Source organism: Hesperophylax consimilis, chromosome 5, assembly GCF_061612785.1.
Source record: "Hesperophylax consimilis isolate HC1 chromosome 5, BYU_Hcon_1.0, whole genome shotgun sequence".
NCBI classification, from domain to species: Eukaryota; Metazoa; Arthropoda; class Insecta; order Trichoptera; family Limnephilidae; genus Hesperophylax; species Hesperophylax consimilis.
In genome coordinates this window covers 38,283,070-38,427,248 of record NC_142840.1, presented here as the reverse complement: position 1 = coordinate 38,427,248, position 144,179 = coordinate 38,283,070, and the positions used below count along the sequence as shown (strand labels likewise).

Below are 144,179 nucleotides of genomic sequence, written 5' to 3'. Positions count from 1 at the left end.
AATCACACTTTTTTTTCAAGTGAATACGGTACAAGAGTCTTAACTGCTCCCATCCGTATAGACAGTGAGACTCTGACATCCCCAATGGATTATGTTGTGAGGCAGAAAGGGTCAAATTTCTTTACTCTGCTATTTACAAGTTATTTAAACAAAACTTAATTACCACAAAGCAACAAAAATACACATTCCTGTATTTTTGTTGTATGAAAATGTAAAAATTATTATCCAATATACGCTGATATGAAATGAATGCACTTTTGAATCAGTTTTTCCGAGAGATTAAATTTTTTTGTTTTGTTTATCTCGAAATAATGGTTTATTTATACGAAATCTTAACTTTAAGCCATCAATTGATCTAATAAGATACATATATGATTAGATCTAATAGTTTCATCCAGACACTAACAAAAAATAACCCGTAAAGTGTATGAAACCATTTGTGATTATAATAATATATTCGGAAATTTCCATTAGCGTTCAACTATTGCTCGATACTTATTCGCACTTGCCTAGCCTATGCGTTGCACGCATCTCGAAGTCTGGACAAAGCTAATAAGACATCCGTCAATACAATTAATTTCCTTTTTTCAGGAACCAAGAGGGATGATCGCACCGGAGTAGGTACTGTGTCCACGTTCGGTGCTCAGAGCCGATGGACCCTGACGAATGGCATCCTCCCACTGCTGACCACCAAGAGGGTATTTGTACGAGCCGTCATCGAGGAGCTGCTGTGGATTATCAGCGGAAGCACCAATGCCAACATTCTGAAGGAAAAGAATATTCACATTTGGGATGGAAACAGCTGCAGGGAGTTCCTGGATAAAATCGGATTCACAGAGAGAAAAGAAGGTAATAACTCTATTCTTTTGCTAAAACACAGAGAGACGCCAGATGGCTCGGACTTGTTGAGTGGATGGGCGAAGAAAGAGAAGAGAATATATCGTCCGCATCAGGCAAAAGTCAAAATGGTAGAGAAATAATCTTATTTGAATGCTTTTCATTTTTTCTTTTATTTATGCAGGTAGGATAATACTTTGAAATTTCTATTACATAAACTTTAAATTTTAGCTTTCGAATATGCAGTATCTCAAAAAATTGTGTTCTGGTTTGGTGACTTCTGGCTAAACGGCGACTATATGAAGTATAGGTGAATTGGAAGAAGTCAAGTATCATAATATTAATATATTGGTACATTTGAAGAATGAAACAACATAAAAGATCACTGCTAAATAGAATTGCAAATTTAAATGGAATAAACATCGCGTCGCTTCACACCACGGAACCACCATACTCTTAGCTTCGCACCCGGTATCTTTGGATACTGCAGACGGGCGCTTCAAACTCATTTTATTTACTTTAATTTTGTGCACCACAATATCACAACAAAATATTTCCTAAATTAAACGCTTGAAAAAAATAAGTTAAATCATTGATAACAAAACGAAGGCATTACCTTACTTTTAGAGCCATCACGAAGTTGCCATCCAAAAAAATTGGTTTCTAAATTGATATTTAGCGTAAGTGATTCTGAGCTTATCTCTCATACAGTTCTTTAATACATTATCTAATTTTGATAAAAATGGATGCCTGGAACGTAAATAAAATCTTCATTTTTTCCATCTGTAACTTGTTAATACTACAATTTTTTTCGGTTGTCAAATAAATAAACTTGTCGACGTGTTCAAATTAATACAATGTTTCAGGTGACTTGGGCCCGGTATATGGCTTCCAGTGGCGGCACTTTGGAGCCAAATACCAGGACATGGATACTGACTACACCGGACAAGGTGTGGACCAACTGATGAATATCATCAACACCCTCAGGTATTATTATTTCATCATCATCACACCCCTCGGGATTTACCCTCCACAAATGAATCCTATAATTTCTATACCCGCTATATCCGATTTTTTGACAAAATGATCTGAGTATGACATCTTGTTCACATTTTTGCGAGCAACAAGAGGAGCCTAAAATTGAGTTTCAAAACCCTCCTTATCACGACCAAAAACCATGTTAAAACTGCGAGTGAGAAACCAAATCCGCTATATCATACAGAAAGTTACTATCAAAACGCGCTATATCGGATTCAACCAATCACAAGCAGTTATTTTGCCAAAATACAATATGGCCGCCGCTCTGACGCCACGCTCGTGTGCCAAAATGATCAACGCGTGTGTTTATAAACCCGCCATGTCGGCTCAGTTGACTTTCAAAAGCCTCTATATCACGAAGTGAGTATCAAAATCCGCTTTATCCATTTTATTTATCGAAATTACTTAATTATTGCTAGACATATATAGAAAAATAAATGCTTTTCGAAATATTGTTACTCCAATTCATTATATAAAATTTTTTAATGCAATTACTTATGTACGTTAGAGATGTGACAGTTTTTTTGCGGTTTTCTCCAAATCAATGAAAGTTGATATAGAGGGTATAGAAATTACACGACTCAAATGTTCTCCACTGTGTAGAGAGACAGCAATCCATAATTATCGCTTGAAACGGTTTATCTACGTTTAGTGATTAGATTTAAAAAGCTGGGTGCACTTCCTTTAATCTCACAGCAATATTTCCGTAGTTTCCAGGGAATTTATTTTATCACACTAAGATATTTTTAAATACTAACTAACTCAAACCCGTGATAAATCACTGTTATCGTGGTATTAGGTGATAACAATGTGTATAAAATTGAAAAAAAAAAAAACAAAATAAATTTTATCTAAATAATAATCTACACCACAGCGTGGCATTTACAGTTGTCTAATATATGACCAAATGAGAAGTCCATTTCGGGAATATGATAGACAAAATGGTGTGATTTAATAGAAATCAGCTACTATCTAAAACGGTTAAAACTATCTTTCGTATACCATTCCCAGACTTGATATTTATTACCAAAGAATGGACTATTGTTTTGACTCTACGGGTTTTTATTGTAATTAATGTAGGCATTTGACACAATGAAAGTCACATTCACAACTTCAATGTACAGTTTATGTTTACATATAAGATAAACTGTATATTAATGTTATTTAATTGTTATATCAACAATTAACCCGTTCGTGCTCAACTTTATTTTTTTATTTTTTTTTTCTTATTATATGTCCATTTTAGTATTCAATTAGACTTTAATAATGATGTAGTATACAATTTTTTGTTATAATTTTATTTTTTTTATGGAGAAATCGACCGCCCCAAAAATGGGGCGCTGGGCGCATTACCGAGCATAAAAAAATGTTAGGAAGTTGAGAATAAAAAGGGGATTATAGTATAAAATGAATGTATCAAAAAGTATAATAGCAGGGTGGCCACAGACCTGGAAAACCGGGAATTATCAGGAAATTTTACCGAACCGGGAATTATCAGGGAAATGTAACTTTAAAATATTCATAAATATCAGGGAATTCCAAAAATAAAACGAAATTCGTTATTTACGATTTGTGTTTTATTACTTTTACTTGCGGCGTGTGTAACAAAAGATATGCCGACAAAGACAAACTAGATAAGTAGGTATTTTTTTATTATTATTTTCGTAAATAGCCCTTGCAACACAATCATGTCGTAAACCACCCGCCTTGGTTTTTCCCTTATACTATGTAGGTGCGAAATCTGTAAAGAAAAAGCTAGCAAAGTTACAACAAAGTGTCAAAAGGGTCGGACACCCAGTACGGTTGTAATAAAATTTAAAGATCATTATCAACATTTTTACAAAGTGTCAATACAGTAGAACCTCGTTAATTCGAAATCCACGGGACATCAAAAATCAAATTTCGAATTAACGAATTCCCACGTAATTCGAATTTTTATGAAAAAAAAAAAAATACGCCGAAAATCGATTTTCTCGGCCGCCTCTTCAAATCCGGGTGGTATTTTAGTTGTAAATTCGTATTAATACCAATTATTTCTTTATTTTCGCGGCCGATTACCGTAGCGGCGGGCCCTTTAAATTCAGATATTCGCAATAAATTCGTAAAAATGCTATATTTTTACGCGTAAATCGAGATTTCGCTGCCGATTTCGGTCGCGGCCTACCCTTTAAATTGAGATATTCGTAAAAATACGATATATTTCCGCGTAAATCGAGATTTCGCGGTAATTTTCCGTCGCAGCCGGCCCATTATTTCAAATATCTGAATTTAAATTCGTAAAAATACGATATATTTCCGCGTTAAACGAGAATTCGTGGCCGTATTCCGTCGCGGCCGGCTCTAAAAATTCAGATTCGAAAAAAATTCGCAAAAATACGATATAATTCCATTCAAATCGAGAATGCGCGGCTGATTTCCGTCGCGGCCGACCCTTTAAATTAAGATATTTGATGTAAATTCGTAAAAATATGAAATATTTCCGCGTAAATCGAATTTTATCGGCAGTTTTTCGTCGCGGCCGGTCTTTTAAGTTCAGATATTTGAAGTAAATTCGTAAAAATATGTCATATTTCGGCGTGAATCGAAATTTTTCGGCCGATTTCCGTCGCGCCATATTTTTTAACTCGGATATTCGAAGTAAAGTTAATAAAAATGCGATATATTTCCGCGTAAATTGAAATTTCGCGTCCGATTTCCGTCGCGGCGGGCCCTTTAAAATTCAGATATTCGAAATAAATTCGTAAAAATACGATATATTTACGCGTAAATCGAGATTTCGCGGCCGATTTCCGTAGCAGCGGGCCATTTAAATTCAAATATTCGAAATAAATTCGTAAATATACGATACATTTACGCGTAAATCGAAATTTCGCGGCCGAGTTTCGTCGCGGCCGACCCTTTAAATATAGATATTTGGTGTAAACTCGTAAAACTACGACATATATCCGCGTAAAACGTATTTTCTCGGCCCTTCAAACTCGGATATTCGAAATAAATTTGAAAAAATACAACATTCCAGTGTAAATCGATTCAGATTTACAAAATAATAATACTAATTAGGACGATGTATAACCACGTAAAAATACATTTTTCGACGTTTTACCGCCACGGCTGACTTTTAGATTCAGATTTACGAAATATTATGATTTATTTTCGCAAAATTCAAATTTTTTCGAATTTCACGAACAAATTTTCGTGCGCGGACAAAAATAAATTTCGAATTACGAATTAACGAATTTCGAATTAAAAAAAATTTTGTATGAAAAAATTTTTCTGCGGAAATTTTTTTGGCGAAAATTTCGAATTACGCGTTTTTTCGAATTTTCGGGGTTCTACTGTACTTACTTTTGTTTATTTGTCTATTTTTGTCTGGTCTTTTCATTTGTACACAAATTGTCTTCAGGCGAAATATCATAAATTTGTAATAAGTGTATTTTGTTTTGAATAGATCATTGTGGTGCAAGGAAATAATAAATGCTTTAGATGACGGAATTCCCTTTATTTATGTATCTGTTCTAATTTTCTGGCGTAGATGAAAATCGTGTTTCAAAAATAAAATTTTGAACGATATGTCCTTATACCAAATAAAACATATCAGGGAAAAATATAGAAACTGCCCTGGAAAACCTGGAATTATCAGGGAATTTTGAAATCCGTTTTTTGTGGCCACCCCGAATAATGACAAAATCTTACAACTAAGCACAACATTCTATAAACTCTAAGTATGAAAATTGACAAAACAGTTTGTGTGACAACCAACATCACACTTCCTGCACTTCTTAGTCGTATTTTTGTGGCACTCGGCACAACGAATTTGTGTAAGACTTGATACTATCAAATGCCCTACACCATCCAGCCTGACTCCATCTGGGACTCTTCGTCTTTTTGTCGTTTGCTTCAGTGGTCTACCGATAGAACGTACTGATGAATATCGACCAAGGTAAGTTCGGGTAACTTCTCGTATAAATGCCAGGTAATCTAAATATCCTTTTGCCTGACCGGCTGGAGACAATTTGTAGAGCTGGTATGCATTGTTCATGGATGCATTCAAAGGGCATATCAAAAGTTACCAGTACCATTTTTTGCGATTGATACTTATCCTATAGCAACCGATGTTTTGGTCAAGTCGATCCACTCCGCCCATATACTTGTTATATTGTAGAAAGCACGACGGCTGTTGGATTGCAACTCTTCTCTTTTCACTGCTAGACCATTGCTGAGCCGAGCCCAACGGGCTGACTCCTTCGCAGGTGGATGCTACAGTTACCACATTGTTTTCGTTGTATTTGACCAAGGAGATACCTGATATTTGATCAGTCAGTTGATAGTAACTGCCACGTGCTTGCTTTTTCATTTGTGCAGTATCTTTCAGAGGCGCCTTTCCACACGATTCATACGAATGGTACCTGTAGCTTGATTGCCTGCTTCTTTGAGGTGGGTAAGCAGTCGGAGAGACATAAAAAAATTGTCCATATAACATGGACTTTTTGTCCTGCCGGTAACTTTGCAATAAGGTTAGTTACCACAGAACCTCCAACGCCTAACTCGGGATTAGTGTTTCCTGTACTCGCGCCTTGGTAAGGTTCAGCTTGTATAAGGTAACCAAGCCGTGAAGCCATGCACCAACTCTTGAACCCAAACCGTATTGGTTTGCCATGTATATGTTGTTTGGTGGTGTGGTGTCCATAATAAGGAATCATTGATTCGTCGACACTCACTTCCGGAAATTGTGGAGAATATGCCATCCACTTTTCATTCAGTATCTTCCACAATGGCCTGACCTTTGTGAACTTGTCCTCAGCATCTAAAGCAGCATTGTCACAAACATGAATGAAGCGCATGATTTGCTCAAATCGGGATCTGGAAATTGATTCAGCAACACCAGGGTGGTAAGTATCTGAGCCAGTATCCCAATACATTCTATTTCTGGCATAAACACAATAACTACTCAACAAAAATATGCCTATAACCAGGCGCAGTTCCTCTTTTGTCACATCAAAATTATTGTTGCCAACAAAGACTGCATATTTTTTTGAGTTCAACAAACATATTTATGACTTCTTCATCATAAAATAATTCAAACCACTCCACTGGTGATTTGTTAGTTTTCAAGAAATTTGGTTGTGTCCATTCTTGTCTACTGTACTCTGGTAGGTCCTGTTTTTTCCAATCTCTTTCCATTCTTATATTTCTACTTCTCGGCGGCAGATTGTTTGATGTCGATGTATTCTCCGACAGAGGTATGTCGCCATCGCTGTCACTCTCGTCACTAATAACAGCCTGTTCCACCTCCGCTTTTCCTGGTTATTTCCAGTTGTGCTTCCGCTCTAAGTTGATTGCCAGACAACCGATTCAAATCACCTACAAGGGCGTCTTCTTCATCACTGTCCTCATCACTGAGCAAATGGTTACTCGGCGGACAAGTGTGTATCGTCCCTTCTATGATGTCGTCATCCTGCTCCGGTATATCGCATATATCGGCCACCATCAAGCTGAAAAAACAATTTAGGGACAATTATAGTATGCTGTTATGATATTATTTTTAACAATATTTGATAATCTTTGTGTACAACTGTGGAATATCAAAAGTTTATATTGAAAGAAACACTTCTAAAATGTGTACACTGCCGCGCTCACCGCCCCTAAAATGGGGTGCACAACAAAACTGTCTAGATTGATATCGGGATATAGTCTAATTAAACTATTTATATTATTATTTTATAGTATACATAATATTATATATACAATGACATAATGGCGAATTTGCAGCAAATCTATGGAAATAAATTACATTTACTTACTCTTTTCTCCGCGACATTGCTACAAGGACCACTATGACACTTTTGACGTGAATAATGAAAAACAAAATGGCGTCTCGCGCGTAAAAAATAACTATTAGTGTTGCAAGGAATCATAATAAATAAATTATTAGTCATAAAAAAAACAAAAGCATGTGATATTGTTTTAATCGGAAATTACTAACCGTTTTAAAAATGGGGCGTTTGACACTTACGGGTTAAATAAATACAGTGAAACCTCTATCTATTGGTTTTAAAGGGACCTATCGAAATAAACGATGAATGCGGGAAAACAATGAATGCGGGATTAAGAGGACAAAACACAAGGAGATACGATCCAGTAAAGTTACCGTCCTCCCAATCTGCATAACCGTTGGTAGATTAAAATTATAATAAGAAAATAAGTTTTAGATGTAAATAAATGTATTTATTTAAAAAAAATACAAAGCTAAACAGAACCATTTTTTTTTTAAATTTATTGCATTGTAAATACATAATCTTCATCGACATTTGTTTTTTTTACTGTTTTATTTCCGCAAGTCAACAGTATATTTTCAGGTTTGCAAATGATATTTTTTTCGGCATCAGTTATTGAGTGTGCGTAGTAGAAAGTTTTCAATCTTTCAAAGAGGGTGCATGCTTCTGAAAATGAAGGTACAGGCAGCGGCTCCTCTTCATCAATATCGACCTCTTCTGTTGTCTCTGTCAATCTTGCGTCACACAAGCTTTCGATAGTTTCTATCCCAAAAGTTAGAATATTGTCGTCGAAAGTAACAAAATTGTTAAAATTTGTCAAATTTGGTACCAAGAGATAAGAATTTTCTCCAGTTCGCTAAACTTTGATTCTTTACTGGTTTTTCTAGTTTTAGAAGATTTTCCGCACTTTTGAATTTGCTCCCGAATTTCGTTTTTTTTCAAGAAAATGGAATTTAACGTGGATGCCGCGATTTCTAAACGCTTGGCTATATCGACGCGTTTTTCAGCGGGGTTTTTTTCGTACGTAAGAGAACGTACTTTTTTCATCAAACGGCTCATTTCGAGGATAGTTTAAAAGCTCAAAAAGGATAACTGCAAACACTCCACTAAGTTCGGTATCTAGCGACAACTGACAACAACTAGCGACTGATGGCGGTGACAAACTGTTATTCTTTCTCTTTCTCTCTCAAAAGTTTCGCGCATCGTAACGAGTGCCGTCTGGCGCCGTTTAAACATAGACAAAATATATTTAATACGCGACGTAATTCCTACGATGAATGCGGGAAAATGGTGGACATAGAAACGATCGATGCAATCTATTTTTGTATGAAATGATTTCGGACTAGAAGAAATAAATGATACATCCGGGAAAACGATTATTCGAGGAACGATAGATAGAGGTTTCACTGTACTTCATTTGGCACTAAGTTTCAACACATTTCACGGATTTTCGTCATTCCGAGTGAGAAGCCCTCGATGCTGGAAGCAGTAGTGTACATTTAGAAATGGATCACTCAACTGATGTTCAGGGGGTATTTAACCATCTTGCTCAGAAGCACTATGCTTGGGATAAAGATATAAGATAAAGTCCCTCTTTACTAATCGGTAATCGAAGCAACCAATAATGGTTACATATCAGATAACTTAGCCGAGTTTTCTATCTTTAGCCTTTCGGTGCAGCTGGTGAAGCTTACAATTTTATTCAGAGTTCAGTGTAATGGACGTTGTTGGACATATTTTACCTTTTTTGTAAAATAACTTAACTTTTATAAAATGTGCCAACTGCAAGCCTGCAATTTGCAGGTTTGACAACTGCTGCGAACCAAAATAATTCAGTGTTGACAATATGGCCAATTCACAATGGCAAATTCTTGACAGAAGTGCCACACACCGAAGCCATAGATAAAAATACATTAAAAGAATCCACACACCTTGTTCAAAACCCTTATATGACAACGGAATATTACAATTACAGGATTTGTGAAGCTGAAAATATTTGTCTCAGGATAATAGCCTTTCAAAAGACAATCAGAAGTTTCCTTTCGAATGAACAAAATTACGCCATCTGTCAAAAAATTAACAAAAGAAATGAAAATTTCATATATGTAATTATTAATTAATAACATAACTTTGATGCTTTATCGCTTCTCTGAATTGTTCACACAATCAGTTCAAATTTTGAAAATCAAAGTAAATCGCAGTTCTAGGGTCATTAAACTGGAGTTACACAGAGGAATGACCGGGTATCTCATCAAAATGACAGTTCAACACACTTACAAAAAGTGATATAAAGTCATGAAAAGTGATGAAACAAAAAATAGGTAACTATTTAACATACTTTTAATGACTCTATATCACTTTTTAAAGGTGTGTTTAATTGCATTTTGATGAAATATCATAGAACCACACAGGCACACCACCGAAATTATTATTTTTAATAATAATACCAAATTTCCTATAAATACATGATAATTTTTCTTGTTTTAGAACAAACCCTGAAGACCGCCGCATGGTGCTGTGCTCCTGGGATGCGGGGGCCATGCCACTGATGGCGCTGCCCCCATGCCACTGCCTGGTGCAGTTCTACGTGGCGGACGGACGTCTGTCCTGCCAGCTATACCAGCGCAGCGCTGACATGGGGCTAGGCGTACCTTTCAATATCGCCTCCTACTCCGTACTGACTCATATGATCGCACGGGTCACGGGTTTAAAAGTATATATTACCAAATACAAATACCCTAGAATAGATATACAATACTTACAACTTCTGACATTTTCAATAAATTCTGATAGCAGTACGCTGCGCTCTAGCGGCGCGAGTTCTGCGGGTTGGTTTTGTTTCATAAATTTGACGTGAAATATTTTCTTTATCTTACGTCAATAATATTGATCAAAAATTATAAGGCCTTTTCCATAAGTATCTGATACTCGCCGATTCAAGTATCTTTGCAATTACCTCCATACATCTGTGCAGAGGTTCGTATACAGGCACACATTCCCAATATATTGTGTAACTAGTTGGCGGCGCTAGTCTCCCGCGATCAGCCGTGCGAGGTTGTTCCCATTCACATCATCGTGACTTTTGAGGCAGCCCGCAGATAAGGACCTTAAGTTGCGGGCATAAAAATCCATTAAGATTTATGGAGGTTTGCACACGAACAACGCCGACAGAGACCTTTATTAATTTGTATGAATTTTGGAATAGTTTCCAACTGTCGCCACAACTAAAGTCTCTCGTCTACAGGCGGTATTATTCAATGCTAGGAACAAAACAAAGAATGATAGCTAAAGCAACTGTTTGGTTTTAAGTGAGGTTATGAAAGCATTCTTGTTTTTAAATTCCGAGAATTCAACAATGGGTGGCGATGCGGGTCTCGTGATTTCAGTAGCGACTTGTATGGATTGTGCGGTGCAGCTTATATGCAGTGTGAGTACACAACATGAGTATCGGATACTTGTGGTAGAAGGGCCTAATACGTACAATAAGGTAACACTCTTCTCTTTACTTTGTGGTAAAAAAATTATCAGAGCGCACGCCGAGCCAATGTTCAACAATATGCCGATGCAACAGGATCGCTGGGTGACGACAAGATTGCTGACGCAGCGCTCAGGTTCATCCAAAGGCGTTGAACGCTGACACGATCTTGGGGTTCAACAGAAGTCAATCTCACCAAATGTGGTAATGGTGTCTCTGTATTTTTACTAAATAAGGCGTAATTTTAATTAGAATAGAAAAGTTGTACATAATAGAGTTAATTTTTTTTTTCATAATTCCTAATTATTCTACTACTCCACAAGGTGAGCTCCAGGAGCTCATGTTTATGGGGGGAGTAATTATATACAAAAAGAAAAATAATGCTTAAAAGGCGATGTGTAAATAACGTTCAAAGACTTATCAAATAACTGCAAACGCAATTCAACATACAAATTAACATAATTCAATATACATTGGTATTATAACAATAGCCAAAGTTTTTTTGTATCTACATTTAAAAACCTTGCGGATCGATCACCCACCTGTTAAATTGTTCATCGCCCTTCAGCTTGGTAGAGAAGTCACAACCATAATCTGACTTTTACAAGTTTGCACAATTTACACATAGTCCTTTTCCCTATCCACCTTATAAAACCGTGCTTTAGATTCTCTGATTCACTGCTTGATAGCACCTATTGCCCCTGTCACATCATCCCGTAATTCAAAATTTATTATGTGCGGTATCTTCAAAAAAATCATTATTTAAATTTCTTCCAGGTCGGAGAATTTATTCACACACTGGGAGATGCGCACGTCTACTTGAACCACATTGATGCACTAAAAGAACAGTTGAAACGTGAACCTAGAGATTTTCCCACGCTTACCTTCAGCGATGACGCCCCCAAGGATGACATCACAGCCTTCAAGTTTGAACATTTCATCATCAACGATTACAACCCTCATCCAAAGATTGCTATGAAAATGGCGGTTTAAAATGATGACCAGTTTTTAAACTACGCAGCATCCGAGTGTGGGGTTGATCTATCATTTTACAAGACCTGGGTCAATCACGAACCACTGGCAAAGTGATCGGGTACGTTTAAACAAAGAACTGCAATGACAGCCTATTTCAAATTTCTTATATCTCCCATTGTTGTTTCTCTGTAACGAGATTAGAGACCCCGGTCTACAAAATTTATGTAACATCTATGGTCGCTCCCCACGCCCAGCTCCGGTGCTGACTGAAAGCTCATCGATTGAATCTTTTTTGAAGAAGTGTACCGATCGATCATTAGTGGTTTGTGATCGCGCCGATCATGATCGACCCAGAACTACACTGTCCGTCTTCCAAACAAGTTGTCATCTGGTTATATTATTGATATTAAACTGAGCTAAGTTGTGTCACAAAAGTATAATAGAAAGCTTTGGGCACACTCTTCAATAGAAATAATATATTATGCATGCAACAGGAATGGTAGTTAGGCAGTGGCTATGAGTCATTAATAATAATAATGATTGAATTATTTGTATAGCGCCGTTTTCGTGAGAAAATCACCTCAAGGGCGCTTAACAACTTTATTCGTTTCACTTAGACTTATATGTAACTAAGTTTCATAGCTAGAGACTTGAAACTAGTGGCTTATAAATAAGTTTCATAGCTAGAGACTTAAAACTAGTGGCTTATAACTAAGTTTCATAGCTAGAGACTTGAAACTAGTGGCTTATAAATAAGTTTTATAGCTAGAGACTTATAACTAAGGTTAATGCCGAGTGGTTTATAACTAAGACTTTTAACTAATGATAAATACACTTATTTTTACGAGTGGGCATTTACACAATACCGCTATAATACGACTTACAACTGCGGCTTAAACTAGAGATTTACGATGTTTACGAGCAAGCTTCACAATTGATACGGCGCTTCAACAATTCATTATCTCTTTTTGATGCGCCGTATTCATATTCGTGTGACCCTTTGGTATAGGGCCTAAAATCTATTATGCCTATTTTTTGTTTTCTTTACATTACTTGTATTAAATATAATATGTATTATTAAAAAATTACTTCTTTTCTTTAAGTTTGCTTTTTTCTTTATAAATCATTCATTTCCCTCTTCTTACTTCTGCATGTGAACTAGTAACCAGAAACATCCACCAAATTCAATTATAATAAAATATTTGTGAAAAATCAACTCGCTGTATCAAGTCACTGTACAATTTATTATGAGTTCCTATCTAATCTTATTATTTACAAACAGATACAGAAAAGAACTTACTTACCTGGAAGGTCACTTCAGATAAACACACTTCTATTAAAAAGTTTACGACTTTACATGCAGAGGACACTATAGAAAAAAAACATTGATTTTACATTTGCTATTCTACCCTTCCATTACCATTGATTATTACTATTACTTATTATTAGAAGTTTATTGGCAAAGTAAAGTTTTTTTTCCTATTATTTGTGGCTTTCACCCTTCAATGGTGTTCTTGGGCGTCATTTAAAATTATGGAGAAATGAAAGGTGAATTTAAATATTAATTTTATTTAAATAGGCAAATTTCAAAATTATAATGTAAATTGGAGTCGAGTTCAGACTTAGAAGAGATGAGATGTCGAATGGAGGGGAGGCAATTTTAGATAAGGCTTGATAGAAGAGAGGAACAACCAAAAAATATGTGATCTAAAGTTCCCACTTCTAGACCACAGAATGTACAATTTGGGGAGTCAAGGACGTGAATTTTAAAAAGGTGAGAAGGAACGGAACAATGTCCGATCCTCATTCGAATAAGTGAAGAAATTTCTTTTTTGGAAAAATGTGGTGGGAATTGTTGAAACCACAGTTTTGATGGGATAGTCCTTTTGTATTGAGACATAGCAGGCTCCCTTGGATTGACTAACAATGTGCCAATACTCTGCCCAAACATTGCGGGATCTATCATTGATGATGGAAAAAAAAAAAGTCACATAAGGGAATATGGTTTACGAGGGTAACAACGGGGTTGGACGATCCTTGTTTTGCCAAGGCATCCGCAATATACCATGACACCAACATGTCCAGGAATCCAAATCAGAGTTACAGTTTTTCCAGAGCTTTGAATGGAGGCTATCATCTCTCGAATAAGGCATACAAAGTGATCATCAGGATGAAGAAGGGGACTGGATTTAAGTTTTTGGAGGGAACTGAGAGAGAACGAGGGAATGTCCAAAATTATTTTTGATTACATGTTTGAGAGATTCTATTATTGCAATGCACTCGGCTGAAAATATTGAAAATTGAATGAAATATTCTGTCATTAGAATTAATGTGGTAAATGTTAATAATTATACCACAGTTAGGAGATCCGGGAGATTTGGATCCATCAGTAAATAAAAGAGAAGAGTTGGGCCATTTAGATGAAATAATGTCATTGAACCTATTGTTGACAGTTCGGGCCGGGAGATTGGAATGACTTTTAAGGATTCCGATCCCTTCTAAAATTGTTGGGGATAGGATGACCTGACTATATTTTAATTTGTATAAGGGAAGTAGATCATTTTGGATGATTTGCAGCTCTGAGACAGACTTAAAAATTTTACAGATGGCAGGAAGAGGTTTAGTTGAAGCTCTGATTGTAGATGAATGGGTTGAGTCAATGAACAACGAGACGCTGGAGATAACCTGATGACATTTAGAATTTTAAAATTTAAGAACTAATTTGTCAGCAAATAGTTGACGCCTTAAATAAAGAGGATCAGACAAAGTAAAGTTGATATTTATTTTAAAAGACTGGAGAATTATGCAATGACCTTAAAAACCTTCCAAATTATTAGCTGTTTTCAATTTTTTTAGCATTTATTTATTTAAATTGTCGCAGAATATGATGGTGAAAGGTTTTTGACTTTATCTTCTGAATTCTGTCTAATCTGTGATCATACTTAAATCATGTGGCAGTACGTTCCAGGCTTTAGTCCTGACAGCGAACTTAGTATCTGGTGTGTGATGTGGTTCCTTCAACCTTCCGATAGCTGATGACCTAAGGGGTTGACTATCGTGAATTGGCATTTTCCAGAATAAGGCGGACCCATTTCGTTAAGTAGCTTAAATAACATCCAGCAGAACTTGAACTGAATTCTTGCTGCAGTGTTAAAAACAGAATGCAATTTGTTAAACATTAACAGAATACAAGTTTTATTCCAGAATAAAGAAAATATTGTAACTGCCCTGGAAATAATTTATATAATTTCATAACATCAATTTCTCTGGTTGATAAACAAGTAAAAAATAAATTTTATTTCTGTTGCATACCTGTACAATACTTATGATAAACGACCATGTATGTGAAAACCTTACTAATTGAAATGTAAAATAGAAACTGGCATAAAATAGTTCATGAAAAGACATATACATTGCTTTCTGCTGCAGGAAATTGTTTATCTGTTGTATAAACTTGAAATAATAATAATTTAAAATTAAACAATAACTTTGTAAACATCACTTATAGGTAAATACTTAATGCCGACCGGATTTCGCTACAACCGTAGCTTCATCAGGGCAGTTTACAAAGTTATTGTTTAATTTTAAATTATAATGTCACATCACAAAGTAACCGCTTCATATGAAGAAATAATAATAATTTCTCATTGAATTTCGGAATTTTTCCAAGGTATTTTAAATGTTCTATATTTTTCTTCATTTTGAAGATGTCGTAAAAACAAATACCATTTTAGAAACTAGATAAAATTATCATTTAGATTTTTGAATTTGAAACATACTTTCACACTTAAAAAGTGCAATATTTTAATTTCAAACATGAAAAAAATACTTATCACAAACATTTTTGATCAAAACGTGATAAATTTCACAGAATTCAAAATACATACACAGTCCTATTATTTAAAGAATTTGCAAGAAAATTGTCACTTTACTTTTAATCCTGTTCATGCCATTGAGTTAAATAATACATCAATGGTTCATGCCATTAAAAATTATAATAATAATTCCCAGAGGATAACCAAAAAACCATTTTGGCACAATATAAACGTAGTTTTTTAAATTTGTAATAACATACAATTGCATAAGGCATTTATGTTATCATAAAACATTACTTTCACAGAAGTTTTATTAAATACATGCGGTAAAAATCAATTAATAAATTATATATATGAAATAACCTCTCTTTCCCTGTAATACGAAACTACGTTCACAATATGACAATATTAATGGATTAAAACTGATGAAACATAAATAATAGTAAACATATTGAATCATACCTACTAATATTATAATAAATTGGTCATTAGAATAGAAATTATTAAAGAAAACATGTTAATCACGCATTAGAAATCACATATCAAAGCTGTCATTTTCCCTCACAGACTCACACATGCGCATCAGGCTGAGGTCTGCTAAAGGGCTACGTTGCCAGATCTTACGAAGCCAGTTAGAAATTTTTATTAGTAATAATTAGAAATAGAAATTGTAGTCTTTGTACAATGATTAACAAAAACACCGTTTAACAGTTGTGAAGGAATTTTTTATTAGTAAGGCTGTAAGTATTAAATAAGTAGATATATATTTTGATTTCTGATAAATTGGTTAGCACATATATCATCTGCGTACTGCCAGAAGTCATATAGATAAAGCCTGTGACAGACCATGCTATATGCGCGCTATATTTAGGTGGCTTGGCCTATTTCAGCATATCGCTCGCCATACATTCCCATTGGTAGTGTGGCAAGTGATATGCTGAAATAGGCTAAGCCATGTTGCATATAGCGTAATGTGTCGCCTACCTAAATGTAACATACGTTATAATCTACGCGTTTATAGATGACGATAATTTAATTATTTTATTAAAAAACACTTTTTGCAAGTTATGATTTAAAATATTAAGATGAATTATTTGTTTACGCCCATACACACGCAACATGAATATGAATAAATAGTTATGTCCATATAGGAACTCAATTCTTTGAAGAAAGCCATACAAATATGTATCGATGATTCAATCCAATATTGTATTCGCTCATAATATTTTTTTTGCATTGTCACCTAATTTAAGCTTTTTAAAATGTCCCTTAAGTGTGGCTCTCATCCTATTCCAAAACTCCAACCCGGCCAACTACCCCACCATGATGATCATATCTGTTCTATCCATGGTGATGGAATGTGTAATCAACAACAAACTACTTGCATACCTCAAGAAAAACAAAATTATTAACAACCATCAATACGGATTTCAGCAGAACTGCTAGTGCGGTGATCTTCTTGCATATATGACGCATGTTTGGGGGTGGTGCCTTAAACATTACGAAGTTGGACATAACCGAGGACTCGTCAACAAACTGCCTTCTTACGGACTTCCCGCATCCTTGTGTACTTGGATTGCTGACTTTTCCAGGAAAAGGTTGATCAAGACGATTGCTGATGGTTTCACGACTTCCTCACATTAAATAAATGCTGGCATCCCACAGGGATCAGATCTGTCTCAAACTTTGTTTTTGTTGAACATCAAAGACCTTTTGTCGTGTGCACCAAGTCATTGTTACGCAGATGATTTTTTTTAAACTTTTTCTTTGACAAGCCCCCAAGAGATACACAAACTCCAACAGTTCGGAGGGCTTTGAAACAGAGAATCGGCGGTTACCTCGAGAGGGTTTCCGAATAACCTTATCGAATTGAATGTTTCAAAGACTCAATCATGTGTCTGATTGCGTCTAATAGGGATCGAAAAAAAATCTAGTTACCTTCAACGGAAGCAATCTTCCCAACTTATCAACCAGCTCAGGCTTTGGGGCCAGAGTCAAGTTAGCATCTCAGAAGCTGGGTGTACTGTACAGGATCCCAGATACTTAAATAGTACACTACACAACTGCTGACCCTGCACAAATCGCAAGTGCACCCCTCAATTGAATACCTCCTCACGGCATTTCCAAAGAAGACATAGGCCCCGAGGGAAATTATTTTCCTGAGGGCCTCCTGTGTGGTTAGGGGCCGTTCAAGTATTACGTAAGCAGATTTATTACAATTATTTACCCCCTCTTCCCCCTTGTCACCAAAAGTAAGCAAACCCCCCCCCCCCCTCCCATGCTTACGTAAAAATTGGTACCTATATGGATTTTTCTGTTTTTTTATTGATTCATAAGCAGCACTTATAAAATACACTTAGGATAGAGGACTTTAATGCACATAATATTCATTTAAACAAACTTTATTGACACAGTGGGAATCCCCGAATATGTATTCGGTTTTCAAACATAGACAATGTGTGGGTTGCCAATGTGTAAAAAAAAAATAACTACTGCTGAGCAGTGCTGACGTAATCACTATCTTGACCCCCCCACCCCCCCATGTCATCAAAAATAAGCAAAGCAAAGACCCCCCTGCCCCCCTATAGTGCTTACATAATACTAAATAAATAAATTGGAGTTGGATCGTCACACTCGTATGTTACACTGTAAGAATAAAAAGTAATACTGTAATGTCATGAGGATGAAAGCAAAGTAAATGATTTAAAAGGCAATTCAATTTAACAATTTATTTTAGTATTGAAATTATATATTTGACGAATAAGATTGACTCTCAGTCTATAACATATAAAGTACTTGTGTTATTAATTCTACTTCATTAATAACACTTTAAAAAGATGAAAACACATTTCATTCCAACGCCCTGTCAGGATTCCATATTATTATTATTATTACCAAGTATTATTACACTAATAAATTTAGACATTTCTTACCATTCTAGAGTCTTCATATCAAATAATTAAGTTACATTACACATGTCTTTTTCCCTTGTCGATTTCTCCAAGAATTGAAAAGTGAAAACCAACTTAAAATTTGTGTAAAAAATTGACATGCTGTAATGTAAAAGCGAGTGAAAATATTGCAATTTGCATAAATTAAACTTAACCTAATAGCCGCCGAGCCTTTGAGACATTGGCCTATAGTCCTATACCGGGCCGTTTCAGTATTTGAGAGTTTTACGCATGCATGGATGACGCTGTAGTAGAGGCACAGATTTCTGGACATAAACAGGTGGACATGGCGGCCGAAGGGTTAATAAGACTAATATTTTTAAAACGTGTAACAAGATTTCATCACTGAGGCTGCTAGAATGAATTATTTTTTATAAATTTTAGTTAGTATAAACCGGGACATGACAAAAGCTGTAAAATTCATAATGAAATTTCAGCAGATAAAATACAAATCTATTAATTATCTGCCATATTTAAAAAACTACCCAGATAATATTTGCGGCATAACAATTCTTAAAATTAAGCAATCGTCCACAAATATTGGCTATATTTATGAATGTCTATGTACAAAAATCGTTGATTTGCTCACATTTTATAATTTCCGACAGAATTCACACGAAAGACATTGACACAATACAACATTACTTTATAATTCTTTCGGTTAAAATAAGATATTTAAAAAAGTTATATAAATAAAAAAATTTACATGAAATTATAAAATTTTCAAACAGATATTGTACAGAAAATAAAATAATTATCTTTTGATATAAATAATATTCCAGCACTTTTGTCAACACATGTTTTCGTCGGCTGGTTGATCCATACTCTGAAATCAAATTAAAATAAAATAATTATCATCCTTTTTAGAAAATTTAGTTGATTCCATATTTGTGACAAAGGAATAACTTGTTGCCAAAATGTTATTTAAAAGCAAACATCATATTACAAGGATGGTAACAAAGAACAGGGAAGAAAAGCGTTTAAAAATAATCACAACTGAGTCATTAGGTGACGAGAGTCAGCGCAACGACCCAACCAGAATTTTATTACACGCCAATCAAACATTGCATATAAGTCTAAAGTATAGTGACAAAGCGACAAACTGCTAGTTCCAGGAGCATGATCATTCCAGTTACATACTTAGTCAACTGTGAATATGCCAACATGTCAACATACTTTTCAACATGGCTAATTTATTCGCTTTTGGGAACAAACAGTTATTACCGTAGAGACAATTTGTTCGCTTTTCACAACAGCTCATATGGTTTCATGGAAATACTTAGTACAGTTAGAAATGTGAACTAAACGGTGTTAGAAAGAGAAAATACCAAGCTTTATATTCAAATCTAGAAATTAACCTCTATGAAACCAAAGGTTCTGACCGCAATTTGAGAAAAATTTATGAGACTGAAATTTTTGTAATTATTTTTTAATGAAATAACTAAAAAGTTAGGTGGCAGTAATGTTTATAATATTTGTCTAATAACATATGTGTTTTTTCGTTATCAGTAAATTTAGTTCAATTTTTAGATGAAGATACATAAGGTGAGCCATTTTAAAACCTTATATGTTTGATTTAAAAATTTTAATATTTAAAAAATTAAATATTTATTTCTGATAATAAAATTCGAAAGCAAATTTCATCACCTTTCAAAAATAGTTTTTAGTTTTCGGATACATTCAGAAATATCCCATTTATTTGGACTTTATTGAGAAGTGAAAAAAGCATTTTAAGAAATATAACTGTGAATATGCCAGAGGCCTGAATGGTTAATGATAAACATTATGTTGTATGAATTTAACAAAAATTTACACTACGCAACTGGAAATAATATTCCCCATTGTTTTCCTAGTAGCTGGTGAAAATTATACTTTCACAGTAAACGAGTATAAAATGTATTTACACTTATAATTATTATTGCCATCTACAATTAATTTGAACTATTTTAGGTATTTAAGGCATACATTATAATCTTCTTTGACTGAATGACTCGCAACAAATGAACCTTTTTTGAAAGATAAAAATTGACAATGTATTTTCTAAAATAATCATATTTTATTCCGCAAGTAACAATAACATAGTTTTAACATACCTGCACAGGTTGTTGACTGTCAACCTCGACGTTTACCCATAATTCATCTGTAATAGAAATAATTTCACATATAAGTCAATTTCTTACAATAAATTATAAACATATTAATCATCCACTTCCAGTTCAAGATATCTTATTTTAACATTTGGAAAGGTAGGTATACAAAAAAGTTATTAATATAAAGATCATATTCATACATATAAACATAGAATAAATAATAACACTTTTTTTTTTTAATTAACACATATCGACAGTCCCGAAGAACAATGTCATAAGTGCAAATTTGTGGTTTTGCAATAGAGCTCATTAAAGTTTCGTTTCTGCATTTTTACTGTTTTTGAGATCAAGAAATATAGTATTAACTCTTATTATTTAATTGGAGAAATATATTATCAAAAACAGTAAAAAATTTAGAACAGTAGAAACTTTAAACAGCTCTTCTGCAAAGCTACAAATTTGCACCACGGACATTGTCCTACAGTTATATTATTAAATTTGATTTTATTGAAAAAAAAATTTAATGTTCTCGGAATTAAACACAAAAACAATAAATAAATTGTTCTACGGGACCATTGATGTGTATTTAAAAAATACAAATGTGTAAGAGATTTGAATTGTAGTGTAATATTGGAAAACTAAAAAAATATATCAATGAAAAAGAAGATAATACTAATAAATCTTAATGAAACAGAACAAGACACAGAAAATAAAAAGATAATGGTCTCATCAACTGCGAATCGAGAACAGGATCTAAAGTAATTGACCCCTATTGTGCAGCTGGCTACATTTGCAGTCCAGTAAAATTAGCACTACCTTGAGTTGCACTGCAGTGTGCAACATGTTGAGCTTGGTTTTACAAGTTTTTAACGCATTTTGTTACTGTCCATGGAAATTCCAAAGTAAAAAAAATTGATTTTGTATAATCGTTTCTACTATTTCAAATCTAATTTTCAATATTAAATTTGTCTCTGAGTTATTTACAAAATTTAACCCTTCTCATAAGGGTTAAAGTTATTCCAGTAAAATTAAAATATACATAATATATAGTCAATTGTTATGAAGGAAATTATGTGTTTATAGATAATACATTCTTCCTCAATTAATACAGGTTAGCCTAGTGAGGTAGGTTGTGTCCAACTCTAAATATAACATATGCTTTCTCTTCACATAAAGTATGCTGCTACACTTTTTACTTATCAAGAAAGCAGTTGCTGATAAAATGCCTGGTTTAGCTTGCACGTAAGTTATCAGATTGTTTAACAAAATACACGATAATAAATAAGGTCACATTATTGGCACATATTTATATAAACTACAGATGAAAGGCGTCGGACACGGTTGGGAGAAACAACTCCAGGGAATGTGTGAGGTGACCTGGGTCTGCAATGGACGAGAGTGCTAAAGTAGCGCAGGACAGATGGCATCTTGTCCATTCGATGGGTCCCCAACGCGAATGGGACAAGTCGAAGATGTAAATTTTTAAACTGACGGAAGTGTCAATAAATAATTGTTGTGAGGAATTCAAAATCGTTTCAGGTGTTGACGATCTTTGTGGCAGAGCGGTAAGATTCTAAACTCTAGGTATAGAAGTCGCAGGTTTAAAACCTGCTGATATAATATGATAAATTGGTCCTTACCCCCGAATGGCAGCCCCTGCGGCGTGTAGAGGCGGTACATCTGAGGGTGCAGGGCTTGCTCGTGTGGGGGCAGCGGGCAGAATCTGAGCGCACACAACTCCCCCGGCGGCACGGCAGTCGGCACATCGGCCACGGAACCCGCCGAGTCTGCCGGCCGCACGTAGCAGCCCGCGGGCCACGCCTCCGCGCCCGTGTTGCGCACCACCCAGCTCCACGCAACCCTTAATGGTATAAACAAAGAAAAATAGGTCACAAATTACCACTAGTCAGGATCCATATAATAGTACATAATCAGTGGTTAAAGGCAAAAAGTCAACTTTATTCAGTGTGTTTAGTGATTCAAAGCAATGATTTGGTAAATTAGGTTTAGGGAAAATTTCTTAGTCATCAAGAATTTTTGTGTGGGTACAGTAAATATTTAATTTGATTCAGACTTTGAAATATTATATCCATTTATATAATTGAATACTACACTATGCACTTGAAGGCAGCAACCACAGCTTTCTGCTTAGATCTACCAATTGATTTTGTTTCTGTTCTTATATACTAATAAAAGACCAGGCTAAAGCCTTAAAGCAGCAATAGGCAACCTGCTCACCGGGTAGAACTCTATATGTATCTCCTCATTTCAGTTGACGCAGAAAGAGGGACCAATGTTCCCTGGCAGTCCTGGGGCTATTTACTAATGTTACAATACAATATATAAAGGACTGGGATATACATATATTATATGTTTAATCTTTTGCACGCGGCCGTATCAACTGTTGTTACGGCAAAAAGTCTATACTCACACGCGGCCGTATCAACAGTTGATACGGAAACTTTGACGGCCGATATTCCAGCGCTCTTTCGTCATAAATGTATTTCTTGCTCGCTTGGACATTCGTAGAACTATCACGATGCTGACATCTACAAGTATTTCTCAAAAATAAAATTGTATTTCATAAAAAAAGATCCATAATCAAGTGCGCCTCTTCGCGCCTTTGAGTGCTTTAGTTCACAATTTTGTCAACGGATGGCGTTAGTACTAGTATGTTATCTGCGCTTGCGCGCGCCGAGTTGATTTGTGGAATCTGCGCCGATAACATTCTGTGTTCTGCTGTAATATTGAATTATTACGAAAAATTCAAATTATTTTTTTTTTTTGATTTCTTGTGTTTCGTCTAGCAAATTCAATTTTACTGTATCCACGAGTGACCATATTGTGCCGATTGCGCGTATTTTTTAACATTTTACTGTGTTACAAAACTGAGTTATTGACTTTACTATATACTTTATTAATTTAAATATATTTTGTTATATACATGTATTAGTTATATATTACTAAAGTGCGTGTTATTTTCGTGTTTTATATACTATTTCAAAATTTATTAGGAAACGTTCACAAGTTTTTAGTTTTTTTAATTCATTTGATTTTTCGGATAAAAAATGGCCCATAGTTTGGAAGATGATGAAATTGAAAATATATTGAACGTTTTGGATTCTGATTATGAAATGTCCGAAGATGAATTTGAACCTTCGGAACTTTCAGATACAGAAACTCAAGCGAATGAGTCTGTAAGTGAAGAAGTGCTACACTCCTGGGTGTCTGGACCTCATATTCCAATAGTACACGAATTTGATGATTTTCAATCCGGCGTTTCTGTACAATTTAACGAAAATTCAACAGAAAGTGATTTTTTTGAACATTTTTTAAATCGCTCGATTATGAATGAAATTGTTCGAGAAACAAACGACTACCATACTTTTCTTCTCATTTCAAAGGAATTTGGTGCGAAGTCACGAATTCATAAGTGGAAGGACACAAGTATTGAAGAAATGTATCTATTTTTTGCAATAACCATGCTTATGACAAGAAACGAACACTTGACTATTGAAGAGTATTGGAGTACAAATATATTTCTAAGTTCCCCTATTTTTGGCCAGATCATGAGTAGAGACCGATATCAATTGTTGTTGCAAAATTTACATTTCTGTGACTCAAATTCGCTTCCTATAGATCGTCTTTATAAAATAAGGTTAATTTTAAATCACACCCGAACACTATTTAAGGAGTCTGTGATACCTTATGAAGACCTATGTATAGATGAAAGTATCATTGTTTTCAAGGGTAGGCTAATTTTTAAGCAATATATTCCATCAAAACGACATCGCTTTGGAATCAAAATGTTTGTTTTGTGTGATGTGAAAACTGGATACATTCTAGATTTCATAATTTACTGCGGAGAAGGCACGGAAATTACAGATGAACAAAACTTGGGAATAACCGGCGCTGTTGTTACTACACTCCTAACTGATTATTTTGGCAAAGGGCACAATTTATGGTGTGACAATTGGTACTCAAGTCCAAATTTATTCAATTTTTTGCATTTGAAAAAAACAAATGCCTGTGGGACGGTAAAAAAGAACCGGAAGGAAATGCCAAAATTTATTAAACTGAAAAAAGGCGAATTTGAGTCAAAAAGCCGCGGTCCCCTTTTAGCATTAAAATGGTGTGATAAAAGGGATGTACACATGCTAACTACCTTGCACGATAACTCATTTAAGGAAACCAGTAAAATAAATCATCAAACTAAACAACCCATTCGCAAGCCCGCCTGTGTCATTGATTACAATAAATCTATGGGAGCTGTTGACAAAAGCGACATGATGCTGAGCAGTTTATCCTGTATGAGGAAGACCATAAAATGGTATAAAAAAGTATTTTTTCACATACTTGACCTATATTTATTGAATTCATTTATTTTGTACACCCAAGTGACAGGTATAAAAAAATCTCTAATTTTCAATTGGCGGTTATTATGCAACTAGTTGAGAAATATAAACCAGAGTTTTCTCAAATACCAGAGCCTAATACATCAGCCCACCTCAACCCGTTTCGGGTTTTGCCTAAATATGCCGCTAAGCATATGGCCGAATTGATTCCATCAACTGGCAAAATAAAAAAACCGCGTAGACGATGTCGTGTATGCCGATTGAAAAATAAAAAAATGCAGTTAACGAGATACGTATGTGGTGTGTCTTTATGTATCGAACCCTGTTTTAAAGTTTACCATAGTTCCAAAAAAATGTGACAGACAGAGATTCCTCTAAAGTGCTTAAAAAACAATATTTATTAAGTGATATAAAATTTATGTGTTATTTTTAAGTGTTGAGTTTAGAAAAGAGTTTGAGAAAAAGTTTTCAGAACTAAAAATGATAAGTGATCATGGTGTCCCACTTATGTCTATCAACGCAGTGGCCTAAGTACACACACGGCGAGTGAATGGCGGGACCACATTCAAAAGATACGGTACGTCTTTGTATGAAATTTTATGTTTTTGTTTTTATAAACATCTAAGAGTGTTGACACACGAGGATTTGTTTTCATATTGTGGAGAATAATCTGTTCTGTCTATATAGTCCAATAAATAATGCCAGAATGCTATAATTTGACATTTAATTGCGTGCATAGGTATTTGAAAATGTGTACCGCGTACGGGTATAGATAAAACGGAGCAAATTAACGCGTTCAAAAGGTTAATAGTATGACAAACTTATAAGTAATTTTGAATTCAATACCACAGCTCTAGAATTGATAAAAATCTAACTTTTCAAATTCCCTCAAGTGGTAAAAACAAACAATGTGCTTAGTCAGCCAATAATAAGTGATTTTGGCATACCTCAAGGTACAGTCCTGAAACCTGAACTGTTTATCATCTATGTAGATGAAATATTCATACAAAATAATAACTTATGTTCACGACACTATCATAATAATTGAAGGTACTGACTGGAATACTGTTAATAATCTGTCAAAATCTGATATTAATACAAATAATCTAACAGTAATGGAGTCACAGCATGGATAGATCACACAAATTACATTTAAAATCAAAAGATGCGGATTTAGTTAGTATCTCACTCGAAGGGTTGGTTTGGGTCAGGGTCTGCAGGTTTTGCAACGACGAGAGACATCTGGTAAGGGGCGAGGGGGGCGGGGGCCGGCAGGGCGCACACCAGCGGGGGTGCAGTCATCACCGAGGGTTGGAAGTCCAGGTAGCAGCACGTCGCCTCTTGGATATTCCTAGAATCACACACAAATGTTTAATTTTTACCAGAATTTTTCTACGCATTTAACATAACCATAAACTTTAACCTGGTGCATCGGCAGGTATCCCGTACACAGATGTCGCATATGTGATCCATGAGTTTCACTAAAACACATACATTGTATTATAACGATCCGCGTGACCGGATTGATTGAAAATCATTAATCAGGCCATTAAAAAGGCCAGCATTGTAAAAGTTAAAAATGATAGTTGTAAAACCTAACCTAAAGCGCATGCACGTTTTAGCACGGGTGAGGAGACGAAGATGCAGATAGGCTATTAATAATCAGATACTTTGCTAATTTTTAAAACAACATTTTTGTGAAATTCCTATCACTTCAAGGGTACAAGAGAGACAGATAGTCTTTAACTGATGGTACTGCAAGACATCCGCAATCAGTGGCGGCTCGTGACTTTCGAGTGTGATAAAGTGCCAAGTTTAGAAAATTCGACATCATTGATGTTGTTCAGTCCAAAACGATTTTTTTATTTTTTTTCGAAAATTCTATTTTTTTATATGAAGATTTTAAGGAAATTTCGCCGCACGGATTACCTGAAAATCTTCATATGAAGAACCAAATTTTCGAAAACAAAAAGAATAAGTTTTCAGCTACAACAACATCAATAATGCCATTTTTTGTAATATTTGCAATCTACTACACACAAAAGTCACGAGCCGCCACTGTCCGCAGTAAAGAGTTATAAGACTTTATTTAAAATCAAAAAAGTAGGATTTTGTGCAATATATTAATTTATCAACATTTATTGTACATAGGGAATTAATAAGCTACTAAACCTGGGCTAGGAGTTAAAAAGTGACGTGTAACGGCTAGTTCGAGTTTTTATGTTAATAAACAGGCAGCCAACATAACCCTTTAATAAAAATATAAAAATGACGCATTTTTAGTAGAATGACCAGAACCAGAAAAATAAACTTTAAATCTTCCACACATTTTTAACAGAATTCATTGTTTGTGAAATCGACACCGGTTCCGTTTAGAAAAATAGATTTATTTTCCTATCAGGATTTATCAACTCACGCTCGTATAAAGTCGGTTGTAACGGGTTACTGATACTTTTTATAAGATACAAGAAAACCATCCTAACCTAACCAATTATGAAGTAGAATATAACTGGAATTATAATTATTTTTTTAAGCCACAAAAATGGTGCTGAATTAACCTAGTTAATAATTCCCGACCGCATAAACACGGGACATGTGTCTAGTCCAGTGGATGCAAAACACAAAAAACTATTTTACAAAATAAAGAAATATAAGATTATAATAAATTACAATTACCTTGAAAAACAATTTGCAAATCAAATTCTAAATATTGCATAAATTGATGCCAGTTTGTTCAACATTCAATAGTAAACAATGAAATTGAAAAGAATCACATAATATTCATGTGACTTTTAAACAGTAAGTTACTGGATTGCGCAATTTTAAACATTTATGTAATAGAAAAATAACACCTATTTGTATCAAGCAAGGGAAATTATTTATTATTCAGTTAATGTATGAGGAAAACATTAGCAAGGTTACTCTACATGCAACAGGAATGAAATAAAAATGATAACAATTCATAATTGTACCACAATTATCTATTGGAATGATAAATGAGTCATCACCCATTGGATAAATAATCTAGTTTTCACTTGTTTTTGTCACTTCCAATAGAATTCATTATGCAAATAATGGAAAAGTAAATTGAAAAAATAGTCCAAGAGAGAGTCCTTTTCCTTCTCACACGTCTTGTATGAAAATGAAAAAGACGAGATATTAGAACGATGACTTTACATCAAATTTCTCTCTGGGATTACTGTACATCACAAGTAATGTTATATGGGTGTATAAAGGCAATGATGACAAACTGTAAATAATAAACAAAGAGTCTATTTATAATAATAAGTACTACGTTAATCACAATCATAGCATTGTTAAGTAAATAAATAAAAACGTGATAGCTTTTGTTAAAAATAGTTACATTAATTCATTTATTAATACTCTAAGCATTCTTGAATAGAAAATATGTGTAATAAATTTACTGTTTATATATAACACTTGGCTGCAGTAAATGAAGTGGGTAATATATCATAATTCAAAACAAATTTTGTTGCAATAATTTAGGGCCTTGAAGTTTCAAGGTTTAGGTTACAAAAAAACGTTAATAGATTAGTGATGGAATTAAGGTCAGTAAATAAGTAATGATATGATAATATAAATAATAATAGTGTATTGTGACGACAATATCGCAAAAATAAACAAAGTACCTACCAGTTATTCATGTCGAGGAAGAAAATGGCAGTGTTATAATTTAGACTTGGTCCTAAGAGTTTTTGCATTTGACTGATTATATCTTCTTTATCTGTCGTTCCCATACGACTAAATTCCTGCAGTAAACTCTGCTCTAAATCAGTCTGCTGGGAACTAAGAGCACCACCATCCACGTCCATTGTGATAATTTATTTAAAAAATTAAATGATATTTTGCTAACTTTTACTTAATCCATTGATACTTGTAAATTTCTACTTGGAGTTTCAGTGCCCCAACATTTTAAATTCGATCAAATACAAAAGGAATATAAACAGTATTCATCATCTTCAATACGCACAAACATGTCAATCGCAAAGTAACACAATGACAACCAGTGATGCCAACACTTAAAAATAATTATTTTTCTGATGTGCGACTTAGAGGTGAAGCGTATATACTAGAACAGATATGTCAAAGATACTTTCGTACTTCTATTTGTTCTTAAGTATCGCGTCTTTTGCGTCTTGCTAGTCTTGCGTGTCTTACGAGTCTTGCGCGTCTTACGAGTCTTGCGCGTCCCGCGCGTCTTGCGTATGCAAACTGTGGGCGGAAAATATCCATAGGCATCTCGCTTACTCGCGCCTACATATAAAGAGTGTTTCACTAGAATTTAAATACTTTGGAAACACTCTTATTATGTAAGGCAAGTAAGTGAGAAAGGATATGATACTGAATTTAGAACCAAAAGCCTCGTTAGTCTTTCTCGCTTACTCGCCACATAAGAAGAGTGTTTCCCTAATCCAAATACTTGGAACACCCGTAAAGTTTTCGAAGTCCGAAGTACTTTAAATATTTTAATACTAACTAATAAAGAAGAATAAGAAGTATTATTCTTTTGACTACGCATATTCAGAAGTCGCACGATACTTATTATTTTTATTTAGGAGATTCTCAAAGTGTTCAAATATCGCACAGACTAGAGTTATCGTAAATTTGTATTTTTGAGTGCTTAGTAATATATATTGTTAAGATTTTATTTAAATGTTAGTTTTTAAAATGGCTCTAATTCAGTGTTGCATGGCGTCGGATCATTTTCTGGAAAAGGTTGAATATATATATATATTTTTTTTTTTTTTTAAGTAAGTTTTCTTTTAAGGCTTCAGTTAAAAATTTTACGCATTTGGAAAAATATTATTTGTACATTTAATGTTTTTTACAACGTAATATATAACGTTTAGTTTATTTTCAACCCCAAGGGTATTTATTATATTAGCTCCACACAGGAGACTCTGAGGAAAATAACTTCTCCCAGGGCTTATGTCATCTTTGGGGATGCTGTGCGGATATTTTGTGTTATTTCACAATTTGTTAATTGTAAATATTATGTGGTTCGTTTGCGGCACGTTCTAGATATTTTCCACGCCGAAGATACTTTTTAAGTATCTCCCTGGTGTAAGACTACCATTCAGAATTGAAACTTTGCTTGAAATGACTTTAGCCGAGTTTGGTAACCAGATCTGAATAGCCAAGTACTTCCCCACCTTCTTCCCCGCCCCACTACCTTCAGCCTTACAAGATACCCCGATGGGGATGCCATTATACAGGGAGAAGTTGGCACTTTTGGGCGGTATTTACATAAAATATTGACAAAACTTCCAAATTCATATTTTTCTTTTCACTTATTTACCTGTTCCCAAATATTTGTCCCGCCAGACGCCAGCACACGTCTTGTCGCAATATTTGGTAGGGGCGACGTTCACGCTAGGTAGGTAAGTAGGTACTATTTATAAATACTAGGGAACAGGTATTTGGAACAAGTATTTATTCTTACTCGTACCAGTTGTTCCAAGTATCAAGCCGAGCTAGTACGACTCACCTCAAGTGTGCACTGTGTGCAAAAATTTCTAAATATTCACCGTTTTTATTAACTTTATTTTCCTGAAGTTACAGGTACCTACCTAACTAAAATATAATGGGGAAAATATATTTGTTCCTGGTTCTGTAAAATGATTTCAGTAAGCTAGTTAAAATTATTATCTTCTACTAATGATATTTATTATACAGTGTATTTAATATAATATGCCAACCATATTAATATAATGTGCCAGCCAATTCGACTACCATAATACGGACATATGTCTAGAGTGGTAGTCGAAAAGCATGTAAAAAACTGTATTCAAATATATTTTATGAATAAAGAAAAAAAATGAAATTTACTCTCTACAATTTATTTTATTGGCGGTTAAAGCACAACTATTATTATATAAGCACTCCTTTATGAGTAACCGAGAAAGTATATACCTACCCACTTCATTTCAATTATTCCTAATTTAACTTGTTGGGATGGTAAGTAGTAATATTATGGTCATAGTGACCAATAGTGACGTTACTTGACATTTTAATTTGCAATGAAAGTGTCCGTTTTTAGGTTTGTGTCCAATTGCAAAATTTTAATAAAATTTCCTCTATCTAATCACGCATTTTGTCGAATCCCTATTGTAAAAAAGAGTTTGCTGTGTGAAGCACTATCGAGAACAAAAAGCTGTTCATCAATTGGTGAACATTCATTTGGAAAATATAAATTTCACCCTGAAGTAGAGAGTCAAATTAATAAACAAATAAACCACGAGCAGTATGCTAGTCAAATGTATCTAGCTTTTGCCGGGTATTTTGGAAGTGTGAATGTTGCTCGTAGGGGGTGCTATCATTTTTTCATTGAAATGCATAAAGAAGAAACCCAGCATGCTTGTAGTTTAATTAAATATCAACTTCTCAGAGGGGGACAAGTTCTTATAAACAAATTAGAAGCACCTTGTTTGAAAGAGACCACGATCCTTCAATATTTTGAAAAAGCCTTGCAAATGGAACTTGATATTACAACAGTAAGTTTAGATTATTTATATTGACTCTATATAATAAAAAAAACAGAAAGCAATAGGTGTCTAAACTTTTGCTATTTTTTCTTGTAGAAATTGGAACATTTGATTGAATTGGCAGAGAAACATAAGGATTACCACTGTTCAGAATTCATCACTGCAGAGTTCATGAAAGAACAAATAAACTCCATCAGTATCTTGGCTCATTTAATAACGAACATAAAAAATCTAGGGAATAACGAAAACAATTTATATTTATTTGACTTAACACTCGAGAAAAAGCATTGCAAATCCATTTTATAATATTTATTAAAAATAAAGTAAATTTTGTCGTCGCACAAATTTATTTTGACGAAAAATATTGAACACTATTATATTCTCAAGGTTGTGTTTAATTCATTTGCTGTTTTATTTACTAAATACATAATTATTGAATACTGTTATGAAGATACTATTTTTATAAACTTAACCTTCTAAATTCTACCGAAACTTAGCATAAGTATAAAATTTATTTCCAAAATTGACCAAGCACCATAATTATTATTTTTTATTTATACATAATAAGTTTCTGATATTGTTGGTTATTCGTGTGAAGCTAATTTGCTGCCTTTTCTTTATTGCGATTCAAATTGACGAAATAAACCTTTCATCACTGTTTGGTTCGTTTTTACTCTTTCTCGATGTTTTGGTCAAGCATGTAAACGCCCAAGCCTTCTCCAACTCTTTCCAAATTGGTGAGATGATCAGAAATCTCTTTGATAGATTCCACCTGCTCCTGGAGGAAGTCAGACTCCAGATAATCGCACAGATGAGCATCACCCTTGTCTGATGCAATTCTATGGATGTCGAGCAAACTCTGAAAAAAGGTTTTTTAACCGTGTGAATCAAAGATAATAGAATACAAGATGAATGTATCTTATTTTTGGCATTTTGTTAGAAAGAGTTAGGAAACCCAAAATAATTAGATTCACGGACATATTTATTTGTTACGATAAAAACACTTTCCCCCGTTACTAATAAACGTGTTTTAAATTTTACAAAACTGGTAAACAATCATTAACCATACATTAATAATATTAATAACGAGTTTTTATTAATGGCAGGGCCGGCTCTAAGCCAAATGGCGCTTGGACCGAGTAAAATGTATGCGCCCCTTGTCAAAACCAGTGGAAACCTGGGTAGATGATCACTGTTATCAATAATATTTGGACGATTTGTACGTTTGTGTAGCGCTATTTTATGAAAAATAATCTCACGTGTCAGGTATTACCACCTCCTTGGCACCTTGGCAGTTCAGCGGACTGCTCCAATAGGGAATTTGAGTCAATCTTTAAAAAATTGTTTTATCTACTATTTAATCGTATCGTTTTCGTGGTTAAATTAATTCTCCATGTTTGAATAATGTTTAGCCCGCCAAAACGATCGTAATCCGAGTGTTACCACTCGGAAGCGAGAAGGTGAGTGACGTTATCCGTGAGCTGAAATGAGCTGAACGTCACGTGGTTAGTGCATTTTGAATGGAGATTCTTATATTCTTTAGTAAGGTATTCCTGTACATTATTATCAATGTTTACAACTAAATTAAAGGTATTTTTTTTAATATCAAAATTTCATACTGAAATTAATTGTTGAAAACGTTAGAATTGTTATTCTCGCCAAAACATCGCCAGACAAAACCCGTACCTACACTGAAACACGGTATCATCGATGTACCTACGTAGATCGGTGTTTTTTGATCTACATTCTACATGAATATATTTTTTAAAAGTCAAAATATTTTTTTCTCAAATTCCTTATTGCCCCCGCAAAAGGCCACTTAATGGTTATCAGTTATATGAAATTTAAAACACGTTTATTTAAAAGGCTCTAATCAATAATAAAGTGGGCCTCAATGGGTGCTCTACTCTAGATGGGGTGGATGGGGCCCCAATTTTACTGCTTTCCTTATATTCCTCAGCTGACAAATTTCCCGTTAGGTTAAAAACAAGAAAGGGCAGTCTTTTAGAAAACATCGACTGAAAACTTTATTTTTTACGTGTTTCCAATGTTACGAAGATTAATATAAATTACCTCGTTAACTTTTTTTTCTAAGTCTAATGCGGCATTCATTGCGTCTTTAGTACTGCCCCATTCTTTCTTTTCTGGCGCTATGATGTCGGTAAGTACTATGCGTCCACCTCTTTTGTTTTGATACTTCATCAGTTTCATGGCATGCTCCCTTTCTTCATCAGAAGCCTTTTTAAAATACTTGTGAAATCCGTGTAAAGAAACATCAGTCCGGTCCATGTAATAAGCCTGGAAAAGAATGGAATCTTTGTTATTTATGATAGTTAAAAAAACGGTCTATAAATAATGTTACAAAAATAATCTTACTTTTTGATCTTATTACAGGAGAAAAAAGAGAAAAAAAAGCGTTGGGAATGCTGTGTTGAGGGTCTTTTTAGGGAAAGGAAGGAGAGGAAGTTCTGGAAAGGAAAAGATATGAGGTAAAATAGGAATAATAATAGGAATCTAGGGGCCAATGTTTGCAGGATTGAAGGACGTACGAATCCATCCCTCCCACTGTGCTGCAAGGCTATGGATCGAGAGAGTCCGACTGGAGAGGTCAAAAAGTCTCCCTCAACCAAACTTTCCTGATCCGACCCGCCACGCAGTAGATGGTCAAATGCATCCACCGCAAGACCTAGACAAACCTCACCCAGTGAACCCGAGCATCCCTGCTAAATCACCAAAAGAGCGAGCCTATGATGTGAGAGTTAGTATTTGTTATTACTTAACTTGCCGTAGGTACTACAATGTTTCAAAACTGATTTTTATTATAATACCTGCATACATCATTTTAATTTCATAGCATATTATTATGTATGGGGTAAGGCACGAGTAGTAAAGTGTAATGGTATATTCCATATTTAACGGTGAATATATTTTTAAGAATCTACCTTAAACTATACGAAATAATAAATATTTATAAACCTAACTGACTAACTATCACGCCATTTGCCCGCAAAGGTAGGCAGAGAGGAAAAACAAACAACTCGGTCTTGGCACACACTACTAGCCTCATTCACATTCATACACTGTCTCATGCATACTCTTCTATTATTCTGACTCTTGACATGACCCGACTCAAGTATCTGATTAACTCGATCTTGCCGTGTCTTCCTCGGGCGTCCCCGACTGCTTCTACCATTCACATCTCTGTCATATATTCTCCTTCTAGTTCTGATAAAATAAAATACACATTATTCTACGACTACGCATTTACAGTACTTACTGCAATCCAGTGTGATTTAAATAATGAAGCAAATACTGATTTAAATTTATTTTCTGCACACAGTATTATTTTTCTGTTTTTTACAATTTAGCAATTTTTAATAACACAAAGTACCTTACCATTGATAAATACACATAGCTTGCGTAAAGTTCCATGTTTATTTGTTTATTGATCGCATCTTCACAGGCTACTTCAAAATTTTGGCGTATTTGACTCATGTTGTTATCGGTAAACAATAATATTAATATTGAAATGGTATGTGCAATGAAATGCTGTCACAATTAGTTAGTACCTACAATCCGTTCCGTCTAGACTTCCAGTCTTTTCTCGACTGGTGAAAATTCAATCGTCACGCGTCTGCGCGGTTTGGAAAATTTGCCGTACTTCATAATATACGTGGGGTCGTGTGTGTATTTTTATATGTATTATGGAGGTAGAAAGTGGAAGTATCGATTATGAATTTGTCATGGTCATTATAACATTTCCAGTGAGTAAATTGATATTAAATTTATCAACATTTTGATTACAGGCTTCGCGACGATTATCGTTCTTTTTAGAGTTTTTATTGTTTTTTTTTCCATTTTTTCAATCCCGCTAAATTGGTTAAATTAAAATAATCAACTGGTGGTTATAAGGAGGAGGGGCATGCCTAGAGTTTGTCTAAAGAACGAAGTCATGGCTTATTTGGAGCGTTTTGGATATCTAATATTTTTTCTAGAACAATTAAGTTCAATGTATGAAACTTATTCACATATTCAGAAATGGTTGTTTTTGACACGACGTAATCTATTATTACATTCATATTATAATGTAATTTTTTCGGGTCAATAATAAATTTAATTTTCAAAAACAAGACTCATTATATCGTCGCTCTAATTCGTTTTTATCCAACAGACCAAAACGTAAATCGGGAAAAATAGCGCTTCAGATTTTTTTTTACAAAAAATCGCATATAAAATGTAATTAGCTCATTCTAAGCTTACTAAAATGATTTAAAGTAATTGAAATTATTATTTTTAAGTAAAATTCGTTACAAATGTTTAAAATTACGCAGAAAACACGTTTTTAATTTGGATGTCGTACAAAATGTTAGATAAAAACGCTCGGAATGTTTTTTCATTTTGGTGGACTTAAGACAAACTGCGTCTTGAAAACACATTGAACATATTTTTTCATTTGTATCGAATAAATAAATGATTCCTGAGAACAACTGCACACTCATAAATAAACCAATATTACATACTTATCTCAATTTCCAAAAATGGTCTGTTGGACAAAAACGAACTAGAGCGACGATATGGGGGCAGGTAAGTACTTACAAACCGTACACAAGAGTTATTTATTGTCTTTGAGTTTTGTCTATGAATCAGTGTTTTGAAAATGGTTTGTTTTGCTGCTAGTGACGTCTCCAGGCTTAATGAATAATTCAAATAAAACATATTTCTTATGATTTTTTTAACAGATTTTTCATGCTTACATTTGAATATTAATTTATGCTTACATCTGAAAGTATTTAGGTTTCAGGTGAGCCCACATAATATAATTTCACTGAACAATAATATTCCGATGTGGTACGTCAATTTATACAAATATTATATGTTTCGATTCTAAATAAATCATACTATTAATTTGTTAGTGAACTTCTTGAATTCCGCTGCTCTTTAAAATAACAACACTTGATTTTAACAAGGGTATTTTTTTTACTTAAGATTACCACACACAATATTCATAATAATATTTGGCTAATTTTTATAGAGCTGTTTTCGTGAAAAATAACCTCAAGGGCATAATTTCCAAACAATAATTAGGTTTAAGTAAAAATGCACAAAGTAGGTATTCCGGGTGTTAGTTTGGGTTATTTTAATAATGTATCCGTATTTCCTAACCCTCAAAGTGAACTTTGATTGAGAAAAAATGGAACTTTAATGCATCTTTTACCATCTCCCAAGACATAAATAGTTATATCTTGTAGTAATGTTGAAACTATGTGCTATTTATATATATTTTTTGCCTATTAAGCGTGCTGCGGAATTCGACAAGTTTATCAATTTATTTAATATCCCGATAAAGGTTCAAAACAGGTACATCGTAGTAAACATCTGTATTATTGTTTGAATTGTTATAATATCTTAATATTCAATGTATACACACCAACTTATAAACTAGTTTGTTAGCTATAATTTGAGATTACACGGCCAAAAGTATTATAGTGATTAATTTTTGAGGTATTATGCCAACTGTCTGCTGCCCACATCTGCCCTGACGATGAACACTGTAGTGCTGTCCGAAACGTTAGCTAAAGAAGGAGGTAGTGCAACACGGCATAATACCCCAAAAAAAAATCATTACATATAATGGTTTGTAAGCTATTTGAAATAGATAGTAAAATGTTAAAATAAATGCGTGGCTTGGGCCAAAATCACCGCAACGAGTGATGAGCCTCAGGGCTCTCGTCTCAGTCCAATCTTCTGTATCAAAATATTTTTTAGTTCTACTTCTTGCAGATGATTTTAAAATCTTGAATTACCTATTTGGAATATTAATTATGACAATATTCATTACGGCAACCTTAATAAATATGAATAATGATAGGGGTAACTCAGTTAATAGTGCCGACCCCCACCTAATTCTTACAGATTCGGATTCCCCAGCCCTAAATTAGTCTAAATCAAGTTCAATTTCGGTTATTCGAGTGACTCCCATAAACCGAATTTTTTCCAATGATAGTAATTTTACTGACAATAAATAAAAAATATGTAACTTTTCTAGTTCTACAAATAATGTGTGCAGACAAAGACCCTCTTGTTGGGGAGAGAGCTGGAGTTGTCCGGGAAGTTGGAAACCATGCCATTTGGAGTCTGTCATCTTGCAAACCAGGTAAACCAAAATTTACTTTCTTGATTATTTACCTAACCGCCGCACTTTTAGGCATAGATTATTAAAATCACACATCGTTTCAACAATTACTACAAGAAACAACTGTTTACATGCACAGCATAGGTAATCAGGTTCTTAGTTTGGGTCAATTAAGTAATTTAAATATAAATTTTTGTCAATCACATTAAAAAAAAAACCAAAATGGCAGCAAATGGATCTTTTAAAGGTGAGACGGGAGTGTCAAAAACTTTCTGAGAATGACCAGTAGTGACTTTGAGTATTTGATTTCAATGATCGGACATAAAACAAATAAACGTGACACAAACTACAGGAAAGCAGTTCCTGTCCAAGAAAAGCTAGCAGTTACATTACGTTTTTTGGCTACTGGTGATTCGTACACAAGTCTCGGTTATTTGTTTAAAATCTCGAAATCAACCATTTCACTGTTTGGTATTGAAGTTTGTAAGTTTGCGTGGAGGGGGAACAGTTCTCAACTAGTTTCCTACAAGTTGCTAGCGCAAAGCGCGCAGCAATAAATCTTCCACTTTTAGTTGTCAACTTTCTTTGATCTTTACCGACACTCCGCGGGAAACCAAAATTTAGTGGAAGATTTGTCTCTCCACAAGTGGAATACAGAAAAAGTTGCTGTATTTTGTAGAAAAAGCAACAAATTGCCGCAACTTGTGGAAAACTTAGTGGAAGACATTGGTGTAAACGCAGCTTTATAAGGGAAATTTTGAACTTTGTATAAAAATGGAATTTGAATGCATCTTTAACCATTTCTCCCAACAGTTGTTTGTTGTAATAATCAAGTGTAATTTCCATAATCTGTGTCTATTAAAAGTACAGCTGTTAGGTTAGATTAGGTTATAACGGTTAGGTACCGAAATATTATTTATCTTTACTTTTTACATTTCTATTTTTACTCCTCGGGTCTCAGGTATATTCTGTCAGAAGGTCGGAGTATTTCCGCCTTGCAATATCAAAATAAACGGAATATTTCTGAACTTGTCCAAAAACTAAAAACTGTTTTTGAATGGTTCTGAAATACGCTTTCAAATTTTACTATGTATCTCTAAATAGTATAAAACAAATTTGCCATCCGCGTCTGTCTGTTTGTGCGCTCAGTTCTTCTAAACTACTCAATGGATTTTGATAGGGTTTTCACTATCGTTTAGAGAGTTTCTTCCGGAAGGTTTAAATATATAATACATACATATTATATTTATAGAAAGTAGAGAAAAGTCGAGCAACGTCTGGTACGTGTCAGCTAGTAAGAAATAAACATATTATTTTTAAACATTAAATTTTGAATGCGAACGTAAAAAAATAAATAAAAATTTCTCACTTTACGCTTTTTGTAAGTAAAATTACTGATAACGACAAAATATATAAAAACATATGCATTTAATTAGACAAATGTATTACAAACATTACTGTAGCCTCAATTTTTTGTCATTTCATATAAAAATAATTAATAAAAAATTCACAAAGTTTCATAATTTTTTTTCAAAATGCTTTCGGAGTCTTTGGTTTCATAAAGGTGCACATTTTAATTCTTCTGTGGTTAATTTCTAGATTTGAATATATATTCTAATCAGTGGCGGCTCGTGACTTTTGGGTTACTAGAGTGCTAATATTACAAAAAATGGCTTAATTGATGTTGTTGTAGCTGAAAACGATTTTTTTTTTTTTTTTTTCGAAAATTGATTTTTTGTATGAAGATTTTCAGGAATTCCGTGCGGCGCACGGCTATACTGAAATTTCCTGAAAATCTTCATACAAAAAATCGATTTTCGAAAAAAAAAAAAAAATCATTTTAAGCTATAACAACATCAGAAATGCCATTTTTTATAATATTAGCACTCTAGTACACCCAAAAGTCACGAGCCGCCACTGATTCTAATCTAGAAATTATAATACACCTTTTAGATCATATTTTTCACTATGATAATAAGGGAGATACAACGGTTTCTGTGAGACCATATGAGTTGTTCCCAAAAGCAAACAAATTAGCAATTAGAATTATTCTATTGATCCAGTAGGTGTACCTGCATTTGAATTATTCTATTGATCTAGTAGGTATACCTGCATTTGAATTGATATAAAATCTTGTGTATACAATTTTGGTAATATATATTATGTTATTATTTACTGTCTATTATTATGTATAATATATGTAAAGAAATGAAAATAAATAAAGTTGAAAAAAAAAAAAAAAAAAAAATTATTCTATTGATCCTACAGCTGGGATTTTTTTGCCACTATAATGTTAAGCATTCTAATTTCTCAATCATTCCAGGGTTCGGCATTGACCAGCTGCGTGACGACTGCATGGACACGTACTGGCAGTCTGATGGCCAGCTCCCACACCTAGTCAACATACAGTTCCAGAAGAAGACGCTAATCAGCCACATATATATCTACACGGACTATAAGCTGGACGAGAGCTACACACCGAGCAGGATATCCATTAGAGCCGGGACGCACTTCAATGATCTGCAGGAGGTGGAGGTGATAGAACTAAGCGAACCTACAGGTCTATATATATATATACTTACATAAATATTATTGCAAAAATGAATACAACTTAACTTTCCCAAACTACCACAGACGAATCTACCATCTCATTAAACCAATTCTTTTCCAGGCTGGGTGCTCGTGCCTATAAAGGACCACATTAACGACCGACCTTTGAGGACCTTCATGATACAAATAGCCGTGGTCAGCAATCATCAGAACGGAAGAGACACCCACATGAGGCAAATCAAAATCCATTCTCCCTGTGAAGGTCGGGGATTAGCCTTAGACCATTTCGGTACATTCAGCACAGTCGAGTTCCAACAATATAGCACCATACGCTGACCAGGATCTCTTGTGATAAAAGAACCAACAAAATAATCTCTGCTGTGAACAATAACTCTACACAATTACTCTGTACTATATTGCAATAACTCAACTTATTCAATGAATCAACACAATCTCTGTAATATACTGTGAATGGTAACTCTATTTTTTCAAGAATCACACTGTATTTATTATTGGACAATTTGTATAACGCCGCTCTTGTGAGATATCACCTCAGGGGCGCTTTACAGTTGATGCAGGTATTACAAAAAATACAAATATTACAAAAATAAAGTGAAGTTAAGTTAAGTAAAATGAAGTACAGGAACAGGTGGCACGAAGAAAGAAGATGGAGACTCTGCAGCAATAATCCTAGGTGGTGAAGAAACTGGACCAGCTGCTGCAGCGAAAGAGTCCACCGCGTCCACCAACAGTGCTTGCACAAGGTTTGTCATCCGTCCAGGTATGTGTCTACTGCTGATAAAGCGCTGACAGAATATCCTCTCACAGATACCAGACCTTGGCAGCAGCGCTGTGACGTTAATCCCTGTAAACAGCCAATATTATTTCAGAACTTAAATGTTTTTAAAACTTAGATTAAGATCATGCATAGAAGCAAACCATTTTTTATTTAACCACTCGGAACATTAGAACGTCAAAAGACGTAAATATGATAATAGCGGTCAAGACATTTTTTTATTTTTTATTTTTTATTTAATTATTTTAATATTACATATAAACAGAGTGATCAAGTATTGCCCATCTCACTAGGTGTGAAAACGCCTGTGTTGAGATGCCAATTGACAGAGCGGTTGTTAACATACTATGAAACATGACACAATAATAAAATAATTTTTTTTTTTTTTTTTTAATTATACAATTCAAGTATTATAAGACAATATATTTAAAATTACTCAATGGATATGTTTATTGGAGGTAATCGATGATTTTACTTTTAAATGAACTTTTTGTTTGCGTATTTCTAATGTCAGTAGGTAAAGAATTGAATAGTTTAGTAGCATTGTATTTAAAACTTCTTTGACCATAAGAGGTTTGACAAACTGGGATGCTAAAAGATTTTATATGTGACTGTCTTAGGGCTCTAGTGCTTATTCGTTCTTCAAACATATGTGCATTTTTAAATTGATGAAGCAGGATATTTTTTGAATACAATTTTTCCAAGTTAGGAACATGAAGTGCCTTAAAAATAAAATCAGTGCTCGTCCTCAATGGGACTTTGAGAATAACCTTCAGAATTAGTTTTTGAATCTTTGCTAAAGGTTCCAGGCAAGTATTTGAGGCACTACCCCAACTGATAATACCATATTCAAGGGATGATTGTACAAGAGCACAGTAAACTTGTTTCAGTTGTTTTTTATTTAAGATATCCCTAACGTTTTTAAAGAAGTAGATGAGTTTCCTCAATTTTGCCGTTAGGTTTGCAACATGTAGATTCCATTTAAGACGATCGTCTAATTGAATACCAAGATATTTAATGCTATCAACTCTACTTATAGAAGGACAAGTACATGGGATTAATAAGGGGTTACAGCTGTGTAGTTTGAGGCTTTGTTGTGAAGGTATGAGCTTATTTGATATTCTAAAAGTTAAAATTTTTGTTTTATCTGTATTCAGGGTTAATATGTGGGTATCTAGCCAATATTTAACAATACGAAAGCCATTTTCTGCTTTTTTAAAGACATCATCCCAAGATTTAGCATAAAATAGCAAAACTGTATCATCGGCAAAAGTTGTGATTTGTCCACAAATTTGTAGGTTGCATAAATCATTTATATATATTAAGAATAATAAGGGTCCTAAGATGCTACCTTGTGGAACACCACATACCGTTTTTTGTGGACTACTATAGGTACTGTTTATTTTAACACATTGAGTTCGATCAGTTAGATAACTATGAAATAATTGCAGGACTGAATCTGATATTCCTATCCTCTTAAGTTTATCTAAAAGTATTTTATGGTTCACAGTGTCAAACGCCTTTGCAAGATCAAGGAAAATTGCTAAACATTTATTTCCTTTGTCAACATTACTTATTATGAAGTCTGTAACATTAGCGATGGCGTCTGAGGTTGACAAGTTCTTGCGAAAACCAAACTGATTGGTTGATAATATTTTATTAGAGTCAAGGTAAGTAGTCAGTTGATCTCTTAGTAAACCTTCTACAATTTTAGAAAGTGAACTTAGAACACAAATTGGTCTGTAATTGGTAATTTCAGTTTTTTTTCCACCTTTAAAAATTGGAGAGATAGTACCTTTTTTTAATACATTTGGAAAACAACCTTGAGTGAAGCTCTTGTTAACTAGAAATTTAAGGGGAAAGGCTATATGAGATTTTAGTGATTTTAGAAGTTTACTTGGTATATTGTCATGTCCAGGAGATGTCATCTCTTTCAGTGAGTCTATTTCTTTGATGATATCGTTAATTGATACCTCTTTTAGACAGAATTTTATTTGAATTTCTTCTCGGAGATCCTCGTCTAATGGAGGAATTTTAGTGTTGCAGCTGATGTTTTCTTTTATTTTACTGGCCAGTTTTGATCCAATATTCGTAAAAAAGGTATTTGCATGGTCGGCAATAGTCTTCGGGTCAGAGTTAAAATTCACAGTCTGATTATCAATTGTAAGTTCCTCGATTTGACCTCTAAATTTCTTTGAATGTGTTATCTCTTTAAGAATTTGCCAGATCTTTCTAGAGTCATTATTACATTCAATAATTTTTCTAGAGTAGTATTTATTTTTTGCATGTTTAATTAACTTTGTACATATATTTCTGTATTTCTTATAAAATATAGAAAGTAGGTAGTTATTTGGATCATTCCTAATTTTTTTGTGTATATTATCTCTCTTCCTAATACATTTTAAGAGTCCAGGTGTAATCCATGGTTTCGTGATTGTATTTTTTTTTATTTAGTACCTCTTTATGGTTGGAGTGTAGATTTATTTGGTTTTCCATAAAATTAGTGAAATAATTCCATGCCGTATCATTATCAGTAATTGAGTACAAGTTTTCCCATTTTTCGTTTTTTAAGTTGTCTTCAATTTTATTCCAGTCAATTTTATTTTTCATAATAGGTACATTAACATTGTCACTTTGTCTTTTATTTTCATTTCCTACTTCCAATATTGTAGAGTAGTGGTCTGTTACTGTGGATTCATATATTATAGTATTGATAGATAGTTAAAGTATAACATTAGTACGTCTTTTCACGTAAGCGCGCGAGATTTTACAAAAATCGATTTATTTCCATCACTAGTATACGGATTGCCATGATTTAAAAAACAGAGTATCGATAATGAATAACGCTACGCGTCTGCATTCAAAAATATCTATGGAATCTAGAGGTGCATTTTCTGAGTCGATTGAATCTGTCAGCTTGTTCGTTCGTAATTTATTGCGTTTTTAAATAATTTATTAAAAATATTTTAGTTTGGACGGTTAATATTTTGAGGTGACCAATAGTTTTTAATTATATTTCTTCAATATATAAAGTGTTATTTCTTTATGATACTCAGAAAAAAGTACATTTTTCACAGCTTTGAAATAATGGTCAGCGATTTTTACATATTTTTGACGTTTTCAGAAAATGTATATTTAGAAACGCAAATATTTACGTATAACAAAACAATACGATAGTGAATTTCATAATCTTTCCAAAACATTTTTTAGAATGAGGCTACGTTTCCCAAAACGTGAGTTATGGAGCTTTTAACAAAACTCGTGAATAACACAAAAATTTCCGCGTTTTGACAGTTCGCAAAGGGACACAAAGTAAATAAAAGTCCTTTTCTGAGAGGTTAATAATAATGATAATTATAAGCAAATATCTTATGTATGTCAATTTTTGTATGGTATGTTTATTCCGGTGACTGGATAACTCATCAAAATGACAATTCAACACACCTTTAAAAAGTCAAGAAAACTGTCAAAATAAAAACTAGATTAACCTTTTGAACGCGTTAATTTGCTCCGTTTTATCTATACCCGTACGTGGTACATATTTTCAAATACCTATGCATGCAATTAAATGTCAAATTATAGCATTCTGGCATGATTTATTGGACTATATAGACAGAACAGATTATTCTCCACAATATGAAAACAAATCCTTGTGTGTCAACACTCTTAGATGTTTATAAAAACAAAAACATAAAATTTCATACAAAGACGTACCGTATCTTTTGAATGTGGTCCCGCCATTCACTTGGCGTCATGATTAAACCACTCTCGGCGTGTGTGTACTTAGGCCACTGCGTTGATAGACACAAGTGAGACACCATGATCACTTATCATTTTTAGTTATCAAAAGTTGTGAATGACATACTAGTATCCGTTGACAAAAATGTAAACAAAAGGCGCGAAGAGGCGCACTTGATTATCGATCTTTTTTTTATGAAATACAATTTTATTTTTGAGAAATTCTTGTAGATGTCAGCATCGTGATAGTTCTACGAATGTCCAAGTGAGCAAGAAATACATTTATGACGAAAGAGCGCTGGAATATCGGCCGTCAAAGTTTCCGTATCAACTGTTGATACAGCCGCGTGTGAGTATAGACTTTTTGCCGTAACAACAGCTGATAGAGCCGCGTTCAAAGAGTTAAATATGTTACATAGAAGGTTTATATGTTTTTTTTTCATCTGTTTTAATGACTTTATTTCACTCTTTAAATGTGTGCTGAGTTATCATGGAATTGTTAATTCTGACTTAATATCGCATCAGGTGTTTTTTTTTTTTCAATGAACAAACTTTATAGTTCATATTCTACTAAACCAGTTTATATTATTTTGCCACACAGGTTAGCAATTTTATCTAAATATTGTGTATAAACTTCTCTTATCAAATGTTGATCTCAGTCATTGTTGACCTTTGTAATGAAACTAAAATATCCCATACTAGAGTCACTTATAATATGATGTTATTGTTGTGTAAAGATAATATGTTTATTCACTTTTAACTTATATGCAAAGAAATGTAACTTATACATAATGTGTCTACGGGAGGGGATATCTATGTGAACACTCAACTGCACTGTAACAATGAAATTTCATGTTTTTTACAAAATGTATGATATTAATTAAAGCATGCTGAAAACAGAAGTTTAAATTTTTTTTTTTTTTTTATGTGACACCTCACAAGAGTGTCCCTGCCTGTGCAGTGCACAGACAGGGGAACTATGTCACCACCCGGTTGGGCGGCGTTGTGAGGCGGAGTAAGGTAGGGGCTGTAGGAAGTGATTTGTTAATGCGGGCCTTGAAGAGGCTCGGATTATAGGAGGGAGGAAAAACAGATGCCGGTAGCTCGTTCCACATACGAGCCGACTTACACAAAAACGAGTCGTAAAAACGGCCCGTTCTCATGAAGCCAACGTCAACCGTGAACGGGTGTTCAGTTCGTGTCCGTCGAGTTTCGCGCACGTGCACCGGTGCATCAGGAATCAATGCTGCTAGCTCCTTGGAGCAGGCTCCATTGAAATACCTGTAGAACAGATACAGCATGCCTACATTGCGTCTATGCATCAGAGAAGGCAATCGGTCTGTTAACAACGGATTGTCAATCAGACGGATCGCTCTCCTTTGCACAGACTCAAGCAGGTTTATCAAGTATTTTGGGGCACCAGCCCAAAGGTGGTTACCTAAAATACCTAATTAATAAGCTGTCAAAATATTGACTTGCAGCTGGCCGAAAAGCGTGTGACGTCACAGGACATGCGCGGCAGTACTGCTATTCGAATTATGAATTATTGTACTGCATGTGACTTCACAGGACACTATTGCATATACTTTACCATATCTCATAATTTCACCATTTTTGAAATATATTAAAATTGTCATTAAAATTAAAAATTAGGAGACAACCTGATCATCTATTATTTTATAAATTAGCATTGTGAGATTGAAGTTAAATACAGAGAAATGAAAGTACAATCAATATATGTATTGATTAATATGGATTAATTATCGAATAGATTAAATTATACACAATTATGTATTACCAGTTTGATTGTAATTCCAAAGGTATGAATATTAACATTGTAAACTTACATTTGAAGGACAAACCAGCAAGGAAGGCTTGCGTTTGTGATAATTCTATGGTGAAACTCGCGAAGTTTGGTTTTCTCAGTCCCTTGAAGAAAGTTTTTCTCAGTATGGTGAAAGTCTTGGTTTTCTCAGTCCCTTGAAGAAAGGTTTTCTCAGTCCCTTGAGAAATGGCCCAATTTATCTCATTTGTAAGGTTTTCCCATTTAACAAGTTTTATTTTCCGGTCCCTTGGAAACTTCTTAACACACTTCGGACGGGAAAGGTAGTTCTACCTGTTCGATCAATTGATGCTTAACGGCGCACAGTGGGCTGAAAATCGCCTTTCATAGACATAGAGACTTGAATTTTCAAGGGTATTTTTTTTGGCTAGAAATGGATTCTGCTGTACTATGCTATAAAATTTCGTATGAAGCAATTGCGTGTAAAAATGAAGGAGTTATCATTTTTGTAAGAAAAATTTGTATGGCACTGAGATTAAAAATGAGGCTATCTCTGGAACTATAAGGTTGGCCATTATATCCTTACACACAAATATACTACTATTTATTTGTATTTTTTTGACATACTTCGTATTGTGGCGCAACTTGCGATTTTTTTTTTTTAAATCCTCAAGTTGAAAAAAAAACTTTTTTATGTTGATGATTCATTTTAATGCTATTGCTTTACATATGAGTATGCTTTGTCTAGTTTACAATATCTTATTTACACTGCAAGCCTAAAAGCATTAAAATGAATCATCAACATTAAAAAGTGTTTTTTTCAACTTTGAGGATTTAAAAAAAAAAAATCGCAAGTTGCCCCACAATAAGAAGTATGTCAAAAAAATACAAATAAATAGTAGTATATTTGTGTGTAAGGATATAATGGCCAACCTTATAGTTCCAGAGATAGCCTCATTTTTAATCTCAGTGCCATACAAATTTTTCTTACAAAAATGATAACTCCTTCATTTTTACACGCAATTGCTTCATACGAAATTTTATAGCATAGTAATGATCAGCAGAATCCATTTCTAGCCAAAAAAATACCCTTGAAAATTCAAGTCTCTATGTCTATGAAAGGCGATTTTCAGCCCACTGTGCGGCGGGAAGGATAGTTCTACCTTTTGCGCTTGCCTCATTTCAATGGCAGAAAAGATAGAATTATTGAATGTTTTTGTATGAATATTATGTACCAATCTCCTTGTAAAGGTCCCAACTATATGTCCATAATTATCGAATCGTAATGCAAGTCTTTATATTTATCTTCATGCCTTTCGTTTACATCGGTATTTCAACAAAAGGATGGTATGTTATTGTAATAATTTAATTCCTGGAATGAGGGTTTTTATGACTGTGAAACCCGATTCTCTATCTCTGTTCTGCACCCACTCAACCCCTATGTGCAAGCGAGCGAGAGATGTCGGGCGTATTTAAAGAAAGCAGGTATGGGCACATATCGATAGGCGGACCGTAATAAACATATTCCAAGGTTAATTGAGTTGCATTTCAAATAATATTCGATTTTCGTTTAGTACTTTTATAGCTTGGGTATGCTGAGTTACTATGTACAAATTTTTATTAAAATATTTTAATTATTTTCGAAGATATAGCCATTTAAAACAAATTCACACTACCTTTATTTTTGCCAGGAGACAGCGTAGCGCCAGCGCATAAAAAATACCCACCAGACATGTGTTAAGAGAGTCTATTAGAGTACATTAATTAGAGATGACAAATAAAGCATCACAAACTTAATATATTGGTTTTCTTTTACTACCCAATAAAAATTATTATTTTCGTTATATGTTTTTAAACTAAAAATATATTGTGATACTCAGATCAAAATTTGAAATGATCCTCTGCAAAATTGTCATTTCTAAAAGGCTGGTATTGCTTACATCAAGAGTATATGAGTGCATTTTGCTATTGAATGAACTTACAATATCAACTTTTAAGATTCATGATTGATGATATTACATAAAATATGTAACCTTCTATCTACACAACTATTGTATTAATTATCAATACATGCAGCAAATGTCATAAGCAGAGTAAACAAACATAGTTTAATATCTACCTACTACAATTATTTCACTGTTGCAATTATTATTCTCTAACAGACTGCGATGAAATATAATTTGAAAATCGGTTCAATAATAAAAAAGTTGACCTTTTCCAATTTTTTTCTCTTTCAGACATTTATGATAATTATTTATACAAAGCACTTGATTTCACATTTCTATCATGAAGGAAGAATTCTTAATTAATCATGGCACCCAGAATGATCGAAAAAGATTTCTAAAAAGAACTAAACTACATATTAAACTAAATTATTAATTTTATGTAACATAGTACTTATAAACCTGTACTCGACTGTTCTCAAGGTAGGTACATAAAATATTGTTGATTTTATCTGTATAACTTGTTGATAATGTAGTAATGTCACCTCATACATTGATCTCATTTGGGTGTTTGCAGGTGCGGGTGGTTGTCAATAAAAGTTCGGTTGATTATGGTTTAATGTTTTATTCAACAAAAATATATTTTCGACAATAACTGTGAAGAACACAACTAAACACAAAAATGCATAAATCTTGGTTTTACCTAGTCATCATTTTATTAGCCGAGACTTTGAGAATATCCGCAAAGTTGGACCCAAATACGGAGTGGACTATTTTAAACTTTTATATCAATCTTGAAAATAAATTATCAAAAAATGGTAAGTAGTTTAATATAGCAAAAACGTGTTTCTATAAAATATAGAGTATTAAATAATTAAGTAATTTAAAAATATTGGAAAAATCATTTGACATATAAATTGAATTTAAAATCTGTATCTCTCATGTGCAAACTAAATTATTACTTATTAGAAATAATAATATGACTTGCATATTCACATAGAATATATATATCTCTCATGTGCAACCCATTATATATTTGAAATAATGGAATATGCAAATTGAAATTAAAATCTCTTTCTCTCAGGAATTAGTATTAAAATGTACATAATTGTAATTCAATTATTAGAAATATTAAACTGTTTAAATCTGTACCTCTCAAGTGTTAGTAATATAATGCAATCGATACAAACATCAATCGAAACTAAAATCTTTACGCCTCAGGATTTTATAATACAGGGTGTACCAAAATAGACAGTGCAGTTTGGAAGGGCCGGTACACCCTTGTGGTGGGGGTAGTAACCTGGGAGGGGTCTCATTGTGTCAGGAGGTCGTGCCGTTTTCAGTCGTTATCATGGTTTGATCCGGACAATACCGGGGCTTCGCCGTCTGCAGGTTTCTTGAAAATGGCCATTCTTTCGTCGCCACCCAGCGGGCCTTTAATCTTGATCGCTCACTTGATTTGCATTTGCGACTTCATTCTGTGAGGCTACCTGCAGGGAAATGTTTTTAAACATTGGCCCCACACCTTGTAAGAACTCAAGGATCGAATTCGGGAGGAAATTGCCGCTGTACCCGTCGAGATGTGCCAAAATGAGGCCGAATACTTCAGAAATCGCCTTCATCAATGTATCGCTGCTGGGGGCCATCATATTTCTGATGTCATCTTTAGGCATAAAACGGCATGATGTACCGAATTAAATAAAATAAACCCCATTTCTGTAAGTAATAACAAATAGTTTATGAACATATTTGTATTTACCTTTTACCCATTCTTATTTGTTATTTACTTGCATATTTAGCTTACATATTATTATAATAGATTAATATTAATATTACTTACATTTTCCTTTTGTTACTATTTTTGTTATTATCATTTTGTTATTATTATGTATTTAAACATCCATGTATATAAATTTTTGGGCACCATGCCTGTTTTATGTACTTAAATAAAAATAAATAAATAAATAAGTTGCGCCATTTTTTTTTAATAGCTTTTAAAACTGTCTGTTTTGCTGCACCCTGCATTATTATCATCAACTGAATTATATACACTTATATCATACTTATTATTAGTTGAAGTAGGTAAAATATTACATTTAAGGTTAAATGTAAGTACGTTATAATCTACGAGTTCGTAGATGGCTTTAATTTTAATATTTAATGAAAATACACTTGTATCGGTAATTCATTTCAATATTGTATTTGTATTCCTAATATTTATTTAGAATATAATATGTAGATATTCAAAGAATAAAAGGCATAGTACTATTTTTAATACTTGCACATTTAAACATCTTCAAAATATCAGATCAAATAACGCATTCATACTAAAAATATGGCACCATTTTCAATAATTACAATAACATATTTTATTTACTAATTTAGATTACGAAGAACACAACAAAGATATTTTATTGGAAGAGATTACATCTTTTAAAAGAAAAATGGAGTCAAAGTTACTTAGAAAGAAAAGGGACGATTGGTACCAGGCAATGGGACTTAACACGGATCTGATGCAGTCAACTAAATCAGGTAATCATTATATAGTAAAAGACATTGACTATTATCAGATAGTATTATTATCTTGGTGACTGTACAGTTTAGGATTGTTGTAAACGGAAGTGACGCCATCTGTTATTTATGTATTTAAGTAGGTTTTTATCTGCTAGTTTAGTTGATTAGGAGCAAGACAAAGGATGCCATCACAATCTTCACACTCAAGTGGGACTAGCCTGGACATGTAAAATGTTTGACTGAAATCCGTTTGAATTCCAATACACTTGGGACGACGTCCTTTGTTAGGAAAAAGAAACCGAGGTTGCGCATAGATAATATGAGATAGGCTGACAACCTAAATTAAGAATTAAAACAGCAAAAATGGACACATTTGAGGCAAGTCAATTTTCCAAACCTAGACGCCAGAAGGCTGGAACATTGCAATTCTATGAAATAATACCTCAAATTGCCATCGGTGGGTAAAGGATGTATGAAATAGAAGAAAATTCTAAAGCTTAATTGGCAATTTAGACTAGTGATTCTTACGACTAGTATTTTAATTTAACGAACGATATTCTTGCTAAGGTTTCAGAGCTGTTTATTTTTTAACTTTTGCTGATATTTATTTCCTCAAAATCAGAATTTTTATGCATTTATATTTGAATGTACCAAACATTTTAAATTATGTAAACTTCAATTCCAAAATATTTAGAATATTTATTGACATATCCAATCTTGTTTTTACAATTAGTCGATTAATAGGATACCATGTAATGTCACTGGATATCGTCACAACAATATAACATTGGCAAGATATTGCAAATCCTACAAACTATAAACAATGATTTACTTACGCTAATGCTGCAATTGAGCAGAAACAGACTATTTATTCAGTTGAACAATAAGTAGTGTTATGTCTTACGTTATTTTGACAAAATAAAGATAACATTAATATTTTGATTCAACTCTAAAAAAGGGTGCTCAGAAAAAAATTACTACATATGTGGAAGCAGTGAAAAAAAACAGTATATTATTTTATGTTGTACTTATATTCCAATACTGGAACAATAGTATCAAATATAACCAACACTAGAATTTATTAACATGATCGGGTTGCCTAAAGTTGAAACAAAATGACATTAGAGAGAGATGGACCATGGATTAGCGAGAAAGTTCCAAAAATATAACACTATCGTTTATAGGAATCATTTGTCCTGTCTCATGTTTCAATGGTACTATTTTATAACTCTATGCAGTTGAGCCAAGTATAAAATAAGGTAGGTACTGCTTGAATATTATAATTATCTCTAGAAGACCTACAGTACAAGGCACTTCGTGAATAACTAATCCTGTTTAAAATTACAATCACACTTTTCTATACAATTACAAATAAACACTAGTTTTCTATTATGTAATTAATATCTCTTATCTGTAAGATATTCATAACAATCTACAGTAAAGTGTTTATAGACATAACAGTAATTATTATTTTTAAATGTTTTAAACCCAAAATGATGCAAACTTTTATTTAGTTCAAAACGGAATATATTAGATATGATTTTGTGAAATTATGTCATATTGCGCTTTCTCCTTCTTTCAACATTTCGTACAACGTTACTCAGTTGCTCTGGATGTGACAAGGTGTATGTATGTAGGCCAGAGAGAACGGACCATAAGTGCGCAAACTCAGCCATTCTGACAAATCGACAATTGCCGGGCATTAATAGAAACCGGCCGTTACTTTTGATTTGTTCTTGAAATCCTGGGAAGGCCCAAAACGCATCAAGCATGCCTAATTATGGAGGCAATTAAAATCCACAAAAACAACATTAATAGAGATGACGGGGCCAAGCTTAATAATTCTTGGTATCTGGTACTTAATGGCTACACCAAATCTAAATGCAGAAAACCTTATTAATATTCACTAATTCTGAAATACCGCCCCTAGCAGGAATGGAGCGTGCAACACGGTATCGCTTCTACATACACAATCACACAATCTACACATCTGCCCTGATGATGGACTGCTGTCTGAAATGTTGGCTGAAGAAGGAGGAAGCGCACCAAGGCATATTAACCCAAAAATATATCACGAGAATAGATTAGATTAATAATAGATTGCATCATTATGTGACATTTACAAGCCTTGTGATTTATACACAATTTCAAATCTCGTACTGTCATCTTACAGTTAAAATAAACTCCATCAAACACATGGCACGTAAAAATTACAAAAAAATTTCATAAAGGGTAGAGTTAGTATAAAAATATATTTTCTTAGACAAAAGATCACATAGAACAGTGGCTTCCAAAAGACGTAAAGATCAATTAGTAGTCCGACCGCTAACTCCGAAGTAATCCATAAAGACGTAGGCACACTGATGCTGCTCCAAGTACTTGTAGAACTCACCCATGTCCATGTGGTGCTCGGTTCCTCGGTTATTTTTGAAAGAGATCTCTTCAAAGTTGGCAAATCGGTTAAGAGATAGTTTTGGATCCAATGCGATGGTCTCATTCTTTCGGATCATGATCTTCTTCCAGTTCATGGAGCGGACTCTCGCCCACCACTCCTCGCAGTCTGGGCTGTCTCCCTCCACACAGATGATCCCCGGCTTCCCGGGCAGCATGAACCCCGTCACTGACATTTCTTCAGCCAGCGACAATATATCTTTACGTTTATTCTTGCTGTAAATGTGGTGGGAATATATCCAAAGTCGCATGAAAGATTTCTCATCTTTCTTTGTCAAAGATTTAGGCAAACTAATCTCTTTATCAACGTACTTGTCGACATTTTCTTGTATCCAGTAGATGATGGAACATAAACATGTCTCTCCGCGCTCTAAAGAGTCAATGAAAATAGTCATGTCTTCATTTAGCATATGTTGCTGATCCCTGTTGTACATATTATTGCGTACGAAAATATCCGGTTCGCTAACCGGGTAGTCCAAGGGCAAGTTGATGCAAACTTCTACTTTCATTTTTTCAAAAGAAAGATTAATGGAAAAATCCAACCTTGCGGGAATCTTCGACGCTCTTCCGACGGTGTATTCGTTGACGTCCTGTAATTGTCCTGGGTCGTCCATGACAAATTCCCCTGGATTCGAAAACATCGATTGTAACATTTCCACTTCTAACAGCTGTTGTTTGAGGCATTCTTCGACATCACTTCGATCGCAAATCTGCGAAAGTTGATCTTCCAGATCTCTAAAATCTAGGAAGTCATCACCTATGTCACCAATTTCAAATGCCATGATATAGTTTTACTCTAAACGTGATTTAAATAGTTACAACTGTTTTCATAATATTTTGAATTGAACTTGTTTTCCACGCACGTCACATGTGACATTCCGACCAGTGTTGCTACAGGAAAGAATTTATTTCCCACTTCCCCGGATTCCGTCCAAAGCGAGTGGCTAGAATTCATATGGCTAGAATATAACAGACCATTAGTGCGATTTTGTATGAATGGCATTGAAGCCAAATCTAGGATGAAGGAAAATTGCCTGGCAGCCATCTTGTATGACTAATTTTGAACTGATTTGTATGCAAAGTGATGCATAATTTCTTAATGTTTTTTATTTTATAAATTTGAAAAGATTTCAATTTTGGCGATGCTAAGCTTATGGTAGTAGTATATTATTTATGTAAGAATAACAAAATAATATTTTATCAAAAATTAATTTAAATCGTATATATATATTTTTTAAAACAGGTTTATCTTGTTACGTATTTATTTAGAAATATACGTATTTCACAGTCACATTGTCATATTTGAATTTAGCGATGTAAAAAATAAATGATAGAGTTGGTACTTTTTTTTTTAAACAGTGTTAGGAACTCCTGTATTTTTTAAAGAAGGCTTGTCCCGTGAGTGGTTTATTTATGCTCGTCCCCTTTCAAATAGCCAATATTGAACATGGATATAGAATTAATTGACTTTATATCGGTGTTCAAGGCATTGTATATTTTAGGAGCGATGAACTATTATTATTTTATTTTTGTCTTGTTAACGCAGTTATATCAGCTTATGATTTTTTTGAGTGTTTGAAGAAACAAGGAATTTGAAACGAGATTAAAAAAATTAAGTAGGTTTTGGCACTTCCATACATCTTCTCCCTCACTCCGCGGCTTCAAATTGTTCTCAAATTGCTCCGTCTAGGGCTTTTTAGGTCCATGAAGCGCCTTTAGGTCACGAATACGCGATAAAATATTAAAAAGCCAAAACTAAAATAATAATTCCTTCATTTGAACCTTAGGGTATTTTATTTTGTCATTGATCTAAACATTCTTTACTCTTTTAAAATAAGAAAATATTTCTTGGTGGATAGTCAAAATAATATTTAAAAATTGTCAAATATTATAGTGTAACATTTTGCACACGGTGTAAATGTATTTAATATTATGATATAAAATATTGTTCTCAGCAAGTAATAGAAAATCACTTGACAATAACTACTTTTCTAACAGTTTAAGACAAGAGTTGCTTATCTGTTTACCACACGTGAGTTCCAACTGCTTGGTGAAAGTGGGGTAAGTTGTGAGGCTGTAGAGGCTATGATATTCCCAACTGGTGTAAGTTGTGAGGCTGTAGGGGCTATGATATTCCCAATTGGGGTAAGTATGGAAAAAGTATGGAGTAAGGATGGAAAGGAAAAGGTGGGTAAGTATCTGGTCACTAAAAGCGACACCATTGCATTTCAAGCTTACATTAATTAAAACTCATTAGTATTTCTTTCTATTTATTCACAGATATTTATCGCTATAACGGCTTTGTCGATATGAGTACACTACCAGCAAGAAATGCAAAAGATATGACTATATTTTACCATCATTTAGCTGGCCGACAGTTTCATTGGTACGCAGCTGTACTAGAAGAAAATTATGAAACAAACTATGGTGCAATTACATTGCAAAGACATGATAAAAATGTAAGTGGGTATTATATTATTTATAACTGTTATAAATAATACGCTGATATAAAGAAAAACCAAACTAAGTAACCAATTTTATTTTAAGGTCAATGCTTGGATACCAGCGAATGTTGAGAACGTGGTTAACCCTTCGAAAATATTTTCTATCACATTTTCCGAGGGAACCATTTTGGTTGTGACGCATAAAAGCAGCTTGTCTCCCATGAAGGAATGCAAAGGAATAAGTATATATATTCTTGATGACAATATGAGAATGCGTTTTGTGCAGGCTTTGGATACAGATACCATTGCTGATGTTACACTATGGTAAAAAAACATCTATGTACTTATTAACATTAAAAAAATATACCTATCTAGCTATCATTCATACTTACATACAATTCAATTCTCTTAAACCCCATACAGACCACTCAATTTGGTTGGTTCAACCGTTGTGTGTCGACCGTTGAGTGTTGCATACACACGACGAGATAGTTGGTTTAATTTCGTTAGTTGCTCCTCGCGTGACACCTGCAGCGTGCCTCCTACTTTTCTAGTAAGTACTACAAAAAACGTTGTTAAATATTAATATGAAAAGATAAAGACAAATGTGGGCAAAAAGAGACTCATGGAACGAAAAGAATTCAGTAATAAGATGTTACAAAAAGAATTTAAAAAAAATCTTTTTTAGTTTCATTTGTTGCATCCTTTATAATACATTTGAACTGCCCCAAAAGGATCACAATGACTTCGTTCCTGGTATCTCCATCAGAGTACATCTTGCTTGTAGTATCCCAGAAGCAAGTTAAATCCTCATATAATGTAAAAAAACTGTAAAAACTTCATAATCATTTGAAATTGAAATTGTTTACGATGTTGTCAAATTGACAGCCAAAGCTGACTACGCCTCTTTCCGGATTGGAGTCCCGGAATCGAAGCTTTCATTTTATATGGACCCGAACATATGGCCAAATCATGTTGCATTCAATGAGTGGTTTTTTCGGAGAAACGTTGCAACCAATGATAAAACGAAACACTCTAAGAGTGAGAAGTAATTCTAACCTCTCTATCTATTATCAAAACGTTCGAGGGCTAAATACGAAATTGGCAGTATTTAAAAACAACCTATTTGCTCGAGATAGCTTAGATTTAATAGCAATCACTGAATCGTGGCTGAAACCAAGTGTGCATAATTCAGAGCTATTTCCAGAAAATTATGTTGTCTTTCGTCGTGACCGCCTCACACGAGCGGGGGGTGTCGTCCTGGCTGTTCGTGCTGATTCTGTAACCCATGCTGAGAGGATTTCTTCAATGGACCTCCCCGACACTGAATCCCTGTGGGTGAAGCTATCCTTGAAATCTTCAACTGTTTTCGTATGTGTGATATATGTGCCACCTCGTTCTTCAACTTCGTTATACTACAACATGTTCGAAAAAATAGAAAGTAATTATAATCTTCTCAGTGACAAAAATATCTTAATATTAGGTGATTTGAACCTCCCTTCCTGTAACTCCAATATTGTGAACATGTTTAACTATTTTAAATGTTTCTACGGTTTGCAAGAATATAACTTGATATGTAATGATTATAATAACACTCTGGACATAGTTTTATGTAATGCCAAGGATCTTATAAAGTGTGTTGAGAAATGTCATGACCCTATTACAAACGAGGACAAGCACCACCCTGCTTTGTCTATAAGTATTAGTGAGACTCACTCAGGTGTTGCAAATTCATGTCTAAACCCAAGTCCAATAGAAGTTCCCTCCTATCATGGAGCTAGAACCATAAACGCATGGAGATTCAACAAAGGAAATTTCCACTTATTATATGAATTGCTTTCTGAATGCTCATGGCAACCGGTCTGCCAAAGTTCAACAGATATAAATGCATTATGTACAAATTTTTACAATTCAATTTACAATATATTCGACAAGTGTATACCCATTTCCACACCTCGCACTACGGCACACAGAGTATATCCTAAGTGGTACACCAATAGTATTATTTCAAATATTAAAATTAAACATATTTTTCATAAGCGATGGAAAAAAACACGTCACAACTTGGACTATGCTAGTTTTTCAGCCTATCGCTCCATCGTAAAACATGAAATCAGTGAAGCTTTTAAAAATCATTTAACTTCGATGGAAGAAAAATTATCTATCGATCCCAAACAGTTTTGGAAGTACATTAAGGATCTAAAAAAATCCAACAACTCATTTAAGTCTATGATTCTTGACGGAGAGGAATTGACTACTGATGATAAAATCGCAAATAGTTTTGCGACCTTTTTTTCATCTGTTTACAAAAATGTCCAACCAACTCTCAATATTGACTCTACCCTTCACACTGTACAGATTGGGCCCTCATTCGACCTGGTCAGTATTTCAGAAAAAGATGTTAAGGAGGCACTCTCAAATTTAAAGAAACCTCACTCCATCGGTCCTGACAATATTCCAACATTTATACTAAAGGGTTGTTCCGACCTTTTAATACCACCATTATGTCATCTCTTCAATGTTTGCCTAAAAAACGGGATTCTCCCAGACATCTGGAGATTAACTAAAATAACCCCTATCTACAAGAAGGGAGATAAACGCGATATCCGGAATTATCGACCAGTTGCCGTTCTATGTTCCATCATGAAAATATTCGAGAAAATTCTACATAAATATATACTTAATCACGTTAATCCAATTCTTGATGACCGTCAATATGGTTTTAGACCCCAGATGTCAGTAACATCAAACCTCTTATGCATCTCAGATTTCTTATCACAAACTCTCGACAATCGGGGACAGGTGGATGTTGCTTATTTCGACCTGGAAAAAGCATTCGACAAGGTTGACATCGACATTCTTCTAAATAAGCTAGCTTCATTTGGTTTTTCCAAAAGACTACTCTGTTTTTTTGCTTCATATTTTCGAAATCGTAGACAGTTTGTTTATTATAAGGGTTCCAGTTCTTTGGAATTCACAGTTTTTTCTGGAGTTCCTCAGGGGTCTATCCTTGGACCACTTCTGTTTCTGATTTTTATCAACGATATTGGTTCAGTCATCACACATTCGCTGTATTTACTATTTGCAGATGACTTGAAACTATATCGTTCAATAAAAAACCATCTTGACTGTATTCTCCTTCAATGTGACATTGACTGCGTCTCAAACTGGGCCAAAATAAATGGCTTGAACTTCAGTACACCCAAGTGCAATATCGTCTCGTATACAAGATCAAAGAAACCGCATGTATTTGAATATACAATCAATGAAATTATTCTCCAACACCTAAATCAAATCAAAGATCTAGGAGTTATTTACGACAGCAAACTAACCTTTCACCAACACATCGATGATTTAATAAGCAGAGGATACAGGCTTCTCGGCTTCGTAATTAGAAACTCATATCCGTTTCGTAACACAAAAACACTGACGTTATTATATAACACACTAGTCCTAAGTGTACTTGAATCAAACTCGATCATCTGGGCTCCACATGAATTAACATACACTTTACGCATTGAAAGAGTCCATAAAATTTTTTTAAGGTTTTTATTCTCGCGGCTCTATGGACGTTACCCTTGGCTTTACCCATCGATTTATATATTAGGCATGACCAATTACCACTCCCTAGAGACACGTAGAGGTATTGCTTTGCTTAAATATTTTTTCCAACTAATAAACGGTCACTTATCTAATAATGAGATACTGGCCCAATTAAATTTTTTTGTACCAGAGTCTCACTCTCGAGGACGTCATCACAATCTTCTATATAGTAGAGCAAGCCGCACTAATTTATTAATGAACTCACCTGTGGGGAGAGCTACGTGCTTTTTGAATGCGGTAGATAAGAAATTAGATTTATTTTTTGTGTCCTATAGCGCATTTGCGAGATTTTTGGCATTGCATATACACTGCATAAATGGTACAATTATAACGTCTTAGGCTTTATTACCTGTAATTGTTATAAATAAATGTACAAATTATATATAAATAAAATAAAATAAAATAAAATAAATTAGTCATACCTATCATTTTATTTCATTATTGAAAATAATATCCGCTTCATGCTTTTGAACGAGTCACGATCGCGCGCTAAATGCGTAACAAACCAGAGTGACGCTCGCCAGTTTCGACTCGCTGCGCTCTATTTTTAGCTAACACGAGTAAGGCTCGTCAAAGTTAGCGATGTATTTTATGCAGTTTGAATTTGCCTGCAGTTTGCCTCAGAGATCGGTCATGTTTTTGAGATGCTTATTTCGTTTTTATTATATTGTTTTCACATTTTCGTGTATGTATGAATGCATCGTTTTATTAAACCTTTTTTTTTTTTTAAACACTTTTTATAAAAAAACCCTTGCATTAAGTGGTTAACGATTCTTAAATGAAAATTTGAAACAGAAAAATCAGAAAAAGTACAGTCACATCTAGAACTGTAAGAATAGCTAATATTGTCTTCAATAATTAAATATTAAAATTTAAAGTTTTACTAAGTTATTCCAAAAATAAAATATTCATCCCAGACTTCTAATCATCCCAGGCAGAAAAAGTCAATAAATGTCGCACACTAAAATAAAAATAAGACATATTATCCAAGACACTGTCTAGATTGCGTTTAGTTCGAGTTGAATCTTGCGATCTTGCGAAGATAGCAGCCAATAAAAATGTGCGGTGAGAAAATTAAGATAATGTTGGTAGTTCTTATTCGAAGTATGATACCGTTAAATATGACCGAAGGAGATAGGGTACCATTAGCTCGGTTGGTAGAGCGGTGCCCCGGCAAGGCAACGGTCCTGGGTTCATGTCCTAGATGTGACCGTATCTGTTTCTGATTTTTCTGTTTCAAATTTTCATTTAAGAATGGCTAATGTCGTCTTCGACTGAGCAAAGTTGTTTCAACCACCCAACCATGCTACAGACGATTCAACTTGGTTGGCGGTTGGCGGTTGGGTGGTTGGATGCTCTGGCGGTACAACTGTTCAAATTGATGGCCACGCCCCCTTATCACATATAATGCACCTCCACATGGTTCAACTGATTCAACTGCTCAACCAAATTGAGTAGTCCGTAGGGCCCATTATACTAAACACGACAGCTAAACTTTAAAATTACCAATACAAACAATTATTATTTTCTTTGGTGCAAAACACCAAAGAGATAAACTAATAAAAGTGTATTGTGTGCGTATCCGTGTGATCGAAGTAAGCTAAATTTTTCCTCACTTTTGGTGAAATTAATAAAACATTTTAAATTACTGAATTTCTTTCATTAGTGGACAAACCAATTTTTTGGCCTAGATAGTAAAAGTTTGTGCCGATTGTGTGAAGAATCCCAAAACAACAAGGTTCATAAAAGTAGGACAGTTACACCGGACATAAGAACTGCTCAGCTGGGAGTCAGCAGAAGATCTACAGGAATGGAGGCGTTTGCCAGTGTCAGTCAAGACGCTTCGAGATTTGTAGCATTGACCTTCATGATGATGATGTGATGATAATTTACTAGCTGATGTATTCCTGGCGTTGCTCGGGGACTTATAAATGGTTTGGGGTAAAGTTTTTAGGTTGTGAATTCTAGCGTACCTGACAGCTGTGGAAGGTGGAAATAATATTATTGTACCTATTGTGGTTAGTATTTGTTACATTTGATGGTGCCTTATCTTTCTCGGGCATCTTTGACTTCTTTAACAATTCACTTCCAAGTCATAGATTCTACTTACACCTCTTTCTTCGTTCATCAAGTATGCCTCATTTTAACACAAATAATTATTTGATTCATGTCTTTCTTGGGCGACCCCGACTTTCTACCATCCACTTCACGTAGTATCATTAAATCCAAATTTTTGTGTTAAAAAACTACATTATGTCGATTCGATATCTCACTCCAGTGCAGATATAATGTGTTGAGACTTCAACGGGCGTCCCCGAATTTTTCTACCATTCACCACTGTATACCATAGTCACTAAAAAAACGTGTTAAAAAACTTCATTATATAGTCTTTAATTCAACTCCATATCTCATTACAGTGCAGAGATAATGCGTTAAGTCTTCCTAAGGCATCCCCGATTTCTTCTACTATTGAAAACACTCTAAACCAGAGGTTCCCAAACTTTTTTTTTTCCGTAGACCCCCTGCCTGCCGAACATTGAATTTTCCTAAAACTATTAACGTCCCATGTGATAATCGTTTATTTTTTCATAAAAAGATTCCCTTCCCTTGCCTGTCCAGCAACCAGGTGGCGGTATAGTTCCTCTGTATTTGCATTGTGCAGACAGGGGCGCCCTTGTGAAGTATTACACCAAATGAAAATGAAGCAGGATAAGCAACGGGAATTTCTTTCTGTAGCTAGCCCTACAGAACTGCCCCTTAAGTTCTTTGTCAGTGCTTATTCCGGTCATTTCTTCTTGTCACATGATTTCCGATTCTTCGACGTTCCATTTCCATAGTCAAAATGTCCTCAAACTTAGTTTTTAAGTCAATGTGAAGTACATTTAAATGTTCTTAAACATTTCCCTGGACGTTTTTCAAAAACAAGTTGGGGATCTAGGAAAATTCGCGGCTTTCGATGTGCAATGTTTTGCTTCAATATATTAATTCTGACGAGAAAAGTAATGTATGACTCTGTTTATATACCTCAATAAACAACTTTATGAAATATAAAAATACAGATATCAAATAAGTAATTTCTCAGTCTATTATTAGTATTACGTAAATTGTGTTATTTGTGTTAGGTTTATTGTGTCATTTACGGAACTCCTAAATGTTGACTTGAGGTAAATGGGGGTCGGCTCGTATGTACCCCTATTTGAATCTTGTGAACCCCTAAATTTTTTTCTCGCTGACATGGACCCCCAGCAAGCCGATATCGACCCCTGGGGGTCCATATAGACCACTTTGGGAACCTCTGCTCTAAACACTCCTGACACTGATACGAACAAACTTTGAAATTTTCAGCAAAAATCGGTCCAGTAGTTTTTGAGTCTATAGGGGACAAACAAAGAAACATTAATTTTTATATATATGTATAGATAAGAACCCCCTCACTAATCTGCCATCCTAAAAACTGGGCAAGTGTCCAATTAGTGAAAGCGTTGGATTATAGTGCAGAATTTCATATTTGTACTTGTACTGGCATAATGTTAAGGTGTCATGTTTACGCTTGCGAGAAGACTCCATTTTGTAAGCTTATTCAAACATAAAACGTGACGGAACGAAACACATGCAACAGTTGCTAGAATCCATAAAGATAGAGGACTAACCGGAATGTCCTAAAACCACAATAAAAGGAAATGGTTAGCTCTAGCAAGCTATATGGCGGTATAGTAACTGAATGTGAGAGAGCAAAATATCCCAACCCATCGGTATACAAAGTTTGGCTTTCTAGTCTAAGCATATGGCGGACTACTGAGTTTGACATACAAATACCAGCCAATTGTAGACAAACTAGCCAAAATAACAGAGGATTATATTACTTGTCGGATAATCGAGAGGGGGATTACTGAAAGAGTACCGTACTATGCATGATTCATTACTTTTATTTGCTTATTTTAATACATATTACGATGATGGAATTTTGATTGCTTCCAGGAAAGATGACCGCAACATATTCCTGGCTCTAGCCTGCGCTCACACAGTAAAAGATGGCTATAGTAATGTGGAAAGCGATAGTCCTGTATATATATGGAAAGGAAACCACTTTGACTTACATCAATATATTGCCACATCCAATGCTAAAAAGATTGTCCCCTTTCACGTTGGCCCATCTATGTTTATAGCAGTAACAAATCATCAGAATAATTATGGTAAGTTTTCAAAGCATATGTAATATAATTTTTTTTACATAAATTCCCCACAAGAGTCCCAACTGCTCCCAACCATCTGGTACCTGTGAGACTATGGCATCCCCAATTGGGGTATGTTGTGGGGCTGAAGGTTGTGGGGGGAGGGGAATATGGGGGAGTACCTGGCTATTCAGATCTGGTCACCAAACCCATTTCAAGCAATGTTTCAATTCTGAATGGTGGTCTTACACAAGGGCGATACTGAGAGTATCTTCCACTCTGGAACGTGCCGCAAGTATACTATATATTATGAAAGAGATGAAAGGAATTCGAGACATCGCATTAAGATACGGCAATATTAAGTGAGTTAAATACTTGAGACAGGTCCATCATCACCAGTCGAACGATGGCAACCCATATTTAGGTCTTATCGCTCTAGGCTTTGAGACATGGTATTTTTTTTAATAAAACCTACAGATATGGGATAAACGATGAAACGGTTAAATCACAGTAAGCAGTTTATGTGTTTTAGTATTAATATTCGGAGGTATGGTTTTTTTTAATGATCGCGGGTGAATCCAAAACCGAACACCCAGAAACCTCCATCGCTCAAGGCTTTTTTTTGTTAATAGGCCATCGAGTGGTTAAGAGTCGGAATAACATAGTGTTTATGAGAATAATATTTATACATAATGAATTTAATACAACAACTTACTTAAAACGCTTACCATGTCAACTGACTTCTTTATTAACCTCTTAAACACCAGCGTATTCATATGGATTCGTTTAAAAAATCATTTCTCTGAATATAACTAGCTATTCTGGAGAAACAACACATGGTAGATTATATATTATCTTTATAAATATACAAACGCATTATTTAGTAAGACGATACAATTTACAAAACATCATTTTGTAAAAAAACAAGTAAGTAATAATGAAAATAGAGTCAGATGATGTATGGCGAAAATTTTACGGCTGCACACCAAAAGTTATTTACGCTAATATTTTATATTTCAGGTGAAACAAAAATCCTTTCAGAAATATTTAAATACGATGTTCATGAAAATCAATTTATTTCTTATCAGAAATTGGCATCAAATGGAGCCGCAGAGTTGGTTTTCTTCAGGTCTCGCGAAGGAACGTACCAAGAAAGTTATCTTATTCTTGTAAATGAAGGAAACAGAGACGGGCCACAAATTGGAGCCACACAATCTCTGATTTACAAATTGCAAGATGATTATTTCATACCTTTTCAGGAAATTTTTACAGAGGGTGAAACAAAATGGTTCCCACTTGAGGTAAGCATAATCAAATTAATAATTTTTTTATTAATCAGGTCACGTTTGTCTGAAGCAAAAATCTTGAATGCGGAGCGCCGACCTCATGAAATTTGCAGAGCTTATGATGTGTGGAATTACTAAGTCAACAAAACTATTATCAGCTCGAAACGTCATTTCCATCATGAGCTTTGAAATTTTTTTCAACTGTTCAAAAAAGTTGAATTAGGTCAGTAACTGAGGATTTCATAGTATTTTTTTGTTTTAGGGGCAGGCCGAAAACTTCATTTTGATGAGTATTTCTGAATATAATAAAATTGATATTTTTCAATACAACGGTTGGAATTTTGAAAATGTTCTCGTTCAAAATTACGAATGGACCAGAGGAATAGACGCTTCACAGAGCATTCTTAAAAGATACATACTGCATCACACTTCAATCTTGGGTAGTAAATTTTCTTTTTTCCTAACGGTGTCAAGATCTGGTTTTATGCATTAAAAAAATATTAAATTATATAATGTATTATGTATTTATCTTCCTTACAGCTTTTTCCGATGAGAGCAAACAATTTATCAAAATGATTCAACCGGTGTTTACCTACAGCAATGATCTTAGTAACTTGAAATCAAAATTGTTTTCATGGTGTCAAGAAGTCGGGCATTTCATATCTTGTTCACAGCCTTCTCAATATAACTATGAGGAATACGCTAATGAATTTTTAACATCAATGAAACAGAATACAATCTCTAATGGAAAAGGCGTGCATTTAGATAAAGAACTGCATTTAAATCATGCTACTATTGATAAAATTGAAACATCTGCGGTAAGACTTTAAAATATAATATGTTTTTAAATATTTAATCCTTTTTGTATATAATCCAATGACTGTTAATAATGTTACGAGTGCTTCAATGAATATACATGGTGTCCGTAAACTTGTAGTACAAAGGGAAATTGGTGAATCTATATCACATAGAGCAGTGGTCCCCAACCCTCGGTCCACGGACCGACACCAGTCCGTGGAGCAAATGGTACTGGGCCGCGTAAAAAACTTATTGTGTGGAAAACATCTTTACGCTAAGTAACCGACGACACAATACCGTGCTAACACGTGACGTTCTAGAATATTAACATTTAATTTAACCACCCTCAGCGGTCCGCGGTAAAATTTTCAGACGATAACCGGTCCGTGGCGACAAAAAGGTTGGAAACCACTGACATAGAGAACCTAAAAACACTTTTTTTTTTCGATCTAATCTGACCATTTAACTTTTTTTCTTCATCTAAAGGGTTAAAACACTTTTGGAACCAGGTCTTAGCTTCGACAGATTAAAAAAGACATTAAACAGCTGATATTAACGCCCAAGCGACCAATATATAAAAAAAAAATTACTTCAAATTTTCAACTTCAGACTCAATTTAGTTCACACCACAAAATCGGCTTACCGCTTGCAATACAAGTTTTTTTTTAATGTTGTATTAATTCCTTTCAGATCTATGCAGATGATGTAAGTTTGGATAGTAATGTTATTCAAAATATGAATAACTTACACAGTTTCTTCGAAGCTCAAATAGAATCACTGAAAGTACTGGAAGATATGTTGCCAAAAATTATGTTCGATGACTCCACGGTATATTTGGACTCCATGCTTGTTAAGAACATGGAATTTGAATGTGATAATGAACCATGCCAACTTAATAATGTAAACATGTCAGTATTGAATAATCTAAATATAGAAAAGTATCAAAGAGAAGTTTTATATACCGAGATGGTGAATGAGTACTACGATCATTTGGAGTTTGATGATTTGGTTGTCGAACATGAATTTAACATCGGAAGCATCAATGAGAAATCAACCGAAAGAATCGGTTTAGTGATGCAGCAATTGGCCAAAGCAAAAGGTGTCTCTGTGAATGGAAATGTTTATATCTCTGAAGGATTGACTGTTAATGGAGTTGTCGATAATGTGAGTTCTTATTTTATTTTTAAGCGCAAATATTTGAAAACAAACTTTATCAAATGAATTGTGTTAATTTTTTAGGTGAAATTATCTCCGGATACTGTCCTTCTTAAAAATGAAGATCAATTACTGAAAGGAAACTTCAACATTCCTGGAATAAATACCGTTTTACTAGAAGCAGAACTAATCAATGACTTGACTTTTGAAAAATTGAAAGAGATTGTAGCATATGAAAATAAAACAATAAACACTCCAGACGTATTATCGCAAGTTGCGACGGAGAATGCATTTATCGAGGGATTGGTTAACAATATGAATTTTAATTCTCTCGTAACAGATACATTAAAGTTAACTGGGGAACAAACTTTCAGTGGAGCATTTCAAATATCAAACTTGGAAACAATAGACATATCTAGTTCTCCTTCGATTGCTTCAAATATTTTAAACCAATTGATTACAATCGATGAGGGTTCCTTCCAGATAAACCAAGATGTACAATTTGATAACCTTAATTTAAAAAGCATTGTTATTGGCGAACGCCTAAATAACATCAATGTTCTTGATGATGAGTTACTTGTTTTATTATTGGACTCACAAAAAATGCAGAGGGTAACAGGTGACAAGTTATTTAGCAATGTGGAACTAATGGGACCCATAAATCTTCAAGCCAAAATAAACAGTGCTAGCCTAGATCGAAAGAATCCCGTAACAATGGTAGAAGAACCTCTAATCTTGACTGGAAATTATATCATACATGGGAATGTATCCGTGGAAAGATCTTTGGGCTGTGGGGACTTGAAGAAAAGAGACAACAAGTTCACAGTCAAAGAGATGCAACAAAAAGGTTTGAAATTATCTGAAAGGAATATTCCAATGCCAGTATTGTTTTCTCAACCACTCGAAGTAAGTTTTATTTTTAAATTAAGTACTTGCATAAATATCCGCAAACAAATCCTTGAATTTGAAAGTATTATTTTGTTATATTGTTTCAGATAAAGGATATTAGCTGTGATCAAATAAATGGTTTTAAACCAACGTCTTGGATTTCTACAGAGAGAGATGATGTTATTGTGGTTACAGGGAAAAAACTGTTCCCAAATAATTTGAACATACAAGGCAGTTGCTCCATTATGAACAACATTAATAACATGAACCCAAGGCTTTTAGACAAAAGCATTGTGAAAACCTACGGAGATCAGCTAATAAGTGGAAAAATATTTTTGGACAGTATGGCGACTAGAAGGTAATCGATGATTTAAAAAAAATTACAAACTAGAAACTGAAAACTCACATTTAAATATAATGTGTTATTTTCTTTGCTTATCTGTTTTCAGTTTGAGCTGCCAGAATGTAAGTTTTGCCGGCAAATCAATGGAAAAGGTGTTAAGATTTTCTGGCGACCACAAAATTCCCGGGGAAACTTTTATCAACTTCGGGGCCAAAGTAAATGAAATGTTCACCACAAACAAACTGAATATTGCTGGAAAAATTTCTGGATATAACATACAAGAACTTATTCAAGATACAGTTCGTAGGAATAGTCTGGAAATAGAAATATATGGATATTTGGCTATGAAAGAACCTGTGCATATTCAATATCTTGATTTGCAAGGGATATCGGGAGTCGAATCGCCTAACATGTATTCATCAGAAAATTGGAATAGAGAAGTTCTCTTTTCTAAACTCGAAGTTAACAACCCAATCAAAGTTGAAAGAATTATATTCGAGACGTCCATATCTGGCATTTCCAAAACTGATTTTGGATATAGTTGGTTATTATCAGAAGGCGATCAAATAATTCACGGAAACCAAAATTTTGATTATTTAATTTGCAGTAAAGAAGTTTATATTGAATCTGGAAAAGTGAACAATAATATTATATCACAACTGTTCGAAAACATTGTGTGGATAACGGATGAAACATTTTTGAGACAGGTTACTTTCGAAAACGGTCTAAAAGTTAATGGTAGCGTAATCATTAATGGTTCCGTTAACAATCTGTATGTTCCAAATGATTTGGTACTGAAATCTTCTAACAATGATCAATACATGTTTGGGCACAAAACTCTGAAAAATGTTCATATACATGGAAAAATAAAAACAGATTATATTAATGGTCTAGGCTTGAAGGATCTATGTTTAATAACACAAAATAATGAGGAACAGGATTCCCCAAGTCTTTATATAAATGGTAAGATTAGTTAAATAAATGTGTAATTATTATTTTAAAGGAGGCATGTTAAAACAAAGATGGCACTCTCCACTTCTTTTCATTTTGAGTAATCTATATAAATAATAATGTTAATATTTTTTTAATTTGTTAAAAAACTTAAATCTTCAAAAGTTCTACACCGATTGCTTTGAAATAACGTTGGATTCGAATATGCATGTGTTTTATATACCTATATTATATAGATATCACCTATGACAGGTTTAAAAAAAAAAGCGCCATCTGTTGGACAAACATGCTCTTTCTTTATTTAAAACAGCGTTATCTGTTGGACGTAAAAGCCAAAACAATGCGTGGGGGGGTACACGTAATATGCAATAAATGTGTTTTTTAGTACTTTTCCCACAATTGATTATAAAATATAATTTGTTAATATGTTTTTTCCATAAGTTACACTCTGTTTACATTTTATTGTGATTAATTTGTAAATTATTGAGTTATTTTCAAGTAATAGATGGAGATTGCTGCTTTTGTTGTGTAAGATTGGATACTGTCGGTTTTTTTGCAAACACATGCGGATTTTGCCGGTATTATTAAGATCTGAAAATGCAAATTTTTTAGGTTCACTTTTTGTATGGGGCGGCCATGTTGAATATTATAGTTGTGGCTCTCTTATTGGCCAAAACAAATACTGCCGTTTTTGTTTTGTAACCTAAAGGAGATTGCCAAACTAAATACAAACATTTATGGGGTACTTTCATTTTTGCTCTGAAACTTTTGTAACTATACAGGGTGTCCGGAAACTCGTAGTACAAGCGGGAAACTGGTGAATCTACATCACATTTGGAGTCGATTTTGTAGTATATTTTTTTTTTATTTGAGCTTTCGTTATCGAGTAAATCGAGTTTGAAGTTGATTTTTTAAATTTTTTTTTTAATCAAATTCTTATAAATTATTACTGAAGATCAAAGTACCCAACTAATTAAAACTATTTGAAAGTAAAACAAATGAAGAAACTCGGATTTGAAGCATTATTTTGAAATCACCCTTCATTTAACCCGGTGTAATCATAAAATATTTCTGCTCTGCAGGGTTAAAACATCTGTTATTCAACCCTAAACACCAGAAAAAACTTTAACCCTAAAATAGCCGAAAAATATTTTTTTTTGGTTTTTTTTTTTTTTTTTTGAAAATGCTCAAATCAAAAAACTTTATGTTTTTTTGGGTTCCCCATGTGGTGTAGATTCTCCAGTTTCCCGCTTGTACTACGAGTTTCCGGACACCGTGTATAGTATTTTGTTTCTCTATCCATCGTCATATCTAACTCATATTAGACCAATAATGGAGATTGTTGTCTTTGTTTTAACATACTTCAAATGATTATAATAACTTTTGATTATTTATTTACTATTAGATGTGATAGGCATAATAAATTTTCTAAAACTGTTTACTTTCTTTTATTTTTAGGAGCTTTGTATTTCCACAATGAACCACAAGTGAATATGCTACACAATGTCCATATTGAAAACCTGATGAAAAATATCTGGTTGTCAGATATGCCAACAAAATTATATGGAAATAATTACTTTAGAAAGATTACAACAACTTCTAACTTAAAAGAAAATAGGGTAATATAAGTGTTTGAAGTCATGTTTAAAAGTATTATTTCTAATAATCTTCTGCTAGGTTCCATGCATTTTTATTTCTTTAAAATGTTTACATATTTATTTTTAGGCATCAATTAGAGGTATTGATTTACAATGGCTTTCTGAAAATTACCTCAGCTTGACTCTGGATCAGGATATCACCGGTAAACTGGACATATCTAATATTTATGGAAACATTGTTAAGGTCTTGAATGAGACATTTGTTGCGGAGAATATAAATGGTATCAACTTGGAAGCGTTTTATCAGAACACCCTTCACACCACGGGAAAACAATCAATTGTTTCTTCAATAGATTTTGATCATTTGTCAGTTCACGGTAAGTTTAACTGCCAAATATAATTAATTCATTAATAGCGTACAGACATTTATAAAATTATGTACAGACATTCATAATATAATAATTGATAGACACATAGCCAATCAAGGAAAGCGGAAAAAACCAAGTGCGCGGAGCGGGGAGACGAGGTGATTTGTTCATAAATGAATCGGACAGTATACAAGCAACTCGCATTGTAATATCACTATTTAGTCCTAGAAAATAAAATCTGCTTCCAAATTACTAGTCCTTACAATGGCACGCAAATTGCTGGCTGCGTAAAAAACCTAACTACAAAATCCCATATCAAGTATACAAAAGATACAAGAGCTTGTTTTTAAAATTGAATATTTGTTTCACTATTCAGTTAGATACTTTTAGAATTGTTATAATTTACCCACCTCACTCATTTTAGAATTGTTATAAATTATATGTGGAAACATTACCGGTTCAAGCTAACATTTATTTATTTATTTAAAATATGTATAACTGGTTGTTTCAACAATAAACTAAAATAAAATTGAAATAATTTACCCACCTCATTCATTTTAGCTTCGCTATGCCAGACGGTGCGGTTAAAAATGAACTCTCAGATCTTGCGCAGAAAAGTCCCACAATGGACTGCGCTACAAACTGTTGCCCTACTGTAGCAGCGAAATTTACTTTTCCACGCAGGGTCTGGTCATTTCAATGTACACTCTTTGGCGGTCAACTTAAGCTGATGTCGTAGTTTATTCAAAACACTCTCAAATCCTCCTGGTGCCAACAATATGGTCACATGCTTTTCCTCCAGTTTGTCGAAATGTTACCCAGACTTTATGTTAGGGCAAGTCTATCAATTTGGCTGCCTAATATTATGTAGGGTTATTGCTAGACAAATAAAATTTTTACATAATATTTATTTACTGGGTGCGTAGTACTTCAGATGTGAAAAAATTGAAATTTTACAGTAGAGTGAAAAAACACTTTCAACAGGAAAATGAAGAGAGACTTTCATTTATTGTGTAATAAATAAATATTTTTTAGAGGTCCACCTTCATTTTCCTGCTTCCAAAGAGGTTTTTTTTACTACTGTAAAATATAATCTTTTTCACATTGGAGCTGACATACTTACGCTATACTCTCATGGCTTTGCCTGTTTCAGCATATCGCTCGCCGGTGACCGGATAACTCAATAGGATCAATCATGAAAATCACAATTCAACACATCTCTAAAAAGCGATGGAAACAAAAACAAGATATCAGTTTTTTTCATCGCTTTTAATTACTTTTTAAAGGTGTGTTGAATTGTTATTGTATTGAGTTATCATGGAACCATCGCTCGCAATACGTTTTGAATGGGAATGTATGGCAAGCGATATGCTGAAGTAGGCCAAGCCAAGAGAATATAGCGCGCTTACAGCATGATCTATCACAAGCATTATGCATCTGGTGACGATGTGTAAAATATTTACATGTGTTTTCAGATGATCTCAATTTATTGGGAAGCATAAACAATCTGAATCTTTCTACTGATGTCTATCATATCTCTGGGCCAAATTATATAGAGCAGCAATATTTCACTAATATGGAAACAGACTATCTGAAATTAAACAATGGCGACCTCTTGCAAAATGTGGATTTAAAAAAATGGTCTGAAGATGTTGTCAATAAAAACGCATTGCAAAGTGTCATTGGAGGATTAAAGCATTTCAAATCACTGAATGTGAAAGATTTAAGGTAATTTGTAATTCATTATCGAACAATGTTTTGAAAATTGCTACATTTTTCATGTCAACCTTTACTGAATTCCGTCTGATTAGATCATTTTCCATGTCATCCTTGACTGAATTCTGTCTGATCAGATCATTTTCCATTTCAACCTTGACTGAATTCCATCTGATTAGATCATTTTCCATGTCAACCTTGACTGAATTCTGTCTGATTAGATCATTTTCCATTTCAACATTGACTGAATTCCATCTGATTAGATCATTTTCCATGTCAACCTTGACTGAATTCCGTCTGATCAGATCATTTTCCATGTCATCCTTGACTGAATTCTGTCTGATCAGATCATTTTCCATTTCAACGTTGACTGAATTCCATCTGATTAGATCATTTTCCATGTCAACCTTGACTGAATTCTGTCTGATTAGATCATTTTCCATTTCAACCTTGACTGAATTCCATCTGATTAGATCATTTTCCATGTCAACCTTGACTGAATTATGTCTAATTAGATCATTTTCCATGTCAACCTTGACTGAATTCCATCTGAGTAGATAATTTTTTCTTACCTTACTTAATTATTAACAATGGTTATTTTTTTCAGTATTTCAGGATACATTAATGAAAAAATTTTACCGGTGGACAAAATTCTGTTTAACAATAATGCCCAAGTTATAACTGGGAGGATAGACTTCACGCCAAAAGATAAACCAACATCTTGGCATTCAATCGATGTGTACGGAAAACTGAATAATATTAATATATCAGATGCTTTCAATTCCTTGGTAAGATAGATACCATACTAATTATTTCCATAGAGTTGTTTTTTTTATGTGAATACCGCACAAGAGAATACCCAACTGTCTGGGGCCAGTTTGACTGTGGCAACCCCAATGGAGAAACGAGTAAAAAATATGTTCACATAGATTTTTACTGTCAGAATAAATAAATCATTGAAAAATGATATAGCTTTCCTGTATAAACGCTCCATGGTTGGTTGAACGCAAAGATATTAGAAGAACGAGATATGCTATGTTGGCCGCCGGACCGTAGCCGGAGTACTACCTAATTAGGGTACTTTGAACGGTATCGGGACGTGTACGCACAGAAATCTGTTCTATGTATTAGTGCGGATACCTTAGCGTAAGCGAAGGTTTGCAGTAGTATTGGTGAACAAAACCGGCGACACTCGGCCAAACAATTCCACACAGTAGGAACTGCTCATAGCACATCTCGTTCTTCTAATATCTTTGGTTGAACGCAATCTGACATCAAATGTATTCTGTTGTTTGTGTTAACACACTTCAGCCGGGAAAGGTAGTTCTCCTAATTTGGTCGATTGATGCTTAATGCCGGGAAGGGTAGTTCTACTTTTGCGTCGGCCTTATTTCAATGACAGAAAAGATGGTGGAATTATTAATATAATCTTTTTATATTAATATTATATACTAATCTCCTTGTAAAGGTCCCAACTATATGTACATATTTATCGAATCGTAATTGCAAGTCTTCTTTTTTATTTGTTATTGTGATAATTCTATTTCTGGAATGAGGGTTTTTATGACCGTGAAACCCGATTCGAACCTCCATCTCTGTTCCGCCCCACTCAACTCCTATGTGCAAGAGAGCGAGAGATGTTGGGCGTATTTAAAGAAAGCAGGTATGGGCAAATACCGATTGGCGGACCGTAATAAACATATTACAAGGTCAATTGAGTTGCATTTCAATTAATATTCGATTTTCGTTTAGTACTTTTATAGCTTGGGTATGCTGAGTTACTACGTAGAAATCTTTATCTATTTTAATTATTTTCGAAGATATAGCCATTTCAAAAAAATTCAAGAAATTCGCGCGGGACCTTTATTTTCGCCCATAGACAGCGGAGCGCCAGTGCATAAAATACCCGCCAGAACAAAACATTTCATTGTTACATTTCAAACAAATAATTCTTACTTTGATAATTAATTTAATAATGAAAACAAACTTTTTAAAAACACTGGTATTTAAGTTTGAATGTGGACATTGATTAAAAAAATATTATCTCAAATTCTTTATTGGGGTAGTTGAGGCTGAAGGGAGATGGGAAGATTGGGATGTACTGGCTATTCAGATGTGGTAACCAAACACAGCTAAACCCATTTCAAGCTGTTTTGATTCTGAATGGTGGTCTTTCACCGGGGCGATAGTTTCTACCAATTTGATCTCAATAGCCAGCCCCCCGTTACCGCTTTCAAGCAAATAACATTCCCAAAAATTATATATTAACTCTTGACGTTCTGAAGCAAAATTTTCATTGTGCGTCATTCGATTCTATTTTCGTCATAACCTCTCTTTTGTAAAATTATGTTTTTATAAATTGTACATTTTAACCAGATAATGAGTTTATATATTCATAAAAATAGTACATAATATCCCTTGAAGGGCTGTCAATCCATCTCATGACAGAGCAGAATATCATAATGACTTTAGTAAAATGTCCTTAGTTTTCGAGATGGCACTTTTATGAATTTGCAATATTTTTAAAAAGTTTGCATGATTTGTATTGCGACACGGGAAACATCACACTGTGAATTAATGTACTAATTATTATGGAGTTCAATAAATGAAAACTATTGATTTCAGCTAATGAAAGACAGAAGCACTTCCACCATCACCAGTCCTAAAGTATTTGAGCACGAAATATCTGCAAGTAATGTTCATTATGAGACATTTACAAACCAAGAAAATAATAGTTACCCCATGTCATCGGCTACAACATCATACATAATGGACTATACTGAAGATTTCAAACTGCTGGCACAATTTGCTGAGGACATATACAACAATTCACTAAGCGAGAAAACAAAGTAGAAAGCGAAGCAATCGAAATGCAAACATAAAAAGTCTTGTTAGAGCATTATTTAAGTTTTTCAAATCAATTCGTAAAAATAAAACTTGATCTTGTTCCAGTTTTAACATGCTAAAAACACACACCATTCTTAGGCTAGCATTACACTTGTAAGTTTTTTCGTAAATTTACGACTTCTAGCCAATGGGCGCATTGGATTTTCAAAATGCAAGATGCCCATTGGCTAGAAGTCGTAAATTTACGAAAAAACTTACAAGTGTAATGCTAGCCTTAAAGAATTTTGATTGCTAGTCGTCATCCAACCTTTACTTTTTCAGTTTCAGTGCCGATAAATCGGCATTTATTGAAATGTTATTATAAAAATAGAAATGTTATTAAAAAAAAGTACCATAATTTTATTGTATGCTTCACATCACCTCCCTCACTAGGTGTGACCTGTTTTAAGGTAGGTAACAAAAATGTACAATATTAATGGCCGTTGTTCCCAATCCTACTGATCAACTGTTGAACTGAAATTTTGGCTCAACATTCCTCAAATGCACTATTACGCTCTTCCCAATACAACTCTCCTATGAAACCAAACAGCTGGATTAACCTCTGGCTCAGTAAGAGGATTAGTTATAAAAAGTATCAACAGAGTGAAAAATGACAGCCAAGAGTAGCACATCGTTTGGTTCACGCATTCTTCTTTGTATTGCGTATTGCCAATTTTGTTATTATTTTTAGTATCAAATTAATATGGACAGTGAAGATATTAATGTTAATATTTATAATAGATATTGTAGAATGGACGAATGTAATATCTATTTACACAGGCGGCGACAGCTAAACATTGAATGAGCGATTTCTTTAACCGTTTTCGATATAATTATAATGTTGTAAACTCCATAATATTAAGTTTCCCATTCAGCGTGAAGTTCTTGCTACTTTTTGGTTTTTATTTTGTCTAAGTTGCTTAGTTTCATGTTAACATACGGAGGATAAACATCAATCGGAAAATTTTTATTAATGTATTTTCGCACTTTCACAGTATTAGTAAAATTCAAGCTAATGCTTTATTTTTAATATATTTACACGCGTTTGTTAAAAAATTCGGTTTATGTATTACAGTACTTAAAACAAATTATCTGTATTAATAATAAGTAAAATAATAACTCATCAATATTAATTTAACATTGTAAGTAATTTAACTTTGATGACATTTTATTGTCTACGAAAGTGGGTGGGGCCACTTAAGATTACCAACGATAAAGATGTTTGGAAACAGGCGAATCGGGCGTTACTTAACAAATGGCTTGGCTGATGAGCCTTAGATTGATCGATCTAAAAGTCGGGAACAACGGCCCTAAGTGGATTCAGTGTTGCCTTCATTGAATAAACACGCCACATTACATGCTGGTAAATCACATTTAGGACGACATCGTTTTGAAGAGCTTGTCTTGAAATGAAAATTTTGTAATGCATACAACAATAAAGAGATATTTTGTCATGGAAATCAATAACTACAATTATTTAAGAAGTAAACTTGATTCACTTTGTTTAATGATTCCACGTTGCAAATGAATTATATTATATTTTCGTATAATTATAATAAAGTTGTTGAATGTTTTATTCAGATCGTATTATTCATAATTAAATTGATTACAAGACCGCCTGCCTTATACTGCGTGAAGACACCACCTGGTTAGGTAGCAATTTATTTTTTTATTTGTTTAAAAAGAAAGACAAACATTCCCGGGTTACGAATAACCTGACAATATTTGAAAATCTCCTACTACCACCAGACTAAGCGGAAAATGTTGCTCGTGTTGTGAAGGAGGACTTAGCCAGCCGAGGAATTGAACACACTTCGCCTGGGTGGGACCCAAACAAGAAGTCAACCCAACCACCGACCGGTGGAATATGAGCAATGTGAGATGGGTTAAAGTAGGAGCTTTAGGAAGGGATAAATCACAGATTATATGAAGGGGGAAAAACCGAGGCCGGTAACTTTTGACACATGCCAAAAACAAGTTGAAGAAATGACCTGTTTTCTATATATGTAATCCTACACCCTTTTTTGCTCAACACAAACCAAATTTGCAACAATTCTTTAGGACCCTGCTCAAAACATTGACATACTCCTTAAGATGACATTATGCTTGCGTCATTATATTTGAGACACCTTTCTTCTCAATTTTACAGGGAAAGAAAAACATGCGAGATACACAATCATCAACCTGTTCTGAATGCGTAATGTGTGTGTGTGTGTGTGTGGGGGAAATAGTTGGTATATATATAGGACAGATGTAAAATAAACGAGTGCGGGCTTTTGAAGTTATTTATTAAAACCTAGTTACATTCATTCGGCGCTGGCGTCAACATTCTCTGTCTGCAGCCCCTTGAGCGTGGGCACGGCAACGTAGGTCACCAGTGTGAACAGCTTGTTGGCTGAGTCCTCATCGTCATTGCGGCGGCGAGACAGACGCACTCGTACGCGGAAGGGGACATTTCTGGAAGCAGGGGAGAAAGTTAGGTTATAAAAACATCTCATAAAAAGTAATGCATCTATCTTTTAATCTTTGTCACAAGTAACGTATGTTACAGAAAGGGAGGATGTAACACAGTTCACAGTAGCAGTGCCGTGCATGTTTGAATTTTTGCTTAGAAGTGCTTAACGTACTTTAAACGGTTCAGTTCGGTCAGTTGTTTCAAAGAACTTGAAAAATTCATAAATATTCAAGTTCTGTGAAAGTTTTATTCAAGTTCTCTTATTATTCCAATATGGACGAGATGTTTTACAGTACTTGAATTTAACTTCCACAGAACTTGAATATTAACTTTGAAATTTGAAGAATTCTTCAAATTCTGTAAAACATCTGGCCCAAGACTTTGTAAACCTGAGTGAGAAAAATATAATAGAAACATGTTTCTCATTCTTATGATGTGAACCATGCTTAATGCAATCTAATGGTTTTTGTTTCAATATCTTTAAAACTCTCAAGGTTCGAAAAGCGAGATGACAATTTGTACATACGAGTACAGGTGTGATGAGAACCCAAATATTGATTAGTTACTAAAATATTTTAGTATCAAAAGAACAATTTGAACAATGTTTGTGAACACTGACAGTTTCAGACACTTCTTGACAAAATAACAATTCGAAGAATGTTTGGTTTCAGACATTTCTTGGACAAAAGAACAATGTTTGTGAACACTGACAATTACAGACATTTTTTGACAAAGTCATGAGGGTTTTTAATAACAATAAAGGTCCATAGACAGGTGTCTCATAAGATCCAGTAAAGGGAATGTTACACAAAAATAAATGAGCAAGACATAATCATCATTGAGGTCTGTCAATACAATCTCGATAAGAAAAAACATACAATAAATAATATTTACGTAAAAGCCGCACTTTCCGGTACAAATTATGGAAGTTATTAAGCAATTTATTTTAAATTCACTACAACTATTAACATGCGCAAAATTAGTTTTAGGTTCTTAGTTTGGGTCATTCAAATAATGGTAAACTTTCGGGATCGCTGGCCACGCAATTTGAATATTTTCAGAAAAAACTTTTGATTCACCTTAATTACTTTCAAAGGCATATATTTGCATTCAAGGCAATGGAAAATACTGCATTCAAAATTACAATTATGCAAAACGAAAATTTGCTTTTGTTGTATGGTATGACAGTCATTTACAATAATTTCTGTCCATGACCATGTTGGTATTCCTAATAGGCATGTTTCTTCAAGCCCCCTCGTGTAGTGTCAGGAATACCAACATGACAAAATGGCATGGGCAGAAATTATTGTAAATGGCTGTCATCCTATACAACAAAAGCAAATTTTTAATTTACATAAATGTAATTTTGAATTACTCTCCTAAAGCACAAGTATCAGCTTTATCAGGAGAGTTTGTGTAATGTAATACAAATCAATATTACCATGTCTGTATTGAATTGTTTGTAAAATAAAAATATGGAGAAAAAATTATGCTTATTTAAATTGAAAAGAAACTTTCGCAAAAATCACTGCATACTAAAAAAAATATCCAAAATGCAAAGGATCGATTTGTAAGGGAAATTTCGAACTTGGAATAAAAACGGAAATTTTTATTTTACCATCTCTCCTGACATGAATAGTTGTTCTTTTAGAAATTAAGTTGAGATGTAGTATAATTTCCATATTCTGTGCCCGGCTTAGACCATGGTGGTTAATAATAATTACCACAGGTTGAAAAATGTCCATAATGCACATAAATAAAATATATATTGGACAATTTTTATAGCGCCGCTTTTGTGAGTTATCACCTCCATGAAAAAGTCTACACAACAGAAAATAATACATGAAGAGGGATTTTTCTTCCACTTCATATCAGAGGATGTGTTAGTAACCACTGCGTAATTGTTTACAAAAAATTTAACATGCAAAAATAAAATTAGTCAAACTAAACGTAAAGGTTAATTACAATTTGCCCTTTCTGAATGCCTAACAGTGAACTTTTATTTGGATAATGCAAAAATGACTTTCACGGTAATAAAATTATTGTATTTTAAAATTTCTTAGGTGCACTTTGATAACATTCATATTTCACTAGAGTAAAATTCAATTATTTTACTGGTTTAGCATTTTCTTGCGCAATTCTGGTCTAACAACTGGAATAAACAAGGTTATGTTCTAATGACACTAACATGTTGTCATTTTTTCAAGTTTGGTTAAGAGTTAAACAAGTACCTGATTCCCTTGGACCAAAGGAATTTGTTCAGGCGTGTGTCAACTCGAACATCAGGAGTTCCCATTTGCTTCTCTGCGAACTTCCTGATCTCTTTGATGGCCCTTGGCGCCCTCTTTTTCAGACCAACTCCGTGTAATCTCTTATGGAGGTTGACGGTGTATTCGCGGGTCACCACTTCATTGATGGCGGATTTGCCCTTCTTCTCGCCTTTAGGTTTAGCCATTGTCTCTAAAACGTAAAATAAACACAAATTTACTACAAGGAACCATCACTACCGGTGACGTTAGGAAGAACTCATTATGTTTTTTCGAATACGCGGAATGTCATCGGGTAATAAATAATGACAATCATCGATAGAAACATTAATCCGGAACGATTATATTAACTAAATAATGCATTTCTTTCACTTTTTTACTAAGATTAAAACAGATATAATATAAACCACGAGTACCTTTGACAGCGAACGTATTGAAAAGAACCAGAGAAAAAGAACACAATAGAAAAAGGCACAAATAGACAGAGGACAAAATCTATGGATTTAGTGATGTTCAAAATACGACCGATATATTTTTATTACGATATTCGACACACAGTTTTTCCTTCGCGAAAAGTTCTCAAAAATATCACAAAAAATACAAAGAAACATGTCTAATAATAAATTATTTAGATTTTTTTAACGGCGATTAAATTTATGTGCGGTTAAGCACTAAAAAAGTATTTTTGTGAAATAAAATACTAAACTTGTATATAATGCATACACAAGCATTGTATTCACAAGAGAGAAATAAGTTAAAACAAATCGAATAAAAAAATTTAGAATCCTAGAAAATTAAATTTCGCGTCTTTTTACTTTACCACTGATTACCAAACCCTTTGCCTTTGTTGACAAAATCTACATCACCATGGTAATAAATATATCGATTGCAGCACTTTGGTTCAATTTCACTCAAAGTTCCTTTCATTTCCTATTTCAAAAATGGATTTAGAATTGTCTCATTCAGATTATACTGCAGTTGGACTAACACTGCCGAATACCCTTAAAATACTGCCGAATTTAGCACCGAAACCATCATTAAAAGTAATATTAAAATGAATAACCATAAATTCTGCAATTATAAGTTATTTACATGTTCCTATAGCTTTTCATGATTAATATTATAAAAAAATAAGACTTATTATCTTAAAGTTCAGGCGTGCACAAACAACTTTAGCCGCAGGCAACAGTTGTATCGGTGCATCAAAATTTATTACGGTATACAGAGGTTCGCACATGAGGCGACACGATACTAGGGAGATTTAAAAAAAATGTATGGATTTAGAAATAGTCACCAATTGTTGCAACAACTAAAGTTGGTCATGTGCATCTCGTATTCAGGTTGCAGTTGGGGATCAAGATGGCGTACTACAAGTATTTTCCATTAAAAATGATGAGATTCAGCTCACATTCAAAACATTACCAGGAGAACCCATCACCTCAGTCCATCTTGGAGGTTCCTCACCAGGTACATTGTATAGCATAGGTGATTGTAAGAATTATTATTTGAAAAACATCAAATAGCTACCAAATTTATTACCTATTTTCTGTTCTGTGTATTTTTCATTTCCTGTGTTTGCAGGAAGTTCGGCTGATAAAATATTTATTTCTTGCGGTGCTGAAGTAAGAGGCTATACAAAGAAGGGTAAACTATTTCTTGCACTGGAAACAAATTTATCTGAACCTATTATTGCAATGTAAGTTTATCTTTTCATAGATTCAAATTAAACCCCAGTGGTAATTGAATTAAAAAATGTAACATTCTTCAAGGTGGGTGCGAGAAGCAGACTTGCTTGTAGCAGGGTCCCACTGTTTATCCCACTACAGAGATTGTAAAGAAGTGGGAAGCTATCTGTGCGGTGACACAATAGTTGACCTAGCCGCCGTTCATATAGCTAATGTAAGTTTACCATAAAAAACAAATTAATATTTAACTAAAGCCACCACACAAATCAAATTATTTGGAAATCAATCAATAACTCTGGTTAATCCATCATTATTAGAATGCACACTCTCAATAGTATTGTCGACACAAGACATGTTATTGATCTTGTAAAGGCGGCCTTTTATTATTGATACTTTCTTTTTTCAAATAATATTATAATATTTCTTTACCTTCTTATTTCAAATAATACTATGTTATTTAAAAATAAAATTATGTGAATATCGCACAAGAGTCCCAACCGTCGGGAGCCAGTGAGACTATGGTATGCCCAATTGGGGTATGTTGTGAGGCTGAAGGTAGTGAGGAGGGGAAGGAGATGGGGAAGAGGAAGGTGGGGGAGTACCTGGCTATTCTGATCTGGTCACCAAACATGGCTGAAGCCATTTCAAGCAACATTTGAATTCTGAATGGTGGTCTTACACCAGGGCGATACTGAGAGTATCTTCCACTCTGGACCGCAAATATACTATATATTACTTTAAATTAATAAATAAAAAATAACATTTACTTGTGCACGCCGGTATTTGAACTCGCAACCTCCAGATTTCTAGTCGAGATCTTATATATATTTACTTACTGTTTAAACTAACATTCAATAAAGTGGGTTACAAACAAAGAATCAAAAAAAAAATTATCATTATGTCTTACCACAAAGTAATTGCTACTTACAAAAATATCAGTACCTACCAACCTACCTAAATATATTATCCCTAGACTGGAAAAAATGCGACACGCACATTGGTCGCGTACAGGTAGCTTGCTGTAATATGAAGGTGAATGAATGAAGAGTTGTAGTGCCATGCGTTGCGTTCGAGGACCATCGGACCAGCTCATCAGCGTTATGTCATCAGTCGACCGACTATATGGTTGGCACTATTTCCAGCCTTGTAGTTGAATACTTTATTGTATATTACAGAGTACTAGAATAGTGGGAGTCGTAGCCTGCAGTGGTGGTGCCGTGCGTGCAGTAGAGCGTGGTAGGGCCTTAGGGGGGGCTCGATTGCCACAGGGACCGAGGGTGCTCTGCCCCCTTCCCCAGGGCCCCCGGCCATCACCCCACCTACTCTGCGGGGCCGATGATGGAACACTGCACCTTCTGCAGCTCGATAGGTTAGTAGTTCTCATCGATGTAATGTAAATTCTAAATCGTTGTTTTAATATTTTCACATTTCGCACAACTATTACATGGTGCTTTCCACTTTAGCTTTATGCGTCTCAGGTGGCAGTCTCATTTATAGTCATACTAGCTCCCTCAGTGAGTTCCATGCATATTGAATAGTTACCTAGGTTTCGGGGTTTAAAAACGATTTGAGTAGCTTTAGAATTCTCTTTTCAAGTGCTTTAAGGGCTTGGATTTGACACAACTTTTCTATATGGTTGTAACAGTGCTTGTTATTTTTTCCATAATATTTTCAGAGAGCATGGTGGAATAATCGTGCAGCAGTTTGATGGGGTGGAGAGCGGAGAAGGGGTTTGCGCTATGGGGTGGTGGGAGGGGGGCACGGCCGGAGGTGGTCACCCCCTTCTGCTGTTGGCCCGCTCTGATGGCTCGCTCAGCATATACCGCATCTCCCCAGATGATCCGCAGCAATCGGCACTACTTCTCTTTACACATGCAAGTTATATTTTGTATTTTTTTCTTTGATTCTTTCATCCCATTGACGTAAATACAAAGACGAGTTATGTTCATACCAATCGAACAAAAAATATAGCACGTTCCTGTTTCTAGATGTAAAGCAAATAACGAAACACGTAAGAAAAGAATAGCCACAACGAATATGTGCGAATGGATGATATAGATACATATAACAGCCTTCATAGCTAACCAACGGAACGCATTAGTAAGGGATAGCCATATAAAGAATATGTGTGTAAGAGTGAAACAGGTATATTATTATGAACGTCCCTCGCTTCTGTATGCGTGCATCGCGACTCCAGATGCGAACTTAAGCGGCCCTCTGATGGGCGAACATGTCCGCAGCGTGCGTAATGTCACAGGAGAGCGACGGGCATTTTTTACAAATGTCCACAGGACAAATCACGTGAGGTCATGCTCCGACTGCTTGTTGTAAAAATGCTCGCTTGTAACTGGGCCTCTTAACTGGCCGTAACCCGAGACGAGCAAGCAGAGTACGATGTACTGTCGCTAGGTTGTGCTTCACACACCTATGTGTTTCTGCATTCGATGTCTTTTTATTCACAAAAAGAGCCTAGAGCGACGTATTTGTGGCAGCTGGTACAGCTTATCTAACCAACGAACTTATACAACGTGCGATACTAAACGCAGTAAATCTCAAGTATGTTCACTGGACCTAGTTCAGTGAAACCAAGGGCATTATATCAATAACCTATCTTCTCTTTTAATTCATCTAAGTTTCATCCACAGTTTTTTGAGGAATGTGAGGCAGAGGGAAGAGGGTATTCAGATATATTAATTATAATTCACTCTTCATGTCTATAATATAAAACATAAACTCTAAAGCTTCATTAATGGTTTTCAGTATTGCGGAGAGAGTGTCACATCAGTATGGGGCAATTCAATGGGTATTATAGCAGTCACTCGTGCTGGCAGAGTCCTAGGGCTGGGGGCTCCCACACACCCAGATAATGCCACCGCAAAGCTTAACACCCTCAGGTTACTCCATAAAGAAGCTTTCTCAAATTTTTATTTAACTTATTTACGTTCAATCTGTTCCAATTTTTGTATTAAATTTGCAGGAGTGAAGTCCAGGAATTGGAAAATAAAGTAGAGAAAGAGAGGAGTCGCTATAGGACGTCCACTCAGCCATTGTCTCAGGGGCTGTCCGCAATACCAGCTCTGCAGATTGGAGAGGAGGTAACCAAAATTATGTATAGTCTTCAAAGCATCGTCCAACTACAATCTAATCTAACAGAATTGTAGCCTGAAACCTAACGAAAATATTATGCCTTAAGAACTATATATTCATACAAATAAATAGAATTCAAACTGTATGTACAATTTATAATTATTTAAAAATGAATAAAACAGCATCATATTAAAACACCTTATTTGGTTGGTACGACTGAGTCTGTTAATTCTGACGTCAAAGGTCACGGAACTCAGTCCACAAGTAACATTTCACTATGGTTTTGTACAGAGATTAAATATTGATTGAACCAATGAAACTCAGGTATTGTTTAAATTTAAATGATTTCATTGTTGTTGTTTTACAGTGTTGATGGAATTGAAACATAATTTAGGCCCTTAATAATTAAAATTCAGACTGAAAATGACAGAAATCGGTTACATTCGAGGACAGCATTCCATGTAATTTAAAAAGAAAATATGCAGTCGAAACACCACGATGTAATCAAACTTAAAAGTACACTAGAGGTTAAATTTGTAGCAAAAAATTATTAGATCACCTTAATTTAAACAATTGTACTTGCATCGAAATGATCCCCGCAGCAAAATGCAGTTGAACTAAGTGATTAAGGAGCATTTATCTTATTGGTTATTTTAATGGCGTCGCAGCATTTTTTCACAGTGCAGGTTTTGGAACAAAAATTGAATGGTAATAAATCATTTATTTTCATGTAGTGGGGCCCTGTGGAGGGGGATGGGGCCCGCAGACTGTGTCTATCTCTTGGTGCGCCCCTGGACACACTCCTATTGCAGAGCTCTGCCCCCTTAAAGCTGTATGATGCAGCTATGAATACCGCATTGCTGACTAGAGCTTGTGATCCTCAAGTAAAAAAATAAAGTACTTTAAAAAACCACAACTATTATGATGATTAATAAATAACATGTAGGTATTTAAAATAGCAAAATTATGGCACCTTCTGAAACTTATAAGTTATTACAAAGCTGTTTTTAAATCCATTTTCACTACTTTTATTTAAAAAATTATGAATGTAATTAAAGACAGCCCTGATTTATTGAGTCTAATCACCTTCAATATACCAACTAGAACTACTCAGTCGAAAATTCTTTTTAATTGCAACAATAATATCAGGACAAAGTCATTTATATACTCAGTTGACAATACTTTCCGCAGGAATTGAAGATGTGTTCAACTGCACGGAATGTAGTTATAAGAGGGCTATAATAACATACCTCAGTAATAATAAAAATTAATGTTAGCATAATACTATTCTTCTGCACGGGTTCTATAAAATTTTAAATGCTAATTTTGTTTTTGTTTTCTGTTCCACTGAAATATTATGTACATATTATCATGTTTGTAAAAGCCCATATGGGCATATAATGTATAAATAAATGTTTACCAGGAAAGTATTTATTTCCAACTCATACAAATTAAAGCTGGTACTTACCCACTTGGCCAACATACCGGTTTAAAAAAAAAGAATAATTACACAGTACAAACCATTTTAAAGAGATTCTTGCTAGCATAGTGGTGTACTGCATCGTAGGACTACTGCAGAGTAAGGAAGACTGCAGGCGGGTATTTTAAACTAATTTGAACCATTTTTACAAATAGTTTGAATATTAACAGTCTGCACAAATATATTCAAAGGTGCTCTTTAAAATGATTTGCCCAATAAAACAAATGTATGCATTTATGCACGTACAGAATAGCGCAGGCCTCCTAGCCACATACCGCTGCCAGACCAACACGCAGCGCCTGGAGATGCGAGTGGGGGCAGCGGCGGAGGGGGCGGGGGCCGCGGGGCTGCTGCGCCTCTATCTCACCCCCCTGCTGCAGCCCAAGTGCACCCAGCTGCTCATGCACAATGTGCCCCCGCTTTCGTGGCACGTCCCCAGTCAGGATGTCAGCCAGGAAGGGTGATATGTGATTTATAATTCTTTATAAAATATCTATTTATATAATGGATAGTGTCGGTGGCGGAAACTGGACGGGTGGTGTGGATTTGATTTTTATACAAATCTACAGTTTTATTCCGAAACTGATGAAATTTTGCACACTTCAAAACAAGAGCAAGGTTACTGTCTACATCAGATTTTGAAAAACTTTGCATAAAGCCCGGGCAATGCAAGGGAATCCAGCTAATAAAGAAATAAATCTCTTAGTAACTTAGCGTGCTAATGAATATAAGTAGTTATTCTGGGGAAAATACTTATGGTAGATCATAATATATTGTTTTCATAAAAAAATATATTATCTATATACATTATCTGGTAAGATGGTAGATACAATTTACATAAATTTCATTTTTCAAAAATAGAGAATTTTTGGTCCATTTCAAATATTGATCAAATTGTGATCGGCGCCGTTGATGTATTATATTTAGATGACACATGAAGCAAAAAAACAGGTTCCACTTTTTTGCCTCCAATTGACCTCCAACTAAAATTACAGAATCCGCTCTAAGCGAACCGCTTATCGCATTCTAATAGTGGAATATGTTTCGACAAGATAATAGTACGTATTAGCGCTTCTAATTGTAAAGCTCTATGAACAGCATGTCCTTTATGCATGACAGTCGATTACGATGAGACAAAAAGCTGACGCAGGCCAATAATTAGCAGTTAACGGAGACCGTTCAAGTGTCAAAAATAAAAAAAATCAGTTTTGATGGCCATGAAAAGTGGAGGTATAAAGCAGGGTTAAAGAGGTAATCCCTGGATCTGAAGTGTTAAAGAATCATCCCCATGCACATTTACGAAATTTGACATTTGCAGTGACGACTTGCATGTTCACTTTGCCTTCAGATATTACATCTGCTAGTTAGATAGAGTCAAAAATAAAGCTGGCCTTAACGAAAATACCTTTTTATCAACATTTTTTGGTTTTACAGTAATCCGAAAACGGGTATGTTGTGTTTCAGAGAATTCAACAGTCTAAGTGTAAGCGGGGCCTTCAGCAAGGCAGAGCTGCACTCCTGGCTGGGAAGGCTCCTGCCTGATGTTCCTGCCCGGCCCCCACCCTCGGTGGACTCCTTGGCTTATCGATCCATCATTACAAATACGGCACTGCACTGCACCTATCGGTAGGGATCCAAGTTTTTCAACATCTCAAAAGCTCAACCATTGATATATAATACGTAGAAGAACAATTGGAAATTAATTAATTAATAATATTGTATTTTCAGTAAAGGGGAAGCCGAATTCAAATCAGAAAACATTTCTACCATAGCAATAATAAAAGACTTCCTGTCACTTGAGGCCACCAAGAAGAAAGTTAGGTTGGACATTTTATGCAGTAAGTTTTTATTGTGTCTAAAAAATTGATTAACATTGGATAAAAATAAGGAAATAAAAGAAAAAGAACTCACTATCCACAGAATAACAAAGAACACAAGAAATGCAATGTGTTCGTGTTTCAGGATCCCAAAATCCGACCATTCTTTGCTTCAATTTCAAATACAGAAATTCCTTTTATCATCATTATGAAATTTTCCTTTCGATCAAATGAAATGGTGATATAGGAGTCAGGCAAGTATAAGGCCGGTATATCAGTTGCTCTTTATCCTCGCTAAGTATCAGGTCCTCGCTCAAATTTAAGCAGGCTAAATCGGTAGCTTCATTCCTAATAAGTTGCAAAGTAGTTCGTTTTTTAGACACCGGGGCGTTTAGCAGTGATGCACGTCAAATTTGATATTTACGTAAATAATTGCATCCTTTAATCGATTGACTAGCGATGAGGAATGTCGATAATATTAATTGATAAAGTAAAGTCTGATAAGTATAAGACGGATTTTAAAAGTTTCAATGTGAGTGAAGTTTGTTTTTGACGGTTAGTCCGTCATCATTTCCTGACAAATTCTAGCAAAACAAATACTATTTACAATTATTAGTATCCTTGCGTATAGCACCACACTGATTGGAGTGGGGAGACTTAATCCAAAATCAACTGCGGTCGTTGATATTTAGAAACATTGCGATGACAGTAGTTTGGTTTCACAAAGAAAAAAGAAACATGTTTCTCTATTAAAATCATACACAAAACGTGTAATATTGGTGATATTTTAGCTTAAAACTTACATACACATCATGTACTAAGATCGACATAACAACCGAGCAGAGCTTAAAAGAAACTGATATACCGGACCTAAGAGAGACAGAGTGCATTGGACTTGAATCTAAAAGTCAGTGGCGACATGGGGTTTCTTTTCAAATGTACATGGAAGGCATTTCTAGTGGGTATTATCTGTTCAGTGTCATTAACACATTACAACTTTTTGCTTTTACTTTTTGTAGATGTTGTTGATGAGACTCTGATTAGCACCCTGTTGAAACTACATCCAAGGATGGCAGAATCATTTCAGAGGATGAAAGATGAAAAATTATTAGAAGCTTTGAGGTAAAAAGAACGTTTTTTGAATTACCAAAGCTTTACTCAATTCTAAAACCAAGAATTTGCAATAGGTGATTATAATGATAAGCATTTAATTTAGTATTACTAATTGCAGAGAGCTGGAAGTCAATAGTACAGATGAGTTCTTGGAAGAACAACTCTGCAAGGATTATACAGAGTTACTTCGCAATCCGCCATCCACAACCGGAACCAAGAGATTGCTCTCTCTGAGTCAACTCCACGGTAAAAAAATTACATATTTAAAAAAAAAGTAAAACAACTTGAACCACCTCTAAAGGTGTACCACTGACAGTACTTCCTTCTCATAAATGACAAAAAAAGTATAAATTGGCCTATAATGTACATATCACAAATGTTTTTTTGTTGTATGTTTTTGGGGTGTTATGCCGTGTTGCGCTAACTCCTTCTTTAGCCGACGTTTCGGACAGCGTTGCAGTGTCCATCATCAGGGCAGATCCGGTAGATCCGAAGATGTGTAGTTGTTGGTTGTCGAGTTTGTGCTTATTTACTTGGAAGCTATACCGCGCCGCCAGCTTCAATCCACTACGAGCCTGTAGGTATCACAGTACAAGGGAACTGCAATTTAAGTGAAAGCACAGTATTTACGTTAGCCTGGGGCCCGTCCAAGTGCGAAATGCCAACGGAAGTGGCGACATCTTACAACATACAACAAAAATGCTTTTGGACGTGAAAATCTAAAAACTTATATCACAAATGTGTCCATATTTTTAAATTACTGCAATGCTAGTCGAACCTATCTTAGAGACGACGTTGGAATGTAATGGGTTAATATTATTAATAGATTATTGTTTATTATGTTTCAGATATAATAACAAACCTGTACATTGATCGAAATCGACTGAAGGGATTAAACATAAAAAATAAATTACCTGAACTGAAGACGTTGCTGGAGAATTACGATTTAGAAGAAGTTTTGCTGTTTTTCAATAAAAGTTTTGCTTAGAACTGTCACACTTTTATTTACAAAAAATGATCACAATGTTTTCTCTAAAATTACACACCAATTACCCTGTTCGTAGAAGCTGTCCACAACTTTAGCTAGAGGCACTAATTTGGAGAGATTTTCCAGTTCTCCCTCTTCAAAAACATGGTAATATCTCATAAAAGTATCTTCTTTGACTTCGGGTTTATCGGTGTTTGAATTTTTCAATTTCCATGGGACTAAAACATCTTGATGTTGAAACTGAGTCCTGTTGGTGTGAACTGGTAGATTCAGGTTGATAGACACTCCGTCATCATCCTTGATTTCTTCTGTTACCACCTCATTCACATCAGATATGTTTATATCTTTCTCTTTTCTATTTTTCCTGCTTTGTTTCAAGTAGCTGGTTTTTTCGCCACGGGCTTGGTCCTTGGCCCAAACAGTGATTAAAGCCTGTCCTCCGGGTTTAAGGATCCGAACTGCTTCAGATATGGCTTGGATTCTTCTTTCCTGATGAATAAAACAAATTTTTGGGAAAATATTTTGGTAGAGCTGTGAAAATTTGATGTAGTGTATGGTAGCACATTTAATACAAAATGATGCGGATGAATTCAATGACTTTACAATACATTTAAACTTGCTATGGTCTAACAAAATTAAGATAAAATGTGGCAAGTAAGAAACACTCGGCTTTTACTAGCGAGGGCATTTAGGTGCTTTTTTTTATGCAATTTACACAACCTTATACGATGTGTGACAGTTTAGTATTCTAAACATAATTAAACCACTCACTAGATCGATATCTTTAGCTTTTTTGTATGAAACAACTTGGTCCTAAAAACCATAGATATGCAAATATATAGACAGTACAATTCTCATTCGGAGCCTACTTATCATGATATACACCAACGAAAAACTTTTTTTATTCCATAGATATTCCATATTTTCATTGGTGGATATAGTTCGGCATTCATATGACGTCACAATGCTTGTCATAATTTGGTGACATAACCTATTTTTTACTACAACATAATCATTCGATTATTATAACAAATGTCTCCACTTTAATTGGTAGTTTATGCACTTGACTGAGTCAGGAGTTAACGAATTCAATCGCCAGTATGTAAATTGCCAACAAACTTCTTCTTTATTCGATGGCGAATTTATTGAAACTGATTCAATGGAGACGTAAAAGGGATATTACAATACCTTAGTAGCCAAGTGGTGGAACACGGCAATGCTGATAACTGCGTCCGCACACCGGGAGCGTAAAGGCAATGAGAGGCAATTGGCTCGGGCAATCTGTATTCTTCCCGATTTCGTCTCATCCCCTTGTGCTTCTCCATACATTGCCACCTCTGCTAAAGCACCGTTGTATTCAACACCTAACTAAAATAAACAGTAAACATTGCAATACCTGTGATGCAATACAGTGATATTTGGAGACTGCCCTAATGTGGTGTTGGATATGCTGGTAGGTTAACCCCTCAAGCTAATTTGTTCACCTTTAGGAACAACTCATATGGTCTCATAGAAAATTCCTTACTGTCATGGTGAGAAATATGATCTAAACGGTGTCAGGAAGAAAAAAACCTCAAACTTTGTATTAAAGTATAGGAGTTAAACACAGAACAATTAAAATGTACACCAAAAATATGAAATATTCTATGAAACCAAAGGTTCCAACAGTGATTTGAAAAAAATTGATGAAACTTTGCAAATTTTTTATGAATTATTTTCGTATGTAAAGATTAAAAAAAATGGGGTAAAAAATTAACATTTGTAAAACATTTATCTAATAAAATGCGCACGTTTTTCCTTCATTATCTGTAATTTTAGTTACAAAAACCTTAAGGTGAGCCATTATGAATTTTTTTTCGTGTTTGCATTAAAAATTACAAAATTTCAAAAACATGATTTCTAATAATAAAATTTGAAAGCGTATTTTATCACCTTTCAAAAACAGTTTTTAGTTTTCGGATACATTCAGAAATATTCCATTTATTTGGATTTTATTTTATTATAAGTGGAAATACTCCAACCTCCTGACAGAATATGCCAGAGGCCTGAAAGGTTAAGAGTAGACTAAACAATAAGAAGAGAGAATTTGAAATATGAGAGTGCTTACTTGCATAATATCCTTGCGAATTCTCAAGTTCTTCCCATTTCCACAGCCAATATCCACCAAAAAGCTTCCGGCGAGACGTGACTCAATAAAAGTTCTAACACTAGTCCAAATTTTCGATCTCGTTTCATTAAAGTGCAAAGCGATTTTGTCATAAACCTGGAAGAACATTTCAATTAGAATTTAAAAACAATGTTACCAGATTTGAAAATGTTGAATAAATCATAACATTATGACAATATACTCAAGTACCTGGTGAACATGTTGCCTTTCAATTAGTGCTGCCAGGTCATCACCCATTTGTGAATTCTTATTGATATTTCTTTGTGCAAAGGTGTCACACTGTTTGGTGTAAATGCACGAACATGAAGCGTCCTTTCGCACCCAGCGGAATGTAAAGGATGTTCGTTCGCCTCGAGGGATTGCACGGCCATTGATGAGATCATAGGCTCGAGGGGTGATGCCATGCGACCACTCGTATCTGTAGAGGCAAATCAATTAGTAAATAAACCGATTTACTTGAATGTGATAATTTACCGTCAACAAAACTGTATAATTTATAATAACAGATGTAGAGTAATGAAGAATCTGTTGAATAAAATCATGTTATCTAAAGTCCCCATTGCATAAGTCAGTTTTCACATTGACTCCTGACTCCTGCATTGCCAAATACTGACATACTGACAAGATTACTAATGCACATCTAGATATTTGGATCTAGATATATGGGGATACTAAAGCGCGCACTGATGCGTGTGTACGCTCGCCGCCTCAGGAACACACCAGATTTTTCAGATCAAAGCTCTCAAGGAAGTATTTTCTTTCAAAATGGATTAACCATATCTAGCAATTTGTTGAAATTCTCATTGCTCATCCTAAAACTACTTTTATATTCGTGTGGATCAGACAGCAAAATTTCATCCATTAAATTCTAATGAGAGGATTTTTCTTTTTTTAAGAAGCCAGACCTTCACCCACTTTGTATTGAACGCAAAAATTATAGCAACACAGCCTTTTCTTTTTAGATCCATTAAATTAAAAACGTCTTGGGTAGGATTATCGCAATTTTACTGACAATACTGACATAAGTATACTGAGATCTTGTAATGGCATACAAATACTGACGACTGCTGTCAGTATACTGATCAGTAAATACTGATGCACAATACAGACGCGTGTAGAGGTTGACAATACACTTCTTCAATATTAATTTTTTTATTTAATAATAATAAATTTACCTAGCAGACCCATCCATCACGAGTAGAGATCTCTGTGGCAGAAGAATGCTGTACCGTTCCTGTCCCAGTCGAAACTCCATCACTACAGCAGCCCCTAATGATAGCGACAGGATCGGACTAAGGAACGCACTGTGAGTGTCTACATGAGATGGAATTCCTGCAAAAACCACAAAAAACTGAGTCATATATTTATTAATAAAATACCCCAATCTAGGCAAATTCACGTATTATGGTGGTAAGATTGTACAAATAATAATTATACAATGTTACACACAATCTGGTAAAAATAACAATTGTTTGAAATCTCCGTTTCATTGTATGGCCTGCTGTCAAAGATATTAGAAGAACGAGATGTGCTATGAGCAGTTCATACTGTGTGGAATTGTTTTGCCCAGTGTCGCCGGTTTTGTTCACCAATACGACTGCTCACCTTCGCTTACGCTAAGGTATCCACACTAATACATAGAACAGATTTCTGTGCGTACACGTCCCGATAGTATTCAAAGTACCCTAATTAGGTAGTACTCCGCCTAGGGTCCGGCGGCCAACATAGCATATCTCGTTCTTCTAATATCTTTGGCTGCTGTCCATTTGTTGGTGGCTGACGGATTTAGGTGCCTCGGCGTTGGTAGGCAAATCTGGAGACAATTGAACATCAAAAATATTTTTGTGGTAATACGCCGTGTTATGTTCCTTCTTAAACTAACTTTTCAGGCAGCCTTGCAGTATCAACATCCGCCCTGATAATGGACACAGCAAGGCTTTCCAAAACATCAGTCTGAAAAGCAGTAGGAAGCACAACGTGACTTATTAAAACAAATAGTTTTGATATTTATAATACTTTTGGCAGTGAAAATCTAAAATCGAATCTGATAAAAAAAGTTGTGAAAAAAATTGAGACAGAGATCAATGATATAGATATTCAGGTATCAAATAAAACAAATAACGGTCTTACTAAAAAACATGCTTAAAATTTTATTCAATTAATAAAAGACAGTGTAATATTTCTATTTTTGAGACCGATAATTCGTGGTGGAATTCCATTATAATATATTATAATAAAACAAATAAAAAACTTTATTCCACTTAATTTTATTTTGACCGTAACCGGTTTCAGCTCGTCAAAGCCATCTTCAGACTGGTACACAAAATTCTTAGTCTACGGTTTATATACACAACATATGGGGGAGGGGGGAGAGGGGTAGTTTATAGGGTTTTAATCAATTTTATTTGTTACTAAGTCGTTTAAGATTGTGGAATTTCTAAATATTTGGTAATTCCAGTAAGCTTATTACCTTGGGTTTGTAGCTCATTTCAATATTTATTAGGGAAAAAACCTCACAGGTAATATGCATTATTAATGACCTAATTTTATTGTCAAATCATTATTTATGATGGGATTATATTTGCTTTTTGAAAAGATACATGTTTACATTTGAGAAATTATTATAGAAATTAAGAAAGTAGGGACTTAGCAACTGATACTAATAGCTTATTAATTACAAAGTTACTTATTGAAGGGGTACATGTTTACATTGAAGTAGGGATGGTCTAACCTAACTACATATTTTAATGTTGAAATTATTATGAAAATTACAATGGATACAAGAGCGGAGACTTGGCAAATGATTCTAATTGTTTATTCATTACAAAGTTAGGGTCTATTTTATTAATTAAGCGAGTAATTTCTAAAGATTCTAGTCTATCAAGCTGTAGCAGTCATTTCCTGCCCGCTACAGAGTTTTAGCAACATTCTGTGGCCATCTCTAATTTACAGCGGCTAACTATGGCAACTCTGGACAACCAGGGACGGGGCTCGCGGTCGAGTCGCGCACCTCGACAATTCAGTATTCAACTGGCTGGCCTTCTGGAACATCGCTTAGCAGAGAGGACACGAACCGCACAATGAGCTGACAAAATTTACGAACGGTGACGATGCCGCAGTTTAATAATTTGCCTTTGGTCATCCATCGTTCAGCTTATAAATATTAGTTTTGCTACCGCATCACTTGGCGCCCATTATTACATTCATCAGGTTAGTTTATAATAAATGTCACCATCCAATTGTCGCTTTCAATGCAATTTTTAAATTACCCATCGTGCTTTCAACCTTCGGTTGTAGCACACGCCTGAGTTATTTATCATCAATTAAAAGAGTTCTCATGTTGATTAGATGTTGTAGTAATAAATGTTGTATTATGGAATTCATTTTCTCCTCTCTTTTATTTACTACACTTACTGCCCTCGTGGCAATAACCCCTCTTACAATGGCGCCAACGTGGTTGGATGGCCAATAATGTTCTTACAATGACGCCCTACGTGGTAAATCTCGTTACAATGGCGCACCACGTGGTTTAACCCGATTGGCATTTATTTTAATTATTTCGTTCTTGTTGGCATTGAGAGTTGGCTTTAATTTTTTATTTGGTGGGTGACATTTTTAACTAACTTGATAAAGGTTTTTATTTTATGTCGGCTCATGGTGGTCTTCCTCTGTTTTGCGGCGTTCTCGTCCGTATTTAATTTAAGATAATTACTTTAATTATCTTAAGTTATTTTTGGCCGTGAATACTCTGCGAGATGTGGTGGGTATCTCGTATATTTTTAATTTTGTGGTAATCTTGATCCAGATTCCCACATCCGTTTCATAGTATCGGTATATGTGATGATTCACCTGGCTGTGTTTCTTTTAAAAATTGTATTCAATTTTTAAAAAATTTTAATATTGCTTTTAACCTTTTAAATTTATTTTTTTAAATTATTCGTACATATTTAATTTTATATATTAAATGCTATGCCAGTTGATACTCCGGGATTCGGTTAGCGGATTTCGTTATTTGTTTAATTGTATTATTTGTTCTGTTATAATGTTTCACCTTGATATAATTTTATTTAGAATGGTACTCCGTCCACGGACGTGACTAAGCGCTGCTCTATGCTTACTTTTGTGTTTCTAGCTATTCAGGTACACCTATTGACTATGCGTTTAGACGAGACCCAGTTCACAATACGCCGATGATTAATTGGGCAAAATTTCATAGCGAGGACCGCTCTAGTTTCTTGCTGCCGCACAAAACACGGCTTACAATAACATTATTTATTGCTTTCATGGCGAGGTAAGTGAAATATTATGTTCACGGTTTATTATTGTTTTGTGTCATATCATTTTGCGCGCGAAATGCGTCGTAATTTTATTCAGTTTTATTACTTTCATGCAAGGTTTTGATCGCGTATATTTTTTTAAAAAATTTTGTTAAATTCAAAGTAATTTAATCATAACTGCCATGTGGAATTTTTTTTTTTGATTTGGGAGATTTTTTCCTTTTTGTTGTAATATTTTTTGTAATATTCATTTTGGGAAGGGAACTTTCCTATCATTTATTAAATTTTGATTATTTATGTTGTGCTTTAATTACCATCTCTTCAAGAGGATATATTGGAATTAATCACACGTAATTAATTATTTGCTATAATCTTTAATAATTATTTTTTGAAAATCTCTCCAAATTAAATTCTTCCATTTTCAATTTAATCAAAAGTTACAAACATAGTCTCGTAATAATTTCATATAAATTCATATGTTACATTTTTCGTCTTTGTGTCCATCTCTTTTTGGAGGATTTATTTGGTACATTTGATCGAAATTCTGTACGTTAATTTTGTTACATAATATAACTTCCTAATAATTTTACATAAAATTTAATTGTTACATTTCGTCGTTTGTTGTCCAACTCTGCGGAGGATTTATTTGGCACATTTGCTCGAAATTTACATATTTATTTTTGTTACAAAATACTTTTAACTTAATAACTTCATAATATTTCTTTGAAATTTTAATGTTACATTTTACAATCCCGATAATAATAATTCATACGTTATTATTTTTAATTTCACGATGTTTGCTGTTATTTAAATAATAATTATCCGCGGTAGAATTTTTTTTTTTTCTCTCATCAAAATTTAGTGTTGAGAATTTTTAGTGTTGAACATTAATATTGTTGACTCCAATGTTGAACTGCATTGTATTGTCACGGGTTTTGGTAATCCAGCTTGTAATGAGGGATCATTGCATTCCGATCGCAACTGAACGGCGAGTCTATAATAATGATCTATTTTAACTACGCAGTAGCAAATATTTTTAATAAATTTCCGATTTTATTTTGTAGTGAATATTAATAAATTATACATTTATTTTGAGTTCCTTCTTGGAATTTGTCTTCGTAATTTATATTATAATAATTAATAATGAAATAATTATTTATAATTATTTTTCATAAAATATTTTTGGAATTTTAAATTTTTACATTTAATTTTTTTTAAATTATGGATTTTTAAGTTTTAAATTTTTTCATTTTGCGTTACTGTTTAATTGGTGAGTTTTGTTATCTATCTCACATTGAGGATATATTAGATCTCAATTCACGCTTTTTGAATGTTATCGGATTTTGGAATTTTAATTTATAAATTTAATTTTTTTTCGTAAATTCTTGATTTTTAAATTTTTCATTTTGCGTTACTGTTTAATTGGTGAGTTTTGGCATCTATCTCACATTGAGGATTTATTAGATCTCAATTCACGCTTTTTGAATGTTTTCGGACTTTGGAATTTTTATTAATTAATAAATCTTAATTCTTTTCACGTCATTATCTACAACTTCGTTTAAGAGGATCTCATGGTTATATTTTAGGTCTCTTTGGTGGTTTTATACCGCGCTTTTGTTTAAATTCTTCGTTTTGGTAATAATTTTGCGAAATTATTTTTTGGTTTTTTATAATATTGCTACCGCCATCTTTGGTATTTCTGCGCTAACTTTTAACTTCGTGATATTTTCAACTTTTTGGGTTGGAGTTTTTGATGGATTTTTTCTTCAACTTTACTTCATTGTTCTTATGAACATTTTTAAAATTCTATTTATTGAATTATTTTTTTTTGCAACTTTACAATCAACTAGTAGTCAGAGTTTCTTTTACATTCCGAAACGGATCAGTGGGCTCGTTTTCAAGAATTCATATTTTAACAATATTCTTTTGTTCTGAATTCTTTTAATTTTTTTTAGTAAGGTGAACATTATGACGTCCTGTCTTGTATTGTCGGTGTATGTACTTGTGTTGGTTTATTTCGATTTTTGAGGATTTGGTTCTCATCTATGGTTGAGTCTGCAAATAATGCGCTCTAATACACCATAACTGGGTTTCGTTTTGTGATAACACCCATGTTATAAGCTTTTATCTTTAACATTTACCATGATAGCTTATTCAGCTTACAATAGATACAATACCATGATAGCTTATTCAGCTTACAATAGATACAATACCATGATAGCTTATTCAGCTCATAATAGATACAATACCATGATAGCTGATCGGCTGATGACAGATTTATTTTATGTGTTTATTTATTATGTCATGTATATGTCTACGTATTTCATGTTTGGTGTTTTGTTTCGTATATTTCAACGGTATTCCTCAGTCTCTGACTGGTTCGCTCCGTGACGGAGGAATATGGGCATGAAAATGAAATTAATTAATAGATTAATTTCTAAATTATTTCTATTTGCTTTTGGCATACTCCTCAATATTTCTTGCAAGAAGATTTATTGATATTTATTTTCAATTTAATATTCATTTCTACTTGCTGCCATCTATTGACAAGATGTGCGTAACCTTTTTAAATACAAAGGCGTATTTTGATTTGTTTATTAACTTTTATTATCTACGGGTACACGGTACATATATTTGCATAATTAATTTTAAATTTTTCGTTTATGAAAATTCTTTTACTTATTTATTATCATATTATCAGTCATCATGACATTTAACTATTATAGGTTTTTTGACCTTTTATTTATTTTTATATGATCATTGTCAAAGTACAATTCTGTGATAGCTTTCGTGTTTTTACAACAAAGTTTGTTAAAATCCTTTTTTAAAAAATTTTTACAACATATAATATCATTGTCAAAGTACAATTCTGTGATAACTTTTGTGTTTTTACAACATAGTTTGTTAAAATCCTTTTTTTTTAAATTTTTTTACAACATAAAATATCATTGTCAAAGTACAATTCTGTGTTAACTTTCGTGTTTTACAACAAAGTTTGTTAAAATCTTTTTACTCTGTTGCAAGTTTTGCTCAACTTTTTAAGATTGTTTTAAGCTATTACTATTAAATCTTTTGTGTTTAGAACAATGATTCTTTTATATACACTATTTTTTCGATAAGGGCCTGCCATTTTACTCAATATTTCTTTTTATTTATTTTAACGGTGACCAAGGGTTGGTTAGGTTTAGACTTCTTCAATCTTCAAGGAAACTTCGCCATACTACGTCAACTGAAGACATCTGGACTACGCTCTCTTCTCTCGTCATCTCCAGAATACGTCAACCAAAGACATCCGGACCGCTCTCTTCTCTCGTCATCTCTATGCGGGGTTTCAACCGCTCCAGACCTTACCGAACTTCAGGAAATATTTGGATTCGGAACTCTTCAATGCCGAAGCCACTACAACCCGCCTAATCCGCACCATACATTTCTGCTGCTGGAGGGTGCATCAAACTTGTCAGGAGGTGTCAGGCGAACCTCAGACTTATAGCCATAAGTCCTTTGGCTGAGGGGGCATTGTAGCAGTCATTTCCTGCCCGCTACAGAGTTTTAGCAACATTCTGTGGCCATCTCTAATTTACAGCGGCTAACTATGGCAACTCTGGACAACCAGGGACGGGGCTCGCGGTCGAGTCGCGCACCTCGACAATTCAGTATTCAACTGGCTGGCCTTCTGGAACATCGCTTAGCAGAGAGGACACGAACCGCACAATGAGCTGACAAAATTTACGAACGGTGACGATGCCGCAGTTTAATAATTTGCCTTTGGTCATCCATCGTTCAGCTTATAAATATTAGTTTTGCTACCGCATCACTTGGCGCCCATTATTACATTCATCAGGTTAGTTTATAATAAATGTCACCATCCAATTGTCGCTTTCAATGCAATTTTTAAATTACCCATCGTGCTTTCAACCTTCGGTTGTAGCACACGCCTGAGTTATTTATCATCAATTAAAAGAGTTCTCATGTTGATTAGATGTTGTAGTAATAAATGTTGTATTATGGAATTCATTTTCTCCTCTCTTTTATTTACTACACTTACTGCCCTCGTGGCAATAACCCCTCTTACAATGGCGCCAACGTGGTTGGATGGCCAATAATGTTCTTACAATGACGCCCTACGTGGTAAATCTCGTTACAAAGCTTGTGGCCTTTATTGCAAGTATGGAGGACTTTAACATCTCTGTCTTTATCAAACGAGTGTTTGTTTTCTAATAAATGTGATGCTACATTTGACAATTCGCCTTTATTATTTACCCAATTTGTAAAATGTTCTTTAATACGGGTTTTGAAAGATCTCCCTGTTTGACCAACGTAATATGCTGGGCAGTTAGCGCAGTTCACTTGGTAAACGCCCGAGTTCTCGAGTTTTTCTCTTTTATCTTTGTTGTTAATTAAAATTTTACCTAGAGAGTTTACATTATAAAAAGCTGTTTTGCATTTATCATTATTGGTTAATCTAGATATTTTTGTTGATATTTCACCAATATAAGGGATTTTAACCCATTGTTTATTACTATCTTTTTCATTTTTATTTTCAAGGCCTTGTGAAATGATTGTTAATGTAAGTTTTTTATCCTTTTTCTCTATTAGCCTATCAATAGTTTCGCTTTTGTATCCGTTGTTATTGGCGATAGTTTTAATAATATTTAATTCATTATTATAATTTATATAATTCAAAGGCACGTGTAAAAGTCTGTGAATGAGTGAATAAAATACTGATAATTTATGTGAAATGTGGTGTCTAGATGTATTGTGTATGATATTATCACTATATGTAGGTTTTCTATAAATTGAAAATTCTAATTTATTGTTAATGATTTCGATACCTATGTCGAGAAAATTAATCTTGTTACCCCCCATTTCCATTGTGAACTGGATTGATTTGTTAATTTTATTGATTTCTTTTAGAAAAATATCTAATTGTCTCTTTGTTCCTGTCCAGATAATCAGAATGTCATCTACATATCTACGATAGAAGGCGACTTTATTAAACGATTTTAGTTTTTCGATGGATTCTTCGATATAATCCATGAAGAATTCAGCTAAGACCGGTGAAATCGGGCTCCCCATAGCTAACCCACTAGATTGGATGTAATAGTTATTATTAAATCTAAAGAAATTTTGTTCTATGCATGTATTTAGTAATCTTGTTATTTCGTTACGTTTTATTAAATTAATGTTAATTTTTTCCATGTAATTATTAATAATTATTTTTAATTCGTTTGTTGGTATGTTTGAGAACAAACTAACAACATCAAATGAAACTAAGGTAGCATTATTGGGAACTTTGATGTCTTTAATGAGGTCTATAAGTTGTAGGGAATTTATTATTCCGTATTTTGGTTTAAAATTAAGAGTATTTTTTATAATATTATTTCCAAATTTTGCTAATTTATAGGCAGGGGCTGAATTATATGACACTACTGGTCTTACTGGCATATTATTTTTGTGTACTTTTGGCTGTCCATATAGACGTGGGCATTGGGGGTTCATAACAGAAAGGCTATTTTTATGGTATTTATTTTTAATCAAGGTTTGGCATGAATTTAGCATTGTGTTTACGTCTGCTGCAAATTTAGGAGTGGGGTCCTTTTTCAATAAGGTTACATTACTGGTGTCCAGCACATCTTGGACTTTTTCTAAATAATCTGATTTATTTAAGATAACTGTACTGTTACCTTTATCTGCTTTTGAGATAATCAGATTATTTTGTTTGATTTTATTTTTTATTGATTTTACGATACGTGCTTCGCTAGAAAATTTCCCCTCAGTCGTTGCGTTTTTTATTATTTTAGTACATAGGTATTTTTTACCGTAATCTGACGTTGCAATATCTGTATCTATCGCGAGATTCTCGAGATCTTTTAAGTTAAGTGGTAAGTTTGGACAGTATTTTAATCCTTTATTAAGCATTGTTATTTCAGTATCATTAAATTCTACATTAGTGTTGTTTACTACCTGATCGTAAAAGGATGGTATGGGTGAATTGACAGTTTTATCCCTTGTCGTTGATTTAAGGTGTTTTTGTGTCCAGTGTGTTAGTTTTTTAAGTTGTTTTTGGTAAGTTATATGAATTTTATTGTTAACCATAAGGGTGGTGTCATTATAAAGGCAATCAAATTCTACGGGGTGTAGTTGTGATGTGAGTAAAGTGTGTACATAAAATAAATAAGTAAAATAAACCCGTATTAAAATTAAAAAAAATTAAAAGTAAAATAAACCCGTATTAAAGAACATTTTACAAATTGGGTAAATAATAAAGGCGAATTGTCAAATGTAGCATCACATTTATTAGAAAACAAACACTCGTTTGATAAAGACAGAGATGTTAAAGTCCTCCATACTTGCAATAAAGGCCACAAGCTTGATAGACTAGAATCTTTAGAAATTACTCGCTTAATTAATAAAATAGACCCTAACTTTGTAATGAATAAACAATTAGAATCATTTGCCAAGTCTCCGCTCTTGTATCCATTGTAATTTTCATAATAATTTCAACATTAAAATATGTAGTTAGGTTAGACCATCCCTACTTCAATGTAAACATGTACCCCTTCAATAAGTAACTTTGTAATTAATAAGCTATTAGTATCAGTTGCTAAGTCCCTACTTTCTTAATTTCTATAATAATTTCTCAAATGTAAACATGTATCTTTTCAAAAAGCAAATATAATCCCATCATAAATAATGATTTGACAATAAAATTAGGTCATTAATAATGCATATTACCTGTGAGGTTTTTTCCCTAATAAATATTGAAATGAGCTACAAACCCAAGGTAATAAGCTTACTGGAATTACCAAATATTTAGAAATTCCACAATCTTAAACGACTTAGTAACAAATAAAATTGATTAAAACCCTATAAACTACCCCTCTCCCCCCTCCCCCATATGTTGTGTATATAAACCGTAGACTAAGAATTTTGTGTACCAGTCTGAAGATGGCTTTGACGAGCTGAAACCGGTTACGGTCAAAATAAAATTAAGTGGAATAAAGTTTTTTATTTGTTTTATTATAATATAAAGACAGTGTATGTGAAAACCTTACTAATTGAAACGTAAAATAGAAACTGACACAAAATAGTTCATGGAAAGATATATACATTGCTAATCCAGTCAAAGGGAGTTATTTATTTGAAATAATAACAATTTTTCATAAAATAAAATAATAGTAATTTTAAATGTTCTATAATATATTTCTTCATTTTAAAGATGTCGTAAAAACAAATACTATTTTAGAAGCTAGATAAAATTATCTTTTAGATTTTTTGTATTTGGAATTTATTTTAAAGATTCAAAATCGAAAAATTTCAGAGAATTAAAAATTCAAAGAACACAGTCCTCTGCAAGATCGTATCCTTTTCTGATTTTTCTGTTCCAGATTTTCGTTTAGGAATCGCTAATATTGACTTCAATAATTAAAAATAAAAAGAATCGTAAACCGCAGCTGTTATCAGTAGGTTGGAAAAAAAAAAAACAGAAATCTTCAATATCAATATTCCAAAATTATTTCAAGAAATATATTTTGATTCTGATCTAGAATAAAAAAGAAAACTTTATCTTTAAGCTATGTAATAAGATTTAAAAAAAAACATAAGATGGCATTGCATACTACTTACTACATAGAAATAAAGATCCTTTCGGGAATTATGGCGGCCAGAAGGGAAGGCCTTCAAATACAGCCGCCTTAAAATTATGGCAGCTCGGAGGGAATGTGCTAAGAACAAATTCAACTAACCTTGTCCTGGGCTGTACCGATTCACAGTCAGCTGGTCTGGAACAACTTCCAGATTATTTTCCACATTCCTCAAGCGCTCCCACAAGATATCACACTGTCCCGGTATCTTTTCTTCAAGAGGGTTGTTCAAATCAATGTTATTATTGCTGTACATGAACTCATAGCCAAAATGTTTCACTCGGCGATTCTTCATGCTGCCAGTGGCTGTTTCAGTTCCCCAGTCCAGGGAAGATAGGAGAAGGATCTCTTCTTCATCATTCACAAAGTTTTCATATATTTTGAGACCTTCGGGGGGAGCAATACCTTCGAAATTATCTACAAGTGGAACTGAAACCAAACACAATAAAGAAACACTGTAACACTTATTATTTTAAAATATGTAATACACAAATGAAACTAACCTGATGGTACGTACGTCAGGCACAATGGGTGTCCTCCTTGAGCCAGTTGAGTGCTGCCATGCACTCCTGAATATATCTTCGAAGATGACTCAATATCCACAAGAACTATAAAGCAGTAGGACTTTCCTGGCAACATTACCGTTCGCTCTACATGGCCAAACTCCTCACAGGCACAGAGAAGTTCCTGCTCATTGAGTTCAGTTGCCAAACCAGCGTTACACACTGCTATATTCTACAAATTTAATGGATGAAAAATTAATGGTTAAATATACAGAAAATAGGGACACGGTTAATATGTCGTTTTAATAGAAAAACACAGTATTTCAGTTAGATAATAATGAGAAGTAAGTATTTCAGTTTCCAAAAAATAATATTAATAATATAAGTTGTTAAAATTAAAATTCGATTTATCACTTGGCAGCCATTTAAAAAAAAAAACTTATTTGTTGCAATTGCAAAGTTTGTACATGATGTAGGTATAAAGTATAATACAAGTTGTTATTGATGTTAAAGTTTTAATGTTAGTTTTTTCTTCTCTTATTTAACTGAAAACGTGAAACTATGATCCTAAAATAGGTTTAGATTGGGTAATTTTTTTTTTTTTTAAATCAGCCTAGAAAAACTATTACGTCAAAACACGGCGTGAAGAAAATAAGTACTATCCGTTTTTTAACGAAATGCTTTCTTCTAATTATTATCTAACTGATACAAAGTGTTTTTAAAATAAAATGTGTGTATTGAGCGTGTCACTATTTTATATTTGAATTAAATAGGTATCATTAAAGTGTGAACTTCGTTAGATTATCAGTAATTTTATTTGAATGTAAAAACGTAATAAATTCTGTATTACTTGTACCAACAATGTTCTAAATGAAAGTAAAAACAAATAATAAGCCTTAAGTAAACATTTCATAGACGATTCACCTATTACTATTTCCGGCAGCGATATCATCCCAATAACAATAGTCAAACTTCTCGGTGTCAATTTAGATTCAGACTTTTTGTTTAAAAGTCAAATAAATAGGACTGTAAGCACCAGTTTTTTTCACCTAAGACAACTCAAGTCTGTCCGAAGAAACCTTCCTACAGAAGCAACTAAACTACTTATCAACTCTTACATAGTCTCACGTCTCGATTACTGCAACGGCATTTATGCCAGCCTTCCAAAATATCAAATTGACAAACTTCAATCAGGGTTTAATGCAGCAGCACAGCTCATAACCGGGGTTTCAAAATATTCGCACATTTCAGAACACCTTCGTAACCTTCACTGGCTCAAGTGCATTGAAAGAATCCAGTAAAAACTGTGCTGGATGGTGTTTAAATCCATCAATAAAATGGCCCCACCCTACATCTCTGAACTATGCGTCCCGGAAAACACTGGTCTGAGGCAGTCAACTCTTAGATCAGCAACATCATCAGCTGTAGGCAGACTGATAGAACCTAAGTGCAAGCCAAATACTAAGTTTGGTGATCGCGCTTTCGGAGTATCTGGGCCGAAGGCTTGGAATAAACTCCCTCCGGAACTAAGATCCATAACAAATCCAACAGAATTCAGGACTAAACTAAAAAACTTACCTTTTTAAGCTGTCGTACCCTTAAATTAAATATACCATTCCTAAGAGAAAGTCCAGTTATATTCAAGTCCTAAATCCTGTATCTAAATTTCGCTAATAAACAATTAGATAATGTTAATTAAGTGTTAATCTCAAGTGACCTACCAGGTAAGTATTGTACCGTATATTACCTCCATAAATAGTTAAGTAGTAACATAGATCACTGTAGAAATGTATTATAAGTTTGTACAGCGCCCTTGAGGTGATGCACAAAAACGGCGCTATACAAGTCATCCAATTATTATTATTATTATTAAGTAGGCGTTGAAAGATGAGAAATGATATTTAATTGTAATAACAATAGTATGTAATTATAATGTACCTGTTCCGGATGGTTTGAAGGGGTAATTCCTGTTTCAGCCAAAATCATGTGCTGCAGCTTTTTTTGTTTACGAAACATTTTTCGCTCTTTAGCAGTAGAAATTGTAGAACCGCTAACATTCATTGTCGACATACTATTATATAATGCATTTACCGTAAACTATAGCAACAGAAAACTTGTTTTTTTAATAAAATGTATCAAAGTAAAACGACTTGCATTTCAAACACACGTGAATATCTGTCAAACTGACAGCTGATTGCAAAATAGGTACTTGTTTTAGGTTACTGGCACTTACTGGCCATAGAACGTTGACTTTATGGTACAGTTTTATATATTTTAGTTTCTTCTGTCTATGGTTTTCGTATGAAAATTCAAATATTACCCGCGCAATACTAATACGCACGAGGCGGAATTTGAAACTGTGGACGAAAATAATAAACCCTGTTATTTTTTATCAGGAATTTCTGAGAAGCTAATGTTGCGGAAGTTATGAAATATACAAAAAAAATAAGACGTTATTTTTTTTCATGTAAAGTCAGCTATAAAGGTTTCATAAAAGTCAAACAAATATTTTTGCTTCACATGTTTAATTATCAAAAGTACGTACATAATATTTACATATTTCATATCTAATATTTACAAAAATGTCTGAGTTAGAATAAGCATCATCGAAGTCTGTTCTATTTGTACTTACAATAATATCAATATTCGATAAATTAATACAGGCGTACAACTACTGATAGGTTAGTTGTAACTATTTCTCATAAACGAAACATTGACAGAAAAAGAAAGAAGGGTTACAGCGGAACTCTCGAGGGCAAGAACCACATCATACCATACAAGTTACAATATTCGCAATTCTACTATAATCGGGAGATCAGATGAAATCTGGATATAAATTATTAATTTGTTAACAGAAATAACAAAGATAGAGTTACACCTTATCAAGTACGACTACATAACGAACAACCACACACATGATAACAATATTATGCGAAAACGTAATTAAAAAATAAATAAATAGGAAGCAGGTATTACTATTTTTGTTACATGGATTAAGATTATAAAATATTTAACAAACATTTAGGACCACAGAATTTGAACAATTCGTCAAATTTTAAAGTTTATTTTTATGTTCTATTATTATATCATTATTAGTCAGTTGTTTCACATACCTGATATAATAATAGAACTTGAATAAAACCAATATAGAATTTGAAAATTAACCTTGAAATTTTATGAATTATTCATATTCTATGATACAACACGTCCTAAGTAGGTACCCACCAGCATCTATAATGAAATTCAGTTTAAATGCTTAGCAATCTATACGGGGTGTCCGGGGGTAAAGTGCGCTGACTTCTGGAGGTGATTCTACATGATGGTATAAGTAAAAAAGAAAATTATATTTTTTCAAAATTCCATTTTTTTGCCATACTAAAATATTTTTCCATAGAAGAATATATATTTTTTTTATATTAACTCCACACAGGAGGCCCTGAAGAAAATAATTTCCCTCAGGGCCTATGTCATCTTTGAGGATGTGGAGAGGAAGGAGTGAACATGGGTCTTGAAGAGTCCCATGTTGTAGGAGGGAGGAAACACAGAGGCCGGCAGTTCGTTCCACAGCCGAGCTGTTGAACTTAAGAACGAATCGTAGAAGCGACCCGTTCTCATGTGACAAATGTCAACCGTTGTACAAATGTTGGGCGCGCGTTTGGCGTGTATCCCGACTACGCACCGGTGCCGAAGGGATCAATGACGCTAGTTCCTCAGAGTATCTTCCATTGTAATACCGATAGAACAAGGACAGCATACCTACCTGACGCCTGTGCTCTGAAGATTGCAGTCCGTTTGTTAAGATTGGGGAATCTATCAAACGGACCGCCCGGTTCTGCACAGAGTCAAGGGTTTTTTCCAGGTATTTAGGGGCTCCGAACCAGAGATGGCTGCCAAATTAGACAGTAGGGCGCACTTGCGATTTGTACAGGGTCAGCAGTTGTGTACTATTAAAGTATCTGCGGGCCCTGTACAGTACGCCCAGCTTCTGAGAGGCCAGCTTTACTCTGGCTTCGATGGAGCCCCCATACCTGAGCTGGTCACTTATAGTTACACCAAGCATATCAATGGAAGGCCTGTTCGGAAGATTGCTTCCGTTGAAGGAGACTAGATTATCATTTGGATCCCTTTTAGACGTAATCAGACAGGATTGGGTCTTCCCAGACAAACAAACAATTCAACTTTTTTACCATAAAACTACCTTAAAACGTTGGAATATCGAAAAAGATATTTATCTTTTTTACTTGTAAAATCACGTAGAATTACCTCCGAAGTTAACGCACTTTACCCCCGGACACTCTGTATAAATAAAAAACTTAAATCTCCTAAAATTCTTCACCGATTGCTTTGAAATTTTGGCACAACGTTGCAGTCGAATAAGCGTGTGTTTTTAGAAAAGTTTTTATAAACAGCGCCATGTGTTGGACATAAAAGCAACACGCGCTATTGTTTCTCTATCTGAACAGACAGACACAGCGACGCGTAGCGGGGTACAGGTAATAAATAAATAGTAATATTATTAAAATGATGCTGGTTCACTTAGATAATGTATGATTACAAGCGGGTTTACGAATCAGTGTAATAGTAATGATATTGGGCTTACTTGTCATGTGCTGTTTTTGTGAAAAATCACCTCACGCTGTTTCCCAGCAGGGGTAGGCAGTTAGGTATATAGTTTTGTTTAAATGGAATTCAAAAGATACGGCGTGACGACCTGAGTCAGCGGGTCATGGTTCCATGATAATTCAACACAGTGACAATTCAACACAGTGACAATTCAACACAGTGACAATTCAACACAGTGACAATTCAACACAGTGACAATTCAACACACTTTTAAAAAGTGATATAAAGTCATTGGAAACGATGAAAATAATTTTTTTAACCTAACCTTACCTACATAACCAAGTTAATAAAGTTTTCGTTTCATTACTTTCCATGACTTTATATAACTTTACAGGTTACAGGGCCGGCCGTATGCGGGCGCAATTGGATCAGTCCGCTCCGGGCGCCGAACTGCCAAGGCGCTGATAATAGTCCTAACACATCGCCCTTTATATTATTCTTCATAAAAACGGCGCCACACAAAACACAAATCATCCGAATATTATTTATTACAGTGATCACCTACCTAGGTGTCTGCTGGTTTTGACAAGGGGCGCCAAAACTTTACTCGCGCCAGGCGTCGTATGGCTCAGCGCCGGCCTTCCAGGTTAGTATGCGTTTAGCAATTCTTTAAAGTTTTTTACTGTTCAAGTAGTAAGACTAACGTTTTGGGACAGTTAAAAATAATGCATGTCTTTAAAAATATAATATTTAGAGAAACATGAAAATGACTTTGCTAAGCTGTATACTTGTGCACCGACGTATTTATTATTGAACAATCAATTAATTAAATAGTATAAACATATTACGCAGCAAGCATTAGAATAATAATGATAAATGATGTCACATTATTTTTTAATAAAATGTTTGCAGTACCTACCTAAGTAAATAAATAAACATAAAGATTATTCAATCATTTAGATAACAGTATGTTAAGGGCGCCCGCAGACGAGACTTTAGTTGCGGGCCTAAAAATCCATTTACGGTATACGGAGTTGACAGGGAGGTGCGCAAACGAGACTTTTTAGCTGCAGCTGTCGGCAACCGCAGCTTTCTCCGCTGCTGATCAATTATATTTAAAATCTTCGGAGACGTTTCCTTTTGAGATATTTCCTTCAAGTACTTATAGTTACCAGTTACCGTTACCGTTATAGTATATATATGTAGTTATCGTTTATGTTAATCGTTATATCTCTGCTTACTAGCCGATTTCTATGTTGGGAACTCTTGATTAAGTAAAAGGTTCTTTTACAATAATTACGTTTATTTACGTTACAATAATTTAAGTCTGGATTTGTCTACACAAATTCATTACCCGAGGGTTGGTAATTCTCTCATTCTAGAAGCTTCAAGTCTGACAAGGATACCCCACAGGCAATTGCAACACTCTAGCGACATCTGTCGGACTCTGGAGTAAGATTTCTGACTGGTGCCATCTATCGCTTGAATACCCAACTTTTTACCATACATCACATTAATTATGTTATGTTAGGTTTATTTATATTATGTTATGTTATGTTTTAATCATCTGCATATCTATATACACTTATTTGCTGTATTTGTTTATATGTTGACAATTTCATAGTTTGGTGTAAAATATGTAAATAGTTTTAAGAAAAAAATGTTAATTTCTATGGCCAAGATCATGCTTAATAGGTGAGAGCCAAAATAAATACCCATTTATGAGTTAATTCTTAGACGTTATTAATAATAGTAATAAACTATTGTTCATTTTTCAAATCATCTTTTGCTCCAATCCTCCAATAAATACTTAGACGAAATAGTTGCAAATAAAGTCTCTCGTGTGCGCACTCAATTTGAAGACGGCGACTCCGACGAAACAGATGTCGCAACTAAAGTCTCTAGTCTGCTGGCTACCTAACTTTTTCATACAGGCATTGCAGAGATTCAAAAGAGTCGTTATTTGTATTTTTAACACGAATCATTAAACAGATAACATTATTTTATAATCACAGCCGAGTCACATTGAGAAGTTTGACAGTTTACAAAAAAAACTAATCATTTGAATGTAGATTAAGCAAATATAATAGCTCTACGGTGGTTTCTTTAATGACATTACATAAGTTATTACTTATTACCAATGATATTATAAAAATAAAAGACACGTTGTATTCATATTAATAAAAAAAACATGCAGCACCGCTTATGAAAAGGATAGTTATTCGAAGAATATGGTGTACGAATGAAATAATATATATATATATAAGGTTTTCCAATAAGAGGTGTTATTTTAATATTCAATCGTAAAAGATCAATGGTTTCGTTGCTTGTGTGGCACGTAGCGCCCTCTTTCTTGAAAGTAAACGTTGTCCAGATCAATACCATCCAATTCCGGCCATAAAAAATCATTAATCATCTCTCGATAGCGATCCATTCACCGTAACTGTTGCTCCAGCCTCATTTTTGAAAAAGTAAGGTCCAATGACTCCGCCGGACCATAAACCGCACCAAACAGTCACACGTTGAGGATAGAGAGGCTTTTCAACAATATTTCTTGGGTTTTCCGAGCCCCAGATGCGACAATTTTGCTTGTTGACGAAGCCACCGAGGTCGAAATGGGCCTCATCACTCAAGATGGTTTGCATTTGATTCACTCAAGTGAATTTCAATGCGTTGATGAAGCGTGTATCGTTCCATTTTTATTAATGGCATAGTTTCTACTTGTCAAATGTCAAAAAATGACAGCTTCAAAAGTAACATCTACCGAAATAGCGGGATATTCAAAATAACGCCTCTTATTGGACTTCTTTCCACATAGAATGAAGATCTTTATTCTACGTCATTCGATCATTTGCCACAGAACTGCGTTCTTTTTTAGAACGCAATCCTGTGGCTACGAGTCCATCCTTGGTTATAATCTGAAATAAGAATAAAACATAATATTATAATTTTGAATTATGACGAAAATAGAAAAAGATTAATGGAGTATTAATAAATTTATACAAATAAAACCCACGTGATATTTGTTTAACTTTGTCTCATCCAAGGGCTTCTGGTTTTGTACTTCTTCTGCACACTTGACAAAGTTCCAGCAGCAAGTTAAATCTTTCGGGTCGTAACCCACGTAATTAGTCAATAACCTGAAAATAAAACTCTTGTCAGCGCGCACATATATTTAGTCAAAATGTTTTTAAATAATCATAATAATATACAGTAACCTAAATAATAACTAACTAGCTGACGGCGTTGCTGGTGGTTATCCTTAGGAGATAGACAGACGCGGATAGTTACATTGTTTTATACTATTTAGATATAGAGATGCGTACTTACATGTTAATGCTCACCATGGCTGTGGTTGGATTTGAACATTCTATAGGGCCTAGATGATCGAACTTCAGTACAATTGAACCATTCGGCTTTTGTGTGGCAGCTATGTATCCAATTAGTGGAATGTTTGTGCACAAAAACCAAACTTGACTTGGTTTTGAACTGCTTGGCGTTTCATCATCATCTGAATCTAATATTTCCACTATTTCTGTCTTTGTGGGCAAAAATATGACATCATCTTCTTCACCATCCGTCGACTCTTTATCCTCTTTTTCTGGAGACGAATCTGGAGTTTTGTCAGCGAGATTATTTTTAGGTGGAATATTTGCAATTTTAGTTTCTATTGGTTTATCTTCATTTACAGGAGAATATATTGGGGTGATGGTTGCAAAATCCTTTTTAGGCGGTGATACCGTTAATGATTTGAGTGTGGTTAGTTTTTTCTTAAAAATTTTGGATATGTTTTCCAAATTTTCTTTGCTCAACATAGAGGTCGGGTTAACTAGCTTTGAGGTCGGAGGTTCCTTGCCGAATATGTTTTTTTGCGTGTCTCTAACTGGGAGATCGGGGTTTGGTGCACATTTAGCGTGGGTTTTAGCCTTTCTCAGAAGAGATCTGCCATCTGGATTGTCTATTTGAATCTTACCAATGTTGAGCGTTGAAGACGGATCTATAACAACCACCGTATTTCCCTTATGTGCATTATCTGAAGAATTCGGTTTGGGTGCACTGTCACCTGCTGGATTTTGGAAAATGTCTTTCTCTCTATCGCACACAATTACATTTGCTTTATTCAAAGTTTTTGTCCATTTTCCCCATGTTCTTTTACCTAGGTCATTATTTTTTTTTACAAGTATTTTTAAGCCCATTTTTTCATCGTGTCTGTATGGTCCTAGAAAAATTTCCTTCATTCGATTGCCGGGAACAGCGTATATTCCAAATCCGGGTACAGACGACTGCGGTGACCCATGGCTAACCGGGAACTTACATGTCTTCCCACTTTTTTCAGCGAGGGACATGGCTTCCATAACTTCTTGACGAGTGATTGAGAACTTCTTGTATAATACTGTCATTCCTGTCAGGTCGTCTTCTAGGTATAAAAGAAGCCACCTGTACTTTGGATCATTTGTTACCAATGGTCCTGTGACAGTCGTAGGCAGTTTTATGAGTTGGTTTGCAGAAATTTTAAGGGTCGGAATGCTGAGTTTCGGTAGAGGTGGTTTATTAGGGTCCCCTGCTTTCTTTTTAATCAATGAGGTCTCGCTTTTATCAGTAATTAACAAAGGATCTTGTTTCCTAGACAATAACAACGACTTTTCCCGGTCAGGTGTAACTGAAGAGTTCTCTTTCGGTTGAGATTGCAATGGGCGAGTAATGTTCGATACAACTGTTAACTTCCCAGGAATCTGTGGATGCGTATCTCTTTCATCGTGTGCCATCGTTAATGGTGACGTATGATTCGGAGTTAATTTAACAGAACACGCATTGTCAGGCTCATTCTTTAAGGAATCTTTCTTTACCAGCTCAGGTAATGTAGTGGTGAACTTCTCCTTAAGCGTCGATAACGAAGTGTCTTGCTTTTTGGGTTCCAAAGAGGAAGTTTTCATCTCATGCGTCAATACCTGTGACTTTATTTTCTTACTTGCTGTTGAAGAATTCATTAAAAGAGGAACGATTATACTGGATGATAAAACACTATCTGCGTTTTTACTTTGAGAACCTTCAGGCGAAACTGAAGCAGGTTTACTATTTATGCTGTCTAAGTCTTGCGAACTTAACTTATTTTTTTTTAATTTGCGGCTGGATTTTAAGGTTATTGATTTTACACAACTTTTATTAGCAGTAATAACATTTTTATTAAATTGAACTGGTACATCCTCAGACGGCACTGCTTCAGGTATTTTACCTGTTTCATTTGAAGTGTTTGTATTCTCTATTTTAAGGTCGCCTTGTATTTGTTCAGGCGCTTCAGGGATTCTCGGCCACGTGAACAAGTTCTTTGAAGTCACTAATTCAATTTCAGGGTTTGGTGTGACGATAGAAGGGCGTTTAAGGATAATGTTTGTGTTGTTTTCCTTTATCGCGCTTCCACAAAGCTCCCATGCATGAGGTTTTCGCGTTAAAAGAACTTGTTTATGAGCAGATACGTTCTTGTTAACTATTTCCCGAAGCATGGGATTATGACTGCTTAATAAATTTTCGTCTATGTCTTTTCCGACTGGAATTGGTATGCAAATCGACTTTGAATATATATTAAAAGTACTGGTTATATATATCTTTAACGGGGGTTGTGTCGTCGCCCATACAAATATTTTTTGATTGCAATAGTCTTCAATTAACTTGCTCCAATTACGAACGATATTATTTGAGGTCGGATTAGAAAAATCAGAAGTGCTGGGTAATGAGGGGGAGTCTTCGATGCGGGCGGGTTTGTTCTTCCTTCGTTGGGGCCTCGAGGAAGTTTCTTCAATAACATTAATTAGATCTTTTCCTTCATTGAACACTTTAAAAGCATGTTCCATGTGACTGTTCAATATACGCAATTTGCCTATATCTTCTCTTTCAGCCCATTTTATTCTACTATTTCTTTCTAAATATTTGTGCGCACATTTTTTACTCCTCTTAATAAACTGTTCGTTGAAGGTAGTCCGGCGACAACAAAACGTTTCAGTTTCTTCCGACGCGCTACCGACTGGGTCATCGTCTTCAAATGGGTCATCGTCATCAATATGAACAATCGTGATGTTTTCAGAATCCTTAATTACTGCTGATGCATATGAGTACTTGAACTCAGACCCTTCTGTATATAAACCTTTACAAAAACAAGTGTAAAGTTGGTGAACCATGCACCAAGGCGCAAGCCTTAAATTATTGGGAAGTTTAGTGCATACTATTTTGATATCTTTTTGGGATTTAGTCTTTAATTTTGCCTCCAGTTGATTCGCAAAGTAGAAGTCTTCAAATTTTTTTGGAATTCGTAGGCCTCTACGGCTCGCCCCCAATACTAAAGTTTCGTCATTGGAGTGTATTACTGTGCGTTTGAACTTTTGTTCTTCCTTGCAAAGATGTCTGTTCAATTGATTTTGTAAATTCACAACCGCAGATTTGGATACTTCTAGTTTGCAAGAACACTTGAACATACACTCGGCTTTGCCGCAGTGTTCATTCATAAGAAAACATGCACGAAGACTGGAACACACACATCCGAGTTTGCACGATGGCTTGGTGCAAGCTTCCTCCTCGCCTTGGGTCTTACCGTTGTCAACATCTATGACTGTGACATCCAACCGTCTCAATTCATTAAATTTTCGTTTGGTGACTTTCTTTCTTTCAGTTTTTGTTTCCGTATTTTGAACTTCCACTGGTTTATAATCTTTATCATATTTCCAAATTCTATCCTGAACTTCGCCAATTGCAACAGTATTGATTAAGTCCGACAAAACATTTTTGACTGCCATTTCAATTTCTCCGGATATTTGCAAAGCATTCATGTTCGTCAATTCATCTAAGCAGGTGAAATCTTGTATGGGGGAGAGTTTGTGATTTCCTGATTTTGAAATGAATTTTTCAGTAAAATCTAAGTCTTTCTGCACCAAAATTCGATTCTGATTGTTTTCATAGGGCAGAATAAAGGTATGGGAATGCTTTGTTTCGGCAGTAGTTGGTTTTTCCACTAGAGAGGCGGCGAACTGAGCCCAATCTGCGTCTATGCAACCATCTCGCCGACGGACTCTTCTGAGGTGAAAGCACGCAGCAGGGTCCAGCTTCATACCCACCCTGGGGAACACTTCTAGACCCACCGCCGGGACCCTAACCAGTTCCAGTGGACCGTGGATGGTGTGGCTGGCTGATTTACTTAATACTGGCTTCTTACTAAGCGGACCTGGCTTGAATTTTATATTGGAACCTGCCAAAATGCCCCTGTGCTTTGTCTTACCTATTTGTGATAACTGGGTGCCTGCTCGATCTTTGTTTGGGCTTTTTACATTATCTGAAGATCTACGTGAATTTACCTTATTAGGATTAAGACCTATCGTGTCATAGTCAACCTCTAAGATATTTCCACCCAACCCCCCCGACAATGTGATAGGTTTTCCATCGACTCGAATAAATTGTTGGATATGCTTGAAATCGTGTAAATTAAATTGCGCGAGACTTTTTAAGCTTGCGCGGGATAGAGGTTCTCCTTTATTGAGAAGACCTTGAATTATTGACTTATTCAGTAATCGCTCACGACCAGTTTTGTACTTTAAGCACATATTAATCAAATTCTCACTCAGTTTAAGAATTTCTGGCAACTTTTCAGCCTGGTCCGCCTCGAATGTCTTTCTTATTTTACCTAGAGTTTTCACTTTGATAGCCATGGTACATTTTTTGTGAATTTTCCTGGGTATGATAAAAGCTCCGAAAGCTTTCGATTCTAATTTGGGTATTTCAGGAGCTCTTGCTGCCTGTTGCGCGTGTTGTTCCAATAACAAATTTTCTAAATCACTGTTCTCTATTATTTCATGATATAATTGTGGAGTTTCAGAAGAAAAAAACACATTTTGCAAATGTTCTTCCATCTTTGATGATTAATCTGCAAACATATTGTATGAATAAATATAGTGTTGAAAAGATTACTGTTTTTATTAAAACATTTATTTGTGATCAGTAGCGGCTTGTGACTTTTGAGTGTAATAGAGTGTTAAGTTTGAAAAATTCGACATTATTGATGTTGTTTAGTCAAAAACGATTTTCTATATTTTTTTCGTAAATTCCGTTTTGTATGAAGATTTTAAAGAAATTTCATGGCATGCGCTGCACCGATTTCCTGAAAATCTTCATACAAAAATTTGAGTTTAAAAAAAAAAAAAAGTTTTCGGCTATAACATCAATAATGCCGTTTTTTAACATTAGCACGGTAATACACCCAAAGGTCACGACCCGCCACTGCTTGTGATGGTATTTATTTTTACTATAATCAATCAATGTTTGTTTTCTTTCAAATCGAAATAAAATAGCACTATCCAGGGAAGGAATAAAAACGTTAATGTTTTAAAATATGTTGGATTTGAATTCTCTATTAACGAAATAAAATATGTTCATTCAATAGAAACAACCAAAAAGCATACAATATTTCAATAATTGCAAAACAGTCCTCATAAAAGAAAATATTATTTTCTTGCAAACAAGACATATTTCAGACGACATGATTCAAATCCGCAACTCCTAATCCCAACAAAATAATAACGAGGACGTCAAAAGTCTGCAGGATGAAAAGTGGTATTTTTAGATAGAATGTTTGTTACTTATTCTCAAGCTTTGTTTGGGTGGCAATCCATCATTAGTGAATTTTAAAAAAGTGAAATTGAAAACCAAAAAAAAAAACAATTAAAAACATTAATTAATTTATAACACGCCAAATTTTTAATACAAAATTACCTACCTTTTATTTTCAATAAAATCACAGTCCTGTGGCCTAATGTCCTGGTGTCCTAATGGAATACTGGAAGGGCAGATGTTTCAAAATCTCGATCTCGTTGTAGGGGACCTAATAAATAACAAATAAAATTCACTAAGAATTTTTACAAATTCCGCGGCAATAATTTTTACCCGATGCAGGACTGTCTAGTTCGAGGATTTATATCATAAAGTTTTAAAAAGAGGCAAATGAAGGTCAAAACGAAGCAAATTGAAGGAAAATAGCAATCCTCTGTTTAAGACATTATTTTCACGACAAAAATCCAGGTGTCCAGGTGACATTATAGATATTTAATAAAGATAACGTATGTAACTGAAAAAAAACATCTAGGTACGTATAGGTACTATGTATTTGATTTTGAAAATCTAAAATAACTAGAAATAAAACACCACTACAATGAAAATTTAACTAATTAACATTGAGTTATATATAAAAAGAGTCTTCATTTCTTTGCAATATCAGTGCGAAATATTGTTCCCGTGCGGGAAGGGGGTGTGGCGGTTGTCGGTGTCGCCCGAATCCTTCGAGTCAAAGGTGACCTGCGGCAGCGCGCCAATGATCCACGAGTTTTTAACATTAATAGTCAATTTACACGACTATTGACTATGGTAAAGATTAAAGGTTATACCATTGTTTCCCTATATTTTCCAGTGCGACTTGTACAATATCTCAGTGCATGTCGACATTTTGAAGTTATCGCCGGAGACCTGTGCCCAGCGAGCGCTTGTAACCGACTGATGCCCGTGATATCTCACATAGGACAATGATCCGATATGTGTGGCTCATATTTAGAACGACAAAGCTGGCTTTACCTTATACCTCAATGCTAATTAAATACAATATATTAATTTTCATCACACACACAAAGCTCAATTATTTAGCGGTAACAAAAATGATTAGATTGTCAAAAACACATATTACGTACAAATCGTTTACCAAAAAAGATCACGACATACGGCAAATCAAAATGGTGTCGGATTATCATATGCCCACAAACGTGACAATATACATTTACATGCTTATTTATAGTAAATATAACCTTAACGCACAATTAATAAAATACATATTACGCTGTAAGTATTACGAGATTCCAATTAACGAGATTTCCAAGCAAACTATTCTAAATAAACATATTTAAAAAGTAAAATTACACTAAATCAATAGGAAATACAATAAATGCAGAGTGGCCTGCCATACGCAAGCAATATTTCCGGTGCATACAAAAATGTCTGAATACCACTGCTAGTTCTTACTCATTTGAATATTTTTTCATCTCCTGCTACAAAATTGTCCACAATTGGTGACTTGAAAAATAATAAGAATTGTTTTTAAATTTTATGAAGCTTTTTCCTAAGAAATTATAAAACCAAAATAAAAATTAGCATACCTTTCGCGTTCATGTTGCGCCTATATTAAATAGGTACCGTTCAAAATGGCGTCCTTGATTAGCGGATATCCGGAAGCACATGGTAACACAACACTTCTGCTGTCAAAAATTCCATAGAAGTTACGTTTTTGGCTAAAATGAGGTGACCAAAGTAGGCATAAATTAGTGTATACGAATTTACGAATGTCTACAGTTCATAAATATTTAGTTCATTAGCGGCTATTATACGTCCACTTTGGAAACATGAAAAATATATACCCTTAGTAACACGCGGTTTGATTTACAACTCAGTACCGGACACTTTCAACTGACTTTTGTAGCGTGTGAATTTATCTATGGAAAACAGAAATCTTTTAATTTTTTGTCATCGAAGCATAAGTCCCCATATATCTATGATTCCTATGAAGTAAAAGAACAAAAACGTAAATGATTCGTTCACGTCTTAAAACTTAACAAACGACACATTTTTTAACACCACAAAAGCACCAATGTATATAAACAGGGCATACTCAAAAATATTAATGGACGACATTATTCACCCGTGTTTCGTAAATATACGCATGTTGAGGGTTGCCATTACCGTGAAACCGAAACCTTCAATCAGCGATGAAATAATAATGTCAGACTTTTATGGGCCGAAGAACTGAAAGGAGGTAGGTATCAAGAATGCTAAAAAATAGAAAATTATATGTAGCAATCGAAATGGAATCCGCAATCTGAAGAAGAACTATGAAACTTTTGTGAACTCGAATAGCCTTTTATAATAATTTTTCATATTTGAAAATGTGTAGAAATAATATTACATTATGTCGACCTTATTTTTTTATGCACGTGCACAAGTAAGAACTGTGTTAATATAAAAAATTAATGCGACCGAATGTTTTATTTAATTGCACGTGTACTTAATCAAACTGAGTGATTTCGATGCAAATAATACGGCTAATGATGCTCCTCAATAATTTCTGAACACATTAAATTGGGTTATTTAGGTACCTTCTATTTATATTCACTAAGATAAAACTCTTGTTGAGCTTATAGAAAACTACCTACCGTAACATAAACCTGGTAGATCAAGTGAAATAATTATAATTTCAGAATTCGGGCCATGCCGAGTTAGTAGAAGATGTATGGGTGAAACGAGCAAAGAATTTAAGTTTTTGACATTCTAGATTCTACTGCTAGATGTTTTCCATTTTATTATGTACCCTTGCCATGCTGCGGTACAAAAGGCTAAGAAATATGTTTCTAATTGAAGGTCATTGCCCTCAATTTATCATGCCGTCCGCCAGCGAATGGTTTATTGATGGCGTCCGCATTGGCGCAAAATAAGAGAAGAGAATAGGGTTAGGTTATCAAAATATTGGAAATTTATTGCACATAGATGTAGGTTAGGTTTACTTGCATTTAGGTACTGCAGCAGTATTCTATCATAATATTGTATGTAGAGTGTAGGTAGATCGGGTTGAGGTTTAGTAAATCAGGATATTTTGAGATTGATGAAACTGTGAACATTTTATGGTTGAAAAAACATTATCTAGGTAGGTGGTACGTATACTTGTTAATCATAACTAACTAACCATCAGCATCTCTGAAGGGGTAAGTAGAGAAGATGGACCGCCATACAACTCTGTCTTGCAACCAGAGATGTGATTTATTTCAAATAAATCCATTTCAAATGGAAATGCAAAATGGGTATTTTCCATTTTGCATTTTAAATGCTTTTCTCAATGCATTTTCCATTTTAAATGCTTTTTTGCAACATTCTTCCTACTATCTCCACTCATCTTTTTTTCATACGCCCCAAATATCAGTCGGTCCTCAACCTCGCTATGAGAGATAATTTACATTTGACAGAGTTGCTCCCTGGTAGGAGCCCTGGCAATTGAGTGATACCATTACAAAAAATACTGATTCAAATACTGAACATGGGGCCATGACGCTGTAATATTAAATGTTAGATAGCAGTTTCTATGTTTTTACATTGGCAACGTTAGTCCCGCGCAAATTTTTTGTGGTTTCATAATCTGTAGTCGTGGTGTTTTTGGATTTACCATCATGTAATATGTTTGTTCTACATTGATGTCCATTATTAAATGACAAAATTGTTTAAAAATTTTATAATTATTTTAATTGTTTGACCTGAGAAATCATTTTGCATTTTGAAAATAGGTATTTTGCATTTTGCATTTGAAATGCTTTTCTAAAAACCATTTTGCATTTTCAAATGGAAAAGTTTTGACCCATTTCCATTTTGCATTTCAAATGGTTTTAGGTACCCATTTTACACATCTCTGCTTGCAACACACTCCTCGCTTCATTCACATTCATACTCTTCTATTATTATACCTCTTGATATACGAAAGTATTGAGTTATTGATTCAAGTGCCATTTCTTCCTCTGGTGTCCCCGACTTTTCTACCATTAACCTATACACCATATACACTCCTTTCTTTGACCATTTGCATAATTTATTTATTCACACCCTGAAGGCTTTTACATGTATACATTGCTATAGGTAAGTTGTTCAGGAGTACAATAATAAGAGTATGAACAATATAAGCAGATACACTACAAGTTATCATAGAGAGTTCTATTGTACAAAGGAGTTCAATAGTTGTATATAATAACAAGAGTACAAAATAGGTACTATGAAAGTAGTTATAGAACAATATGTATTAACTTTTGTTGATATTTATATAAATAAACATGATCGGTTTGTTGTAAGACATGTTCATATTTAGCACACCTTTATTACACAAGACTGGGTGTTTTACAGAACATAGCTAAATTAATAAAGCGATAAAAGGTGCACATGAAAAGTATAAAAGATATATTGAAAGTATCATGACAAAACCTTAAGCATCCCTTTATACCATAAAATAAGGAAGAATTACCTATTATGTTTACATTAGCCTCGATTTTTTTCCAAATTTCCATATTTGTACCACAGGACACAATTGCCTCAGGAACCCATTTATGTATTATAGGTCTTTTTTACAGAAAAAATGCAATGTTAAATGTAACACTACTTTATTTAGAAAAATAAGTAAGTATCTACCTACTTAGATGCAATTAATTTTTGTTTAGTAGTTCCCAACTAAAACAATGAAAAATATTATCCATTATTTATTTACATTTTTTTTTTTTTTTAAGTAAGACAAACATTCCCGAGTTGCTAATAACCTGACAATGTTCGAAAATCTCCTACTACCACCACAGAAAGTGGAAAATGTTGCTTGTGTTGTGATGGAGGACTTAGCCAGCTGAGGAATTGAACACACTACGCCTGGGTGGGACCCAAACGCGATGTCATCTCAGCCACCGACCGGAACCCTATAATATTAGTAATAAGTCCAAATCAGCAAAGTAGCAGGTTGCCATCAAAATGTAAGAGAAACGTCAGAAGTTAATATTTTAGAGTATTTATCATGTTTAAATCATTACAAGGCCGGCTCCAGATGCTCAGTTAACTCTTGGTGTGCGGAAGCTAAATTTTCACCGTCCGCCAGTTGATTCTATTTTGTAATAAATTTGTTTTCAACAAAATAATGTTTTATGTAAATTGTACTGTTTTACCAGATAATGTGTCAATATATTTAATAAGATAGTATATTATCTACCTTACATAGTTTCTCCAAAATAACTAAATATAAATTTTTTGAATGTGCCAATTGGATGCATACGTTGACACTCAAGAGGTTAAACATGTCCGATATACCTATTATAGGCAGACTGCGCAGGTAAGCCGGACCATGTGGAATTAAAGTGTCCAATATCTAAATTACCAATATTCAGTAAGATATTTGAAAAAATTGTTCACGAACAACTGTATGACTGTATCCAGTCTGTAATAATTGCTAACCAACATGGATTCACGAAAAAAAGATCAGTTGTCTCTGATCTTGCAATTTTCACTGAAAATATTTCAAAATCTATAGAAGACCAAATCCAAGTTGACGTAATCCATACAGACTTCTTTAAAGCATTTAATAAAATTAATCACTGTCTTCTTTTATCTAAACTACTAGAGCTCTGTGAATTCACGGGGATTTGTATTGATGGCTGATCTCCTATCTTAATGGACGCACTCAAGGAGTAACTATTAATGGCTTCATATCTGAGATTGTAAATATACCTTCAGGTGTGCCCCAAGGATCTCACCTGGGACCGTTGCTGTTTACAATTTTCATTAACGACATTATAAAATGCTTTAATTATGCTAATATTCTACTCTTCGCCGACGATATGAAAATATTCTTTCCTATTAATTCTATTATTGACTGTTATAAATTACAAGAAGATCTATATAGACTTGATGACTACTGTATTACATATCAATTATCTAAACATGAACACCTCAAAATGTTATGTTATTACCTTCACTAGAAACATAATAAAATGTGAACGCAACTACCACATAGCCCGCCAAGTACTTAAAAAGGTTACACAAATTAGTGACCTAGGTGTTCTGCTTGACTATAAACATTTGAGGCGCATGTTGACATGATTGTGAAGAAAGCCCTTAGAATGTTAGGATTCTTATTCCGTACTGGAAAAAAATTCAATAATATTCAATCACTTCAAATTTTTCTCTTTTTCTTATGTTCACAGACAAAAACTTTTTCTTATGTTCACAGTCATCTTGAATTTGCTTCTCCCACATGGAATCCTCAATATAATATTTATGTAAAGCGCATTAAAGCCATCCAAAGAAAAATTGTCAATCATTTAAATTTTAAGATGAATACATATTGGTAACCACGGGATTAACAGCTCGATGCAATATTACTATACAAACCAGAAGAGACTCCGCAGATATAATATATCTGCATAAAATTATCAATGGCCTTATTGAATGTTCTCCCCTTTTGTGTGAGATTAATTTTAGAGTCCCAAGCTTTAGAACTAGAGATAAATCACTTTTTCATCTTCAAAAATGTTCTACTAATCTCAGACACAACGCTTTTATATTCAGAATGTGAACCCCTATACAATAAGAATTTTAATGATATTGACATATTTTTGTGTAATTTAGGAACATTTAAAAAATATACCTTGGCTATTATCAAATAATTAATAACATACTGCAAGTTATCATGTTGTTGATATGAACCCTGTCCAGTTGCATATGATTTATTTTATAAACATTTGTTCAGTTTAGTTGTAGGTATATTCATATTTTAGTAATTATTGGTGTTGAGTGAGGATAAAATTGATTTATTGTAATTTATTTGTGTTCTTATATCCAATGTCATTTTTATTTTATTTAATATTTTGTATTTTTTGCCCGCAGGTACTGGACCCTTAGAATGTTATTATAATTTTATGTTTAAGTGAAAATCTATCATTAGATATTATTTAAGAATGTAAAAAAGCCGTTGGTTTTCCTAAATAAAATTAAATAACTGTGCAGTTATCTTAACCTGTGAAGGCGACTGGATAAAATACGAAAATTCGTATTTTGACCTGCACAAGATAACTGTACAGGCCAACTGTGTTGGCTTTCGCAGGCGGGTTTAGTGAGTCGGGAAACCTGCAGTTAATCTTTCTTTTCTCATAAATGTATCATTTTTTATTAAGTAAGTGTAACTACGGAGAGAAGCATGTACATTAATTCATTACGATTATCCATTTAATATAATTATTTGGTAATAATTCACTTAACAAGTTTACTGTCCCTTTTTGGCAACTATGCTTTTATAACAACCCTTGTTTTGCTACATTTTTAGGTTGTATTTTATTTGCAAATATCAAACTGAGCACCGCTAACAAGTCATGTGCCAAGGCTATAGTTCTCAACTGTGGGATTTTTGGTAGGTGAACCACTTGAATCCGGCATATCTGTGCAGGTCGCCATTAGAGGCATGTTGGATGGGTTTGCCTGAGAGTCTGAAGCCGGCATAAAGATTGTTATAATATAATCTACAGCCTGTCTCTAATAAAATATAGTTAATTTATATTTTAAACTTACTGGGTATAAGAATATTTTTAAAGAATTCTTATTTCATTGGCAACCATAAGGTCATTATCTCTGTTAAGAAGTGTCTCATCCTCTTCATAATGCAAATATAAAACTTTCATAAAACTATATTGGATCTTAAAAACATCAAACTAGGCATATGCCACATTGTATTTTAGTAAAAAAATCTTTAAAATAAATAATATTTTTATTGATACACGGTCTGCATCTAAGGTAACCAAATTGGGAGGCATTTCTAATGTGCTTTATAATATGACTATGTACAATACAAAATTTGACTTCCCTGTCTGTTGTGTGGCATCATATACCTTACTAAAATACGTATATGAGTAGTGTGTCATATCACAACTGCTCTAAAACGAGACAATAGAAGTTGTCTCTTTGAATGTGTTAAGAGGAATGGCTTCGCAGCCTTCTTCATACAAAACTTAAATTTTGATTTGAGGCCAAAATACTTAACCAAACTGAAAAATTATTTTTTTAATCAAAAGGTATCAAAACATCTAGTATGGATATGTGCAGCTTTATTTATTTGTGTTTTAAATTAGAAAATATAGAACATTACAGAATTCAATTTTTCGCGATTTTAGAGGCAACTTTGAGTTATTGTTATTATTAACCAAAAATCTTTCCAAATATATATACTATGTAAATACAATGAAATATAAGTAAAAAAAAATTTGTTCGGAATTTAAAACTAATATACGACAAATTTGTGCTCCAATGTAAATCGGTCTTTTGAAAATTAAATTTAAACACATTTTTTTTTAATTTATATTTTTTATATTATTTTAAATTATATTTGTATATTTAAAAGAAAGATTATTTTTTTAATATTAACCATTAGGTCACAAATAATTGCCAAACTTGCCTCGAAAATTGTGAAAAATCGATTACTTTAAATGCCCATATTTTAAAATTTGAAACACCAATAAATAAAGTAGCACATCCACACTAGATTTTTACTACACCTTTGATTATAAAAATAATTTTTCAGTTTGTTTGGATATTTAGGCTTCAGATCCAAATTTAAGTTTTGTATGAAAAAAGCCGGACAACCGTTCCGTTAAATAGAAAAAGAACAGAATTTTTAAATCTCTCCATAGTTCTGTGTATCAATATGTTATATCTGAAACCTTGCAGCAAAGTTAAGGGCCTCTATTCATGTTATGATCGTTCTGTTCAGTATCATTTATGTTTTTCTCCATTTCGAGAAGGCCTCACGAACCAATGGGGATTTGAGCATTTCATTTGCATTTTGCCAATACATCCTCAAATCCAACAAATCTCACTGTATCAACAATATAAACAACAGCTTTAATCATTGGAAATCTTTGTCCTCTGTTATTGTTTCATGCTCTTATAAGCACTTCAACAATTCCTTTTTTTTTATGGCGAAAAAAAAAAATTCAATTAAATTTCTCGTTCATTACAAACTTATGTAAATTTAATTCATAAAATAATGTATGCATAATATTTGCAAAAATTAAGAGAAATACAAATATTTAAGGTAGGAACAAAAAAAATCAGGCAGGGATGAAGATTGCATCAAAGATGAGAGCAATATACACATCCTACCGTGGGAACCATTGTCAGGTTGGTACTACAGGCAGGAAGATATAAATAACCTATGATGACGAGACTAAGATAGACATCAGGAACATAGAGACTCACAAGATACAAAATAGTTCTAGATATAGCCTCGCAGCAGTCTAAATAAGCGATGTGTGAATGCGGTGCGGTGTATACCACCGAACGTGCAGTCAACAAATGCCCGCTTTATTAATTCCCGACAGGATTGATGAGGTCCACAGGGCGACTCCTGAGGCCCTAGAGTGGCTTGCAGATCTAAATGTCTCCCTCTGATCCTCCCCCCCTGCCATACGAAAGAAGAAGTCTGAATATGTGGGTGGCGGCATACCCCTCTCAACTGTGTATGAGCAATTGCAAGTAACTGAGCTGAAAGGAGTGAAGTCCAAGCATGCCCAGAAGAAAGTTCGCTGGATAGAGCCACGGATAGTGTCCACGCTCCCTCGAGTCAAAAAAACACAGAAACTTTTTCTGAACCCTCATCAAGATGAGGGAGTATGAATGAAATCCCCACCTCATGGGGATTCCAGATGGCTGAGCAACTCTCCAGCATACTGCAGACCAAGCAGAATTATAAAATTCTCAGAGTGTGGGTATCCCGAAAACTATGTCAGTTTGGATAACAAACCCTAAGATCTTTAAAGCCCTTCAATATGAACATGAAATGTCAGCTTACTTTCATACAATCTTCTATGATCCTTTAGACATTATGACCAAGCATAGGGTACCTGTGGTAGGTGAGACAAAATGATGACAGGCAAACAAAATGAAAGTCAAGACAAGATATAGAAATGAAGCTGGTTAGATAGATGAAAATATAAAATAAAAGAGACCTTAGCATTGACCTTTGGAAACCCCGAAAAACAAGAATGTCAGTGGATAGAATATACACATGGTATGTACAACTTGCTTCTGCTATCTCTACATTTTTAATGAGATTGGGCTAATCTGGGAGATTGCAAAATTGAAACCCTTATTTTTTTCAGTTAACGAAAATGAATAACAAATGAACATTCATAGGGACGAGTTGTTTAGGAGAATTCGAACAATTCTTCAAATTTCTAAATTAATTTTCTGTGTTTTTAAAGTTCTGTGAAAGATTTTTTCAAGTTCTGTTATTATTTCAGTTCTCTAAAGCAACTAGCCTATTTGATAAAGCAAGTTAGTTCGCCGGTTCGAGGCGCGCCGTAATTTTAATTTATTAAATAATTTACAAGTTTATCCTAATTGATATCAACGAGGAAATGAATGCGCTTCGTTTGCTAATGATGGCCATCGATGTTCTCTCGGTTAAAGTGGATAATTTAACTAGTGAGTTGAATGTTGTCAAAAATATTCTAAAAACGTCACCAGGAATTGTCAGTAGTTTTTACAATAGTGAAACTGCGGTTGCAGGTACAGGTACCTCAGAGCAGTTGTTAGAAGAAATGTTCATATAGCATTCCGAATGTATGTCGACTCAATAGAGAGTGATATCAAGCATGATCCCAAGGCATTTTGGGACTACGTAAAATCACTGCGCAAGGATCATGATGCATGGTGATCGGGAAGTTAGAGGAGCGGATGTAGCCAATGCATTTGCAATTCATTTCCAATCAGTGTACAGTAATGAGCCTCCATTACTAAATCCCATTACTGCTTCCAAGATGAATGTGAAGGGAGCCCAAAACATTGATATAAGTCATATAGACGAATCAGATGTTAAATCTTCTATTAATAACATGAAACATGCACAATCACTTGGGCCAGACTTTCTTCCAGTATTTTTTTTAAAGGGATGTGTTGAATTTTTAAAAATGCCACTAAGCTTTATATTCAACCTATCTTTAGAAACAGGTATATTTCCTGATTTTTGGAAAGTCTCAAAAATTTTTTCTATGTTCAAAAGTGGATCAAAGATATCTGTCGAAAATTTCAGGCCGGTGGCAATACTCTCCGCCCCGGCTAAGTTATTCGAATCGATACTTCATAAACATGTGCTGTTTCAAGTAGAGCCTTTCTTAATATCGGAACAGCATGGGTTTAGAAAAGGCCGATCAACAGATACTAACCTACTGGTACTCACAGATTATGTTTCCAAATCTTTAGATAAGGGCTACCAAGTAGATTGCTCATATAATGATTTCTCAAAGGCAGTAGAAAGATTCCCTAAACCATGACATATTATTAAATAAATTGTCAACTACATATAAGTTTTTCTTTACAGTTTCTCATATTCTTCTCCAGCTATTTTACTGGAAGAAAGCAATTTGTATCTCGTGGAATATTCTTGTCAAAATTATTCCTTGTGCTCTCGGGCGTTCCACAGGGCTCTAATTTAGGACCGCTCCTCCTTCTGATTTTTATTAACGATATTACAGAAAATATTCTGCATTCCAGGTCACTTCTTTTTGCTGATGACCTAAAACTATTCTTGGAAATTCAAACTTTAGAAGACTGCATTCGACTTCAATCGGACATTAATAGAATTGTTGACTGGAGTAAACGGAATCGGATTGAATTCAATGTTTCATTCCTTCTTTCACAAGAGCACGTCATACTTAGTTTTGAATGCCCGAAGTTTAAAATGTGTCTCCACTATGAAAGATCTTGACATCATGTTTGATAGTAGGCTGACATTTCATACTCATATCGAAATGGGTTCCATGATAACTCAATACAGTGTCAATTCAACACACTTTAAAAAGTGATATAAAGTCATTAGAAACGATGAATTTTTTTTTTTTTTAACCTAACCTAACCTACTTAACCCAGTTAATAAAGTTTTTGTTTCATCACTTTCCATGACTTTATATAACTTTTTAAAGATGTGATGATTTATCCGGTCACCATCGAAATGACGTGTAGTGCTTCACTGAAAATGCTGGGCTTCGTCCTACGCACTGCGAAGAATTTTAGAGACACCCGGGTTCTTCAAGTGCTATACATTGCGTTGGTTAGGAGTAGGCTTGAGAGTGGGTCGATGGTTTGGAGCCCACATCAGGTGAAGTATTCCTTCATGCTGGAGAGAGTGCAGAAGAAATTTCTGAGATTCCTTTATCTGAGGGAGTATGGCTACTACCCGTGGCTCTATCCTACTGACTTTCTCTTGGGCATGCTCTGGATGAATCATCTACGGGTCAGAAGAGATATGCATATTTTATCACACTTCTTCAAACTGATTCGTGGATGGTTTGAAAATCCAACTATCATGGAGAGTATTAATCTATATGTCCCCGATGGTTATCTCCGTCACCGACAGCATAGACTGTTTTATCTCCCGGCCTACAGGACTAACTTGCCAATGGTCATGCCGGTGGGAAGAGCAGTCTTGCTGTTGAACAGAATCAATTCGGATATCCACATATTTAGCATCGGTGAAGCTGCCTTTAAAAGGCAAGCTCTATTGATGCTGGTATAGTTGATACCTACTTATGTATTATGTAATACCATTTTACAAATGTACTTAAAAACGAATTAAAATGTAATTTTGTTATGTTTTTAAAGGAATAAACTAATTGAATTGAATTGAAAACTTGAATAGGACTTTCACAGAACCCGAAAATGAACATTGAAATTCGATGAATTTTTCAAATTTTACTAAACAACCCGACCTCAGAACAGTGGTTTGAAGAGGCCTTCCTGTAGCAGAGAACCGGCAGGTGGTTAACCTTTCCCTTACTGTGCTAAAAAAATCCACGCATTCCGGTGCTGTGTAGTCAATACACATCTCAAAATAAGCAATTTAATATCGGAAAATATGAATATTCATAGCTAATCGCTTATGTTTATTATATTTTATATAAAAAGTGATAATAATTGTAATTTAATTGCTGAAAACATGAAAAAACCATCGGCAGATGCTAAAAAAACGTGCGAGGGGTCCATATCTAACGATGGTCCGTTTCTGAATGACTGGCGGCTGGCGGCTGGAACACACACAGCTGTGCGGTCGTAGGTATCGATGGTCGAAATCAAAATACAACTACGGACGTGTGGATTTCTCATGTTCCCGCGTAGCGAACTAAAGCGGGACATCAATAGCGTGTCATTTCCTCGCACACTCTTCGCGTAGCAGTATCACATGGTTGATTGTATTGGTGTATTTGTTTCCGATTTTAAACAAAAATCTCTGATTTTTAATTTAATTTGAAAACTATGTAAAATATTATTTTTTAATTCAGTGCATAAATGTATAACGGAGGAATACCTAAAATCTGAACCCAGAATTTACTATATTTTCACAGTTATTAAAGTTATTAGAAGCAATGTGTAGTAAATACACACCACAGAAAAGGAAAGGTTAACAACATTTTTAAGATAGAACAATTCAAAGAAAGAGTTGACAGCAAAACATATTATGCAACCAACCTACAAATTTTTTTCTTTTGAGTTACATACTGTAATGTAAGTTCAATATTATACTGTATTACAAATACGTAATATGATATTAACACACTTCGGACGGGAAAGTTATTTCTACCCGTTCGGTCGATTGTTGTTTGGATGAGAAGGGTATTTTTGTCTTTAGCGCCGACCTCATTTCAATGGCAGAAAAGATGGAATTATTCAATGTTTTTACATGAATATTACATACCAATCTCTTTGTAAAGGTCCCAACTATATGTACATAATTATCGCATCGTAATGCAAGTCTTTTTTAAAATTTATTTTCGTGCCTTTTTTTTACATCGGTATTTCAACAAAAGGATAGTGTATTATTTGATAGTGAAATAATTCAATTCCTGTAATGAGGGTTTTTATGACCGTGAAATTGAGGACAAAGTCAGAAGATTATGCGATACTGTTCATGTCCTTGTCATCACTGAAATGTGGCATTATGTTGGAGAAGAAAAGTGTTTTTGCTTAAATGGTTGTAACAGTGCTTTTTCTTCTCGCTCAAACAAAGGAGGAGGAGGTGTCGCTATGTATGTTCTGGATTCTTTAAAGTGCTCTATCATTGAAAATTTTCCAAAGAAAATTCATTTTTAGGTATAAGTGTTTGTAGCAGTGATAGGAAACCAGTCAACATTTATGTAATTTATCGAAAACCTAACCCAAACATGCACGATTTCCTAACATATTTTGAAAAAATACTAGATCAAAGTAGACAAGAAATTAATATCATTTTTATTCACTCGGAGATTTCAACAATGACACTTCCATAAACACATCTTCTTCTTTAAATTTTACTAACACCTTAGTAACGTACTATTTTTATTGTAAATTGTGATCAGCCCCAATGTAATGCTTTTTTTACAAATATGTATATACAATTTTTCAAAACAAAACAAATCATATCCCCACGAGAGTCACTGATACAAGCAACTCTATTATAGATCATATCATATCAAACAGACAAAACATTTCAACTACAATATTGAATATAGTGACCATAATATGCTTATTGCTGATTTTAAGAATAATTTAAAAAAACGGTTTAATAATAGGACCAAACCACGTTTTACTAAACCTATCATCAATAGTATGGCAGTAAAATCTTATCTTGTAGCTAACAAATTCACTATCAACTCAACCAAACCCGAAGACAGTTATAAAGCTTTTAACGATTACGTCAAAAATGCAATAGAAGTATGTAAAACTACACCATGTGGTTTGATTCTAAATTGAATTCTCTAATCTGGGAGTGAAATATAACTTTTTTTTTTAAAGTTTCTTTATTCATTGAAATTGTTTGTTATATGCATTGAGGATTTTTCGACCACCATGCTAGGCACATGCCCGTGTTATGGTGGTCGATTTTCTATACATTAACATAAAGAATGTGAGAGAATATAAAATAACATATTATTAAAGAATATTTAAGAACATAAAATAATGTACTCTTGCAACACTGTAAAAATAAACTAAGAAATATAATTACTAATTATAGGAGAAGTTTGAAAAACAAATATATTATCAATAGGTTTCAACAAAGCCTAACTAACCCAAGAAAACTTGGAAAACCATTAACTCAATTCTGTCTAACCGTGCACATAAACCCACCAACACAATTGAACCTCTCATCGTAAATAATTGTGAAATTAGAAAACCGGGCAAATAGCGTCAGCATTTAATGAGTTTTTCTTGTCAGTTAGAGTAAAGTTGGCAGCTGCCATTCCATCATTCCCGGATGACTGTAATACAATCTATGTAGAACCAAAGGCAAGTCAATCCTTATATTTATTTATTTTATTGATACATGATTTAGAGAGTACATGTGGTTTTTTGTGATATTTCACCCTCCATGCTAGGGATGACCCTGTTTTATGGCGGGTGGACTTTACAGTTTGCGGACAATATACGTTACTATAATATAAAAAAGAAAAATGAGGTATAGCTAGTTTGGGTTGCAAGAAGAGGATGGAGAAGTTAAAGAATTATGAGAAGATGAAAAATTTGAGAAATTATTACGCTAAGTTAAGGAATAAGGATATATTGTTTTGTTTGAAAGGTGATTAAATTGATATGGTGTAAAATGAATGGGTATTGTAGTTGTAATGTATTCCGTGTGAAAGGATTTCGTAATTTGTTTTTTTTAAGGAATGGGGTTGACACACGGTTTTTAGGTTTTCAGGGATAAGGTTAAAGATTTTAGGAGCTAGGAAGAAAAATTGTCTTTGAGCTGACGTGGTATGTAGTGAAGGAACTTTGTAGTGACCGTTGGTTATTTTTCTGGTGGTGTAGTAGTGTTGTAAGAGAGATTTGTTTTTATATTTGAACAGGAAATGTATAAGCAAAAATTTTAGGTGGAGTTGTCGTATGTTTAAGACCTTATACTCTATGAGGAGTCAAGTGGAGGGGTATCTTGTCGGTCGCTTGTTAATGACATGTATTACCATTTTTTGGGCTTTTAGTAGAGGTTCGATGGTAGATTGTGCACAGCCACCCCAGATTATAATGCCGTAAGCTAGTATGGATCAGCAGAGAGCGTAGTATACAGTTTTAAGAATTGAGGTAGTAAGGATATTTGTTAGATTTCGAAAAGCATAAGAGAGCTTGCGGATGCGTGGGGTAAGACTGGCCAAGTGCTGATCCCAGCGAAGATGTTGATCAATGATGACCCCCAGGTATTTTATGTGGGTGACTTGTTCCAGAATTGGGCAATTACAGGAAGATCAAGTTCTCAGAGAAAAGTGAATTATTATCTTCTGGTTGTTGGTAGGTTGGGTTGCAGCTGACAGACTGGAGGTTAAGAATTTTGTTTTTCCAGCACTAAGGGTAAGGAGATGATATGACTAGGACGAATAAGGATGAGGTATTAAGGATCATCTCGAAACTTAGGTTGAATGCAGCAGCAGGAATCGATGGAGTAACGCCATGCATCCTTAAAACCTGTAAAGAAGAACTAGCCGGACACCTAAACCAACTTATCAATTTTTCCATAGGCTCGGGAGTATTTCCAAACCAATTAAAGCTAACGAAAATTATACCGATTTAAAAAGAAGACTGTAAGAAATGTATTTATAAGTATTGTCCAATGTCGATTTTATCGGTATTTTCAAATTTGTTCGAGAAAATTTTCAAAGATAGACTGATAAAATACATCTCTAGTAACGATATCCTAACCCCATAGCAAAATGGCTTTTGGAAAAACTCCAGTACCCAATGTGCCACTTTAGATTTCATCTCTAACATTCAGCAGTACATAGACCAGGGAGAATATGTTGCAGCTATATTTATAGATCTGAAAAAAGCCTTTGATACGGTAGATCATGAAATACTTCTACAGAAAATGGAACATTTGGGCATAGTCGGGAAATCTTTAAATCTGCTCCGAAGTTACCTAGCTGACAGATTTTGCCTATCGATATCGGAGGGAATCAAAACGGCTTTGAAAAAATCACCTGTGGAGTGCCACAGGGCTCGATTCTTGGACCTCTACTTTTCTTACTATACAACAATGATATAACTAAGTGTGGCATCTCGGGAAAACTTCAACTTATACTGTGATCATTGTAAAAATCTGAGGGAACTTGAAGCTCTAATGAATAAAGGTCTCGCAAAGCTGGCTAAATGGCTGCGACTAAACAAATTAAGCCTCAATGTTAAAAAAAACCTATTACCTTAATTTCGGAAAAAAAGATATAATTTTCTGCCAAATATATCATCATAACGGCCATTCTACAAATAATTCAACACTCCTCATCACACAACAGCCCTAAACCAGTCTTTGATTTCGACAAAAACCAGCGCAAAACACAATCACAAAATCAAATACACTTATCGTCATCTACTTACACGGCTAAATTTGGAATTAACTCCTTACAATACATTGCATATAAGCAATACATCGCATTACCTAGTAATCTAAAACTTCCAGTAACAAACAAAAAAACATTGGCAAAAGCTCGTTCTTCAGTAGTTTTATTAATGAGCGACACATTCTTTCAATGGAACTCTCTAACTTCTATGTTTATTTCTTTTAATGTATTTATATGAATGAATGCTGTAGAAATGAGATTCCTGAGGCGTATGTGTGGTAAAACCATGGACGCTTAGATGGTTTGAGCATGTAAAGCGAATGAGAGAAGAAAGGAGTGTAAGGAGAATATATGATGCAAATGTGAATGGTAGCAGAAGTCGGGGACGCCCGAGAAAGACATGGCACGACCAAGTGAATCAGATAATTGAGTTGGGTCATGTCAAGAGTCAGAATAATAGAAGAGTATGAATGAGACGATGTATGAATGTGAATGAGGCAAGGACTGTGTGCCAATACCGAGTTGTTTGGCGGTCCGTCCTCTATGCCTACCCCTGCGGGAAACGGCTTGTTGGTTAGTTATGAAATATTTTCCATCTAATTGTGTCAAGTCTGTTTTAAAATCTATGTACACTGGTCATTGAACTCTCTTTTAAATTAATTTTCTTATGTAAAAATAAGTTCCTTTTATTTTATTAATGTTTTCTTTCCCGAAATGAGTTTTTTTAAACTCACTGGGAAATAATATTACTATTTAATTATTGTTATTATTTTGTAATATATTATCACCAGAGATGTGCAAAATGGGTACCCAAAACCATTTGAAATGCAAAATGGAAATGGGTCAAAAATTTTCCATTTGAAAATGCAAAATGGTTTTTAGAAAAGCATTTCAAATGCAAAATGCAAAATACCTATTTTCAAAATGCATTGAAAATGCAAAATGGTTCTCAGGTCAAACAATTAAAATAATTATTTATTTATTTATTACACGCCCTAGTGGGCTTTTCTTTAAAAAAAATACAAGCATTTTGTATCAGAGTAAACACTTAAAAATTAATACAATAAAGTAGAATGTAAACATAATAGCAAAAATGAATCCTCACGCATATAATTGAATTTAAAAGGTTCAACAAAACAAAATAGTAGAAGCGGAGAAGTTATATGGGTACATAGGTCTATTTGTGTCTAGAAGAATAAAAGTGATAGAATATACAACATTTATACTGATTAGTTTTCAAATGAAATATATCACCCAGATCAGAATATTTGTTTCCGAGATTGTGAAGTCTCGGAATCGGAGAATTTTGGTAAGCTAGTGTCCTGGTGTTATTGAAGTAAAAAGGTGAGAAATGTCGTCATGATTTTTTGGCAACATGGATATTGATATGTACATTGAAGTAATTCGGGACAGTCAATTTTAAAATGTAGTATTCTTTGTAACAGTATTAAATCTGTGCTTATTCTTCTTTCTGAAAGTTTCAATAGAGACATTTTATCCAAGAGGTAATTGTAATTTATGTTTTGTAAAGGAATATGCAATTTATAATTTATAAACCTTAGAAACTTCCGTTGAATCTTTTCAATCTGAATGAATATCTGAATGAATATTAAAAAATGGAGACCATAACGTAGAGTTATACTCAAGTTGGCATCTGACAAGGGTTTTATATAACATAATAAATGTTCCTAAATTATTGAAATCTTTTGCAGCTCTCAAAACAAAGCCAAGAGTCTTTAGGGCCTTGTTGATAATATTATTAATATGACATACAAAGGTGAGTTTACTGTCGAACATAATGCCTAGATCAATAATTTTACTAACACAAATTAAATTTTCATCATTTAATGAATATTGAAAAAAATAGGATTACTTATTTATATAATTATAGAATTTTTAAACAATTTTGTCATTTAATAATGGACATCAATGTAGAACAAACATATTACATGATGGTAAATCCAAAAACACCACGACTACAGATTATGAAACCACAAAATTTTGCGCGGGACTAATGTTGCCAACGTAAAAACATAGAAACTGCTATCCAACATTTAATATTACAGCGTCATGGCCCCATGTTCAGTATTTGAATCAGTATTTTTTGTAATGGTATCACTCAATTGCCAGGGCTCCTACCAGGGAGCAACGTGACAAATGTAAATTATCTCTCATAGCGAGGTTGAGGACCGACTGATATTTGGGGCTTATGAAAAATAATGAGTGGAGATAGTAGGAAGAATGTTGCAAAAAAGCATTTAAAATGGAAAATGTATCGAGAAAAGCATTTAAAATGCAAAATGGTTTTTAGAAAAGCATTTAAAATGCAAAATGGAAAATACCCATTTTGCATTTCCATTTGAAATGGATTTATTTGAAATAAAGCACATCTCTGATTATCACTAAATAAATAAATAAGAGAAAATTAAAGACAATCTTTTTTGGACACTACTAGTTTAAATTTGTTACAATGAGATGGAGTAGGTAACAATGTGAAAGGTTGTGTATAGGTCAGTTCCTAATATATTAATTTGCCAGATTTCAGATATCTCAATACAGGATTCACAGATATCAGAGTTACTGAATACGATCCAAGTGTGGAAGCGGGAGAGTCGATGCTCTGCTGCCAAATGCCACGGGCCCTATGGGAACGAAAGAGATAAACATATTTTGTGGGGTGCAAAAGATTTCCGAGTATGAGAACCGATGCTTCCTTGCCACGGGTCCTACGTCCAACATAAGGGAAAAGTAAGTTTTGATGCTTATTGAATTATGTTCTGATATTGATAGCATTCAGGATTTAGTATTCTTAGGGTATTCATGTAATATGTGACATTAAGAAATATTTAGTTTCACCGGTAGTAGTATAATATTTGATATTGATGGTCGGCGCTGTATTGTATTGTAACAAGTTCCAATTCCTGTTCTGCACAATACGCTATGAGATTGTTAGGTAGATTATATTATTACATTGGTATTATCTTTAACTGATAGGTACAATTAATTGATCGAATTTAGAGTCTAAAAGTAATTACAGGAAACTTTTAGAAGTTTCAGAAATATAAATATGTAAACAGACCCGTTTTTGGTGAATAATCTAAGATAATAAATAATAGTTGGATAAAATTACCGTTCCAAGTTATTATTCAATTATTTTTATTGGTATCAAGAAATCGATAAATCATGTCTAAAAAAACAATAATATTTATTCACTACACCTACGACACCTACCCAATCATATTAATTTACGTACTGTGAAAGCGTCGACAATAGATGGCGCCACTTCCAGCCGCGACTTGCATTTCAGCACGCTTCCGGAATATACACATATTATACCAATATCTTATACCAGCAGACCAACATTGGCAATCCCGCAAAAGAACCGTTTAACCCAGGCCTAGTTATGTACATTAACCTCTGGAAAACCGTTTGTGACAAGAATTTTTTTCCAAACCGACAAACCATTCATGCGCGCATTGGAATTTCGCCCTAGCTGGAATTTTTTGATATGCGATTTAAACCTGTTTTGCCATGAGTGTATACATTTTTTTATTATACAGTTTTGATTTCCCTCAAAAAGGGACTGGTGTTCCAAGGATAAAGGAACTCAAGTGAAAAATATTAGGGCTTAGTGAATACACAGCGTCACAAAAATCGCACCTATTGCCAAATCTTATGAGACAATGAGGAATTTTTTTTTATTATGTGAACACCGCACAAGTGTCCCCACTTCTCTCAACCGCCTGGAGCCAATTGAGGGACATTCAGCACTAATCACACAACAGTAACATGTGCATTCGTATGATGAGAAAATATTGTGACACCTCACCTCATTTCAGTATTTGAGTACCTCATACAAACTCACTCCGATATCGTATAACGTCAATATTATACCATGATTTGGGATGACAGAATAATAGTCAATAGACCGTAATAAGACAATGTATTATTTCGAGTAACAGGTGATGAAAACGAGACATTGGACAATTGGTCATACTCTTTTACAGTCCATTCTTCTCTCTCTCTCTTTCATACTAAGATGTCTGATGCATGTCATTACACATTTTTAACATTTAGAATGCTGGCTTTTTTATTGCCACCTACAGCATGTTTTGTCACAATGCATGTGTTTAAGTGAAACATCATGGAACACAGGTTAGTGGGGAGGGGAAGGAGATGATTTAAACGGAATATGGCGGAATTTTCTTATGCGGGGTGTGATGTGTTTGTGTCACCTGTCATTATAATCTGTTTGTTGGATCTGTCTGTCTGTCCTGGAATAAAGTGCTATGTGTATATTATGCCCATGTCTGTACAGTGTAAAGGCAGGGGTGCTATGTCACCACCCGGTCGGGCAGTATTGTGAGGCGGGTTAAGGTAGGGCTGAAGGAAAGGATGAAAGAGACTTGAAGAGGCCCGGAATATATGTAGGGGAAAACCAGAAGTTTGTATGCGTTTTGAATTATCGCATATATTGATTTATATATAATATTAATGTATTACATACTTTTTTAATATATTAATATTAGGTAAAGTTGTATGTGGGTAAACTATTTTTTTTATTTACGATTTCCATAATTTATTAGAGTAAATTTTTTTTTTACGTCACATAAAATTCATTAAAATGAATGAGAGAAAACCAAGGCATACAACTCATGCCGCTAGGAAGCGCTAGTGTAGCATGTTACCATCAGAATGTATGGAAAACGAGGGAAGTTGGAGGTATTATTAATATTATATGGTATTTAGTCACACAGACCGCAGATTTAGTGCGATTTTAGGGAGTGCTTGGCTGATTGAGTACAAATCAGTGATCGCCACAGTCAATACTCGGCCTAGTGATTCAGTAGAGACAGTGGATACAAGCAAGGCCCAATGACTCGGTCAAGTACCCCCTCCACCTGCATACAACTCGGCGCTTCACTCGGTCAGTGCGATCCTCCGTAAGTGAAAGAAAAAAAAATCAAAAATTTTAAAGATTTAGAATTTTTTAGGAGAACGTTACATTTGTCTTTGTAAAACTCTCTTAATTTTTCTTTTGCCTGACCTCTGTCTCTTCTAAATGTGATGACTTCTACTCTTCAATAAGTTGCTCAGCCGAGTAACAAAGCGAGTGACTCAGCAGGTGTAATTCGACCCTAACTTTTTTTTATTTCAACGAAAATTTAGATTGGATGATACATTTTCAATGTTATTTCAACCGCCATCCATGCTAGGGATGCCCGTGTTATGGCGGGTGGACTATAATAATAAAAATATACTGGTATAGAAGGTCATAATTGATTAAAAAAAATGGACCAGAGTTCCTTATTGTAAAAGAAATGTAAATTCAGGGTGCCATTGCATCAGCGATGCAAGAATATGAGTTAAAAAGAACAAGAGAACTCTAGTAATGTAATGTGACCTATGTAAAAGCGGCTGTACTCTGTGTAGGGAAGGTTTCTTTAAATCAAAGATGGTAGTGTAGTATGCTTTCAGTATCGCCCTGGTAAGATAACCATTCAGAATTGAAACGTTGTTTGAAATGGCCAGGTACTCCCCAACCTTCCCATTTTCCTCCCCACTACCTCAGCCTCACAACATACCCCTATTGGGGATACCATAGTCTCACTGGCTCAAGACGGTTGGGAGCAGTTGGGACTCTTGTGCGGTGTTCACATAAAAAATGCCTCAATGTTTCGGAGTGTAAGTTTTGCACAAATATGTCGTCCTATTCCGCTCGCCTAATTTGCTCCTCAGAGAATACAAATAATAATAATTGGATTATATAATACGGTGCTATTTTTATTGCATCTAGACATCTTATTTAGCACCTAGACATCGAACCTGTTCATATCTACCTATATTTTTATCGCATCTAGACATCGAACCTGTTCATATCTACCTATATTTTTATCGCATCTAGACATCGAACCTGTTCATATCTACCTATATTTTTATCGCATCTAGACATCGAACCTGTTCATATCTACCTATATTTTTATCGCATCTAGACATCTAATCTGTTCATATCTACCTATATTTTTATCGCATCTAGACATCTCCCTTAGCACCTAGACATCTAATCTGTTCATATCTACCTATATTTTTCTTTTTGAGTCATTAATATTGACTTAAATGATTAAATATTACAATTTGAGGTTTTACTCATGTTATTCCAAAAATTAAATGTAATTAATTACTGCCACCCGCCAATTTTTGCATACTGGGTGATTTTGTGATCTGTGCACGCGCATTGGGTACTGAATTTATATTCTATAGCAATATTTATAAACTAGGACCCACGAGCCGCCACTGCCCTTTGAAATGATTTTGCTAAATAATATACCCTCATTGATAAACTGAGTGGTAGATATGGTATCATCACCATTAAGAACAGAAACATTGCTGGATATGGCAGTAGTCGTGTTTAGTGACAAGATCTGAACAGCCAGCTGCTTATCCTACCTTCCTATTCCCTTCCCATCCTCAACGTACCCCAATTAGGCCAGGAATATATGTCCGATATTTGATGTGGTCTCAGTCTTTTCAAAAAAGCGAAACACTGCAATCACCACAAAATATATTCTAAGGCGAATTTATTTATAGACTTCCTCCCAGGCCAAATCCTTTATTTCCCTCCCATAATGATACTCCTACCTTACGTAACATAGGTATTAATACTTATGTATTGTTATAGTGTTTAATTTGTAGAACTCCATTTTAATCTAAGTTTTTTATACTTACTTACAGATCTAATGATTTTAGAGGAAACTTTGCGTTTTTCATTCATTAAATAAGAGAAAATTAGAAACATGCTTTTTTGGATGCGAGGTCTACTCTGCCGTGGTAAATAAAAACACAGTAGCTTCCTTGAGAGTCTCCAGGAAGACACTGTGTTTTTAGTTGTTTTATTGTGAATACAACACAAAAGTCCAAAGTGCTTCGAACTATCTGAAGCCGGTGAGACTATGGCATCCCCAAAAGGGATGTGTTGAATTTATATAGGCTGAAGGTAGTGGGGAGGGAAAGGAGACAGGAAAGAGGAAGGTGGGAAAGTACCCGGCTATTCAGATCTGGTCACTAAACACGGCTAAAGCCATTTCAAGCAATGTTTCAAATCTGAACGGTGGTCTTACACTGGTTTTAGGTGTCAATATATTTGCAAACTGACGCGCCTTATATCCAACTCACCTGACGAGCAGGGTTGCCGATGTACAGTCGTAAAATAACCACAAAAGGTGCTCAAAATCCCCACATTGGGGAGAACAAAATAGCAATTTCCCACAAGTTCCACATGTAATTCTACATCCAAAATGAAACAAAATTCTATTGAAAGTAGCATTTATTTTTTATCGTCTAGTCAATTTCAGATTTCTTTTTCGTTTGGGCAAAAAATAGTAATTTGTTTGAAAATTTGCTGCTAAATATTATCTTCTCATAATTATTGAGAATATTTATTTTGAATATGATAGGATAATCAAAAAATGTCCAGAATCCCCTCATTTTCTCCACAAGATGCCTAATTCTTGAAAAATCCTCTCAATTGCAACTTGGGGAATTCCCCATGTATTGGCAACCCAGCTGACAGTCGGAATAAAACGTTGGAAGAGTATTTCAGTTCTATGCAAAAGTAGGCACCGCGCGCCTTCAGACAATCAGATCGGTAATAAAATAGGCCACGCCCTTTCCAAGTTGGCCGTCCGATCGGACATGTATGGACGCATGGCGCGAAGGTCTTCCGATAGTCTGGTCACACTATCGGATGCAAAAATTGGACATGTATTCCCAGCCTTAGGGATGCCTTAATATCTAGACTGGTTCCATCATCATCATCATCATCACTTTTGGCTCTACAACCCCTGGTGGGTCTTGGCCTCCTTAAGAGTCTTCCTCCACTCATCTCGGTCCCGCGCCAGCTCTCTCCAGTTTCGAAGCTCCAAGGCAGACAAATCTTTGAGGACGTTGTCGCTCCATCTTAACCTTGGCCTTCCCAGGCTCCTTCTCCCTATCGGTCTTGAGCTCAGCAGGGACTTTGGTTCTTGATGCTCGGTCATTCTCTCCACATGACCAAGCCACCGAAGTCTTCCCTAGTTCCATCAACCAAATATTATCCAGTCATGGCATGTGAATTTTAAAATTAACACCGAATCCAAAGAGAAAGTGCACTATCTTGCAGTCGAAAGAAGCATTGCTTTTTATCTCTTGCTGGTCTGCAGGAGCAAATTTGTCTTCCAACAAGTTTTTCTCAACTCTTGCTTTTGGAAGATCATTTTTCAAACAAGAAATTGA

At 34.4% G+C, this 144,179-nt stretch overlaps 11 protein-coding genes across 12 annotated transcripts in view; 5 read left to right on the top strand and 6 right to left on the bottom strand.

Annotated features, from left to right (window-relative positions):
* Positions 1-12,235, top strand: part of Ts (Thymidylate synthase) — a 16,895-nt gene extending 4,660 nt beyond the window's left edge. The window contains exons 2-5 of the mRNA XM_089632194.1: positions 592-849; positions 1,704-1,824; positions 10,137-10,362; positions 11,902-12,235. Coding sequence (XP_089488320.1) covers positions 592-849; positions 1,704-1,824; positions 10,137-10,362; positions 11,902-12,117 — 821 coding nt within the window. The 3' untranslated portion in view covers positions 12,118-12,235. The remainder of the gene's footprint in view (positions 1-591; positions 850-1,703; positions 1,825-10,136; positions 10,363-11,901) is intronic.
* A 6,393-nt stretch (positions 12,236-18,628) lies between these two features.
* Positions 18,629-29,333, bottom strand: LOC149423928 (protein ILRUN). The gene is made up of 5 exons (XM_089631862.1): positions 28,965-29,333; positions 26,500-26,661; positions 22,596-22,816; positions 20,959-21,005; positions 18,629-19,691 (listed from the first exon to the last, which is right to left on the bottom strand). Exons 1-5 carry the CDS (start codon positions 29,141-29,143, stop codon positions 19,656-19,658), a joined length of 645 nt encoding a protein of 214 aa, XP_089487988.1. The 5' UTR covers positions 29,144-29,333; the 3' UTR covers positions 18,629-19,655.
* A 2,255-nt stretch (positions 29,334-31,588) lies between these two features.
* Positions 31,589-32,122, top strand: LOC149423927 (ferritin, heavy subunit-like). The gene is made up of 2 exons (XM_089631929.1): positions 31,589-31,825; positions 31,913-32,122. The coding sequence occupies exons 1-2, from the start codon at positions 31,589-31,591 to the stop codon at positions 32,120-32,122; spliced, it is 447 nt and encodes a 148-aa protein (XP_089488055.1).
* Positions 32,123-32,203: 81 nt separating this feature from the next.
* On the bottom strand, positions 32,204-35,429 carry Fer3HCH (Ferritin 3 heavy chain homolog). The gene is made up of 3 exons (XM_089631863.1): positions 35,213-35,429; positions 33,890-34,114; positions 32,204-32,675 (listed from the first exon to the last, which is right to left on the bottom strand). Exons 1-3 carry the CDS (start codon positions 35,309-35,311, stop codon positions 32,487-32,489), a joined length of 513 nt encoding a protein of 170 aa, XP_089487989.1. The 5' UTR covers positions 35,312-35,429; the 3' UTR covers positions 32,204-32,486.
* Positions 35,430-36,478: 1,049 nt separating this feature from the next.
* On the top strand, positions 36,479-41,446 carry APC10 (anaphase-promoting complex subunit 10). Its single transcript, XM_089632193.1, has 4 exons — positions 36,479-36,617; positions 37,863-37,970; positions 40,273-40,509; positions 40,621-41,446. The coding sequence occupies exons 2-4, from the start codon at positions 37,874-37,876 to the stop codon at positions 40,833-40,835; spliced, it is 549 nt and encodes a 182-aa protein (XP_089488319.1). The 5' UTR covers positions 36,479-36,617; positions 37,863-37,873; the 3' UTR covers positions 40,836-41,446.
* Positions 41,447-50,730: 9,284 nt separating this feature from the next.
* On the bottom strand, positions 50,731-54,608 carry LOC149423924 (RWD domain-containing protein 2A). The gene has a single exon (XM_089631861.1). The coding sequence runs from the start codon at positions 54,504-54,506 to the stop codon at positions 53,580-53,582; it is 927 nt and encodes a 308-aa protein (XP_089487987.1). The 5' UTR covers positions 54,507-54,608; the 3' UTR covers positions 50,731-53,579.
* Positions 54,609-56,008: 1,400 nt separating this feature from the next.
* clos (closca) lies at positions 56,009-73,843 on the top strand. The gene is made up of 14 exons (XM_089631927.1): positions 56,009-56,183; positions 56,272-56,492; positions 63,750-63,964; positions 64,964-65,244; positions 65,492-65,669; positions 65,770-66,047; positions 66,718-67,191; positions 67,267-68,088; positions 68,178-68,428; positions 68,520-69,376; positions 70,823-70,983; positions 71,090-71,339; positions 72,806-73,058; positions 73,654-73,843. Exons 1-14 carry the CDS (start codon positions 56,034-56,036, stop codon positions 73,841-73,843), a joined length of 4,581 nt encoding a protein of 1,526 aa, XP_089488053.1. The 5' UTR covers positions 56,009-56,033.
* A 4,360-nt stretch (positions 73,844-78,203) lies between these two features.
* Positions 78,204-81,146, bottom strand: RpL31 (ribosomal protein L31). Its single transcript, XM_089632192.1, has 3 exons — positions 81,071-81,146; positions 80,619-80,847; positions 78,204-78,389 (listed from the first exon to the last, which is right to left on the bottom strand). The coding sequence occupies exons 2-3, from the start codon at positions 80,840-80,842 to the stop codon at positions 78,239-78,241; spliced, it is 375 nt and encodes a 124-aa protein (XP_089488318.1). The 5' UTR covers positions 80,843-80,847; positions 81,071-81,146; the 3' UTR covers positions 78,204-78,238.
* Positions 81,147-81,595: 449 nt separating this feature from the next.
* Positions 81,596-90,824, top strand: LOC149423921 (BBSome complex member BBS7-like). Its single transcript, XM_089631926.1, has 15 exons — positions 81,596-81,697; positions 81,995-82,128; positions 82,240-82,350; positions 82,424-82,553; positions 83,515-83,708; positions 84,015-84,213; positions 85,100-85,233; positions 85,317-85,434; positions 86,161-86,310; positions 87,155-87,366; positions 88,371-88,532; positions 88,635-88,744; positions 89,743-89,845; positions 89,955-90,082; positions 90,685-90,824. Exons 1-15 carry the CDS (start codon positions 81,596-81,598, stop codon positions 90,822-90,824), a joined length of 2,127 nt encoding a protein of 708 aa, XP_089488052.1.
* LOC149423920 (tRNA (carboxymethyluridine(34)-5-O)-methyltransferase alkbh8) lies at positions 90,814-110,774 on the bottom strand. 2 transcript variants are annotated; one of them, XM_089631860.1, is made up of 8 exons: positions 110,543-110,774; positions 105,415-105,646; positions 105,014-105,340; positions 94,167-94,323; positions 93,181-93,409; positions 92,932-93,087; positions 92,013-92,192; positions 90,814-91,313 (listed from the first exon to the last, which is right to left on the bottom strand). In XM_089631860.1, the coding sequence occupies exons 2-8, from the start codon at positions 105,548-105,550 to the stop codon at positions 90,855-90,857; spliced, it is 1,644 nt and encodes a 547-aa protein (XP_089487986.1). In that variant the 5' UTR covers positions 105,551-105,646; positions 110,543-110,774; the 3' UTR covers positions 90,814-90,854. The 2 variants fall into 2 exon arrangements, with proteins under 2 accessions (XP_089487986.1, XP_089487985.1); XM_089631859.1 differs by lacking the exon at positions 110,543-110,774 and adding an exon at positions 107,353-107,781.
* A 198-nt stretch (positions 110,775-110,972) lies between these two features.
* On the bottom strand, positions 110,973-120,699 carry ocm (over compensating males). Its single transcript, XM_089631857.1, has 5 exons — positions 120,156-120,699; positions 118,733-118,837; positions 113,308-117,883; positions 112,994-113,117; positions 110,973-112,895 (listed from the first exon to the last, which is right to left on the bottom strand). Exons 3-5 carry the CDS (start codon positions 117,867-117,869, stop codon positions 112,812-112,814), a joined length of 4,770 nt encoding a protein of 1,589 aa, XP_089487983.1. The 5' UTR covers positions 117,870-117,883; positions 118,733-118,837; positions 120,156-120,699; the 3' UTR covers positions 110,973-112,811.
* Between the last annotated feature and the right edge of the window lie 23,480 nt (positions 120,700-144,179).

Excerpts from the sequence above, each read along its gene's own strand:
- LOC149423928 (XM_089631862.1), bottom strand. The coding sequence starts at position 29,143 with ATGGACGTGGATGGTGGTGCTCTTAGTTCCCAGCAGACTGATTTAGAG. Across the intron at positions 21,006-22,595 it reads GCAGGGGCTGCCATTCGGGG|ATGAATTATGGGTAAACGTC; the intron begins GTAAGGACCAAT and ends TTTCTATTACAG. Across the intron at positions 19,692-20,958 it reads ACAGTCAACAACCTGTGCAG|AGTATGGATCAACCAGCCGA; the intron begins GTATGTTAAAAC and ends ATTTGATTTCAG.
- LOC149423927 (XM_089631929.1), top strand. The coding sequence starts at position 31,589 with ATGTATCTAGCTTTTGCCGGGTATTTTGGAAGTGTGAATGTTGCTCGT. Across the intron at positions 31,826-31,912 it reads TGGAACTTGATATTACAACA|AAATTGGAACATTTGATTGA; the intron begins GTAAGTTTAGAT and ends TTTTTCTTGTAG.
- Fer3HCH (XM_089631863.1), bottom strand. The coding sequence starts at position 35,311 with ATGAGTCAAATACGCCAAAATTTTGAAGTAGCCTGTGAAGATGCGATC. Across the intron at positions 34,115-35,212 it reads GCTATGTGTATTTATCAATG|GCTTATTACATGGACCGGAC; the intron begins GTAAGGTACTTT and ends ATTCTTTTCCAG. Across the intron at positions 32,676-33,889 it reads TAGAAAAAAAAGTTAACGAG|AGTTTGCTCGACATCCATAG; the intron begins GTAATTTATATT and ends ACCTTTTTTCAG.
- APC10 (XM_089632193.1), top strand. The coding sequence starts at position 37,874 with ATGTGTGCAGACAAAGACCCTCTTGTTGGGGAGAGAGCTGGAGTTGTC. Across the intron at positions 37,971-40,272 it reads TCTGTCATCTTGCAAACCAG|GGTTCGGCATTGACCAGCTG; the intron begins GTAAACCAAAAT and ends CAATCATTCCAG. Across the intron at positions 40,510-40,620 it reads AGAACTAAGCGAACCTACAG|GCTGGGTGCTCGTGCCTATA; the intron begins GTCTATATATAT and ends ATTCTTTTCCAG.
- LOC149423924 (XM_089631861.1), bottom strand. The coding sequence starts at position 54,506 with ATGGCATTTGAAATTGGTGACATAGGTGATGACTTCCTAGATTTTAGA.
- clos (XM_089631927.1), top strand. The coding sequence starts at position 56,034 with ATGAGTACACTACCAGCAAGAAATGCAAAAGATATGACTATATTTTAC. Across the intron at positions 56,493-63,749 it reads ATTGCTGATGTTACACTATG|GAAAGATGACCGCAACATAT; the intron begins GTAAAAAAACAT and ends GATTGCTTCCAG. Across the intron at positions 63,965-64,963 it reads AAATCATCAGAATAATTATG|GTGAAACAAAAATCCTTTCA; the intron begins GTAAGTTTTCAA and ends TTTATATTTCAG.
- RpL31 (XM_089632192.1), bottom strand. The coding sequence starts at position 80,842 with ATGGCTAAACCTAAAGGCGAGAAGAAGGGCAAATCCGCCATCAATGAA. Across the intron at positions 78,390-80,618 it reads CTTTGGTCCAAGGGAATCAG|AAATGTCCCCTTCCGCGTAC; the intron begins GTACTTGTTTAA and ends CCCTGCTTCCAG.
- LOC149423921 (XM_089631926.1), top strand. The coding sequence starts at position 81,596 with ATGGATTTAGAATTGTCTCATTCAGATTATACTGCAGTTGGACTAACA. Across the intron at positions 81,698-81,994 it reads CACCGAAACCATCATTAAAA|GTTGCAGTTGGGGATCAAGA; the intron begins GTAATATTAAAA and ends TCTCGTATTCAG. Across the intron at positions 86,311-87,154 it reads CTAGAGCTTGTGATCCTCAA|AATAGCGCAGGCCTCCTAGC; the intron begins GTAAAAAAATAA and ends ATGCACGTACAG.
- LOC149423920 (XM_089631859.1), bottom strand. The coding sequence starts at position 107,484 with ATGTCGACAATGAATGTTAGCGGTTCTACAATTTCTACTGCTAAAGAG. Across the intron at positions 93,088-93,180 it reads AAAGGCAACATGTTCACCAG|GTTTATGACAAAATCGCTTT; the intron begins GTACTTGAGTAT and ends ATGTTCTTCCAG. Across the intron at positions 91,314-92,012 it reads TCCACCACTTGGCTACTAAG|GAAAGAAGAATCCAAGCCAT; the intron begins GTATTGTAATAT and ends TTTATTCATCAG.
- ocm (XM_089631857.1), bottom strand. The coding sequence starts at position 117,869 with ATGGAAGAACATTTGCAAAATGTGTTTTTTTCTTCTGAAACTCCACAA. Across the intron at positions 113,118-113,307 it reads GCCATGGTGAGCATTAACAT|GTTATTGACTAATTACGTGG; the intron begins GTAAGTACGCAT and ends TTTTATTTTCAG. Across the intron at positions 112,896-112,993 it reads CAAAGTTAAACAAATATCAC|ATTATAACCAAGGATGGACT; the intron begins GTGGGTTTTATT and ends TTCTTATTTCAG.